This window comes from Oncorhynchus tshawytscha, linkage group LG01 (genome assembly GCF_018296145.1).
Source record: "Oncorhynchus tshawytscha isolate Ot180627B linkage group LG01, Otsh_v2.0, whole genome shotgun sequence".
Classification (NCBI taxonomy): domain Eukaryota; kingdom Metazoa; phylum Chordata; class Actinopteri; order Salmoniformes; family Salmonidae; genus Oncorhynchus; species Oncorhynchus tshawytscha.
Window position 1 is genome coordinate 55,831,822 of NC_056429.1, and position 144,179 is coordinate 55,976,000.

Here is a 144,179-nt window from a genome sequence, read left to right on the forward strand (position 1 = left end):
CACAAGACAACACCCTGTTGCCAGCGGAAAACTGCACATTAATGGAGTGTAGAATCAGTTTTTACATCATTTTCATATATATATTATTTAGTACAGTATAATCTTCTGTATAATGAAAACATTACGCAACTACAATGATCGCTAAACATGTGCAGATTTACAAAGGGTATACAATGTGTCCACCTCCGTTCTGATTGTATGATTTAAAAATGTACTTACAGTGTTAAGGTTTAGTGCTCATCCAAAATCTACTAAAGTGTGTGTGTGTGTGTGTGTGTGTGTGTGTGTGTGTGTGTGTGTGTGTGTGTGTGTGTGTGTGTGTGTGTGTGTGTGTGTGTGTGTGTGTGTGTGTGTGTGTGTGTGTGCGTGCGTGCATGGCATGGGGTAAGGTCGCATAAACCGCTGCTCACTTCAGAAACCTATGTCATATTTAATTTTCAACATGGATTATAATTATATCAAGAAGAGGATTCATTGATTTTGGGGGATGAATAATGTTCAGATTAAGGTTTTTAGATTCTTTGCTCTCATAGCTTTTATCCTGATCCAGATTTCTGTCGGTTTAGTACTTTATCTTTCTTTCATATCTTAACATTTTTAGAGTTTTCTCGGCTTTTGGTTTTGTAATTAATTGCTTGTGTTCTGTAAGTACAGCAACATTTAATTCCATTGGATGACTTGATGATAGATTGAAAAGGGGCCCGTGGTTGCATCTGTTAAAATCAGCCCCTGTCCGTAATCATCACCAATAAGGGGAGTCCATACTCAAAAGGTCACAGCATGTGTGATGGACGCATTAGGCCACATTTCATTATTTATCTTGTCTTCTTGCGCTCACGTTAACATATACATTTATGTATTTTTCTCTATTGTAGAAAATATTTGATACAAACTTCAATGGTTGCTTTTTATTCTCCATTGTTTCGTTTTTTACAAAAATATAACAGACATCCTGTCAATCACTTTATTACAGAATCAGAGAATATTTAGGCTCTATAGTTCATTTCAAAATGAACTGAATCTCTGAATAACAAAATCTGATCTACAATAAACGCTATATCTACTTATTGATTCTGAGAAAGAAGAAAACAATGATGACAACAACAACAACAGTACAATAAAAGCATATAAAGTGCCTTCAGAATGTATTCACACCCTTTTATTTTTTCCACATTTTGTTGTGTTCCAGACTAAATTGAGATTTTGTGTACTTGATCTACACACAATACCCTATAATGTCAAAGTGGAATTATGTTTGTAGAAAATGTCCGAAATTAATAAAAATGTAAAATCTGAAATGTTTTGAGTCGATAAGTATTCAACCTCTTTCTTATGGCAAGCCTGAATAAGTTCAGAAGTAAAAATGTGCTTAACAAATCACATAATAAGTTGCATGATCTCCTTCTGTGTTCAATAATTGTGTTTAACATGATTTTTTTTATGACTAGCACGTCTTTACCCCACACATACAATTATCTGTAAGGTCCCTCAATCGAGTAGTGAATTTCAAGCACAGATTCAACCCCAATGACCAGGGAAGTTTTTACAATGCCTCACAAAGAATGGCACTTATGGGTCGATGAGTACATTTCAAAAAAATAAAAAGCAGACGCAAAAGTTATTGATTAGGCTTTGGATGGTGCAATACACCCAGTACACCCAGTAACTAAGATATAGGCATCTGTCACGTCGTAATAATGATGATTGGACCAAGGTGCATCGTATGTTGAGTTCCACATATTGTAATGAAAGTGAAACTAAGCAACGAAAAAAACAAATAAACAATAAACTAACAACGAACCTGACTACAGATATGCTATGTGCACTAACTCAAAACACATACATACAAACAATATCCCATAACCCACAGGTGGAAAAGATGCTACTTAAGTATGATCCCCAATTAAAGACAACGATAACCAGCTGCCTCTAATTGGGAATCATACAAATCCCCAACATAGAAAATCAAACCTGGAACCCCACATAGAAAATATAAACTAGAACATAAACCCCTAGTCACGCCCTGACCTACTCTACCATAGAAAATACAGGTTTTCTATGGTCAGGACGTGACAGAATCCTTCCTAACTCAGTTGCCCAAGAGGAAGGAAACTGATCAGGGATTTCACCATGAGGCCAATGGTGATTTTAAAACAGTTACAGGATTTCATGGATGTGATATGAGAAAACTGAGGATGGATCAACAACACTGTAGTTTTTCCCCAATACTAACCTAATTGAAAAGAAGGAAGCCTGTACAGAATACAAATATTCCAAAGTATGCATCCTGTTTGCAACAAGGCACATAAGTAATACTGCAAAAAATGTGGCAAAGAAATGAACTTTTTGTCCTGAATACGAAGGGTTATGTTTGGGGCAAATCCAACACAACACATCACTGAGTACCACTCTTCATATTTTCAAGCATGGTGGTGGCTGCATCATGTTATGGATATGAGTGTCATCGGCAAGGACTAGGGAGGTTTTTGGATCAAAAGAAACAGAATACAGCCAAGCACAGGCAAAATCCTAGAGAAAAACCAAGGTTCAGTCTGCTTTCCAACAGACACTGGGAGATTAATTCAACTTTCAGCAGGATAATAACCTAAAACACAAGGTCAAATCTACACTGGAGTAGTTTACCAAAACGACACTGATTGTGCCTGAGTGGCGTAGGTACAGATTTTTACTTAAATTGTCTTGAAAATCTATGGCAAGACTTGAAAATGGCTTTCTAGAAATGATCAACAACCAACTTTACAGAGCCTGAAGAATTTAAAAAAGAATAATTATCAAATATTGTACAATCCAGGTGTGCAAAGCTCTTAGAGACTCACCCCAAAAGACTCAGCTGTAATCACTGCCCAAGGTGATTCTAACATGTATTGTCTCAGGGGTGAGAATACTTATCTAATCAAGATATATTAGTGTTGTCTTTGTAATACATTTGTAATAAATATTATAATTTCTCATCCACTTTGACATTACAGTGTATTTTGTGGAGATCGTTGACCAAAAATGACAATTAAATCCAGTTTAATCCCACTTTGTTACACAACAAAATGCGTAAAAAGTCCAAGGGTGTGAATACTTTCTGAAGGCACAGTAGTAATAGATAAATGACAACAACAACAACAGCAGTACAGAGATGTTAGATCGGCATTCAGGCCAGAGAGTTCAATCTTGGTTTCATCAGACTAGAGAATCTTGTTTCTCATGGTCTGATAGTCTTTAGGAACCTTTTGGCAAACTCCAAGCGGGCTGTCATGTGCCTTTTACTGAGGAGTGGCTTCCGTCTGGTCACTCTACCATAAAGGCCTGATTGGTGGAGTGCTGCAGAGATGGCTGTCCTTCTTGAAGGTTCTCCCATCTTCACAGAGGAACTGTGGAGCTCTTTCAGAGTGACGATCGGATTCTTGGTCACCTCCCTGAACAAGGCCCTACTGCCCCGTTTACTCAGTTTGGCTGGGCGGCCAGCTCTAGGAATAGTCTTAGTGGTTCCTAACGTCTTCCATTTAAGAATGATGGAGGCCACTATTTTTTATTTATTTTTTATTTCACCTTTATTTAACCAGGTAGGCTAGTTGAGAACAAGTTCTAATTTACAACTGCGACCTGGCCAAGATAAAGCATAACAGTGTGAACAGACAACACATGGAGTAAACAATAAACAAGTCAATAACACAGTAGGAAAAAAAGAGTCTATATACATAGTGTGCAAAAGGCATGAGGAGGTAGGCAATAAATAGGCCATAGGAGCAAATAATTACAATTTAGCAGATTAACACTGGAGTGATAAATGATCAGATGATCATGTGCAAGTAGAGATACTGGTGTGCAAAAGAGCAGAAAAGTAAATAAATTAAAACAGTATGGGGATGAGGTACAGTGGGGCAAAAAAGTATTTAGTCAGAGAGAGGCCAGTAATTTTCATCATAGGTACACTTCAACTACAGTATGACAGACAAAGTGAGAAAAAATAAATAAATCCAGAAAATCACATTGTAGGATTTTTAATAAATTTATTTGCAAATTATGGTGGAAAATAAATATTTGTTCACCTACAAACAAGCAAGATTTCTGGCTCTCACCTGTAACGTCTCCTTTAAGATGCTCCTCTGTCCTCCACTCGTTACCTGTATTAATGGCATGAGGAGGTAGGAGGAGGTAAAATTACAGGCCTCTCTCATCTTTTTAAGTGGGAGAACTTGCACAATTGGTGGCTGACTAAATACTTTTTTGCCGCACTGTATTTCAAGGCCTACCTTCAAAGTCAGTGCCTCGTTGCTTGACATCATGAGAAAATCAAAAGAAATCAGCCAAGACCTCAGAAACATTTTAAATTTACACAAGTCTAGTTCATCCTTGGGAGCAATTTCCAAATGCCTGAAGGTACCACTTTCATCTGTACAAACAATAGTACGCAAGTATAAACACCATGGGATCACGTAGCCGTCATACCACTCAGGAAGGAGACGCATTCTGTCTCCTAGAGATGAACGTACTTTGGTGCGACAAGTGCAAATCAATTCCAGAACAACAGCAAAGGATGTTGTGAAGATGCTGTGGGAAACAGGTACAAAAGTATCTATATCCACAGTAAAACGAGTCCTATATCGACATCACCTGAAAGGCCGCTCCGCACGGAAGAAGGCACTGCTCCAAAACCTCCCCATATGTCTGGGGACAAAGATTGTACTTTTTGTAGAAATTTCCTCTGGTCTGATGAAACAAAAATATAACTGTTTGGCCATAATGACCATCGTTATGTTTGTAGGGAAAAGGGGGATGCTTGCAAGCCGAAGAACACCATCCTGACCGTGAAGCATGGGGGTGGCAGCATCATGTTGTGGGGGTGTTTTGCTGCAGGAAGGACTGGTGCATGTCACAAAATAGATGGCATCATGAGGACGGAAAATTATGTGGATATTTTGAAGAAACATCTCAAGACATCAGTCAGGAAGTTAAAGCTTGGTCGCAAATGGGTCTTCCAAATGGACAATGACACCAAGCAAACTTCCAAAGTTGTGGCAAAATGGCTTAAGGACAACAAAGTCAAGGTATTGGAGTGGCCATCACAAAGCCCAGACTTCAATCCTATAGAACATTTGTGGGCAGAACTGAAAAAGCGCGTGCGAGCAAGGAGGCCTACAAACCTGACTCAGTTGCACCAGCTCTGTCAGGAGGAATGGGCCAAAATTCACCTAACTTATTGTGGAAAGCTTGTGGAAGGCTACCCGAAACATTTGACCCAAGTTCAACAATTTAAAGGCAATGCTACCAAATACTAATTGAGTGTATGTAAACATCTGACCCACTGGGAATGTGATGAAAGAAATAAAAGCTGAAATAAATAATTCTCTCTACTATTATTCTGACATTTCATATTCTTAAAATAAAGTGGTGATCCCCAACTGACCTAAGACAGGGAAATTTTACTAGGATTAAATTTCAGGAATTGTGAAAAACGGAGTTTAAATGTATTTGGCTAAGGTGTATGTAAACTTCCGACTTCACCTGTTCTGAAAGGCCCCAGAGACTGCAACACCACTAAGCAAGGGGCACCGCCAAGCAAGAAGCACATGAAGACCAAGGAGCTCTCCAAACAGGTCAGGGACAAAGTTGTGGAGAAGTACAGATCAGGGTTGGGTTATAAAAAAATATCCGAAACTTTGAACATCCCACGTAGCGCAATTAAATTCATTATAAAAAAAATTGAAAGAATATGGCACCAAAACTCACTGACCAGGCAAGGAGAGGCAACAAAGAGACCAAAGATAACCCTGAAGGAGCTGAGATTGGAGTATCTGTCCATAGGACCACTTTAAGCAGTACACTCCACAGAGCTGGGCTTTATGGAAGAGTGGCCAGAAAAAAAGCCATTGCTTAAAGAAAAAAATAAGCAAACACGTTTGGTGTTCACCAAAAGGCATGTGGGAGACTCCCAAAACATATGGGAGAAGGTACTCTGGTCAGATGAGACAAAACTTTTGCTTTTAGGCCATCAAGACTAACGCTATGTTTGGTGCAAACCCAACACCTCTCATCACCCCGAATACACCATCCCCACAGTTGAGCATGGTGGTGGCTGCATCGTGCTGTGGAAATGCCTGGGAAACTGGTCAAAATTGAAGGAGTGATGGATGGCGCTATATACAGGGAAATTCTTGAGGGAAACCTGGTTCAGTCTTCCAGAGATTTGAGACTGGGACAGAGGTTCACCTTACAGCAGGACAATGAGCCTAATTATATCGCTAAAGCAACACTCGAGTGGTTTAAGGGAAGCATTTAAATGTCTTGGAATGGCGTAGTCAAAGCCCAGACCTCAATCCAATTGAGAATCTGGGGTATGACTTAAAGATGGCTGTACACCAGCGGAACCCATCCAACTTGAAGGAGCTGGAGCAGTTTTGCCTTGAAGAATGGGCAAAAATCCCAATGGGTAGATGTACCAAGCTTATAGAGACATACCCCAAGAGACTTGCAGCTGTAATTACTGCAAAAGGTGGCTCTACAAAGTTTTTTGTCTTATTTCTTGTTTGTTTCACCCCCCAAAATATTTGGATCTTCAAAGTGGTAGGCATGTTGTGTAAATCAAATGATACAAACCCCCCCAAAAAATTGTAAGGCTTGTAAGGCAACAAAATAGAAAAATGCTGAGGGGGTGAATACTTTCACAAGCCATTGTATATAGACAGGTGTTTGCCTTTCCAAATCATGTTGCATCAATATAATCTTTCACACGTGGACTCCAATCAAGTTGTAGAAACATCTCAAGGATGATCAATGGAAACAGGATACATCTGAGCTCAATTTCGAGTCACATAGCAAAGGGTCTCAATACTTGTGTAAATAAGGTATTTATTTATTTTATTTTTAATACATTTGCAAAAATGGCCAAAAACCCATTTTCACTTTGTCATTATTGGGTATTGTGTGTAGATTGCTGAGGATTTTTTTTAGTTAATCAATTTTACAATAAGGCTGTAATGTTACAAAATGTGGAAAAAGTCAAGGGGTCTGAATACTTTCCGAAGGCACTGTAAATCCAAAATGTTAATTAAAAACATGAAAGCACCAATGGATTTGAAGAAAGGACAACAAAGCAGTACAACTACGTTTACAGAATTATATTTCCACACATTAACATAAAACCAAAACAATTTAATTAAATAAATTAAACAATTAACATAGTTTTTCATCACATTAATTCTACTTTGCTATCCTATGGGACCTTAAATTACTGAAATAATTGAATCCAAAGGGCATCGTAAGCAATAGCAGTAATTGCAGCCCTATAATTCTCCTCCCAGACAGTGATAATGCCTGAGGTCACCAGCACAAATGATGCTGAAGACCAGGCCTTCTTGGTTGTGTTGTTAATTGTTTTGCTGGTCCATTGTTTAAATGAGCCTATGGCACAGGATACGATAGTCTGGCCACGCTTCATCCACCTGCAAATCAAACCTACGCAGTCTGACGGTGGCCCAGTAATTATTTAAAAAATGCACATTTATGCAAATAGCCCAGGATAGATTAACCTAATTTGTTCATGTAAACAACTCCTCGACTGGGATTAAAGTTTTGTCAATTAGACAATGGTTTACAATGACCCCTAGTAGTCTGGAAGTCTGGGTGCAGTCTTCTAATGGGGCCCCTCCTTATATAGTCCATAATCACACCCTTAAAGTGAGGCCAAGCCAGACAATACAATCATGTCGGCTGGCATTAGCAGTAATGGCTAATGATTAAGGGTTACCACCGTACTGACACCATGTCTCAGCCATTTCTTTCAATCCAAGCAGCAACCGTCCAGCCATGCATTTGTGGAGCCATGTTGGTGCACAAACCAGAATTGGTACACGTGCTAATCTGACAACAAAAAAAGCTACAAAGCACATACATATGCTAATTTGCTATCTCTTCAATTAACCAACATCTTTCTCCAAAAGTGTCTGAATAACATTTCGGTATGCAAAATGCTAATTGAGACATAATTGGCATTTTAGGAAACAATACAGAAATGTATGGCCACTTGTAGAATAAAAAAATATCAAAACTGACTGCAACTGTCTTCTATAAAGTTAGAATGAGGTCAAGTTTGAAAACCGTAAACGTCAGACAAGGATCACATTTTTGCACAACTAAAATGATATTGGCATGAAGGCTACCTTTGAAACTGAACCACATTCTATAATACTTTTCATATGCACTTCAAGAAAAGTGCAGAAAAGTGGCTTAACATTGAAAACACAATTCAAAACCAGTACGTTTCTGGGTTAAATCCAAAGTTCAAATTATTCTACCATGTTTGAAGTTATATGAATTTGTTACTTCCTTGAGTGTATGGATCCGAAGGTGTGGTCCTTTGTTGCAAAAAACTGAAATCATAAAAGCTTGATTGAATAGAGCCATACAATTGTATTTGCAGTCCAGCTGGATCCATTATTTCCCTGGACTTCAATCAATGGTCCATGGTTTCCTAAAATACTTCAGTTTGATAATTACATCATTGTAAAATAAAATAAAAACTGTATTGACATTAAATGTTTTACAAAAGTATATCCATAACATCAATTTATCTGAAACCCACAGCAAGAAAGAGGTCTTGCTTTTCATTCCTAACAGTGTTGATCCTGCCTTTTTGTTCCCATCTTGACAGATGATCTCTGGGTCTTAATTGTCTTTCTTCTTTCCATTTTCGTTCTGTTTTCTTTCTTTGTGGACAAACAGTATATGACTGTTCAGGATAAATTTGTGTCTTAAGCTATTCCTTCCGTCAGCACAGTTATAGGAAAAACAATGTCTCTTGTGTGAGTCATTATGTTCAGTTAGGTGTCTTTGCCTTTTGAAGCTTTTCCCACAGTTAGCACAAATGAATAGTTTTATCTTCTGTATGAGTCAGTATACAGTTGAAGTCGGAAGTTTACATACACTTAGGTTGGAGTCATTAAACCTCCACAAATTTCATGTTAACAAACTATAGTTTGTTAAGTCGGTTAGGACATTACTTTGTGCATGACACAACTCATTTTTCCAACAATTGTTTACAGACAGATTATTTCACTTATAATTCACTGTATCACAATTCCAGTGGGTCAGAAGTTTACATACACTAAGTTGACTGTGCCTTTAAACAGCTTGGAAAAATCCAGAAAATTATGTCATGGCTTTAGAAGCTTCTGATAGGCTAATTGACATAATTTGAGTCAATTGGAGGTGTACCTGTGGATGTATTTCAAGGCCGACCTTCAAGCTCAGTGCCTCTTTGCTTGATATCATGGGAAAATCAAAATAAATCAGCCAAGACCTCAGAAAAATAATTGTAGACCTCAACAAGTGTGGTTCATCCTTGGGAGTAATTTCCAAACGCCTGAAGGTACCACGTTCATCTGTACAAACAAAGTTACACAAGTATAAACACCATGGGGGCCACGCAGCCCACATATTGGTCAGGAAGGAGACGCGTTCTGTCTCCTAGAGATGAACATACTTTGGTGTGAAAAGTGCAAATCAATCCCAGAACAACAGCAAAGGGCCTTGTGAAGATGCTGGAGGAAACAGGTACAAAAGTATCTATATCCACAGTAAAAGGAGTCCTATATCGACATCACCTGAAAGGCCGCTCAGCAAGGAAGAAGCCACTGATCCAAAACCGCCATAAAAAAGCCAGACTACGGTTTGCAACTGCACATGGGGACAAAATTCATACTTTTTGTTTGGCCATAATGACTAGCGTTATGTTTGGAGGAGAAAGGGGGATGCTTGCAAGCCGAAGAACACCATCCCAACCGTTGTGGGAGTGCTTTGCTGCAGGAGGGACTGGTGCACTTGACAAAATAGATGGCATCATGAGGAAAGAAAATTAGCTGGATATATTGAAGCAACATCTCAAGACATCAGTCAGGAAGTTAAAGCTTGGTGGCAAATGGGTCTTCCAAATGGACAATAACCCCAAGCATACTTCCAAAGTTGTGGCAAAATGACAGAACTGAAAAAGCGTGTGCGAGCAAGGAGGCCTACAAACCAGCTCTGTCAGGAGGAATGGGACAAAATTCATCCAACTTACTGTGGGAAGCTTGTGGAAGGCTACCCAAAACATTTGACCCAAGTTAAACAATTGACAGGCAATGCTACCAAAAACTAATTGAGTGTATGTAAACTTCTGACCCACTGGGAATGTGATGAAAGAAATAAAAGCTGAAATAAATAATTCTCTCAACTATTATTCTGACATTTCTCATTCTTAAAATAAAGTGGTGATCCTATCTGGCCTAAAACAGGGAATTTTTACTAGGATTAAATGTCAGGAATTGTGAAAAACTGAGTTAAATGTATTTGGCTAAGGTGTATGTGAACTTCCGACTGTATTCCTGTTCAGATACTCCTTGCGATTGAAGCCTTTCCCACAGTCCCCACAGATAAACGGTTTCAACATATGCCTGTTAAGGTTAACCTTGCGAGTAAAGCATTTTCTACAGTCACCGCAGCTAAATTGTTTCTCTCCTGTGAGAGTCAGTATATGCACAATTAGGTTCCCCTTGCAATTAAAACTTTTCCCACATTTTTAAATTTTATTTTACTAGGCAAGTCAGTTCAGAACAAATTCTTATTTTCAATGATGGCCTAGGAACAGTGGGTTAACTGCCTTGTTCAGGGGCAGAATGACAGATTTTGTCCTTATCAGCTCAGGGATTCGATCTGGCAACCTTTCGGTTACTTGGCCAACGATCTAACCTCTAGTCTACACTGCCGCATTCACAACAGCTAAATTGTTTCTCTCCTGTGTTAGTCAGTATGTGCCTGCCATAGTCAGCACAATTAAATAGTTTTATCCTCTGAGTGAATCCTCGAGTGAGTCGTCAGTCAGACAGTCTGAGTGAAGCATTTGCCACAGTCAAGGTCACTGTAAGGTTTTTTTAAACGTGGTGCTGGGTTTAGTGCTGTGTTTCCTCAATGGTGTGTTGTGATCCAATAGTGGCTTGGGATCCAATGGTAAGTTGGAATTCAATGGTCGGTTGAGATCCAACGGTGGGTTGATGTCAAGTCCCACTGGATCACTGCTTACGACTGAGTTGCGACAGGATTCTGATTATCTGGAGGGTCAAAGTATATGTTGAGACCCTTCAGTTGGGTCACAGTCCCAAAAGGTTTGAGAATGAAATGGTTTCGAGTCACTCTAAAACACTCTCTGTTCTCCCCAGTCTGGGTTTGGGATGAGGTTAGAGGAAGACTGAAGCGGGTCTGCCTGAACACGTTAACTTTTCATACAGGGAGGAGTGACATGAGTTTCTCCTGTTCCTCCTTAATCTGTGTGTGCTCTTGGGCCTCCTGCACCAGACTCAGGCTCCAGTCCTTATCACAGTGCTGCTGCTCAGAGGTAACCTCCTCAGAGACAGCGAGAGAGAACTGGAGGGAGCCTATTCTACACAGTTGTATCTCTGCTGGGATCCGCAGCGTCTCCGTAGCCGGTTATTCTCCTCATTGGATCTCCTCATGGTACTCCATGGCAGCTACCGTTAAATGCTCAAAGAATGGAGTTCAGCCATTTTGAGTGGATCTTTGAGTTGGGTTTTCAGTTGAATGGTGATGAGATCCAGTGGTGGACTACGGAGTTGCTGCTTATGGCTGAGCTGTGACTGGAGTCATTATTTTGATCCTCTGAAGAGTCACAGGAAATGTTGAGACTTTTTAGGAATCAAGATATCAGCCACCATTAAAAGCTCATTAAAAAACACACTCAACCATTGGGTCTTAGCCATTTTGAGTGGACCCTTGAGTTGGGTACTCAGTTCAATGGATCTTTAGTCCACACAATGAATGTTCAAAATCAAAACGGCATGTCTCCAATTCTAATTCTGTGTTGTCCTCTTCTTTTGGATGTTTTTCAGCGGTTGGCAAGCTTAGAAATGGACAATAGCGACGCCCGCTAGATGGGGTTCGTAGCTGGAATAGATGTAAAACAAATTGCACCCCTTGGAAAGTGGGTACACAGACCCGTGAGCAACTGCGGCCACTCATGATGAATTCAGATTTTTTGTTTCTCACCCCCATCAAAGTTGCCCATCCCTGCTCTAAAAGGGCACTGAAAGAACTGTCGCTTTCAACTTTTGCTTGTTCAGGACATTTCTCATATAGTTTTATTTTGTTATTAATTTCTATGAACTTTATGAAATGAATCCCCCCCTACCTTTTTCCTCTACAGTAGCCTTACATGTTCCTTAGAACAGTATTTATATAGCGAGGTGGCCTCTCCAACGTTCTATCACAGAGAAGGGGCTAGGTATGGGGACATGGCAGAGAACCCCTATTTTTCAGATAGTCGCCTTATTAGGTCTGTCTGTATGGATCCCAATAGGCTGCCTGATCATTTCTCCGAATGGCCCCTCTCCCTTGACCTGTAAGCATCTTTGTTGCTTGATGAGGCAAAGGGTCACTAATTCACCAATCTCCTATCAGGGATACATTTTAGTTCAAGACTGATATGGAGAGAGAGAGAGGGAAATGGAGTCCTGCAAACTTAAAAACTTAAGGTATATACTATTCTGGTCTTCTTGAGTCACTGCTGTTGGGAAGCCAACAGACTGTTGGGAAGCCCCCCCCCATTCTTCACCCCCACTTCTATTAAAATAATCTGTCTGTTTCAGTTAGCCAGTCTCAAAATGCTGCCATTCTCCTCTCAGCCATAAACCTGTCTTTTGGACTCAGTTCATCTTAGGGTGAAAGCTCTCTATCTCTCCTTTTTTCACTCTTCCCTCTCTCTCCACCTTCTCAAAGTGTGGTAATTAGATCATGTGTGGTAATTAGATCATCAAGTCAATTATGGAGAGACTCATTCTTAAGAGTCTGTTTACGCGCATCAATCTAAGTAACATCAAAATCCGTCAGTTTAAGCTAGAGATATCAGGGCTGTCTCAATCCAACACATCCGCCTATGTTGACCTTCCGCATCTACGGTGGAAGGTCGCTGAGCTGCAACAGTGTTTGTCAGACCACGAGACATTGCGAAAATCGGTCTTCTCACGAAACGTCTGTAGCGTCCGCACAATTTATTTTCTGACGGTCTTTTTTTGCCATTTATGAATGTGTTCTTCGATGCATTTATATGGGCTATAGTAGTAAAGGCCAAATTCAATGTTTTATCAAATATAAAAAATGGATACCTTAAAGGGGTCCTAAAATAGCTAAATGATCCATGGTATGATCATCTTAAAACAAATCCATGTGTTAGCTTAGTGTCCCCCCCCTTTCTCTTTCTACATACTATTGAAAACATCAGGTGGTCATAAGATTAAAGGAATGTCCACCTGCTTTGAAAATCCTCTCTCAGCTCAAGGGGCGAGAGTTCAGCTTTAACTGGGTGAAGACTGGGTGAAAGAGATAGGGAGGAACCTTAAGAGTATTACAAAGAAAATGAAAACAAAATCTGCCCTTGATTCAAACAATAACTGTGCTATAAAAAGTCGATGGATTAATACTTTTTTTGTTTGTTGCTTTTGCCCCTTTTCTGTCTGGTAGAACAGATCACATATGGCCCAGTACCAGACATATGGTCCATGTTGCGAGGGAAGAAGAATAGAAAAGTACAATTTTTCTGATGGATTACCGAGTTATTAGTATCTAATTCTCCATTCTCTGGCCATGACACAAATCTGGGTTTTGTTCCACATTTATCAGGTTGCATGCAAAGACTAAGCCATGTGTCTTTATGCTTAGCGTCATGATAAAAATATTTTATACCTCTCTTTTATCCAAAACTGACCAAACTCAAGCTGTGAGGTTGGGGGATTTATTTTCACAACAGATTGCACCAGTCATTACATTTTTTGATAATACCTGTATCTACAGCAGTATTTACACAAGATTATTAAATAGTATGTGGAGCGGGGGCGTGGGCGGGGCGGAGGGGGGTGTATTGGGATTAAACTGTGGACACACAGGAATATCGAGGAATAAAGCAATTCCTTGGTACGATTAGAGGAGCCTGGCACACTCCTCGACGTGTCGCCAGACCCTTGGCACTGAGGCCCTGGCAGCAGATGTCTTGTGTTATCATTTGATGATTAAAAAGATTGACCCAACTCAGGCACTCTTCATCCTCCTCCTCCTCCTCAGTAAATGAAGACCCGTGCTCCTCATACCCCCCATCTGTCTTCAATCTGCCACTTTGGGTATGTTCATGTGGGGCAGTGGGCAGGCAGTAGTCCCCTATCTCCCTAAGGCCAGAGGGCCAGACTTCCAGGGACCTGGGTTAGTCTCCAGGAAACAAACTCATTGAGGTTGAGGTTTAGGTGAGGGTTATGATGATGCCCATTTAATGTGAGACTCCGGTTAGAGAGCAGGACGGAGGCAGAGATGCAATTATGAATGTCTTTATATATTCAGATTAGGAAGATGCTACATGGCATGGAATGAACATTGACAGTTGTAGCCAGTCTTGAATAGTGACTTGGTTGGCTTTAATTAGGATGGACTAGCCAGTGGGTCTGTAGAGTATGTTTGTATGGTTTCTATTTCAATAATGCGTGTAGGTTTCTTGTTATGAGAATTGTTTGGCGTGCTCGATTGCTCAACTCTATCTGGGTGAAGGATCCGGATTGAAAGGAAGCGCCCTCAAATCTGCCATATAAATACCTATATATACCTTCATGGTCATATATAGAGTTAAATAGAGGGCACACCTGCCACGAGTGCCCTCCGTCCTCACGTGACCATAAAGTTTGATAGAGGGCACAACTGCCACGAATGCTCTACCCCACATCCACGTCACCAATCAGGGAATTCTGTACAAGTGAGCCTGAATTTGTTTCACTCTTTTGCAATAATGAATATGTAAATCTCTCAAAAACAACAACATTAGTGTCTCCCGAGTGGTGCAGCGGTCTAAGGCAATGCAGTGCTTAAGGCATCACTACAGATCCGGATTCGATCCTGGGCTGTGTCACAGCCGGCCGCAACCGGGAGACCCATGAGGAGATGCACAATTGGCCCAGCATCTTCCCGGTTAGAGGAGGGTTTGGCCGACTGGGATGTCCTTGTCCAATCGTTCTCTAGTGACTCCTGTGGAAGGCCGGGCACATGCACGCCGACACGGTCACCAGTTGTACGGTGTTTCCTCCGACACATTGGTGCGGCTGGCTTCCGGGTTAAGCGAGCAGTGTGTCAAGAAGCAGTGCGGCTTGGCAGTGTTGTGTTTCGGAGGACACACGGCTCTCAACCTTCACCTCTCGCGAGTCCGTACAGGAGTTGCAGCGATGGGACAAGACTGTAACTACCAATTGGATATCATGAAATTGGGGAAAAAAGGGGTCAAAAAAAAATAATAACATTAAGCTGTTGTATGTCTGACAGAGTAAAAGTATACAAAATATACATTAGGCTTGAATATAGCTCATTTTCACCTTTAAAGGCACTGTAGATGCTCCTTGGTGGGTGCTATCGGGAGTTCATTAGCCATTCATCGTTCCCTGGCTGTTACTACCTCAATACAGACCAGAGGAAGGGAGGGGGGATAAGGGAAGCAGGGGAAGAGGGGGGTTACTGGGTGATGTGTATAAAGTGTCCAGGGCAGTAATGCCTCCCATTAACGTTTGTCTCTGTCTTACAGGCGTGTGCCCGCTTCGTCCTGCCCCACCAACTGTGTGGCAGGATTAGAGTAAATGAGGCTAAGAACAGATTGGAAAAGAGGGGAAAAGGAAAATAAGAAGAAAATCGGTTTAAAATGCAAACATTAATTCACAATTAATGACAATGAATTTAACCTTCAAGTCTGTGAAATCTAAAATAAAACTATGAGCTGATTCGTAGATGCTTTGTGGCCAATGAGAGTACATGGCATTTTTTTTCTATTTGTCTTTTTTTGTATTACTAATTTCAAATAAACTGTTCCAAAATGAATGCTGCAAAGAAAAGAGTCCGCAAAGGTCATAGTTAATTACACGTATTGTTTATATCGTTTGCACTGTTACATGAAGGCCAAAAGCTTCACTGTCAATGCAGTTGCCATTCTCATTTAATGTTCCCCAGGATACAATTGAGTTTACACTATCATCATGTTTGTTTTACACATCTCTCTTTTGTATTACCCATAGAAATAGAAATAATGTATTACCCTTCTTCTTGCAACGTTAGACACATGACACTGTCTGTGGCTAAACTGGACTTTCTAACACAGATGGCAGAGTGCATGGCCATCTTCTACCATCCATGCACAGAGTAGCGTTGGCCTGTGTTCTAGAGCCTGTGTGGCTGTGCAGTGGGGCGTGCAGTCCTCGGACAGGGAGAACAGAAGTAGCACAGTTGGTTCTACGACCCTCTCCCTCCCCGAGGTGTAACAGTTGTTCCCCAGCTAATGTTATGCATATGCTCCTTGACATCCCCCCAGGATGCCCCACCAGATGCCTGGTCAGAATTGGTTGTATCAATGATATGATCATTTATTTCATTCCGTAGAGACTCAAAATGTGTTTTAATCATGAATATGTTATCAAGGTTATCAAGAAGATACAGCAGTGAAAAGAAAAGACCACACTCAAACACCATTTTTACACCATTTTACACTGGGAATGGTAAATGGGTTCCCATTCTTTAATACTCAAAATGTTGATGCATTTTTCCCGAGGTTTATGGTAAAGTCAGCATGTCGCATACAAAAAAAGTCACAGCCTATACATTAGTGTGTCGCAGAAATGGCTACCTCAAAAATCATTATGTTTTCCCTAAATACAGTGTATCACCTCCGAGCTCTTAGCTACAATGACTGACAATAACACACATTACAAATTAAGCAAATTGAATGCCTCCAGTGGAATGACTGTAAATGACAAAAACAATCATCCTCTGTGAGATCAGACAACAAAAGCCAGGACCCACACCACAGGTTGCATCAGGAGGCATCTTATTTATTTGGTCATCACTTAATATTTGCTGCTTATCTCATTGTAGGCCCTAAATCCAAGTTAACTCGGATTATCCTTCATGAAAAAGGCATTAAGGGGAGGATAACCTCTGCTTCGAATGAGTTAATCTACAGGCATGTTAATGAGTCTTGTACTGGATTGGAATTGCTTAAATTAAAAGCAAATATCAACAGTCATTGTGCTAAAGGAGCTTGAGTGCCTGGCCTGGCCTCAATACATCATCCTGTAGACAGTAATGCATTAAGTGATTTGATTCCCAGGGTTGTTGCGGTAATCATGTAATGTAAGTGAAAAACAATTAAATTAACAGTTTATCATGTAATGAAACAACTCACATTTAAAGGGGCTAGGCTTCAAGTTGAGTCAAGGTACTTGCTTATTGGGTATGTGTCCCATACTGATCGACACTTGGGGTGACAATTGACCCGTAATTTGACCCATGACCTTAAGGCAACACAAATCATTTAGCACGTTTCCCGGGGAAAGTTATGTTTTACAGTTCAATCAGATTTTCTGATTGAAACTGATTGAAACAGATTTACCAGTTAAATGTATTTTCTGTTATTGTCCTGATATTAAAGGTCACAATGCTTTTACTGGCTTTATGAAAATGTTTTTTTAATCTACTGTATGATTAAACTGGGTGAGTTCTGATTGCTGCTTTATCGCTGCCGCTTATTTTACCAATTGAATTTGCTGAATTTCATATAAGCCCAACAGTGTATGAGAAAAGGATTTGGGTCTACAGAGTCTCAGTGCCCCATAAATTTGTTTGAATTCAATGACTAAATGCTCACGGCGTCACTGCTTTATATACCATGTATGGGATATTATAATAATGGTTTAATCGTGCTCAATGCACCAACGAAACATTCTGGTAAAGCAACCAGAATATACATTTATCTGAGAGTTCACCAAAAGTTTGATGATATTATACCAACTTAATCTGCCCTAGGTCACAGTATGAGTGGTATTTTATAGTACTCTATATTATAACTTCTTGAAGAGCTTATTCATTAGCAAATCCCAGTTTTGAAACATCATGGTAAACATTAAAGGAGGGCTGAACTTCCTGATTTGGCCTCATTTTCGGCTTGGTCATTAAGAAATGCAGTGGCCATGACTGAAGCCAAACAAGAGTTCAAATCAAATCAAACTTAATGTAACAGTCTATTAGCCATTTGATTAATTGTTCAGCAGTCTAATGGCTTGGGGGTAGAAGCTGTTAAGGAGTATTTTGGTCCTAGACTTGGCGCTCCGGTACTGCTTGCCATTCGGTAGCAGAGAAAACAGTCTATGACTTGGGTGACTGGAGTCTGACAATTTTATGGGCTTTCCTCTGACACCGCCTATTATATAGGTCCTGGATGGTCCTGGATGTACTGGGCCGTACACATTACCCTCTGTAGCACCTTATGGTCAGATGCCGAGCAGTTGCCATACCAGGCGGTGAAGCAACCTGTCAGGATGCTCTCAATGGTGCAGCTGTAGAACTTTTTGAGGATCTAGGGACCCATGCCAAATCTTTTCAGTCTCCTGTGGGCGAAAATATTTTGTCGTGCCCTTTTCACGACTGTCTTGGTGTGTTTGGACCATGATAGTTTGTTGGTGATGTGGACACCAAGGAACTTGAAACTCTCAACCCACTCCACTACAGCCATGTTGATGTTAATGGGGACCTGTTCGGCCCGCCTTTTCCTGTATTCTATCTTGCTCACATTGAGGGAGAGGTTGTTGTCCTGGCACCACACTGCCAGTTCTCTGACCTCCTCCCTATAGGCTGTTTCATCGTTGTTTGTGATCAGGCCTACCACTGTTGGTAGTGTTGGAGTCGTGTTTGGCCACACAGTCGTGGGTGAACAGGGAGTACAGGAGGGTACTAAGTACACACCCGTGAGGGGCCCCAGTGTTGAGGATCAGCGTGGCACACCTGTTGTTGCCTACCCTTACCACCTGGGGGCGGCCTGTCAGGAAGTCCAGGATCCAGTTGCAGAGGGAGGTGTTTAGTCCCAGGGTCCTTAGCTTAGTGATGAGCTTCGTAGGCACTATGGTGTTGAACGCTGAGCTCTAGTCAATGAACAGCATTCACACATAGGTGTTCCTTTTGTCCACGTGGGAAAGGGCAGTGTGGAGTGCGATTGAGATTGCGAAATCTGTGGGTCTGTTGGGGCTATATGCAAATTGGAGTTGGTCTAGGGTATCCGGGAGGATGCTGTTGATGTGAGCTATGACCAGCCTTTCAAAGCACTTCATGGCTACCGATGTGAGTGCTACGTGGTGGTAATCATCTAGGCAGGTTACCTTCACTTCCTTGGGCACAGGGACTATGGTGGTCTGCTAGAAACATGGCGGTATTACAGACTCAGTCAGGGAGAGGTTGAAAACGTCAGTGAAGACACTTGCCAGTTGGTCCGCGCACGCTTTGAGTACACGTCCTGGTAATCCATCTGGCCCTGCCTTTGTGAATGTTGACCTGTTTAAAGGTCTTGCTCACATCGGCTATCGCGTTATCACACAGTCATCCAGAACAGCTGGTGCTCTCATGCATGCTTCAGTGTTGCTTGCCTCAAAGCAAGCAAAAAGGGCATTTAGCTCGTCTGGTAGGCTTGTGTCACTGGGCAGCTTGCGGCGGGGTTCCCTTTGTAGTCCGTAATAGTTTTCAAGCCCTGCCACATCCAACGAGCGTCAGAGCCGGTGTAGTAGGATTCAATCTGAATCCTGTATTGACGCTTTGCTTGTTTGATGGTTCGTCTGAGGGCATAGCAGGATTTCTTATAAGCGTCCTGATTAGTGTCCCACTCCTTGAAAGCGGCAGCTCTAGACTTTTAGCCAGATGCGGATGTTGCCTGTAATCCATGGCTTCTGGTTGGGATATGTACGTACGGTCACTGTGGGGAGGACGTCGTCGATGCACTTATTGATGAAGCTGATGACTGAGGTGATATACTCCTCAATGCCATTGGGTGAATCCTGGAACATATTCCAGTCTGTGCTAGAAAAACAGTCTTTCCTGAACCATAGCATCCGCGTCATCTGACCACTTCCGTATTGAACTAGTCACTAGTTTTTGCTTGTAAGCAGGAATCAGGGGGATAGAATAATGGTCAGATTTGCCAAATCGAGGGCGGGGGAAAGCTTTATACACATCTCTGTGTGTAGAGTAAAGGTGGTTTAGAGTTTTTTTCCCTCCGGTTGCACATGCTGGTAAAAATTTGGTAAAACTGATTTAAGTCCCCGACCACGAGGAGTGCCGCTTCTGGATGAGCATTTTCTTGTTTGCTTATGGCCTTATAGAGTTGGTTGAGTGTGGTCTTAGTGCCAGCATCGGTCTGTGGTGGTAAATAGACGGCTACGAATAATATAGATGAGAACTCTCTTGGTAGATAGTGTGGTCTACAGCTTGGTCACTAAGAAATGCAGTGGCAAAGACTGAATCCAAACAAGAGTTGTCTTGGGCAGGTTGTTTAATGTACAGTGGGGAGAACAAGTATTTGATACACTGCCGATTTTGCAGGTTTTCCTACTTACAAAGCATGTAGAGGTCTGTCATTTTTATCATAGGTACACTTCAACTGTGAGAGACGGAATCTACAACAAAAATCCAGAAAGGCTTTCATTGAGCTTGCTAACTCAGCTAACGTAAACTCACCCCGTTCCGTGCAAATGTGCGCAACCGCAACATTCAAACGAGGCTCCAAAGAAAACGAATGGGACTGTAGCGGCTGTGTACGTCAAAATTGGGGGTGTGAACTAGGTTCCTATTCAAGCGTTGTTCGACATGGTAATGGCTCTATAATATTGGAGAAAAGTTGAAAAAACTGACCCTCCGTTACATCTTGACGTGTCATGTCGTAACGTACATGCATAAAGCAACTATTTCTGTCTTACAATCTCTCTCCACCAGCTGTAGCACTTCTATCATTCTTTAAAAACAAGAAATGGACAGTGACGGGGGTAAGGGGGGATACCTAGTCATGTTTTTCGTCATCATTGCATGCGATCATCATTCTCAAAGCCGCTGTTTACTTCTAAGATCACTTTAGCACCGCCCTAAAAACCAGATTCAAATTCGACACAAACTTTCAAATAGGTATGTAATGACACATTATATAAACTCTTTATAGTGTTTTATTTACATTTTAGAGGTGATAAGGTGGTAAGTTGGACAGATCGAGTGAAAAAAAGCTATTTTCCCACACAACATCTCTCCTTCTCACTATCACGCATTAGTTTCGCTTCCCCACCCGCCATTTTTAAAAAGACCTGACGGGGCTCATTGCCTGCTTGAATTATGCAGAAACCGGCAGCGTTTAGGTCATGTAATTGATTCTGTTGGAAAGGGGAGAAATTGTGCTTTACAATGGTATTGACATTACAGTTGATCTGGAAGTATTACGTTTTTGGGGCGCTAAAATAATGGCAATTGTAAGGACCAAGGCGATGTACGAGTTTACGTGAGTTTACGTTAGCTAGCTACCTAACTAGCTCCTTCTTTAGCTTGCCACCAATGTGCAGTGTGACTGACCAAGGTAAGAAAAAATTGTTTAGAAAATTTAAATGGATTGTTCAGTAGAATTAATGTCATGTCTGTATTAGATATAATTTAATTGACAATGCTAATGTTAAATGTTCTTGGCTAGACAAGCAATGTGTTGCTTGCAAGCTAGCTAACTTAGCTAGCTTTAGTGAGGGTTGGGTGTCTGAAAGAACTTATAGCTAGCTAGATTATTTATAACATATATTATCTCTATTTTTGCCCACCTACAGTGGTCTGGAGCCTCAGCTGCCTATTGACAGACCCCAGGAAATGTAAGAAGTATTTTGTATAATTTAGCTAGCTTGTTCCCAATGAAATGTGTTCATGAACATTAACCCTTTATTTATTCTTCATCTTGTGTGAAATTGATTCACTGACTCTCTGTCCCGGCATTATCCACAGGGTAACTGTCAATGTGTGAGTTTGCAATGGACACTGGTGGTGAAGGAATCTGCACTGTAAGCATCAATTTTATGTTCATGAACATTATCCCCTAATTCTTCATCTTGTGTGGAATGTTTTCACTGACTCTGCATTATCCACAGTGTAGCTGTCAACTTGTGAGTCTGAAAATGGACACAGGAGGTGAAGGAATCTGCATTGTAACTATGCATTTGACATTGAAATACATACTTTTGAAATACAGATGTTAAGTGCAAAAAGGTCATTTGAACATTATATTTTGTGTTTCAGATGCGACCTTACAGTGATTCCCATGTCGCAATTCAGTTATTATACACAAAAGTTATTTGAGCAAAAAATAAAAATTATTGAAAGCACTTTAATCATGTGCTATTCATTCAAATTTGTCAAAGTGATTTATTGCTGAACTTTTAGTAGTTTTATGCATATAATTTTAATGTAGCCTAGCTCCAAAATGTAAGGTAAAAAGACAACATTTCCATTCATTAAAATACATGGAAATATATATTTATGAAATATTTTTTGGAACATATTTTACTAGCTACCACAGCATGCGCTCAAAATGTATTTCCATACTATATATTTAAACATACAGTTGCTGTCGGAAGTTTACATACACCTTTGCCAAATACATTTAAACTCAGTTTTTCACAATTCCTGACATTTAATCTTAGTAAAAAATTCCATGTCTTAGGTCAGTTAGGATCACCACTTTATATTAAGAATGTGAAATGTCAGAATAATAGTAGAGAGAATGATTTATCTCAGCTTTTATTTCTTTCATCACATTCCCAGTGGGTCAGAAGTTTACATACATTCAATTAGTATTTGGTAGCATTGCCTTTAAATAGTTTAACTTGGGTCAAACGTTTTAGGTAGCCTTTCACAAGCTTCCCATAATAAGTTAGGTGAATTTTGTCCCATTCCTCCTGACCGAGCTGGTGTAACTGTGTCAGGTTTGTAGGCCTCCTTGCTCGCACACGCTTTTTCAGTTCTGCCCACACATTTTCTATGGGATTGAGGTCAGTGCTTTGTGATGGCCACTCCAATACCTTGACTTTGTTGTCCTTAAGCCATTTTGCCACAACTTTGGAAGTATGCTTTGGGTCATTGTCCATTTGTAAGACCCATTTGTGACCAAGCCTTAACTTCCTGACTGATGTCTTTAGATGTTGCTTCAATATATCCACACCATTTTATTTCCTCATGATGGCATCTATTTTGTGACGTGCACCAGTCCATCCTGCAGCAAAACACCCTCACAACATGATGCTGCCACCCCCATGCTTCACGGTTGGGATGGTGTTCCTCGGCTTGCAAGACTCCCCCTTTTTCCTCCAAACATAACAATGGTCATTATGGCCAAACAGTTCTATTTTTGTTCCATCAGACCAGAGGACATTTCTACAAAAAGTACGATCTTTGTCCCCATGTCCAGTTGCAAACCGTAGTCTGGCTTTTTTATGGTTGTTTTGGAGCAGTGGCTTCTTCCTTGCTTAGTGGCCTTTCAGGTTATGTCGATATAGGACTCGTTTTACTGTGGCTATAGATACTTTTGTACCTGTTTCCTCCAGCATATTCACAAGGTCCTTTGCTGTTGTTCTGGGATTGATTTACACTTTTCACACCAAAGTACGTTCATCTCTAGGAGATAGAATGCGTCTCCTTCCTGAGCGGTATGACGGTTGCGTGGTCCAACGTTGTTTATAGATGAACAGATGAACGTGGTACCTTCAGGCATTTGGAAATTGCTCCCAATGATGAACCAGATTTGTAGAGGTCTACAATTTTTTTTCTGAGGTTTTGGCTGATTTCTTTAGATTTTCCCATGATGTCAAGCGAAGAGGCACTGAGTTTGAAGGTAGGCCTTGAAATACATCCTCAGGTACACCTCCAATTGACTCAAATGAGGTCAACTATCAGAAGCTTCTAAAGCCATGACCTAATTTTCTGGAATTTTCCAAGCTGTTTAAAGGCACAGTCAACTTAGTGTATGTAAACTTCTGACCCACTGGAATTGTGATACAGTGAATTATAAGTGAAATAATCTGTCTGTAAACAATTGTTGGAAAAATGACTTGTGTCATGCACAAAGTAGATGTTCTAACCGACTTGCCAAACTATAGTTTGTTAACAAGAAATTTGTGGAGTGGTTGAAAAATTAGTTTTCATGACTCCAATCTAAGTGTATGTAAACTTCCGACTTCAACTGTATATATAAACTGAACAGTACCGGAACCAAAATCAAACCTTGTGGAACGTCACATGTGATATGTATTTCTCTGAGTTATGTTCACCAAGGGTGACAAAACACTCTTGACCAGTTAAATAGGTATAAAATAATGTGTCTGCTTGAAAACCCATTTCTTAAGAATTTTGCTTAAGAATGAAAGGTTGGAAATTGGTGGAAAATTGCTAAGAGCTGAAGAATCTAGATTTATTTTCGACAGAAGGGGTTTCCTCATAGCAGTTTTTAGTGCAGTGGGGAAAATGTCTGTGAACAGGGAGTGATTAACAATAGCTTGCACTTCTTCAGATATGCAATTAACACTGTTTTGAAGAAGGCAGTGGGGATAGAATCGAGAAAGCAGTTTGAAGGCTTAAGTTGTGATATCACTTTCCTGAGCATGCCTGTGTCAACCAGGTAAAATAAACCTGTAGTGCCGTTGCGTGGTAGGCTAGGGCACATATCATCAAACTTCTCATCAGATCTTAATTGACTGATAACCAGCCTAATCGTATCTCTGAAATATGCCTCAAACTCATCATATTTACATGTGGAGGAAAGTTCACATAGGTTTGAGGGGGTAGGATTTATCAGGCCTACAATGGTCGAGAAGAGCACTCTCAAATTATTTATAGTGATCAAGTTAGAAAAATGTGCTTGTCTGGCCTTTCTAATTACCTTGTTATATATGACAAGTTCTTCTCTCAGAATATCATAATGGACCTGCAACTTTGACTTTCTCCACTTTACCTTTGTGCAATTTTGTGGATGTGGCCTTTTTCAACTTTACTGGAGCTATGGTTGCCCTTAATGTGCTTTTAAAGTGATCAACTAAATCATCACAAGAGGAAGTCAGAATAGGTGGTGGAGTATTGTTCGTACACTCAATAAACTCAATAAAATATGTAGCAACTTCAGAGGTAACATAGCGTTTCTTAATGATGTGTGTAGATGGGTGAGAAAAAAAATATGTTTAATCCATTTTGAATTCAGGCTGTAACACAACAAAATGTGGAATAAGTCAAGGGAGTATGAATGCTTTCTTCGGAAAGTATTCAGACCCTTTAACTTTTTCCACATTTTGTTACGTTACATCCTTATTCTAAATCCATTCAATGGATAATTTCAATATACACACAATACGCCATAATGACAAAGCAAAAACAGGTTTTTAGACATTTTTGCAAATGTATTCAAATTAAAAACTGAAATATCACTTTTGCATAAGTATTCAGACCCTTTACTCAGTACTTTGTTGAAGCACTTTTGGCAGCGATTACAGCCTCAAGTCTTAATGGGTATGATTCTACGAGCTTGGCACACCTGTATTTGAGAAGTTTCTCCCATTATTCTCTGTAGATCCTCTGAAGCTCTGTCAATTTGGATGGGGTGTGTCGCTGCACAGCTATTTTCAGGTCTCTCCAGAGATGTTTGATCAAGTTCAAGTCCAGGCTCTGGCTGGGCCACTCAATGACATTCAGAGACTTGTCCCGAAGCCACTCTTGCATTGTCTTGGCTGTGTGCTTAGGGTCATTGTCCTGTTGGAAGATGAACCTTCACCCTAGTCTGAGGTCCTGAGCGCTCTGGAGCAGGTTTTCATCAAGGATATCTTGATCCTGACTTGTCTCCCAGTCCCTGAAAAACATCTCCACAGCATGATGCTGCCATCACCATGCTTCACTGTTCAGGCCAAATAGTAACATTTTGGTTTTATCAGACAAGATAATCTTATTTCTCATGTTCTGAGAGTCCTTTAGGTGCCTTTTTGGCAAACTCCAAGCGGGCTGTCATTTGACTTTTACTGAGGAGTGGCTTCCGTCTGGCCATTCCACCATAAATGCCTGATTGACTGCAGATATGGTTGTCCTTCTGGAAGGTTATCCCAATTCCACACACAGAGAAATTCTGGAGCTCTGTCAGAGTGGCCATCAAGTTCTTGTTCATCTCCCTGACCAAGGCCCTTCTCCCCGATTGCTCCCCGGGCAGCCAGCTCTAGGAAGAGTCTTGGTGGTCCCAAACTTCTTCCATTTAAGAATGATGGAGGCCACTGTGTTCTTCGGGAACTTCAATGCTGCATACATTCTTTGGTACCCTTCCCCAGATCTGTGCCTCAACACAATCCTGTCTCGGAGCTCTACTGACAATTCCTTCGTCCTCATGGCTTGGTTTTTGCTCTGACATGCACTGTCAACTGTGGGACCTTATATAGACAGGTTTGAGCCTTTCCAAATCATGTCCAATGAACTGAATTTACCACAGGTGGACTACAATCAAGTTGTAGAAACATCTCAAGGATGATCAATGGAAACAGGATGCACCTAAGCACAATTTTGAGTCTCATAGCAAGGGTCTAAGTATTTATGTAATTAATTAATTAATTAAAACATCTCTAAAAACCTGTTTTCACTTTGTCATTATGGGATATTGTGTGTTGATTAATGAGGGAAAAAATACAATTTAATCAATTTTAGAATACGTCTGTAACGTAACAAAATGTTTAAAAAACGTGAAGGGGTCTGACTACTTTCAGAATACACTATGTATAAGTATATGAAAATGGCAAATATGTTGTAATATGTCCATGTATTTTGGTACATATAAGACTTAAACATATATTTATGTATCAGTAATCTACTTATACATAAATACATTTACATTTACATACATGTTGTTAAAATACATGTAAATATAGAATTTTTCTGTTTGGGGATATCTCTACATATTCAGTTCATAAATAACATTAACATTTGTGATCAATGGTACAGTAAAATACCCTGATACAATCTGCCAAATCAGAAATGAATTGATCAAATCATGGAAATAACCTTTATTTTGAGAGTGCAAGCTATGGTAATTGCATTTACATTCACAGACAATTCTCAGTGGAGTTTCCTGAAAGACAGATGGTTGGTCATATAAAATGTCTCCAAGCTAAATAAACAGATTGGGACAAAAGTCCTGATCTCCACATTCATTTTAATCGGAATAACACAGATCATGTGTGCCATTAAAATTCAATATTTTCAAAGCTTAGATGTCAACCTTATATTGAATCAGTGATATATATCTCTGGTCCATAAAATGAGTGAGAAAGCTATTCCCGGAAGGGATTACGCTGGAACCTCAAACTTCAAGTGACAGAAAGCCTACAAGAATCAGTATAATTAATTTTAACATTAATTCTGTGCAGTGGTTGAAGGTGGCAATATGGGCACGATCTACAGTATAAAACTCAGTTTTACAATTGAGTGTGTGATGTATCTTTTGATGTGCCAAAACACATAACCCTCAGATTGCATGACACATTCCACTGCTGCTCCACATACCATTCATGATGCCCCCCCTCTCTTTATACAATACATGGCATGTAAAAATAAGCCAGGTTAGGCTAACTTAATTTTCCTTAAGTGAAAGTCTCTCAGTGAATTCTAAATCTCTCCTCCCCACCTGCTCCCCCAACAGGACATTGGCTAAGGGATTAGCCATAGTTGTGATTCTTCCCTTTTTTCATTTAATAAACAATGTCTGCAGATTAGCCTGACGATTCAGAACACATCAAATAAAGAAAATTGCATTAAATTATCACATTAATATTATTATAATTCCCCTGCCTGCACTCCTTTAAATCATTATATAATGAATCAAAGTGGTATTACCCACTTATCCCTTTTATTTCCCATTTATAAAGGACCTTAGCTAGTAAATATTGGATTGGAACTGCATAATGCAATCAGCTATAAGTGAAATACTGGAGTGGAGACAGGACTATATTAGCAATAGCCTCAACAAAGGGCAACCAAGGTCCTGTGCCTACATGGGTTGAAAAATAGTGGAGGTGTTTGGGTACTTTTGTATAATGTTTTAAGATTTGCTGACATAGGTGATGCTTAAGAGTGCTGAAAGTAACCTGAAGTTTTCACCTGGACCTTTGACTCAGTTGGCAAAGGATGGACATATGAAATTGGGGGACACTAGTGTCAGCCCGTCGTTAATGATTATGCAGTCAGTTTCCATGTATGATGGCTAATTTGGTAAATGACTAGAATGTAAATGTAAGCTCTTTTGGATGTGTTCTGTATTTTCTCTGGTTTTACAGTTTGGATTGTAGTATCAACACCTCACAAAATCCCACATTATTTATATTGGAGAATACAATCCAAAATCAAAAGGGGGGTGAATATGTGAGAAAGAGGAGAGGATTCAGTCAATAATCATGTGACTTGTAGTTACTTGCTATATATCTAGGCCACATGATACTATAAGGAGGATTATTAGGAAATAATTCAGGGATTTATAGGGATATAATTCAGTGTAAATACAGTATATTAGAATAGTAAGTAATAGAAGATTCCACTTTCATCTTTTAAATCAGGGTTCTCAAAGGATTAGGAGATGGGCAGCATGGACATCTGGCCTGAGCTACCTTTAATTTTTCTAAGTAAATATGTGTATTTTATGTATTTCTTCGAGCAAAGCATTGGCTGTTTATAAATTCCTAAGGTCATATACCATCATTATGACTATCGAAGAATGATGTATTGTTATCTTTCATCCTCTTCAGTAATTGGGATCATAATATTCAAAAGCGCTGTTTAATTCAAAAATCTAAAACCCAAGACTGAAAGTCTGTAATCCAGCCTTTCTTGAAGCATACTGTACCAAACTCTGCAAAAAGAAATAGACTACTGATTAATCTCATTGGATTATTTACGTTGCCTTCAACATGATTGACCAGTAGAAAAGAAATTAAAATGTGTGTTCAATGGGATTTTCTAGGAAAATCCTGTTATGTTAGTTGAAAAACCACTTTGATAATAAGGAATGACTAATTCTCCAAAAGTCGATTAAATGTCATCTCATCCGATGTCGCCCTGTCCCCATGAAATACAGCAGGTCATGGCTTTTGCTGAGGTTATGTATATTTAGATTTACCAATAAGAGCTGGATTAGACACATTTTTTATGTAAGGGGTTTTCTTATTATTCAGGGTATAGGCTACTGCTCACCCGTGTTTCAATCTAAATAACAAAAAATATCCCTGTCAAAATCTGTCAGTTTAAACTAGAGAAATCTGATTAGTATGGGGTGCGTCTCAATCCACCAATTCCGCCCATGTCGGCTTTCCGCGTCAGTGGTGGAAGGTGGCCGAGCTACAGCGGTGTTTGTCAGACCATGAAACATCTCCAAAATCGGTCTTCTCAAGAAAACATCTGACTGTCCGAACGGTTTGGTCTAAAAACTAACAACAGTGTTCTCCCTTATGCTCTACAACCTACACGGAACTCGTCTGAAGGTAACCCATACAAATTAATGGAAGCATGGAGGTAATTTTGTGCCAACAAAACTATGGGGTTAAATATGTTTGTTTTAAAAAAAAAAAATCCTAAAAGTTCTTATAGGTCCTAAATATAGGACAAACACATCAAATCCTTGCTCCTTATGATGAATAATTGAATACTAATATCTGACTGTCTTGAAGGGCATTCAGGTGCGTACATGTGCAACTGGGTACTGGACTTCCTGACGGGCCGCCCCCAGGTGGTGAGGGTAGGCAACAACATCTCCTCCCCGCTGATCCTCAACACTGGGGCCCCACAAGGGTGCGTTCTGAGCCCTCTCCTGTACTCCCTGTTCACCCACGACTGCGTGGCCATGCACGCTCCAACTCAATCATCAAGTTTGCGGACGACACAACAGTGGTAGGCTTGATTACCAACAACGACGAGACGGCCTACAGGGAGGAGGTGAGGGCCCTCGGAGTGTGGTGTCAGGAAAATAACCTCACACTCAACGTCAACAAAACTAAGGAGATGATTGTGGACTTCAGGAAACAGCAGAGGGAACACCCCCATCCACATCGATGGAACAGTAGTGGAGAGGGTAGCAAGTTTTAAGTTCCTCGGCATACACATCACAGACAAACTGAATTGGTCCACTCACACAGACAGCATCGTGAGGAAGGCGCAGCAGCGCCTCTTCAACCTCAGGAGGCTGAAGAAATTCGGCTTGTCACCAAAAGCACTCACAAACTTCTACAGATGCACAATCGAGAGCATCCTGGCGGGCTGTATCACCGCCTGGTATGGCAACTGCACCGCCCTCAACCGTAAGGCTCTCCAGAGGGTAGTGAGGTCTGCACAACGCATCACCGGGGCAAACTACCTGCCCTCCAGGACACCTACACCACCCGATGCTACAGGAAGGCCATAAAGATCATCAAGGACATCAACCACCCGAGCCACTGCCTGTTCACCCCGCTGCCATCCAGAAGGCGAGGTCAGTACAGGTGCATCAAAGCTGGGACCGAGAGACTGAAAAACAGCTTCTATCTCAAGGCCATCAAAAACAGCCACCACTAACATTGAGTGGCTACTGCCAACACACTGTCAATGACACTGACTCTACTCCAGCCACTTTAATCATGGGAATCGATGGGAAATGATGTAAATATATCACTAGCCACTTTAAACAATGCTACCTTATATAATGTTACTTACCCTACATTGTTCATCTCATATGCATACGTTGATACTGTACTCTATATCATCGACTGCATCCTTATGTAATACATGTATCACTAGCCACTTTAACTATGCCACTTGGTTTACATACTTATCTCATATGTATATACTGTACTCGATATCATCTACTGTATCTTGCCTATGCTGCTCTGTACCATCACTCATTCATATATCCTTATGTACATATTCTTTATCCCCTTACACTGTGTATGACAGTAGTTTTTTTTGAATTGTTAGTTAGATTACTTGCTCGTTATTACTGCATTGTCGGAACTAGAAGCACAAGCATTTCGCTACACTCGCATTAACATCTGCTAACCATGTGTATGTGACAAATAAAATTTGATTTGATTTGATTTGATTATTTCCCTTCATAAACTGGGTAGTTTGAGCCCTGAATACTGATTGCCTGACAGTCATGGTATATCAGACCATATACCACGGATATGACAAAACATTTATTTTTACCTCTCTATTTATGTGGTAACCTGTTTATAATAGCAATAAGGCCAAAGCCTAAGGGCTGTTTTTAGGCGTAACGCAACAAAAAATTCAAAGGCTTTAGTTCATTCTCACATGTTCTATTTTTGAGCTGCTTTTGAAAGCAAAAGTCGACTTGAAAACATTATTAACATTACTGAATTCGATGTTCATAATAGCAAGCTAGGACTAATGGTTTGGTTAGCTAAACTAGCAAGTCTGTTTGTTTGGTTACCAAGGCAACTAATGTAGCTATCTAGTAAAATTGCCAGATACTTTTCAGTGGATGTTGAACACATTTCTACATGCAAATGAACACATTTCTAGCGGCAAATTATAGCCATGGTATATAAGGGTTATAATCAACAAGGGGGTCTATGTGTTCTCTGGAAAATAATGCAACTCCGTGGAAAGTAAGTTCCACTCCTTTAGCGTAACTGTGTGCATAGAAAACAAGCCATTAGGGAAACAGAAATGGTAAAATATATGTTATTGAGTCATCCTAGTTTTAACAGTAATCCCACAAAGCTGTGTCAACCTGCTGTCTTTATTTACTGTGGCTCAAGAGTCTGATAGAAGAGACTATGATGCTAGTTATGAAAAGAGGGACATTTTGAAAAGTCCTAACCCATTTCTATCCACAATGAAGGGAAGCATAGTCCGTGCATTAAGATATTTGGACAATATTTATCTCAATCATCCTCTGTGTTGAGTTGATTTGTCGATTTCTATATTTGGAATTTGAAAGGAAAAAGTGCTTTATGACATTATTAGAATTCAACCATCTACAGACTCACCTAAGTGAACCCTCATTAAAATATAGGAATATACACATGGTTTGCACTCTACTACTACCACTACTTTTACTACTATCTATCTATTCTACTACTACTACTACTACTACTATTAGTAGTTTACTGTTTAGAACATTGAGAAAACACTACCAATATTATGTAGTTATATTCTTACTGCTACTCGTGTTCACAATAGCTTATAAGCAATTTAGTAGTAGTAATAGTAGAAGTAGTAGTACTAGTAGTGGTTACCACTTACCGTGTGGTTAAAAGTGACTAGATAGAACTAAGGCGGCAAAGACATTCCTTGAGAATCCATGATCATAGGCATGATGGGAGCCGAAGCAGGTCAGAGGGGCTCTTTCCTCCCCACGCAGACATTTCTGCCTCGCTTAACAACTTAGTTGGATTAGTCATCATTCCATTGAAAGTGCCCCTTAATGATCTGAAGTAATTGTTCTAAATATCATTTGTATGTAAATCTCTGTGCCGATTAGGATCCACTCAACGTGCTTTTGTTATTATTATCATTATTATTAAAATGTTTGCTCATGGAGGAGAAAGATTACAGAACCATCAAGCATGTTGTCTGACCCATTAACTGATAAAAAGCTGTTAGGGGCTTAAATATTAAATTACATATATGGACCACAGAGTGATGAAACTGTACTATTTCTCTATCTCATGAAGAGTGTAAAGGCTTTAGACTGCAGAGAGAGAGAGAGAGAGAGAGAGAGAGAGAGAGAGAGAGAGAGAGAGAGAGAGAGAGAGAGAGAGAGAGAGAGAGAGAGAGAGAGAGACAACACTGGTCCTTTTTTAAAATATATTTTTTTACAGTTCTTTTCTCATAAAAAAATTGAGTGTCGATTGGCATAAATCCTGACTCCATGCAGCACACTGAATTGTAGATTTGTTATTTTATGCTCCAATTATATATCCTTTGAATAGTTATGACAAATTGAGTTAAACAAACCCCCCCCACACACACTACTGAGCATATGGTATTTTCACGGAGTCCTCTACATCTGCAGAGATTCTTCTTTGAATTCTGTGACTCTAATTGAATATCTACAAAACCATCACCAACCTCCCTTCAAATTCCCAAAGCCCCTCAATGCCAGTCATTTATTTACAGTGAACAAAAATATAAATGCTACATGTAAAGTGTTGGTCCTATGTTTCATGAGCTGAAATAAAAGATCCCAGAAATGTTCCATACTCAACAAAAACCTTTTCTATCAAATGTTGTGCATAAATTTGTTTACATCCCTGTTAGTGAGCATTTGAGCCTTAGTCAAGATAATCCATCCACCTTTTTATTTTACCTTTATTTAACTAGGCAAGTCAGTTAAGAACAAATTCTTATTTTCAATGACAGCCTAGGAACAGTGAGTTAACTGCCTGTTCAGGGGCAGAATGATAGATTTGTACCTTGTCAGCTCAGGGATTTGAACTTGCAACCTTGCGTTTACTATTCCAACGCTCTAACCACTAGGCTACACCTGACAGGTGTGGCATATCAAGAAGCTGATTTAAAAGCATGATCATTTCACAGGTGCACCTTGTGCTGGGTACAATAAAAGGCCACTCCAAAATATGCAGTTTTGTCACACAACACAACCGCAGATCACGTCTTCACCTGTGGGATCTTCTGAGACCAGCCACCCGGACAGCTGATGAAACCGAGGAATATTTGTGTCTGTAAAAAAGCCCTTTTGTGGTCAAAAAACTAATTCTGATTGGGAGGGCCTGGCTCCCAAGTAGGTGGGCCTATGCCCTCCCAGGCCCACCCATGGCAGTGCCTCTGCCCAGTCATGTGAAATCCATAGATTAGGGCCTAATGAATTTATCTCAATTGACTGATTTACTTTTATAAACTGTAACTCAGTGTAGCCGATGTGAAATGGCTAGCTAGTTAGCGGTGGTGCGCGCTAGTGGCGTCACTTGCTCTGAGACCTTGAAGTAGTGGTTCCCTCTGCAAGGGCCGCGGCTTTTGTGGAGCGATGGGTAACGATGCTTCGAGGGTGACTGTTGACGTGTGCAGAGCGTCCCTGGTTCGCACCCAGGTCAGGGCGAGGAGACGGACGCAAAGTCTATACTGTTACATTGATGCTGTTGACCCGGATCACTGGTTGCTGTGGAAAGAGGAGGAGGTAAAAAGGGGGTTGAGTGTAGCAGATGTGAAATGGCTAGCTAGTTAGCGGTGGTGCGTGCTAGTGACATCACTTGCTCTGAGACCTTGAAGTAGTGGTTCCCGGCAGCTTTTGTGGAGCGATGGGTGACTGTTGACATATGCAGAGCGTCGCTGGTTCGCACCCAGGTCAGGGCGAGGAGACGGACGCAAAGTCTATACTGTTACATTGATGCTGTTGACCCGGATCACTGGTTGCTGTGGAAAGAGGAGGAGGTAAAAAGGGGGGTGAGTGTAGCAGATGTGAAATGGCTAGCTAGTTAGCGGTGGTGCGCGCTAGTGACGTCACTTGCTCTGAGACCTTAAAGTAGTGGTGCCCGGCAGCTTTTGTGGAGCGATGGGTAACGATTCTTCGAGGGTGACTGTTGACGTGTGCAGAGCGTCCCTGGTTCGCGGCGAGGGGACAGGCGTAAAGTCTATACTGTTACATCAGCAATATCTTCAAAATTGTTGCATTTATATTTTTGTTCAGCATACTTATATGCATGAGTGTGTGTGGTTGTGTTGGGGGGTACGTTCTGCAATGTTGTGCAGTCATAGGATATATTTGTCTGATTATTGTTTGTCATACTGTTTAATCGATTCTAACAATGGATAAGAGTTGTTTTTGTTTTCTCACAGACAAATGATTTACTTTCGATAATAAATTTGCCTACTTCTGAAGTTGTGTGGCTTCACTAGGTAGGTAGGTAGGTAGTTTAACAAAATCTGGACTAAATAATTGTCAGAATTATGGTCACATTACTGGAAATAATCTTGCCACTTTTAATTTGCCAGATAATGTACAAACCACTTTTGAGCCTATATAGAAGCTATTTGGTATTTTGCCGGGTTAATCTGCTAGTCGGAACAAGGAAACTCGAAAATGTCGGACTTGTTAAAATGGATGCAGTTATACACGTACCGCGTTCAACCAGTCAGCAAGTCGGACATTTTTTAGTTTTCTAATTCCGACTAGTTTGTGAACGCGGCATTTTCTTCACACGTCATCACTAAAACACACACTGATGTAATCAAACAGAGACTTGGATTGGATAGAGGTCCGCACACCAAGCTAATTAATTATTTGACATGAGTTTTCAAACTATCGTCCCAGATAGGAACACCGAAAATGCGAATGGAATCAGAATAAGTAGCTAGCTAGCTAGCTATTTATGCTACACGCATAGGATTTGCTCTCGTAAGTTGTCTTCAATATAAGCAAGCCAGGAACAAAGCCAGTTAGCTATTTGCGACACTAGCTAACGTTAGTAGATGTTGTTTGTCTCTTACTGTACTACAATACAGTGACATCTAGCCTGCCAGTATTTACACTATCCTACATAAGATTTCATGCTAGCAATTCAAAAGGGAGAACATTACAGTACCTAGTAGTGTACGTTAGTTAGTGACTAAAGCAATTAGCTAGCTTATTTAGCTAGTTCTAAAACGGTGTTTTATAGCTAGTGGCGCTGGTGTTGAAAAGCTTGAAATGATCTATACAAGTAGCTTGGTAAACTTTGGTGACCCCCGTGATGTCACCTTTCTAACAGCCCTCTATCAGATCGCTAACTGCTGTATGTGTTTCATTTTTAGGACGAACGGCCTTCAGTTCTGTATGGAACTGCAGAATGTGCCTTACACACACCAGTCACCATGAGATTACCAAAATTGGCCAGTGTTTTTGTCTTCTTGGGCTGCCTGGCAGCTTACCTGATGTTTGTTAAGCGCCACTATGATGGTGTAAGGCCAGCCATCTCCAAAATACCACCTCACTTCCCACACAGATTGGGCTTGTCGGGCAGTCCCAACAGACCAACATCCTCAGAAGTGGTCAGCGGACGTTTCCAGTATGGCGTAATGTTTGATGCTGGGAGCACAGGGACTAGGATCCATGTCTTCAAGTTTCAACTGGAGGACAACGGTACAGTACATGTGTGCATTGTTGAAAACAAATATATTACACTGGGAGAGGTAGAAATGTTACCTCCATACCTCTGAACCCAAAATTAAAACGTTGTCTCTCTTCCATCCATTAATGGACTTGTTTTGGTGAATAGTATTAGGAATAGCATCTGCATATGTAGTTGACCAAAATGGATCAATTAAATGTAGCTCTCTGCATTGCTTTTAGAATTTGTAATCTATGTGCGGCAGCAAAAGTATTAATTACAGATTTGAATCCATGTGAGACATGTAAGGCTTTCAGGCTTAATTTGTATTATGTGCCTCATATTAGGCTTACGCTACCCCATACCAGGAATCCCCCCAAAAAGTTACTGTAAAGCATCGCCAAATGGCTTAGTTACCGCATTATTTCAACATTAAGCTAAATAATTTAAGTGCTGTTTTGGCTTTATTATTAAACCAATGATTGTTATATTCTGATGGCTACCAAGCACCTGCTATTTATGTTGATATAGCCCTCGTTGTTTTTCACAAACACGCAACATGTCAAGTAGAGGTTCACAGAAGCAATGTAGAAATTCTGAGAAGATAGAACATGTATATTTTTATGGCAGTGTTATATAGGCTACTTTATAATATCACACCGCTTGCCATGGGTTTTCTGCTTTGGTGGTAACTATTAGCATTACTCAAATCTACATTAGCACCCTACAATTCTTTCAATTATGAATTAAATGTCAACTGTATTTCACTGCAATGGGCTTCATGTTATTTGTTCTGTCTTTTTCTACAGAGGCTCCTAAATTGGCACATGAAACATTCAGAGCAATAAAACCAGGTCTATCTGCATATGCCGATGACCCAGAAAAGGTTACCAACTTCATATATCTATTTGAAAAGAACAGTCAAGATACTCCTAAATGTAGACCATCTCTTGTTATTGCACTGACGTTATCTTTAGAAATCTAATATCTTGGTTCCACTGTGGTTTGTTTCTTAGTGTAAAGAAGGGATCCTGGAGCTGTTGGCTGTGGCCCAAGGCAGCATTCCCTCCTCCGTATGGAGCAGCACTCCTCTGGTCCTCAAGGCCACTGCAGGCCTCCGTCTTTTGCCTGGGGAGAAGGCCACACACCTACTGGACAGGGTGAGCCTTTCACCACTGGCCAATGTCTGTGGACTCACTGCGTAGATAGATTGCCATACCACAAACACTGCACAGTTCCCACTCTCTCATCTTGTGGAGTTAGCATTTCCGTTAGCTGTTTTGTTACATTTCACCCCGATTTCAGATTTTACATTGGAAAAATACAAGAGTTGTGCTGGGAAAAGCATGTAGGTTGGCAGCGGTCAAATAATGAGTTGCCCACTTACAAATGAGCTAGGGTTAGGGTTAGGGTTAGCTATGTAATTGCATAACTTGTCTAAATTTACCCCATGCTGTTGGTGGTCCTCCTGGTACAGTAATACCATCAGCTGAAAGCAATTAATGACATGAATGAATTGCATAAGTGACCTCTTTGTTTGATCACCTGTCAGTGTTCCAGGTCCTCCACGCCTTTCACCAATCCTCCTCTGCACCTTTTTTTTTCTCTCTCTCCATTTAAAAGCCTATGACAGCTTCACCTAAGGAATACACACCCTAAACCTGTTTAGTTTGTAGTTGAACTATTACGTGGCCAAGTGTTAACACACCCAACTCCTTTTTACAACAATGAGGGGTGTGAATTGAATGCACGTCATCCTTGTCCTAAAGATGCATAAATGTGCTATCTATACAGCTCGTGAATAGTAGTATTTATATATTGCAAAGTTGATTTCATGTAGATAATACCTTATAGAAAGAATTGTCATGTACAGTTGGAAGTTTACATACACCTTAGCGAAATACATTTAAACTCAGTTTTTTACAATTTCTGACATTTTAATCCTAGTAAAAATGACCAGTCTTAGGTCAGTTAGGATCACCACTTAATTTTAGGAATGTGAAATGTCAGAATAATAGTTGAGAGAATGATTTATTTTAGCTTTTATTTATTTCATCACTCAATTTGTATTTGGTAACATTGCCTTTAAATGGTTTAACTTGGGTCAAACGTTTTGGGTAGCCTTCCACAAGCTTCCCACAATAAGTTGGGTGAATTTTGGCCCATTCCTTCTGACAGAGCTGGTGTAACCGAGTCAGGTTTGTAGGCCTCCATGCTCGCACAAGCTTTTTCAGTTCTGCCCACAAATTTTCTACAGGATTGAGGTCAGGGCTTTGTAATGGCCACTCCAATACCTTGACTTTGTTGTCCTTAAGCCAATTTGCCACAACTTTGGAAGAATGCTTGGGGTCATTGTCCATTTGGAAGACCCAATTGCCACCAAGCTTTAAATTCATGTCTTGAGATGCTGCTTCAATATATCCAGATAAATATTCCTTCCTCATGAAGCCATCTATTTTGTGAAGTGCACCAGTCCATCCTGCAGCAAAGCACCCCCACAACATGATGCTGCCACCCCGTGCTTCACGGTTGGGATGGTGTTCTTCGGCTGCAAACCTCCCCTTTTTCCTCCAAACATAATGATAGTCATTATGGCCAAACAGTTCTATTTTTGTTTCATCAGACCAGAGGACATTTCTCCAAAAAGTACGATCTTTGTCCCCATGTGCAGTTGCAAACCGTAGTCTGGCTTTTTTATGCCGGTTTTGGAGCAGTGGCTTCTTCCTGGCTGAGGGGCCTTTCAGGTGATGTCGATATCGGACTCGTTTTACTGTGGCTATAGATACTTTTGCACCTGTTTCCTCCAGCATCTTCACAAGGTCCGTTGTTGTTCTGGGATTGATTTGCACTTTTCGCACCAAAATACGTTCATCTCTAGGAGACAGAACGCGTCTCCTTCCTGGGTGATATGACAGCTGCGTGGTCCCATGGTGTTTATACTTGTGTACTATTGTTCGTACAGATGAACGTGGTACTTTCAGGCATTTCGAAATTGCTCCCAAGGATGAACCAGACTTGTGGAGGTCTACACTTTTTTTCTGAGGTCTTGGCTGATTTCTCATGATGTCAAGCAAAGAGGCACTGAGTTTGAAGGTAGGCCTTGAACTACATCCACAAATACACCTCCAATTGACTCAAATTATGTCAATTAGCCTATCAGAAGCTTCTAAAGCCATGACATCAATTTCTGGACTTTTCCAAGCTGTTTAAAGGCACAGTCAACTTAGTGTATGTAAACTTCCTACCCACTGGAATTATAAGTGAAATAATCTGTCTAAACAATTGTTGGAAAAATGACTTGTGTCATGCACAAAGTAGATTTCCTAACCGACTTACCAAAACCATAGTTTGTTAACAAGAGATTTGTGGAGTGGTTGAAAAATGAGTTTGAATGTCTCCAACCAAAGTGGATGTAAACTTCCAACTTCAACTGTATGTGGAAAACAGCTTCCAAACATGGTTGAGGAAGAACTGACCTTAAGCTTTCTATCTAGGTGAGGGAGGTGTTTGGGGAGTCTCCATTCTTGTCCAGAGTGGACAGTGTGTCCATAATGGATGGCACTGACGAAGGTATGTCTGGCCCTCACCCACTTGTAGTTTCACAAAACACGTCATTCCCTTGCAGGTGTTTCTAGTGTCATGTACTGTGGGACTCACATTTTTGTATACAATAAAACCTTTATTTTTTGTTATAGATGCAAGATTCCCCCTTAATCCAATTAGAATTCAATGTTTTTACACTGTACCCGTTTGGGTCTTAGTGAAGCAATATTTCCATGGCCTTGCCAATTTATGGACATTTCCTTTTTTTAAATTCTGTGTACATCCTGTAACAACAGTATGACTTTTTGATGTAGAACATTATTTTCTTATTTGATAGTTCTTCTAATTCATAACCATTTCTAGATGTTCTTTCGTCTTGCATGATGAATTGGAGTTATCACAGGACTGGATCCTTGGGATCACTGATTAGGATGTTTCTGCACAGTGTTGCATTGACTCTGAGAGAGGTCACTCAGTTTGACCCTGCCCTGAATTACCCAATGCATACAGAGGCATTTAGCGGATTATGGGAAAAAAAGCTAGTTAAATGTGTCAATATCCGCTTTAACCTCCATGACTAATAACAGCAAAACTTTTGATAGGAGTGCAGAATTAATACAATTTGTAAATAATGGAGTTGGTACTGGACTGGAGCCCTCTGTGTCCAGTGGAGCGGCCTAGATGGTAGAGGCCCACTCTGGTCCATTACTGGCTTGTTTGAGCAACATCAAGCTGTTTGGTGACTGGCTATGTTTCTGTGGTTACTAGGTTCTGGTCCTTTGGCCTGGTATTGACCATTCAATTATCTGCAATTATTGTGGGCATTAACGCTTTAATAGGATTGTTATATTGAAATAAGATATACATTGGTGTTTTGTGTTGAAAGCCATGTTTGATATAGGCACAAAAGCAGTACATAAAATATTTTAAATCCAATCCTTTTTAAAGTAGTTTATACAAGCAATTATGGGCATGTAGGATAATGTTTAGTGTAATCTCTGCAAACCGAATATCCTCCATTTGATTTCTGAGGCTGAAAATGTTGTCGTCTTCCCCAAGTCTATCAGCTTGTTACAGTGGAGGTGACCTGACCCTTGGAAAATACCTTTTATGATTACTGAATTAATTTTGAAGTTCACGTTTTTGTGCCTAATGGACAAATTCCTCTGGCGTCATTGCTGAGCTGTAATGCTAAACTCCCGCTCGATCCATAACCGGATTTCACTGCCTTATTATCAGTTCGATTTTTGCCGGTCTTGCCCCAGATGCTAATCCTAGTGGAGATTACACATGCTTCTCTGAATCGAACAGACTTATAAAAAAATATAAGTGGTATTTGAGGGAGGACGGAGGGATAAAGTGGGCAAAGTGTATGGTATCTAAGCGACAGTGTTTTGGTCATAATGACTACTAGCGCAGCACTCTTTTTAAAGTTGTTTGTTTGCAAATGTCAGTTGCTTCTTGACATCTTACTGTAAGAGTTTTATCCTAAAGCTCCTATGATATAGTTCTGAGTCCATAAACTAGGAAAGGGTTGTTAAAGGCACTAATACACACAATGGAGTGCTACTCACTGAGTGCAAACATAATGTATATAGCATAATCTCCTCATTTGACCTAAATAGTTGACCCCTAAGCACTGTTGCATGACTAACTGTTAAAGGTTAGACATTTCTATATATTTTTTTTGTTTAAAGGATTTCAGTACAAACTATGTAAGAGGGATGAGGTAATCACCATCTCTTTTTTTCTTCTTCTCCCCCTCACAGGGATCTCTGCTTGGATCACTGTCAACTTCCTCATAGGTGAGATGCTTTCAAACTTTGTTTACTGTCAGTTGCTAATGGCATAGATAGCATTGGTAAGGATCGATATGGAGTAAACTCCAATATTAAAGGTGTACTAGATGTAAGAGAAAATATATTCCAGTGGGAATGTGACCATCTACTAGGGATATGAATCTTTCCCTTTCAAGACGATTTGATACGTATCTAGATACATGGGATACGATACTGGAGCGATATGTTTTAGTTTGGAACGATTCGGTGAACTAAAGGCAAAGGCGTCCTGTACTGACCCCACCACCCTCAGGGGCCCTGGCCCCAAGCTCAATGTGCAGAACAGGCTTTATTCTGGTACATAAACAGAACACCAGCTAAATAGATTAATCTGGACAAGAAATGTTGATTACCTGTTATTGGATTAGCCTAGCGCTGCATCCCCAGTTCCTCCTTGGTGACCACACTGGCACACCCTCCCCCTGCTCTTTCTCCCCTTCTCTCTCTCCTCCTCTCGCTCTCTCTGCAGGAGGTCTCCACGGCTCTGACACACCCACTGTGGGGATGCTGGATCTGGGAGGGGGGTCCACCCAGATCACCTTCTCCCCCCAGGATGAGGTACAATAAGGCGACTACTGTGTTTGATAGGGGATGTGCATGCCCGTACACACACACACACACACACACACACACACACACAGTAGATAATGAAGCCAGATCTCTTCTCTAAAGCAACACAAACTACCGGGATGTCCTCTCATCTTAGTGCTTAATCAGCAAATGCCACGCTAATCCGAAAGGGCTGGTAAATAAATGTTGTTGGACATTAGGTTGGAGGGGGATTTCTTGTTCCTTAACTAGGTCAGGCCTTGTACGCGAGGGATTGAGGACCAATTTACCATGTCATTACACTGCTTTTCAAAGAGTTTAAACTCTCCCGGCAAGCCGTTCACGCCGTAGGGGTGAAATTGGTTTTGCAGATTGCAGCAGGGTTTTTTTTTCTCTCTCTTCTTATTGAGTAGATCCTCCTTGTCTGTTTGATGTCAAACAGCACAGTGTGATGTTTGTTGTATAAGCTCTAGCTGGTCACCCAGGAATTGGGGTTCATATAAGAAAGCATGTACCATTCTGATGTTTTTAAATCTAGAAATGTTTTGTTTTTGCAAATGTATAAAGCCACACAGTTTTATGTGTTGGATCTTCTCTTTCTCTCCAGAAAACCATCCAGACCTCACCCATCAACTACATTACATCATTTCAGATGTTCAACAGCACCCACACACTCTACTCACACAGGTACTATCGTGCACTATGTTTCGACAGATAATTGGGCTTTTTGGAAAGCCCTCCTCCTTCTTTATGTTAAACCTACGGTGTGGTGCAAACGGCTATATTATTGCAGCTGTCAATATATATTTTTATTGAAATGATTCCTACCATTTTATTTTTTGTTTGCATAGAGTTTTAAGAGGAAATCTGTGTGTATGTATGTGTGTATATATATATATGTGTGTGTGTGTGTGTGTGTGTGTATATATATATATATATATGTGTGTATATATATATATATATATATGTGTATGTGTGTATGTGTGTGTGTAAATGTATATGGCTGTATGTATGTATGTATGTATGTGTGTGTGTATATATATATATATATATATATGCTCTGAAGTACACTCTTTGGCTTAATAATATCTTATACGAAGGCTAAGTGCTAAAGCAGCTTTGGTAGGACATTTACAGTGGGACATTTACAGTGGGTATCATAAGTATTAACCCTCCTTGGATTTCTTTCATATTTTTTTGTGTGTTTGGGATCATGGCTTGACAGCAATTTGTCATAGATTTTCAAATGGATTTAAGTCAAAACTGTGACTTGCCGTTATTGTCCTGCTGAAAGGTGAATTCCTCTCCCTGTGTCTGGTGTAAAGCAGGTTTTCTAGGACTTTGCCTGTGCTTAGCTCTGTCCCGTTTATTTTTATCCTGAAGAACTCTTTGCCGTTATCAAGCACACCCATATAATGTAGCCACCACCATGCTTGAAAAGGAGACAGTGACGTGTTGTTGGATGTTCTTTTATCTTCAGTATTACTTGAAGTGCCTTGTTGCATACATATGCATGTTTTGGAATATTTGTGTTCTTTTTACCCTCATTTAAGTCATTATTGTGGAGTCTCTCTACAATGTTGATCCATCCTCAGTTTTCTCCCATCACAGCCATTGAACTCCGTAGCTGTTTTAAAATCACCAATGACCTCATGGTGACATCCCTGAGCAGTGTCCTTTCTGTCCTGCAGTTCAGAAGGACGACTGTCTTTGATGTCGGGTTGGTTTATTACAACATCCACAGCGTAATTAACTTGACCGTGCTTCAAGAGATATTCGATGTCTGATGTGTTATTTTTACCCATCTACCAATCACTGCCCTTCTTTAAGGCTTTTGAAAAGCTCCATGGTCTTTGTAGTTGAATCTGTAGTTGAATTTCAATACTTGACCGTGGGATGTTACAGGTGTTTATATGTATGAGAGACGAAGGAAGGTGTAGTCATAAAGTTATGTCAACTCATATTATTTCAGAGTGAGTCCATGTAACTTGTTTTTTTTTATACCATATTTTACTCCTTAACTCATTTAGACTTGTCTAAACAAAGGGGTGAATACTTACACGACGACTATTTTTATTCATTTGTAGAATTTTTTTTTTTCTTACTTTGACAGTCATAGAGTTGTGTAGATCAATCACAAAACAATCACAATGAAATCTGTTTCAATCCCAACAACAAAATGTGAAAAACTCCAATGGGGTAAATACTTATGGTACATACTGTAGTTTAGTATTTGGCACTGTGGAGGGCTCTACCTGCTTTCCTGAAATGCAGCCCCCTCTGTGCTGTTGTTCAGAGAGTGAAACACGGGTATTCTTTCTGTCCTCGGGTTAGTGTATGACCCTGCTACGTTTTTTGGCATGTTGCACAAACTGTATGACTACACACACTCTGACACCTCTCTCACTCTCTTATTTCTGTGTATCACAGACTGATTCTGCTTTCTTTTTTTTCACAGCTACCTTGGTCTAGGCTTGATGTCGGCAAGACTAGCTATCTTGGGAGGAATCGAGGGACAGCCTTGTATGTGGTTTTTCAGTTTGCTTTCATCGTTGACTTTTAAAGACCCTCCCCGTCCCGATAAATAAGCCATTATCTAATCTTTTAATAACATGGACCAAGATGAATTCCTTGCATGCCAGCTGTTGCTGTGATGTAGTTGATGCCTGGCTTTAAGAACTGCCAGCAGTCGAATGCCCCGGATGCAGTTCTCCATGGGGATTTTCATTTTATACACTTGAATTTTAATCAGATTTCTTTGATACATTTGTTTGTTGTATAATCTATTTAGTCTCAATGTTCCCTCAATTTATTTTTGGTTATAGGGTTGCTTTAGTGTGCCACCAGATGTCGGCCAATAGTCATAAAACCTGTTGGAGCACAGCGATTTCAGATGCTGTGTCCCCTTACGGCTTTATACTTATTGTGGAAATTGTTGGCCGAACGACAACACCACGTTAGTTCGATGTTTATTTTTGTAAAATGTAGCCTTCTCATGACTTATGCTGGTCAGGTCAAAATTCAATGTGCATTCTCTCTGTTCAACAGTAGAGGGCAGCAGCACAGAGCTAGTAAGCCCCTGCTTGGCCCCTGAATACTCTGGCCAATGGGAACATGCAGAAGTTCTGTATACTGTGAAGGGCCAGAAGGCAGGTACGGTAAAAAGAGATTAATAACTAACTTAAAATGAATATTACTAACTCTAAGTACCAATTGTTACGCCAGTTAATGAACAATTAATTGCCTGTCAGATCGTGACTGATCTGACCCATTTTGGTGTGTATAAACAGTTTTGATTCTGTTTCAGGAGAGCCCATTTATGAGTCATGCCTTAGGAAAGTGGAGAAGATGCTGTATAGAAAGGTGAAGAAGGCAGGGGAAGCCAAAGATATGGAATTCTATGCCTTTTCCTACTACTATGACAGAGCTGTGGATCTGGGTGCTATTGGTAGGAACCCTACCTGCCTTTTTCCACAAATGAATATGCTGCCCAGTTTTCTATAATTGAGATCTTAATTTAGTAACTGAATGTAGTTCTATTCTAATCACCCCACTAACTCAGATGAGAAAACAGGAGGGACTATAAAAGTCAGCGACTACATTGATGCTGCCAAGAGAGGTAAGACAGCGCCCTCATGCGGCAGTTTTGTGTACTGTTATGTGGTTCACTGCTACCAAACTGAATTTTGAGTAGAAACATGACTTATCCCTTATTCATCAACGTTTGAGCATTCACACATTTTTAATAAATAAGTAATCCAAGTTCTATTGGAATTTAGTGAATACTTGCAAGAAATCAGCATATAGTATGCTAATTTACAAGCATGTCTTGCTTTCTCGCAGTGTGCAACGGAATGGCGGTTACTTCAGGAGAGAATCCTTTCCTTTGTCTGGATCTAACCTACATCTCTGGGATGCTGCAAGAGCTTGGTTTCCCCAAAGATAAAGTATTTAAGGTAAGAACCAAATGCAAATAAAAGCCATTTATCATTCATTCGAAATCAACTGTGATGGTGTCGCACTGAGGCTGTGCATTTCCATGGGTCTGCATCGGACGGCCAAAGAGAACTGTGATTGGTGTGTGTTTTCAGCTGGCGAGGAAGATTGACGAAGTGGAGACTAGTTGGGCTCTGGGGGCTACTTTCCACTACATCGAGTCCCTCCGCATTCAGTGAGCTGCCAGTCTCTCCTCTCACTTGTCACTGCCATGATGTGCCAGTGATTCTGTGCTGCAAAGTATGGTCTGGGAAAATGCCCCCCGGTGATTGTACCTGTTAAGTTTTATCAAAATGTGAGTTTATATTACCAGTCGCCTTTGGATGTTTGACTTATCTTTTGGCAGGTGTGATTGTTTTGTACTTATAAAGGAATGTTAGTTGTTTAGTAATCAAGCACATGGTGTATTGAAGGAGCATGACCTATTACATATTTGGTATTTTTAAATATAAAGTTGCTAAAATGTTAATGTCTGTACAATTGTATACAGTTCAGAATCATGAACAAAAATATTGAAGGCATATGTATTTTGAATGATAAAACAAATTGAAACAATTTACAGATTCAACACCTTTATTAGCATATTCTGCTCAGACAAGCCATAGCCTATACCACTGACATATTTTCACTATAAAACAGAATTGATCTTCAACATGACATTGGGGAGCAGCATATCCCCAGTCTCATAGGAATACATCACACCACTCGTTCAGGCACTGGGAGCAGGATGCAGCATTCCTGGTGTTGGCTCCGCTAGTGACCTTCAACCACTCCGCGAACAGCTCCCCGTCCTTCCGCAGCAGCAGGAACTGACCCAGGACCACAAAGGCCTAAAAATAAGAGATGCAGCAGTTATCCTAAATGAGGAAATATTACTTTGTTGCAGTGGGCCTGTTCTGACTGCAGGTCAGCGATGTGGGGCTACTGTCCATGGTGGAAGATCAAAACAATCCTGGTCCTGGGAACTCAGTGGTGCTCTTCTTTTTGTTCTTGCCCAGCACTAACACCTGATTAGCGAATTGGGGCTTGATTAGTTGAATCAGGTGTGTTGATGCTACAGGGATAGAACAAACATGTGCATGTAGGATCAGGATTGAGACACCCAAAAATCCATAAACTGAAAACACTTACCCTTTTACAATGGGGCCTAAAAGTCCCCATTTGCCAAGGCAAACTCAATGCGAACTTCAGAGAGCTGCCCATTTCTGAAAAAACAAAATGAAAATTTAATTGAATTAATTTGGCAAATGTAGCCATATAGTCTTGAATGTATGGAATGTGAAGTGCTGGGTCATCCACAGTATGCTAGTAAAAAGGAACAAATTTACTCACTTTGTCAAAACCTTGCTCCTCCAGTATCTTTCAGAAGACTTCTCCAATTCCCGACAGTGAGTCAGTGCAGTTTATCACTCATCGGTTCGGCAACAAAGTCCCCTGAGAAGCGGTCAACATTTCTACAAGAGACAGCTGTGCAATGATAGACTAGTAGTCAAACAACTACCCTCACTCACCCTAATAACAGATCTAGTTGTGTCTATGAGCCATAGGCCTAAATCTTGCACTTAATATTCCAGTAGGTCTAAACATGTTGAAATAACTAGCAGAGATGTTCACAAGTCTTTGAGGTAGAGTCCAAGTCAAGTCTTTTAGGGCCAAGTCTAAGTCAAGTTTCAAGTCCCTTTTGGCAATGGCTTTCTGCCTGCTGTTGGTTAGGTCTATAAACCGTGTAAATTATTTGAAGACTTCCTTTTTGGCAGGTGGTGGTGGCTGTTCTTTGGCTACTGCTCTCTGTAACGGTGATGCATTGTCCCTACCAATCACACTCCTTCAATTCAGCTTGATCTTCATATGGTATGAGGAAGGCATCATGATCAAGCCAGTACAGGCGGAATTGAAAGGTCCAGCAGTGCAGCCATTATGTATACATGGTCACCAAATGGAAGTTTTGTTGCCTGTTCATCCAAGTGCTCCATTCTGACATTCACAAACAACCCCTGGAATCGGCGTTTGAGTGACTGCTGCAGTGCTTTTACTAGACTGACTAGGTGACGACTTGTGCTCAGTATACTTTGCAGATGGTAGAGTGACAGTACACAAGGAAGGGCAGCACTGAGCCACCACTTTCTCCCCCTGAATAAGGGCGGTGGCCTGGACAAAAGGGTCCAAAATGTCCGCTGGCTCCATTCCCCTGGTGATAAACAGAGCTCAGCTTCAAAATGCTTCTTTCAGACCACAGGTAGTATGTGGTAAGCTGCAAAGTTTAGTTACTGTTGGAGGATGATAGCCTAGGTGTTGGAGCATTGGGCCAGTAACCAAAAGCTTGCCAGCTGACAAGGTAAAAATGTGTCGTTCTGAACAAGGCACTTAACCCACTGTTTCTAGGACGTCATTGTAAATAAGAATTTGTTCTTAATTGACTTGTCCTTTTAGTGGTCTGTGAGGTGCCGTCGATCCTCAACTTCAACCTGGGCAAACGTCCCACCATAAAGAATGAAGTTACAAGGAAAGAGCTGGAAAGCAGAATTGAGGGCCCTGAAAAGTTATTGAAATGTTTTCCAGCATACACAGAACAGAAATATAAATGCAACATGTAAAGTTGTTGGTCCCATGTTTCATGAGCTAAAATAAAAGATCCCTGAAATATTCCATACACAAAGAAGCTTATTTCTCTAAAATGTTGTGCACAAATGTGTTTATATCCCTGTTAGTGAGCGTTTCTCCTTTACCAAGATAATACATCCATCGTCCAGGTGTGGCATATCAAGAAGCTGATTAAACAGCATGATCATTATACAGGTGCACTTTGTGCTGGGGACATTAAAAGGCCACTCTAAAATGTGCAGTTTTGTCACAAAACACAATGCCACAAATGTCTCAAGTTTTCTTTTTACCCCTTTTCGTGATATCCAATTGGTAGTTAGTCTTGTTCCATCCCTATGGACTCGGGAGAGGTGAAGGTTGAGAGCCATGCACCCTCCAAAACAACCCTGCCAAGCAGCACTTCTTCTTGACACACAGGTCGCTTAACTCGGAAGCCAGCCGCACCAACGTGTCGGAGGAAACACCGTCCAGCTGGCGACCGGGGGCAGCTTTCAGGCGCCCGGCCCGCCATAAGGAGTCACTAGAGCGCGATCGGACAAGGAAGTCCCGGCTGGCCAAACCCTCCCCTAACTGCGATGCAGTGCCTTAGACCGCTGCTCCACTTGGGAGGCCCGATGTCTCAAATTGAGGGAGTATGCAATTGGCATGCCGACTGCAGTAATGTCCACCAGAGCGGTTACCAGAGATGTGAATGTTCATAAGCCGCCTCCAACGTCATTTTAAAGAATTTGGCAGTACGTCCAACCAGCCTCACAACCGCAGACCACGTGTAACCACGCCAGCCCAGGACCTCCACATCCGACTTCTTCACCTGCGGGTTCCTGAGACCAGCCTCCCGGACAGCTGATGAAACGGAGGAATATTTCTGTCTGTAATAAAGCTCTTTTGTGGGATGAGCGGGTGTTAAGTATGGCTTGTCCTATGAGGAACAAACAAAAAATATTCCTCACAGTATGGAAGTCACTCACCCCCCTTGCTTCTGTAGAAATGATTAACACCATTAATTTGGAAAATATTATTTTTTTCAGGACTAACTCCTCCAGCAGATTTCTCAAGATTTTGGGTCCGTTTCTGGCAGTGTTGTAAAAATACTTTAAAGTACTACTTAAGTCATTTTTTTGGGTATCTGTCCTCTACTATTTATGTTTTTGACTACTTTTACTTTACTACATTCCTTAAGAAAATATTGTACTTTTTGTTCCATACATTGTCCTTGACACCCAAAAAAATACTCATTACAATTTGAATGCTTAGCAGGACAGGAAAATAGTCCAATTCAAGCACTTATCAACTGAACATCCCTGGTCATCCCTACTGCCTCTGATCTGGCAGACTCACTAAACACACATGCTTTGTTTGTAAATTATGTCTGTTGAAGTGTGCCCGTGGCTTTCCGTAATTTAAAAAAACAACAACTAGAAAATGGTGCCATCTGGTTTGCTTAATATAAGGAATTTTAAATGATTTATACTTTTACTACTTAAGTATATTTTAAACCAAATCGTTTTAGACATTTACTCATGTAGAATTTTACTGGGTGACTTACTTGAGTCACCCAGTAAAGGTATTTTTACTTTTACTCAAGTATGGCAGTTGGGTACTTTTTCCACCACTGGTTTCTGGACAATCTGGACAGAGACTGACTGTGAACACTGACTAGGAACGCTTATTGTTGTAACTGTCATTGTTGCTCTATTCTTGTCCCATGTCTTGCTTAAGCAATACTTAATTTCATATGTCTGGCAGCTGTGATTTTTTTGTGTGCTTTTGTTCTGTACTAAATTGCAAAAGAAAATCCTTTAAAATAAAAATATTTTTGTTTTTTTAAAGAAGCGTGGCTTGGCGGGTCATGTTTCAGGGGATGCATGACTCAACCTTCACCAACTCGCCGGTTAGGGAGTTGCAGCGATGAGACAAGATCGTATCACGAAATTGGGGAGAAAAAGGGGGTAAAAATTACACACAAAAAAAGCCATTTTGTGGGGGGAAAAGCATTCTGATTGGCTAGTTATAGGCATTCTGCCTGCCCAGTTATGTGAAATCCATAGATTTGGGCCTAATGAATGTATTTCAATTTACTGATTTCCTTCTGAACTGTAACTCAGTAAAATCGTTGAAATTATTGCAGAAATTGTTCATATTTTTGATCAGTATACATGTACTACTACTACTACTGACGATGCACTCCCCAAATTTCACCACGCTCACTGTTCATTAACTCTTGGAAGTGCTTGCACAAAGGATAGTAACATCTCATCCTGTGTTCTTGGAATCTGAATATCTGGACTTGTCCAGTGACTGCTGAGAAAGATCAGCTGACAACAGGGGAAAGTCCTTGTGGCGGCACGGAGAGACGGCTGACCGGAGGGAATAGACCCCACTGGGACAGTCATGGGGTAGCTTCCCATTTCTGTAGTTTCCCATGCTTCGCAGTATGTTGGAAATACCCGCTTTAGCTACAGAAAGTCAACATACGAGAATACCCCTAGAGTCTGCGAGAGCGGGGGCGGAAGATGACTCATCGGCTGACAACATGGTAACCACTGGACTGGAAACGACTACGAGTAATGAGAGCACAGCACAAGAGAACACCACAGCAACTGTCACAAGTTCTGCTGCAACAGTGGGCCACAAACAGATGCAGGTATGTGTCTGTGGTTGGAGGAAAGTTACATCACACCATGGGTTGAGGATCCACCAGGGGAAGAAGGGGTGTTTGGGTAAAGAGAGACAGAGAACTCGCATTGATTACTTTCTGCGAAAGCGATCAAATCAGTCGAATGAAGCACAGCAACTGGACGTAAACCATAGTTTGCAGTGCATCAGTACCACTGTCATGGAGGACGTAAACTCAAGCACCGAAGTAACAACTGAGGTGGAACCAACAACAGGAGTGGAACTCACCCAGCCTCCCAGACCTGCAGTCGAGAGGAGACTGCCAGGGCACAGACCGTATGTGAAGTGGCCTGGCGCCAGTGACAAGAAGTTGTGGGAAACGGTGAATACTGACCTTACCTTGACCCTCGAGAAACTTTGAGGCACAGTGGAGAAGAAGTTGGAGAGGATGGGGGACATCATCTATGAGTACGGGACAGAAAGATTTGGAGTGGAAGAGGCAAAAGGCGGGAGAAAGGTTCCAACCCCACCAGTTTCCAGGAGGCAACAAGAAATCAAGTGCCTCGTTCAAGAAAGGTGGCAGCTTAAGAAACAGTGGAAGAAGGCCTCGGAAGTGGAAAAGGAGGGCATAGAGGCACTTCAGGCTGACATCAAAACCGGGTTGGCATCCCTCCGTAGAGCAGAGAACCTACGGAAACGCAGAAGGAAGAAAGAGCAAACTAGAACTTGATTCTATAAAGATCCCTTCAAGTTCCTTAAAAGTCTCTTCACAAAGGAAAAAAGTGGAGCTCTAAAAACAAAGAAAGACCTAGAGGAGCACCTGAGAACAACAAACTTTGACTCAAAGCGACATGAACATCTGGCCATCCCATCAGATATCCCACCCATTGAACCCCCGGAACATCATATTGAGACCAGCCCTCCGACATGGAAAGAGGTGGAAAACACAGTTCGACGGGCAAGAACAGCATCAGCCCCGGGGCCAAATGGAGTCCCGTACAAAGTGTATAAGAACGCACAAGACGTCCTGAGGTTCCTCTGGAGGCTTATGAGAACAGCTTGGCAGAAGAAGATAATACCCAAAGTGTGGCGTAGGGCAGGCGGGGTCCTGATCCCTAAGGAGAAGGATGCAGTGAACATCAGCCAATTCCGCCCAATCTCCTTACTGAATGTCGAGGGTAAAATCTTCTTTAGGGTCATTGCCCAGAGGATGGCCGAGTACCTGCAAAGGAATGCGTACGTCGATACATCTGTACAGAAGGCAGGAATATCAGTGTTCTCTGGCTGCTTGGAACATTCCAGCATGATCTGGCACCAGATCCAAATGGCCAAGGTGGAGAAAAGGGACCTCCATGTAGTCTTCCTCGACCTCGCCAATGCATTTGGTTCTGTGCCCCATGAACTCCTGTGGTCTGCCTTCAGATTTTTCCACATACAGGACACCATCACAAACCTGGTGAAGTCGTACTTCCAGGATCTGCAATTCTGCTTCACCACCTCAGAGTTCACCACCTCATGGCAGTGCCTGAATGAAGGTATAATGGCGGGATGTACCATTTCTCCGTTGGCATTCACAATGGCAATGGAGGTTATCATCAGATCCTCAAAATGGGTTGCTGGTGGACAGCGAGTCGACTCTGGTTTCCGCCTCCCTCCACTCAGAGTCTACATGGACGACATTACAACATTGACCAACACTGTCCCATGCACCAGGAGACTGCTCAGAAAACTCGAGGAGAACATCAGCTGGGCCCGTATGAAGATTAAACCATCCAAGTCACGCAGCATCTCGATTGTGAAGGGAGTAGTCTCTGACCTGAAATTCTTTATCGGAGATGACCAAATCCCAACAGTGTCTGAACAGCCGGTAAAAAGCCTTGGAAGGTGGTATGATGCAAGCCTGAAGGACAAAGACCAGGTGCAACAGCTGTGCAAAGACATCAGTAGTAGCCTACAGTCCATCGACAACACCCAGCTACCTGGAAAGTTAAAGGCCTGGTGTCTGCAGTTTGGTCTCCTACCCCGGGTGTTGTGGCCCTTAGCACAGTATGAGGTTCCAATCTCAACAGTGGAGAAGATGGAAAGAGGAGTCACAGGCTACTTAAAGAAGTGGCTCGGAGTTCCACGATGCCTTACCACCATAGGCCTCTATGGAGATGGTGTCCTCAAGCTGCCCCTCACCAGTCTAACAGAGGAATTCAAGTGTGCAAAAACCAGGCCCCAGATGACACTGAATGAATCTCGAGACCCAGTGGTGAGCAACAACGCGCCGACCTTGGCAACTGGGCGAAAATGGAGGCCAGGAAAAGCAGTCCAGGAGGCAACAGCAGCCCTCAGACATGCTGACATTGTGGGTCATGTTCAGCAAGGGAGAGGAGGCCTTGGGCTAACTAGCCGTGCTGCTTGGAGTAAGGCCACTGCACCCGAGCGGCGGAAGATGGTAGTGCAGGAAGTACGCCATCAGGAGGAGGCTGCAAGGTGGGCCAAGGCAGTCTCTCTTGCCAAACAGGGACAGTGGACTCGATGGGACAATGTGGAGAAGAGGAAGATCAGCTGGAAGGATCTGTGGGCCATGGAAGCGAGGCGGTTGAGCTTTTCCATCAGAGCAACATATGACGTCCTTCCAACACTTCACCAATGGTTAAAGATCTTCCCTTGTTCCATGCCAGCCAACCTCAGGCACATTCTCACAGGGTGTAAAACAAGCCTCAGACCAGCTGTCCTCAAAAACCTTGCTCCGCCCTGGAGGACAAGCGAGCTGCCACTAACTCCCTACCACCCACAGCAGCATCACACTCCTTACGGACAAACTTTGTCCGCGAAGGGGCTAAACCACCGAAGAGCGGCTTTACACCATTAGCCCAGCTGTGCTTGGCCCGCGACTGGAAAATGCTAGCTGACATTGGCTGGCAACTTGTGTTTCCTCCGGAGATCGCAACCAGCACCCTAAGACCTGACATGGTGCTCTGGTCCCGTTCGGTCAATAAGGTCTTCATCATTGAGCTCACAGTACCCTGGGAGGACTCAGTAGATGAGGCTTATGAGCGAAAACATCTGCGCTATGCTGATCTAGCTGCCGAAGCACGGCATCATGGCTGGAACACAGAAGTCCGAACAGTGGAGGTGGGCTGCAGAGGTTTTGTGGCAACATCTACAACCAGACTGCTTAGAGACCTGGGAATTAAGGGCTGAGCCAGCGTTCGGCAATCAAAGCTGAAGGCAGCAGTCAGTGGCTCTGGATGAAGAGGAAAGACCCCAGCTGGGCCCCGAAGTGAGAGGGCCAGGAGGTATGCGGTCAACAATGCTTGACTCAGGGAGGAGGACGCGCCTGCCATGCATAGTCCCATGGGATGTTGGCTATCAACAACAAGGCAACTCCTATGACTAATTGGGAATGGGACGCAAGCGTAGGATTGATCACCCTGTCGCTGGCAGCCTTTGGGGAGGGTGTATAGTGTGAAAGGCCGAAACACCCTAGGAACCAAAGTTACACTACGGACGATGCGCTCCCCAAATTTCACCACGCTCACTGTTCATTAACTCTTGGAAGTGCTTGCACAAAGGATAGTAACATCTCATCCTGTGTTCTTGGAATCTAGGGTTGCATTCCATTCCAATGAGCACTCAAAACCTGCCCCAAAGGCCTGAACTAGCCCAAATGTATTTTTCACAGCAAGAGTGGAGTTACCATATTTATACACTAAACGTTTTATTTCCAATCTAATGCATTCATACAACTGATCGGCAATTGTGATAGAGCTGAGCGAATTTATGTAATGCGTTAATGCGCCCAAAGTCATTTTCCAGGGCTTTGACTGCATTATTTCTTGATGTGCATCAGTTCTAGCGTATTAATATGTTTTACAAAAAAGGGGTTGGAAATAGGCGTCTCCATAATGACAATCTACAGTTGAATTTGGAAGTTTACATACACTTAGGTTGGAGTCATTAAAACTCGTTTTTCAACCACTCCACAAATTTCTAGTTAACTATAGTTTTGGCAAGTCGGTTAGGACATCTACTTTGTGCATGATAAAAGTAATTGTTCCAACAATTGTTTACAGACAGATTATTTCACTGTATCACAATTCCAGTGGGTCAGAGGTTTTGATTTGATTTGGATCTCTTTTAGTCCCATTTGGACTAATCTTCCAAGAGTCCTTAAACATTAAAATACAATTTATAATAAACACACTTTCACATATAACACACTATTACAAACATACATAATATACTAGCATAATGACCCAATAAATACTCAATCTAAAAAATATTGATTCTTCATCTACTATAGTCCCACAACATTTCTATATACTATATTTAAATTGTTTTAAAATAATGTTTAAATGTATATATTGAAAGGTTTTTAGTTTGCGCAGTTAATTTATTCCATTTCTTTATTGCTCTAAATCGAAATGTTCTTTTGCCTATTTCTCTTTTCTGTCTGGATAACGCATAGATGGTGGACAATCTATTCCTAGTATTTACGGAATGTCTGTCTCTTACCAACTGAGAACCGTTGTGAATAGAACTTGGCCGTTTTAAATTATGTATATTATAAAATAAGCATGTTTTTTTCAACTATCTTGTCAATTGATGACCAACCAAGAACATTGAGCATGACTGCAACAGAAGAACCATATCGCCACCTTAAAACAATCCTTGTGGCTTTATTCTGTAGCCTCCGAACTTTACTTGATGATGCATTTCCCCAGACGACCGAACAGTAGTTCACCTGACTCTCAATTAATGGTTGTGTTATTTGCTGAAGAATTTTTCCTGGTAAATATTTAGCTATCCTTCTGATTATGCATGCTGTTTTAATATTTTTTTTTTTACATAGATTAGTTATTTGAGACGACCATGATAAGCAGTTGTCTAGCTGCACTCCCAATAGTTTGGTTTCTGCCACTTCTTCAATTTGTACTCCTCCCATACTTGATTGTATCCCATGCTGTTTTGGCCTTTTCCTAGTTGATCAGACCAACATAACTTTGGTTTTCTTGGTGTTTAAAACAAGTTTGTTTTGGCAAACCCACTTCCTGATATTCTCCAAATCTCCTTGTAAAGCCTGCTGTACCTGTTGAACTGATTGTCTTGCTGCATAAATTGTAGTATCATCTGCAAATATAGTAGCTTGAGTTTCAACCAAGGCATAGGGAAGGTCGTTGGTATATATTAAGTAAAGAAGTGGCCCAAGGCAGCTGTCCTGCGGTATTCCACAGTTTTACACATTAAGGGAAGAAAATGAACCATTGATATAGGTGGAATGTTTCCTGTCAGTTAGATATGACTGTACCCAATTCAATGCTACCTCCTTAAAACCATAATGCATTAATTTTGTCAAAATTATTTCATTATCCACTAAATCAAATGCTGCACTGAAATCTAAAAATAGTACACCTACAAATGTGCCATTATCCATAGCATTGAGCCACTGGTCAGTCATGTCAACCAATGCAGTGGTAGTGGAATGGTTTACATACACTAAGTTGACTGTGCCTTTAAACAATTCCAGAAATTGATGTTATGGCTTTAGAATCTTCTGAGGCTAATTGACATAATTTGATTCAATTGGAGGAGTACCTGTGGATGTATTTCAAGGCCTACCTTCAAACTCCGTGCCTATTTGCTTGACATCGTGGGAAAATCTTTAAAAAATCAGCCAAGACCTCAGAGAAAAAATTGTAGACCTCCACAAGTTGTTCATCCTTGGGTGCAATTTCCGAACGCCTGAAGGTACCACGTCCATCTGTACAAACAATAGTACACAAGTATAAACACCATGGGATCACGCAGCCGTCATACCGCTCAGGAAGTAGATGCGTTCTTTTCCTAGAGATGAACGTACTTTGGGTCTTCTAAATGGACAATGAGCCCAAGCATACAATAAAAGTTGTGGCAAAATGGTTTAAGGACAACAAAGCCAAGGTATTGGAGTGGCCATCACAAAGCCCTGACCTCAACCCTATAGAAATTTGTAGGCAGAACTGAAAAAGCATGTGCGAACAATGAGGCCTTGCCTGGTACACAGAATCATCATGGACTCAGCCCCCAGGTACCTATCCACCTATTTTTCATTTGTTAGATTAGTCTGAGACTCTAATATACTGTTTTAAATATGAGTCTAAGAAATTGTTTTTATATACCGGCGCTGTTGAGTGGGACCATCTACCAGAGCAACTCATAACAACCACAACCACTTTTTAGAAGATTGTATCTGAATCTCTGTAATGTGCATTCGGAAAGTATTAAGACCGCTTGATTTTTCTCAACTTGTTACGTTACAGCCTTATTCTGAAATTACATTATTTTACACAATACCCCATGATGACAAAGCGAAAACAGGTTTTTAGAAATGTTTGCAAATGTATAAAAAAACAAACAAACAGAAATACCTTATTTACGTATTCAGGCCCTTTGCTATGAGACTCGACATTGAGCTCAGCTGCATCCTGTTGCCATTGATCATCCTTGAAGTGTTTCTACAACTTGGAGTCCACCTGTGGTAAATTCATGTGATTGGACATGATTTGGAAAGGCACACTCATGTCTATATATGGTCCTACAGTTGACAGTGCATGTCAGAGCAAAAACCAAGCCAAGAGGTCAAAGGAATTGTCCGTAGAGCTCCGAGACAGGATTGTGTCGAGGCACAGATCTGGGGAAGGGTACCACAAATGTCTGCAGCATTGAAGGTCCCAAAGAACACAGTGGCCTCCATCATTCTTAAATGGAAGAAGTTTGGACCCACCAAGACTCTTCCTAGAGCCTGCAGCCAAACTGAACAATCGGAGGAGAAGGGCCTTCGTTAGGAACGTGATGAAGAACCCGATGATCACTCTGACAGAGCTCGGAACTTCCTCTGTGGAGATGGGAGAACCTTCCAGAAGGACAACCATCTCTGCAGCACTCCACCAAATCAGGCCTTTATGGTAGAGTGGCCAGACGGAAGCCACTCCTTAGTAAAAGGCACATGACAGCCCGTTTGGAGTTGCCAAAAGGCACCTAAAGACTCAGACCATGAGAAACAAGATTCTCTGGTCTGATGAAACCAAGATTGAACTCTTTGACCTGAATGCCAATCGTCACGTCTGGAGGAAACCTTGCACCATCCGTATGCTGAATCATGGTGGTGGCAGCATCATGCTGTGAGGATGTTTTTCAGTGGCAGGGACTGGGAGACAAATCAGGATCGAGGGAAAGATGAACAGAGCAAAGAACAGAGAGATCCTTGATGAAAACCTGCTACAGAGCGCTCAGCTCTCCAGAAATGTTCAATCCGTTTCAAGTCCAGGCTCTGGCTTGGCCTCTCAAGGACATTCAGAGACTTGTCCCGAAGCCACTCCTGCGTTTTCTTGGCTGCGTGCTTAGGGTCATTCTCCTGTTGGAAGGTAAAGCTTCGCACCAGTCTGAGGTCAGACCTGAAAATAGATGTGCAGCAATGTTCCCGATCCAACCTGACAAAGCTTGAGAGGATCTGCAGAGAAGAATGGGAAAAACTCCCCAAATACAGGTGTGCCAAGCTTATAGGAAAGCAAACGTAATTCCGCTACCCAAAAATAGTAAAGCCCCCTTTACTGGCTCAAATAGCCGACCATCAGCCTGTTAACAACACTTAGTAAACTTTTGGAACAAATTGCATTTGACCAGATACAATGCTATTTTACAGTAAATAAATTGACAGACTTTCAGCACTATTTTAGGGAAGGACATTCAACAAGCACAGCACTTACCCAAATGACTGATGATTGGGCTGAGAGAAATTGATGATAAAAAGATTGGGAGCTGTTTTGTTAGTCTTCAGTACGGCTTTTGACATTATCGATCATCGTCTGCTGATGGAAAAACTTATGCGTCATGCATCCCCTGCTATATTGTGGATAAAGAGTTACCTGTCTAACAGAACACAGAGGGTGATCTTTAAAGGAACTCTCTCCAACATAATCTAGGTAGAATCAGGAATTCCCCAGGGCAGCTGTCTAGGCTCCTTTTTTCAATCTTTACTTCTGACATTCCACTGGCCTTGAGTAAAGCCAGTGTGGCTATGTATGCGGATGAATCAACACTACACACGTCAGCTCTAGAGCTCCGTCAGAGTGAACATCAGGTTCTTAGTCACCTCCCTGACCAAGGCCCTTCTCACCAGATTGCTCAGTTTGGCCAGTTGGCCAGCTCTAGGAAGAGTCTTGGTGGTTCCAAACTTCTTCCATTTAACAACGATGGAGGCCACCGTGTTCTTGGACTTTCAATGCTGTAGAATTTTGATACCCTTCCCCACAATCCTGTCTTGGAGCTCTACGGACAACTCCTTCAACCTCATAGCTCAGTTTTTGCTCTGACATGCACTGTCAACTGTGGGACCTTATATAGACAGGTGTGTGCCTTTCCAAATCATGTCCAATCAACTCAATTTACCACAGGTGGACTCCAATCAAGTTGTAGAAACAAGGATGATCAATGGAAACAGGATGCACCTGAGCTCAATTTTGAGTCTCATACTGTAGCAAGGGGTCTGAATATTTATGTAAATAAGGTATGTTTTATATTTTTAATACATTTGCTAAAATGTCTTAACTGTTTCTGCTTTGTCATTGTGGGGTATTGTGTGTAGATTGCAGAGGACATTTTTTAAGTTAATACATTTTTTGCATAAGGCTGTAACAGGTAAATGTGGAAAATGTCAAGGGGTTTGAATACTTTCCGAAGGCACTGTATGTAGGTCCGAATCTACTGACTTAATGTATGCACTTCAGAATGGTTAAATCTCAGTTAAATTTTACAATTTGTGTAGCATGTTAATTAGCCACTATCGGGAACCACCGTCAGTAAACCTCATACCTTTATAACTGTCACTTTAGTATTCGTTTCCTTTCATTTGTAGCCTACATTTTGCATCAGTCCATTCAATTACGTTTACCTTTCTTTCCTCGGTCACATCCATGTAGTAGTTCCTGAGGGTCGCTAGCATTAGTGGATCATATTAGGCTAACATCATTTTGGGACATGTAGCCTATTTTGAATCATTATGGAACTCATAGTCTCATAGAGCTCATAGTCCACACATAGCAGTTTAAACCTGGAGCCTGGCGCACGGTTCACAATGACTGTACCGCTGTCATACAGTTCCATGATTAGTGAGGATTAGGATAGATTAGTAGGACTATTGTTCAACCCCTATTGTACACTTTTCCCCCACGGATTGAACTTGAATGTCAACTTTCAGGATGAACCAAACCACTATTTTGATTTCTCAATATATTGTGTGCGTAAAAGGCTCTCCAAACCTGTTTTTATGATTCATACATACTTTCCTAACCCTAATATTTGCCTAAATAATCTACAAGATTTTTAAAAATGTATCTACCAATTAGTGCTGAAATGGTGACAAATGCATACATTTAAATGGATTTCTTTCATTGATCACTATATTCTGAACCCATTTTCTATACGTATTCTAGCGAATCTGTCTACAAAATTCGAATTAAAGGTACACCGTATTTAAAGGGATGGCTTAAAATAAATGTACTGAAAACCCTATTGAATGAAAACACCACAAATCTGTTGGACAGCTAGTGGGAGGGTTTTCCGAGGTTGAAATACATTTATTCAGTGCTTGCAAGGTAGACACACCTGTAGAGCGCATTACGCGCCTGCATTTGGTAAGTCTGAATAGCAACTACTGAGAAGTGCCTAGAAAATGCATACATTTCCTAAATCTGAATCGGGCCCTTCGTCATTAACTGTATCAATCTATTCAAACTATAGCACACACACACACTTGATCAACATAGATGATTTTCCTTGCTAGTTGTAGGTATTGGAATCTTCTATCGTTTTTACCCTCTTGCCATTTAGGTTGTTGATCACCAAATGTATTTCTCTCCATAGGTGCGCTGTTTAAAAGATCATGGTCGAGTTTGAAATAGATGACGGGGACTGTCATTCTTTTGAAGAAAAACAGTCAGGTATGTTCAAAACCCATAACCTTACTATACATGTGAAAACCATCAGTATATACACTGAACAAAAATATAAATGCAGCAATTTCAGAGTTACAGTTCATTATCGGAAATCAGTCAATTGAAATAAATTCATTAGGTCCTAGTCTATGGATTTCACAACTGGAAATCTGTTGGTCACAGATGCCTTAAAAAAGGTAGGGCCGTGGATCAGAAAACCAGTCAGTATCTGGTGTGACCACCACTTGCCTAATGTAGCTCGACACATCTCCTTCACATATAGTTGATCAGGCTGTTGATTGTGGTCTAAGGAATGTTGTCCCATTCTTCTTCAATGGATGTGCTAAGTATCTGGATTTTGCAGAGAATTGGAACATGCTGTCGTACACGTTGAAACAGGGCATCCCAAACATGCTCAATGGGTGACATGTCTGGTGAGTATGCAGGCCATGGAGGAACTGGGACATTGTCATCTTCCAGGAATTGTGTACAGTTCCTTGTCATTATCATTCTGAAATATGAGGTGATGGCGGCGGATGAATGGCACTACAATGGGCCTCAGGATCCCGTCACGGTATTTCTGTGCAATGAAATTGCCATCGATAATAAATGCAATTGTGTTTGTTGTCCATAGTTTATGCCTGCTCATACCATAACCCCACTGCCACCATTGGGCTCTCTGTTCACAACATTGACATTAGCCAGTGGTGGGAAATGTACCCAATTGTCATAGCAGAGTAAAAGTAAAGTTAGGAGGAGTTCACCCATTGAGCATGTTTGGGATGCTCTGTATCGACGTGTACGACAGCATTTTCCAATTCCCTGCAAAATCCTATTTAGCAATCTCACTAGGATAAAGACCTCCTCCATTCCTGCCATTATTGAAAGAGATCATGATACCTCACATCTCAAAATAGGGCTATTTAATGTTAGATCCCTCACTTCAAAGGCAGTTATAGTCAATGAACTAATCACTGATCATAATCTTGATGTGATTGGCCTGACTGAAACATGGCTTAAGCCTGATGAATTCGCTGTGTTAGATGAGGCCTTACCTCCTGGTTACACTAGTGACCATATCCCCCGTGCATCCCGCAAAGGCGGAGGTGTTGCTAACATTTACAAACTTCAATTTACAAACAGAATAATGACGTTTTCGTCTTTTGAGCTTCTAGTCATGAAATCTATGCAGCCTACTCAATCACTTTTTATAGCTACTGTTTACAGGCCTCCTGGGCCATATACAGCATTCCTTACTGAGTTCCCTGAATTCCTATCGGACCTTGTAGTCATAGCAGATAATATTCTAATTTTTGGTGATTTTAATATTCACATGGAAATGTCCACAGACCCACTCCAAAAGGCTTTCGGAGCCATCATTGACTCCAACATGTCTCTGGACCTACTCACTATCACAGTCATACTCTGGACCTAGTTTTGTCCCATGGAATAAATGTTGTGGATCTTAATGTTTTTCCTCATAATCCTGGACTATCGGACCACCATTTCATTATGTTTGCAATCACAACAAATAATCAGTTCAGACCCCAACCAAGGAGCATCAAAAGTCATGCTATAAATTCTCAGACAACCCAAAGATTCCAGACTCCTTCTGCCTACCCAAGGACGTCAGAGGACAACAATCAGTTATGGAGCGTGTGAATTTTTTCAGCTTTTTGTTAAAAATCGCGCAAAATTTCAACATCCTGCTACTCATGCCAGGAATATAGTATGTGCATATGATTAGTATGTGTGGATAGAAACCACTCTGAAATTTCTAAAACTGGTTCTAAAATCATGTCTGTGACTATAACAGAACGTGTGTAGCAGGCAAAACCCCAAGGAAAACTGTTCACAAAAAACAAAAACAAATATCCCTCCGCCAGTTTTCTGTATTGTCTATGGCAAGGGAAAATAGATAGCGCCCAGTTTACAGTTCCTACAGCTTCCACACGATGTCACCAGTCTTGGCAATTGGGTTGAAGTTAATCCTTGGTGAAATGAGAAATAGGCACTTCCTGTCATTGAGTACACCGGGGGAAGTTATGAAAGAGAGAATATGGACCATGATTTCAAGACTTGCTGCTATTGAATACAGATCGCCCCATGATCAATTTGATTGATTATTAACGTTTACTAATACCTAAAGTTGGATTACAAAAGTAGTTTGAAGTGTTTTGTCAAAGTTTATAGGCAACTTTTTTAATTTAAAAAAATGACGTTGCGTTTTGGAAAGCTGTTTTTTCCTGGATCAGACGGGCTTCATAAATGGACATTTTGGGTATACATGGACGGATTTAATCGAAAAAAAGACCCAATTGTGATGTTTATGGGACATATTGGAGTGCCAACAAAGAAGCTCGTCAAAGGTAATGAATGTTTTATATTTTATTTTTGCGTTTTGTGTAGCGCCGGCTACGCTAATTCTTTTGTTTACGTACCCTTCAGGTATTTGCATGCTATCAGATAATAGCTTCTCATGCTTTCGCCGAAAAGCATTTTAAAAATCTGACATGTTGGCTAGATTCACAACGAGTGTAGCTTTAATTGAGTACCTTGCATGTGTGTTTTAATGAAAGTTTGAGTTTTATCGAGTACTATTAGTTGTCACTCTGAAATTTCCCCTGATGTTGATCCCTGTACAGGGACAGCAGCCATAACAAGATATTGTTAACCACCTGACTGAGGAACTCAATTTAACCTTGAGCAATACCCTATATGCAGTTGCACCCCTAAAAACTAAAAACAGTTGTCATGAGAAACTAGCTCCCTGGTATACAGAAAATACCCGAGCTCTGACGCAAGCTTCCAGAAAATTGGAATGGAAATGGCGCCACACCAAACTGGAAGTCTTCCGACTAGCTTGGAAAGACAGTACCGTATAGTATCGAAGAGCCCTTACTGCTGCTCAATCATCCTATTTGTCCAACTTAACTGAGGAAAATAAGAACAATCCGAAATGTATTTTTGATACTGTCCCAAAGCTAACTAAAAAGCATCATTCCCCAAGAGAGGATGGCTTTCACTTCAGCAGTAATAAATTCATGAACTTCTTTGAGGAAAAGATCATGATCATTAGAAAGCAAATTACGGACTCCTCTTTAAATCTGCGTATTCCTCCAAAGCTCAGTTGTCCTGAGTCTGCACAACTCTGCCAGGACCTAGGATCAAGAGAGACGCTCAAGTGTTTTAGTAATATATCTCTTGACACAATGATGAAAATAATCATGGCCTCTAAACCTTCAAGCTGCATACTGGACCCTATTCCAACTAAACTACCGAAAGAGCTGTTTCCTGTGCTTGGCCCTCCTATGTTGAACATAATAAACGGCACTCTATCCACCAGATGTGTACCAAATTCACTAAAAGTGGCAGTAATAAAGCCTCCCTTGAAAAAGCCAAACCTTGACCCAGAAAATATAAAAAACTATCAGCCTATATCGAATCTTCCATTCTTCTCAAAATTTCAGAAAAAGATGTTGTGCAGCAACTCACTGCCTTCCTGAAGACAAACAATGTATACGAAATGCTTCAGTCTGGTTTTAGACCCCATCATAGCACTGAGACTGCACTTGTGAAGGTGGTAAATTACCTTTTTAATGGCGTCAGACCGAGGCTCTGCATCTGTCCTCGTGCTCCTAGACCTTAGTGTTGCTTTTGATACCATCGTTCACCACATTCTTTTGGAGATATTGGAAACCCAAATTGGTCTACATGGACAAGTTTAGGGCCTGGTTTAGATCTTATCTGTCGGAAAGATATCAGTTGGTCTCTGTGAATGGTTTGTCCTCTGACAAATCAACTGTAAATTTCGGTGTTCCTCAAGGTTCCATTTTAGGACCACTATTGCTTTCACTATATATTTTACCTCTTGGGGATGTCATTCGAAAACATAATGTTAACTTTCACTGCTATGCGGATGACACACAGCTGTACATTGCAATGAAACATGGTAAAGCCCCAAAATTGCCCTCGCTAGAAGCCTGTGTTTCAGACATATGGAAGTGGATGGCTGCAAACTTTCTACTTTTAAACTCGGACAAAACAGAGATGCTTATTCTAGGTCCCAAGACACAAAGAGATATTCTGTTGAATCAATTAATCTTGATGGTTGTACAGTTGTCTCAAATAAAACTGTGAAGGACCTTGGCGTTACTCTGGACCCTGATCTCTCTTTTGACGAACATATCAAGACTGTTTCAGCTTTTTTCCATCTACGTAACATTGCAAAAATCAGAAACATTGTCCAAAAATGATGCAGAAAAATTAATCCATGCTTTTGTTACTTCTAGGTTAGACTACTGCAATGCTCTATTTTCCAGCTTCCCGGATAAAGTACTAAATAATCTTCAGTGCGTCACTTGAGTAGGTTGAGTCACTGATGTGATCTTCCTGTCTGGGTTGTGCCCTGGAGATCTTTGTGGGCTATACTCGGCCTTGTCTCAGGATGGTAAGTTGGTGGTTGAAGACATCCCTCCGGTGGTGTGGGCGCTGTGCTTTGGCAAAGTGGGTGGGGTTATATCCTGCTTGTTTGGCCCTGTCTGGTGGTATCATCGGATGGGGCCGCAGTGTCTCCTGACCCCTCCTGTCTCAGCCTCCAGTATTTATGCTGCAGTAGTTTGTGTCGGGGGGCTAGGGTCAGTCTGTTATATCTGGAGTACTTCTGTCTTATCAGGTGTCCTGTGTGAATTTAAGTATCCTCTCTCTAATTCTCTTTCTTTCTCTCTCTCGGAGCAGAGGACTATGCCTCAGGACTACCTGGCATGATGACTCCTTGCTGTCCCCAGTCCACCTGGCCGTGCTGCTGCTCCAGTTTCAACTGTTCTGCCTGCGGCTATGGAACCCTGACCTGTTCACCGAACGTGCTACCTGTCCCAGACCTGCTGTTTTCAACTCTCTAGAGAATGCAGGAGCGGTAGAAATACTCTTAATGATCGGCTATAAAAAGCCAACTGACATTTACTCCTGAGGTGCTGACTTGCTGCACCCTCGACAACTACTGTGATTATTATTTCACCATGCTGGTCATTTATGAACATTTGACCATCTTGTCCATGTTCTGTTATAATCTCCACCCGGCCCAGCCAGAAGAGGACTGGCCACCCCTCATAGCCTGGTTCCTCTCTAGGTTTCGGCCTTTCTAGGGAGTTTTTCCTAGCCACCGTGCCTCTACACCTGCATTGTTTGCGGTTTGGGGTTTTAGGCTGGGTTTCAGTACAGCACTTTGAGATATCAGCTGATGTAAGAAGGGCTATATAAATACATTTTAGACTTTAGACAAAAGTATTTGGTTTTAAATATACTTAAGTATCAAAAGTAAATGTAATTGCTAAAATATTCTTAAGTATCAAAATCAAAAGTATAAAAATGTCAAATTCCTTAAATTAAGCAAACCAGACGGCACCATTTGTTTTTTATTGCCCAGGAGCATGCTCCAACACTCAAGACATTTACAAACCAAGTGTGTTTAGTGAGTCTGCCAGATCAGAGGCAGTAGGGCTGACAAGGGATATTCTCTTGATAAGTGTGTGAATTAGACCATTTTCCTGTCCTGCTAAGCATTCAAAATGTAACAAGTACTTTTGGGTGCAAGGGAAAATGTATGGAGTAAAATGTACATCATTTTCTTGATAAATGAAGTGAAGTAAAAGTTGTCAAAAATATAAAATAGTAAAGTACAGACACCCCCCAAAACTACTTAAGTAAAAATACTTAAAAGTACTTTATACCAATGACATTAGCAAACCCACACGACATACACACTGTCTGCCTTCTGCCCAGTACAGTTGAAATCGGGATTCATCCGTGAAGAGCACACTTCTCCACCATATCAGTGGCCACCGAAGGTGTGCATTTGCACACTGAAGTCAGTTACAATGCTGAACTGCAGTCGGGTCAAGACCCTGACGAGGACAACATGCACGAAGATGACCTTCCCTGAGATGGTTTCTGACAGTGTAGAAATTCTTCAGTTGTGCAATCCCAGAGTTTCATCAGCTGTCCGGGTGGCTGGTCTCAGACGTAATGATCATGCTGTTTAATCAGCTTCTTGATATGCCACACCTGTCAAGTGGATGGATTATCTTGGCAAAGGAGAAATGCTCACTAACAGGAATGTAAACAAACTTGTGCACAAAATTGGAAATACGCTTTTTGTGCATGAAGCTTTTTCAGCTCATGAAAAACGTGTTCATGTTGCATTTATATTTTTGTTCTGTGTATGTGTTTTGTAAGGCAATGAACATGATTAACACGCAAACTCAACTTCTCAGTCTCCACAGCACTTTGCCAAAATGGAAGTGTGAGCAGTTGATTCGCCAGGGAGTCTTGGAGCATATCACGTCTTGGATTAAATACCATACCTTTGTTTCGGCAAAGAGGATTACCCATTGAGTGATACAATTGCTTCAGGTCATGCCATTTTGAAAAAGTGCTTTAAAAACAAGAATTAATACATACTTAGCTCAAGGACATGTATTACTTGGTCAGTTTTGTTTTACATTGATTGTGTAGTGCATGACAAATCCACAGCTGGCATGTTAGTGTTTTTACAATAATTACCTAAATATAATATCCCAACAACCTTTTTTAGTACTCAAAAGGTTGACTGTACAGCAGTGCATCAGGGTTGAAAATGTTTGGATACACATGCCCTTTTTATAAAATTTTACAAACTTTACATTTGTAAATACTGTACTGCGCTTTTTGTTGATACTTTAAAAATACCATAAATAACTCTATTAAACAAGTAGCTAAACCATTTCTGTGATTCATTTTGTGTGACTAAGAGAGGTTTTAGCTTTACGCTTGCAGTACCATTCATCGCAGACAGACCAAAACGTAAAGTTACGTACTTTAATGGAGTGTGTTTGGTGATCAAACTGGAATGTTATTTATACATTAAAACATCTAATTGACGCTCAGACCTACCAACACAGCATGATGCTGGAGGATAGGTTATTAGAAGGTAACGAACAGACTAGCTGCCTCTACAGAGCGAATACTTCATAGAAACTTCCGATCGACCACAAAAAAAAGGGTCTCGCGTTAATCTCAATATAATTAAAATAAAAAAATATATTTTATATACACACAAAAACAAGTCATGCATATTACCCTAGTAGCTGAAAACAGTTAACATTCTGTTCCACTTATCCACAACCTGTGCAGTCAAACCCACCATCCCAAGAGGAAGGTGTAGCACAGTGATTTTGTTATAGATTGTACAAAATCATATTGTGGACCACTTGCCACATTAAGCATAGACATGTCATTGGGAAAGTCATCCCTATACTAAGGTTAAGGGAAGGAAACTGTTTCACAAATGTCAATGTATTTTGGGGAGTAGCATTGTTCGGAGTAGTAGGGAACTCCTACGCCGAGAGGGAGGCAGGGGCGATCTTACGAAGGAGCTTGTTGAGGGCTGTAATCTTCTCCTCTAAGATGAAGGTCTTTTTCTCAGCACTCTTCTGTCGCTGCTCAGTGACCTGCAGTGCCTTCATCAGCTGGGAGTTCTCCACATACAGGTCCTTCAGCATGATGTCCGACTTGGCATTCTTCGCCAGCTGTGGGAGGGAAAGGGACAATTAAATAGTCAGATTTTCAGGACATGTTTCTCTGACTCTGCTGTTTGTCTCATATGAACGGTAAACTGACCTGCTCCTTCAGCTGGTTGACCTTCTCCTGCAGAATCATGCGCACACTCCTCAGCTTGGTCTCCACCTCCTCCATCCTCTCCTGCATGTCCCCCATCACCTTTTCATATTGCTCCTGAGCACCAACAGAGAGAGAGAGCATTTAGACCATGTCAACATCATACACATTTCCTGTGATGCAGTAAAGTACCTGCTGCAGGCCCATCTGGGCACTGGCTTGCTGGGCCTGTGTGCGGAGGGTCTCCTCCAGCTGCTGCCCCCTGCGCCGCTCCTCTGCTAGCTGGGCCTGGAGGTGTGCCAGCTGCTCCCTAGACCCCAGTCCTGCCTGCTCCCTGAACTGCTGCAGCTGCTGGGCATGCTGGACCTGGGCCAGGGTCAAGGCTGTCTCTGCCCGCAGTGCCTGCACAAAAAAAAAAAACTGTGCGTGAGCATAGACTACATTGTAGTCAGATTTGCATCCCAAACTATTCTTGCTCAAACAGATCCCCTCAAACATGCTGATAGACTCAATAGGACATAATGGAGTTGACATTTTCATGAAAGGAATTAGCCTAAACTTTCACAAGCCTGAGGGGGAGGATTAGTACAAACTTGGACCATGGTGTTAGTTGCCTAATTTGAGTTTAAATTGGCAAACCTGCTTTCAGTTTAGAGATTTGGTGCCTCAGCAAAAGTAAATTGATAAATGATTTGACCAAAATGTGTGGCGTAATCACCTGGTCCTGTGCCTCCGCCCAAGCAGCCTCCAGTTGTGCCTGTTTGCTCTTCATAGTTAGGCACTCCTGGGTCAGACTCTGTACCTCGAAGTCTTGGCCCTGCAGCTGACACACCTGAAGGAAACAAAGCATAACCGCGAACTTAAACCTACATTTCAGAAAGACTACCAAAGACACTGGTCACCAATGTTCCCTCACATTTTTTGGGGCACTGAGCAACTTTAGGTCTTGTTAGCGGAAACTTGAACGTGGTGAGAATTTGGTGCAACTTCCGGCGTGCATTTATAGTAAACACTGAGGCTGTACCCAATAGGCATAATGTAGGCCTACCAACAAAACAAAGAGCAAATCCCATAACATTTTCACATAGAAATAGGCTTCTATGATATAGGTCAGTAGCCTAAATGTGGTGTTCAATGCAAGCCTATATTGCATGAGACTTAAGAGTGGACTTCCTCTCAATCTCCATATTTGCTTCAGATTTATACAGCCGGTGAGACATTTCTCCTATCTGTGCTACTATGTTAACTTACTGCCCATCACATCAACTGCCTCAGTGTTATATGTTGTTGAACAAGGAAGAACAATAGCTTCAGGAGCAAGTGACGTAGTCCTACCTCGTGGAGCAGCTCCTGGTTTCGAAGGCGCAGGCTCTGGCACTCCTCCTGTAGGGCCATGGTGGCCTCCTCCTCATGATGTTTCTGGGCCAGACGCAGCTGTTCCTTCTCCCTACTCAGCCTGCCCATGCTGGCCTCCAGCTCCGTTACCTGATGATCAGCACACAACAATGAAGTCCGTCAAAGAGGTGTTGTATCAATACTCTATATTAAAGAGCAAATTCAGGAGCAGCAAAAAGTGAGGCGATATTTCTAAACGTTTTCATCGTCGGGATGTCACCCACCTTGTCCTGGGCCTCCTGCAGCATCCTCTGGTGGTTGGCAACTTCCTGGTCCTGATCAGTCTTCACCTGACCCACAGCCTGGAGTTTGGAACGAAGCAGCTCTGTCTGGGAGTCCACGGAGCGAAGAGAATCCTGGAGCATCTCAACCTGTAAACAAAACATTCATACATAGTCAGAGGAAACCTAGCATTTAGTACTTGGAAGATGACAAGCCTCCCCCCAACAGAGATGCTATAGCCAAGTAGATCCTTCTCTCACTTTATGGGTCCTCTCCTCTGCCTCCCTCAGCAGCCTCTCCTTATCCTGCTCCAGCCACTGGTGCTTCAGGGTCAGGCTGGTCAGCGAGGACTCCACCTCTGACAAACGTTGGAGCTAAGAACAACAAAACATTCAAGAACCAAGGTTCATTAATGAGACCCGTTAGCTAGATGATCAAAATGTTTTTGTTTTTTTAAATGCTGAACAATAAATTGGCTTACATTCTTCACAATTTACACCAAACGTTGTATCAAGACCAGGGATGGTCAACTTTGATAGGAGAAACTCAAACGGAACACATCACGAGGGGCCGCAGTGGCTCGTGGGTTTGCTTACTCACATCTATAACCCCCCCATTTCAGCTAGCCCCCTTTGTGACAACAAAGAGAACATTTAAGTACATTTCATGCAATTCTACACATTTTGTCATTGAGTGGAAGCAAATGTTTGCAGTTTTAAATATGATAATTGATTATTTAAAAATCGGCCCCACCCTGGACAGTAATTCGACCATGCTTACTACAAGTTTAGATAGCTGGCCGCTAGACCAATCAAATTTTTTTCTGCTGATATGGTCTAATTGATTGACTACTGATGCATAACCAAAGGGGAAGGGTACCAAAAAAAGTCTACAGCATTGAAGGGCCAAGAACACAGTGGCCTCCATCGTTCGTAAATGGAAGAAGTTTGGAACCACCAAGACTCTTCCTAGAACTGGCCGCCCGGCCAAACTGAGCAATCTGGGGAGAGGGTCTTGGTCAGGGAGGTGACCAATAATCCGATGGTCACTCTGAGAAGAGCGCTAGAGTTCCTCTGTGGAGATGGAAGAAACTCCCAGAAGGATAAGGCCTTTATGGTCAAGTGGCCAGCCGGAAGCCACTGTTCAGTAAAAGGCACATGAAATCCCGCTTGGAGTTGCCAAAACGCACCAAAGACCATGAGAAACAAGATTCTCTGGTCTGATGAAACCAAGATTGAACTCTTTGGCCTGAATGCCAAGCGTCACATATGTAGGAAAACTGGCACCATATCTAAGGTGAAGCATGCTGGTGGCAGCATCATTCATGCTGTGGGGATGTTTTTCAGCGGCAGGGACTGGGAAACTAGTCAGGATCGAGGGAAAGATGAACGGAGCAAAGTGCAGAGAGATCCTTGATGAAAACCTGCTCCAGAGCTCTCAGGACCTCAGACTGGGGTGAAGTTTCACCTTCCAACAGGACCACATCCCTAAGCACAAAGCCAAGACAACACAGGAGTGGCTTCGGGACAAGTCTCAATGCTCGAGTGGCCCAGACTAGAGGTCGACAGATTATGATTTTTCAATGCCGATACCCATTATTGGAGGATCAAAAAAAGCCGAGACCGATTAATCTGCCAATTTTTTATTTATTTATTTAAACTTAATTTAATACATCAATAAAATAAATGTAGCCTCAAATGAATAATGAAACATGTTCAATTTGGTTTAAATAATGCAAAACCAAAGTGTTGGAGAAGAAAGTAAAAGTGCAATATGTGCCATGTAAGAAAGCTAAGTTCCTTGCTCAGAACATGAGAACATATTAAAGCTGGTGGTTCCTTTTAAAATGAGTCTTCAATATTCTCAGGTAAGAAGTTTTAGGTTGTAGTTATTATAGGAATTATAGGACTATTTCTCTATACCATTTGTATTTCATTAACCTTTGACTATTGGATGTTCTTATAGGCACTTTAGTATTGCCAGTGTAACAGTATAGCTTCCGTCCCTCTCCTACCTGGGCTCGAACCAGGAACACATCGACAACAGCCAACCTCGAAGCAGCGTTACCCATGCAGAGCAAGGGGAACAACCACTCCAAATCTCAGAGCGAGTGATGTTTGAAATACTATTAGCGCGCACCCCGCTAACTAGCTAGCCATTTCACATCGGTTACACTAGCCTAATCTTGGGAGTTGATAGGCTTGAAGTCATATACAGCGCAATGCTTGAAGCACAACGAAGAGCTGCTGGCAAAACGCACCAAAGTGCTGTTTGAATGAATGCTTACGAGCCTGCTGGTGCCTACCATCGCTCAGTCAGACTGCTCTATCAAATCATAGACTTAGTTATAACATAACACACAGAAATACAAACCTTAGGTCATTAGTATGGTCGAATCCGGAAACTATCAACTCGAAAACAAGACGTTTATTATTTCATGATGTCTTCACTATTATTCTACAACGTAGAAAATAGTACAAATAAAGAAGAAACCCTTGACTGAGTAGATGTGTCCAAACTTTTGACTGGTACTGTGTGTGATAAATATATATAATTATTGTTCTGTCCCAAAGGTCACCCATATATACCTTTTCCTTGGTGGTGTTGAGCTCTCTCTCCAGCAGCTCCTTGTCATGCTGCCAGGCTGCCTGCAGGTGGAACCTCTCCCTCTCCTGCTGGGTGGAGGTCTCCTGGAGCTGCCTGGCTGTGGCCGCCCCCTCCTCCTGCTCCTGGGACACCTGCGCCAGCCGCTCTGTCAGCATCTGGACTGCCCCCTGGTCGCCACGGAGACGGGAGCTCAACTCAGCGTTTTCGTTGCTCAGCTGCAAGTTCCGGGCGCTCATGTCCAGGAGCTCCTCACGGTATTCGGCGTTCTGAGCGGGAGGGGAGCGAGGAAGGGCTCATCAGACTGGGTCTTAGGTCATTGAGAATGTTCATGTGTCCATTGATCAAATGTAGGCTATGAAAATCTATAAGGCTGAAAGGGTCAGTTGAACTATGCAGGGTGATTATGGTAAAAATGAAAAAAAAAAAAAAACTTTTGAAAACAAACCTCTTTGCAATGCCTCTCCTGCTCCTCCCTGTTCTTCTCATGTTCCTGCTCCACTTTGTCCAGTTTCTTTCTGATGGAATCAAAGATGGAAAGGAATGATTCATTGCCGTGTAGAGAGGATAAAGCTTAAATATGACATTTGTAAGCCCCATCTGAATTGAGCATTTTCTCACAGCAACAGTACTGACGGATCAACTTACTTCTTCTGGATAATCTCCACCTCAAGTCTCTGGACATCCTGCTGTAACATGGCCAATCTGTCCTTCAGTGCGCTGTTCTCACAGTTGACCTTGTCTAGCTGAGATCTAGCGTTGAAATAGTGGAGATATGAGTTTCTCCTCAAATGCATTTTTCTGGGTAATAACTTCGGGAAGAATTTACAATTTGACGCTAACATTTCAGTTCCAAATAAAACTGGGTGAAATCAATGCAGTTCTGTGGTGAAGTAAAATGGACACGGGATTAGACAGGTAAACATTCAAATGATACAAATGTTATTCACACAAATGAAATCTACTAGCATGCACACCAAGGTGAAAACCATTCCGTTAGAGAGAGATAGTAAATTGTTAATGCATTCAAGACAGTTTGATGTTGGAGGTGTAGAAATGGTTGTAGTCAGTTTTTAAATTAAAAAAAAATAATAATTGTACATTTTAACCCTGTTTTCTCCCCAATTATATGGTATCCAATTGGTACGGTCTTGTCCCATTGCTGCAACTCCTGTATGGACTCGGGAGAGGCGAAGATCGAGAGCCATGCGTCCTCCGAAACACGACCCGCCAAGCCGCACTGCATCTTGACACACTGCTCCCGGAAGCCAGCCGCACCAATGTGTCGGAGGAAACACTGTTCAGCTGGCAACCTGAAGTCAGCGTGCATGCACCCAGCCGCCACAAGGAGTCGCTAGAGCGTGATGGGACAAGGACATCTCAGCCGGCCAAACCCTCCCCTAACGATGCTGGGCCAATTGTGCGCCGCCTCAGGGGTCTCCCAGCCGCGGCCGACTGCGACACAGCCCAGGATCAAACCCGGATCTGTAGTGACGCCTCTAGCACTGCGATGCAATGCCTTGGGCCTCCCGAGTGGCTCAGTGGTCTAAGACAGAAGGTTTCTGAAGAGAAAAAGGTGAGGATCTCTTTCAGATGAGAGCTGGTCGGTTGCAATTAGTCATTCAAATCTCAGACTCCATATTTGGGGAAGAAAACATTGCAATCAGGCAGGTGAAGGTTAGTCGTTCGAAGGTTGGTTTGATTTCTGGTGACCGGCCTGCACGTCACAAACCTGTGTGGACTGGCAGGGTCCATCACCATCTCCAGAGCCATGACCAGCTTCTCCATCTCCACCAGCTGCTCCTTCATCCTGCCTTTCTCCTTCTCAAAGGCCTCCTCCAACTCGTGGACCTCTGCCCGAGAGGAGAGCAGCACCTGCTGGAGCTGGACAATTCTGCCAGCTTTTCCTCTGAGGGAGTGCAGCTCACTCTCCTTGGTCTCCAGCTGGGTGTTCCGCAGCTCCTTTTCCCTATAGTGCTTATTAGACAGGGCTTCTGCCATCTCTAACAGACCTGCCATCTGCTTCATATCTGACACAAGGTGGTGTACCTCTGTGGATTTGGCCTCTAGCTGGGCCCTTAAATTAGAAACCAGGTTGAACGTTTCACTCAGTTGGGCTTTCAGCTCTTGGATGTGGTCTCGGAGTTTGGATGATTCCGTTTCCATTTCTACGATCTGGTTGGAGAGTTGGTCAGCCAGGCGGATGTAGTGGGCGTTCTCCTGGCTCAGACTGTCCGTCTCTCCCCTCTCCAGGTCCAGGGTGGATTGGATCTGTGTGACCTTGGTTCGTTCCTGCCTCAAGGCTTCCTGTAGATTCTCCTCTGCCCTTTTCCATTGGTCTAACTCCTCAGTGACACAGTCAAGATCTGACTGCAGACGGTCAATGGTTGTCGTGCGTTTCTGCAGCTCCTCCTTCAGCTTTGCTCGGTCCGTCTTCAGGGAGACCATCTCAGCAGACTGCCTTGAGCGTTGCTCAACTTCGTTTCTCAGAGCCACCCGTGCCGTCTCCAACTCCCCCCTCAGGGTCGCCGTGTCTTCCTCTTTGGCCCTCAGTTGAACTTGCTGTTGTATGAAAGCACTGGACAGATGGCTGCAATTCTCTGCCAACATTTCTTTGTCCTGAAGAAGTGTCTCAGATTCAGACCGTAGAATACGCAGCTCCTCGCTTAGCTGAGACACCTCACTGAAGAGCGCCCTCTCTCTATCCCTCACCAACCCCAGCTCCTCTACAGCTTGCTGTTTAGAGGTCAGGCGCTCGGTCAAAGTCTCATGAAATTCCAGAGACACAGTGCTTTCCTCTAGCTGGGCACAAACCACCTCCAGTCTGGCCTGCATTTGACTACACTGACTGCAAGTCTCTTCCAGTTTAGCCTCTGACTGACTGTGCTGTATATGTGACTCAGAGGCCAGATCAGCCTGCTTTTGCAGAGTGGCTGTCTGCTCCTTCAGCTGCAGAACCTCCTCTTGATGCTCCTCCTCCAGCCTCTTCCTTTCCACAGCGGCCCTGCTGCAGATCCTGGCCTGCTCCTCACTCACCCTCTCTGTGCTGTGGAGCCTCTCCCTGTGCCTCTCCTGCTCCGGTTCCTGCAGGCACTCACAGCGTAGCTGGTGCATGAGGCTGTGCTGGGCCTGCTGTGTCTTCATCTGAGACACCTGCTGCTCTGCCTCTTTCCTGATTACATAGCACAGACTGTTCACTTAGGCACACAACACACAAACTGCACACCATTGTTTTGTAAGTCCAGTGTATGCGTTATGACTTAAAAGGATGACGTTGTAGGGACTACGGTTGGCACAAAATAAAAATATTTTGAATGAGAAACAGGTAGCCAACCTATAAAACAATGTGAACTTGAAATTAATTGAGTTGAATGACAAAATACAGGCCAAGGAAGATAGATAAGTTGGCTACACCCACCTTACGAGCAGCACTTCCTGGTCCATTCTGAGCTTCAGCTCAGCCTCCAGCTGGTCCTTCTCTGAGGTCAGCCTCTGGACCAGGTTACTGATCTCCCGGGCATAGTTCTGCTCCAGCTCTGCCTGTTCGCGCTGGGCCCTTCTCTCCTGGTCAGTGCCCCAGCCTGGCCCTCCCAGGCCCCTGGAGCTGTGCTGTAGCTGGGCCTGCAGCTTCTCCACTTCCTCCCTGAGCCTCTTAACCTGCTCCTCCACCTGGGCCTTCTGCTCCTCCAGATCACTGATCTCCACCTTGAAGCCCTGAGAGATGTCTTTCCTCTCCACCTCCATGTTCTGCCGCATCAGCTCCAGGCTGCGCTCGTAGAAGTTCACCTTTGAGGCGAGAATGATGAGGGGTCAGAGATATCCCAGAATTTGAAAAATGCACCTCCCATGTACTGACCTTCCTTTTTTAAATTTTTACATCTAGTTTCACTCAAATTACCTACAATTTTGGACCTCTTAATTTCACAACAAAAAAATAGGAGACGATAATCAAAACAATACAAAAATGCGTGAGCCTGTCTGTCACAACGTCTCCTCTCTACCTTGGTCTCTAACTCAATCTTCAGGTCCTGCACCTCTTGGCTGTGCCTCTCCTTAAGCTGTCCCATGGCCATCTCAGTCTCAATGCTCACAACAAGACCTGGCAGACTCTCCAGAGAACCCAGGCCTGAGGGAACAGAAACAAAATAACCAAGGTTGTGCGAGTCACACCCAACAGACTTTTACGGAGAGAAAAAAAAAGAAAAAAGATTGACATTTCCAATTCTTACCATTCTTATTGGCCACTTGAAGCTTTTTCCTCACCATGGGAGATATGCCTCTCTTCATCTCCGGGTCATCTGAAGCACAATGGACAGGATTACAGTAAAGAGTTGTTTAGTGACTTAAGCTAAACTGTGTAACTGGAGAGCTACGCAGTGGAGGAATGAGAAGGTGTGTGTATGTGCATTAGAGAACCACATTTTATAAAATGTTCAGTTAACACTTTAGTATACAGTAGGTCTAAATAAATACACGGAACAAAAATATAAAACGCAACATGTAAAGTATTGGTCCCATGTTTCATGAGCTGAAAGAAAAAAATCCAGACATTTTCCATACGCACAAAGCGTATTTCTCTCAAATTTTGTGCACAAATGTGTTTACATCCCAGATAGTGAGCGTTTCTCTTTTGCCAAGATAATCCATCTACTTGACAGGTGTGGCATATCAAGAAGCTGACAATGATCATTACACATGTGCACCTTGTGCTGGGGACAAAAGGCCACTTTAAAAATGTGCAGTTGTGTCACCCACAATGCCACAGATGTCAAGTTGAGGGAGTAACCACGCCAGCTCAGGACCTCCAAATCCAGCTCCTTCACCTCGTGTGGGGGGCGCTCCAAGGACCACCCATGGCTGCACCCCTGCCCAGTTGTATCCATAGATTAGGGCCTAATGAATTTATTTCAATGGACTGATTTCCTTATATGAACTAACTGAAATTGTTGCATGTTGCGTTTATATTTTTGTTCAGTATACATTTCAAAGTAAAGACTGAAAACGAGAAAAACAATATTTAAATATGTTCTTAACACAAATAGATTCTAGAGACAAAAATCAGGTGAAAACAGGGATATACCTGAGTCTGACTCAGTCAGTGATCGTCGGCTGGACCAGGCGTGTGTGGATGTGTCCCTTTCCTGTCTGGATCTCCTCCCCATCCCATGACTCTTTAAAAAATCCACCTCCGAGTTCAACTCGTCATTCCGGTCCCGCAGCGCCTGTGACACACAAACTTGTCATTTAGCAGAGTGGTGACACTTCAGACAAACATAAATAACACATCCAGCAAAACACAGCAGACTTACTATAGAGATAGAGCAGCACCAGTCAACAGTGTCCTCACTAACTGCCACGTGCACATGCTAGTAAAGCCACACAGCAACACTCATTCTGTGAACCCAGAATAACACGCGCTCACCTTCACTTTCTAGGTTCCCAAAAATGGGAGGCATTTGGATAAATCAAGAGGCTTGTCATGATACACTCAAACTGATCTCAACTCTGTACAGGCAAGTGAGCAAAAAAAATTAGTGGAATGTTAGCTAAAAAGAATGGTAGCCAGGCTAAGTCAAGCCCCCTCGGGGCTTCCACGCAAGGCATGATTCTTTAAACACAGACGCAAGCACACATACACACTTTCTCTGGCTCCTCTCGCTTACCCGGCATTGCAGCTCGAACTCCTTGATGATCTCAGAGAAGCGCTCCTCCTGGTTAAGCAGTCCTGTGTTGTTCGGATCCAGGCTCCCAAACTGCGTCAGCCAACCAAAACGGAAACTGTCATCAATCATTCATAGGGAGTGAGCTATGCAGTATTACCAGAGGGATGAGTTACCACAGAATGGCATCACGCCCATCCTCACATAGCTCCCACTCACCTTGTCTAGTAGAAGCTGGTCCAGGTCTCTCTGCAGTTTAGAGATGGTTCTCTCTGTCTCTGACAGCTTCCCCTTCAGAACACTGCCCTCCTCCTCCAAACGGTCTTTCTCCTGTTAGCCCAGAGGGAGGGTTACTTAGTGATACGATAACGCTTTAAGATATCCAACACAGTATAATCACGCCACAATAGAAAACAATAGGGGGTACTAACAACGGGCGGATTGTTAAGAAGCTAAGCAGCAGTCTGCCATTGGTTGGTTGTCCGTGAACAGTTGGGTCTAGTTGGAGTGTGAATAGAGCATGTCTGAAGGTGGATGTTGAAAGCAGGAAGGCCAAGCCCAAAATGTTTTTGTTTTTTAAATCACATGGGCTAATCTAATCCTCTCCTTTGAGTTCTCTAGTCTAGAGAAGAGACTGGGAAAGAGATGAAAAATTCCTTGCAGAACATTAACCAGTTTATACTCACACAAAAGTCTATTCAAAAGCTTAAGGAGCCTAAAGCAATGAGATCAAAAATAGGAGGTTAAGCTCGAGGAATCTTGTAGGAGGGGTGGTCAAACAATTGCCTGTCTTATTAGCACGCTTTTCTCATTGTAAAAACCTCATGGGGCATCTCTATAGGGCCAGGCACCTGGGTGGCATTGCAGACTTCCTCGTGCAGACTGGCATCGTGTGCCCGTAGGACCTCCACTTCCTCTTTGAGCTTGGCCCGCTCATGCTCCACCTGCTGCAGCAGGACCTCGTTCTCCTGCGCAGATTCACTACGCAGGGCCGTAAGCCTATCCCGGAACTCCTGCTCCAGACCCCTGCCAGTCAGAGAGAAGTTTGACTAAATTTGCCTCTCCTCCATTCAACAGGAGTTACTTTACAGTACATTCAACAAGGTCAACAGCTCACACTCAGATCATGAAAATTCACAACCAGTCAAGCAAGATTTTCCAACCACAAGATCAGTCTGTAATCTATAACGAGAAGGAAGAACAGGTCTTACTTGATTTTGGTTTCATTCAGTGACTCAATGGCGGCGTGTCTGTCATCCACCTCGCTGACCAGCTGGAGGTTCCTCCTGTCGGCCCACTCCAGGTCGGCCTTGACCTTGTCCCTCTCCCGACATGCCTGGTCTGCTAGGACCCTGAGGGACAGCCAGTGGACAAACATTTCAGCATGGACCTTACCACATCACTCACCAGAATGACCCGATAGCTCAGGACATCATGGAGGACTAACTTTAACAGCAGAGAGAAAGAGATATATATATATATATATAAACTCAGCAAAAAAAGAAACGTCCTCTCACTGTTGATTTTCAGCAAACTTAACATGTGTAAATATTTGTATGAACATAAGATACAACAACTGAGACAAACTGAACAAGTTCCACAGGCATGTGACTAACAGAAATTGAATAATGTGTCCCTGAACGGGGGAGGGGGGGGGTTAAAATCAAAAGTGACAGTCAGTATCTGGTGCATTAAGTACTGCAGTGCATCTCCTCATGGACTACACCAGATTTGCCAGTTCTTGCTGTGAGATGTTACCCCACTCTTCCACCAAGGCACCTGCAAGTTCCTGGACATTTCTGGGGCGGGGGGGGGGGGCCTAGCCCTCCTACCCAACAGGTCCCAGACGTGCTCAATGCGATTGAGATCCGGGCTCTTCGCTGGCCATGGCAGAACACTGACATCCCTGAAGTTATTTGGATTTTTACTAATCATCTTTGAAAGACAGGGTCCTGAAAAAGGGTTGTTTCTTTTTTTGCTGAGTGGATATTATATCTACATTACGCATATAGAATCCAGATAGGCTTACCACGGCAGCTGAATACTGGCAAATTAATACTTAATGAAAGAGTGCTGTATTTTGGTTCCAAAGTTGGTCATTAAATTGACAAAGCAATGACTTTTACGATCAACAATATAAAAGCAACATGTCGTCGGAGCCGTGGTAAAATCAGTCAGAACCAAAATCCATTATGTAGGCTACAGTTTCTCTGCCCATTAGTGAAGTTGAACCAATGATTCCCCTTAAAGCAATGCCTGACCATGAAATCAATAAACAGTCGACGTAAATTCATTTAAGGGTCACTGGCTCATACAGGAAATTAACCCAGGGGATGCAACAGAGCTCGCCAGCTTGTAGTCCTAAAAAAAGAAAAGGAAATGAGTTACCAATGGTTCGTTCAGCCATTCCTATGGGGGGGAGATGAATGGGGTTTTGGGATGAGCGCAGAAAATATGCCTGTGTTAACTTCAGACCGTAGGAAATATTACACGGTTTGTTCTAGGAGATAATATCAGTCAGTTAAACATGACCTTTATGAATTATAAAAGCCTTTATGTGCTCGTTTTGCTTCCATAAATGCTTCAAAATGCCTTGAACAAAACGTATAAGAAAGTCCTAAGCCATTGTTTACCACTGACCTTATTTATTTTTTATCCAAAAACCCATTAAATTTCCCCATTATGCTTAATAAACCAATGAGCCAGGGCGGCGTTAGTGCCTACAAAAAGGACACCATTACTATCTATGCACTCTCTTTGGCCCATGACCTTCATTCTAGAATCCAATGGAAGCGTGCAGTACCAAAGTTATTATTATTTTTTTGAAACCTTTATTTAACCAGGCAAGTCAGTTAAGAACAAATTCTTATTTACAATAACGGCCTAGTGGGTTAACTGCCTGTTCAGGGGCAGAACGACAGATTTGTACCTTGTCAGCTCGGGGGTTTGAACTTGCAACCTTCCGGTTACTAGTCCAACGCTGTAACCACTAGGCTACTCTGCCGCCCCACAAGTATACAGTATCAAACCAAAGACCCACTGGAGGAACTGGATCTCGTTCTTGTAGGAGATGAGGGCTGCCTGGTGGATGCCGTTGCCGCTGACCAGCAGCTCATTGTCCAGGGCGAGGGTGAGCTCCGACAGACTGACCCGCTCTTCCAGGGGGAAGTCCAGAGTCTGGCGGGGACCAAACAGCACGGGTCAATTTACGAACGCATGGCAGTGGTAACTTAATCACCACCAACCCCGGTCCTGGAGTGCAATTTGGTGTTTTAGAGCCAACCTCCATCCCTGAAGCTCTCATGGACTAGGTGTTTTGACAACTGGTGTATGGTATATATAAATTCAGGTCAAAGTTCAGCTCATCCTCATGTTTACGTTCTACGGTACTAAAAATGTGGCAGATTACGCCATTATCATCTCGGTAACACTTAATATAAAAATTAGAGCGTGTCTAGCTAGGGGCTTTTGTAGGCTGCATTACATAGATTATAGTTCCACACTAAAGCATCTAATCAAAAGCAAAAGAGCATCAGCTACATGGAACTGGCAATCTCAATTCTACTCCTATTACACTTTTCACACACAGGAAGGAGACGCCCCTAGAAACCCTGCAGCTTTCTTTATCCCATACAAACCAACTAACACCAAGGCTCTTCAGCAACATATCAATTCAAGCAGCCGTAAAAGGCACAGCACTCAACATTTCAAGGCTACTTCTGAAAATAACTGGCACAAGCAATGAGCATCTGTGACAGCAGGGAAAAAAACAAACAAAAAAAACAGTAGTTGCATGAACACGTGCATTGGTTCAAAACTAGTCCGGGACTAACCTGTAGGATGTCCCTGCTGTTCCGTATGCCCTCGCCGGTCCAGAGGGCGATGACCCTCTCTGGACTGGTGCAACCCGACCCTTCGTCCAGCCTGGTCAGCAGCCTCTGACCCACGGTGGCAGACAGGAGAGAGGGAGAGGTGGAGCGCACCGTCCGCTCCTCGAAGGCCTGGGAGAAAACAGAGGAAGACATGAGAGCTACAGGAACAGGCTAGCGGATGGCCCAATTCATTTCCTCCGCCGCAGAACACCGCTGCAGACCACTGTGCAGTGCGGACGTGCTTGTGTAGCCTCACTGCTGTTCCCACAATGCCATAGAAACACAAAGAAGTCCTCGAGAGGCATGGCATTGTCGCAGGAACACCTCCATCGGTCATGCTGTGCCTCGCCAAGAATAACCTGAACTCCCCCACTGTGCATAGTTTAATCCAGGCTCCCACAGACAAAAGAGCCTCAGTGCCACACACACACACATATGTGTTTCACACGCCGCTAATAAAACGCCTTTGGTGTCGTAACACTTAATCTGGCTTAGCCCATTTTCCATTCCCTACATGCACATGACATACTGTACATCTACCACTACACCCACCAGTTTAGGATATGGAGGAGTGGCAGTAGTTTTCAGACTGAGAAACACACTGGGGGTCTCGGTGCTGGTTCATGTAGCCATCAAAACAACTTGCAAGTTGTTCCTAATACCTGAGAGGCATCAACATGCTCAGCTTTGAAAGAACAGATGAGGTCTTTCATAGCCCATGTTAACAAACCACAGGCAGATTCCAGGCCTGAAATGCAATACATGATTTCTGGCGGACTTTCTCCTTGTGTGGATATGGTCATTCGGCAAAGGAATGCAGGAAGGGCAGACTGAGCTCTGCCCTCAACAGTCAATGACTAGATCGGCAGCTGCCTAAAGTTCCTTAATTGACCAGCAGGAAATTGGTCTGAGTGACAGACGGCAAACTTACACACAGAAACTGTACCAGTATAATTAGTAGGATTTGTATGTCGGATACTGAAGGGATAATGTATAAATCAATAGATCATATAATTTTGAATACTTTATCACGCCTATCTCTTAATAATAAACTATGAGCCACAGAGAATATCTCAATAGGCTCTTTAAAAAAAAAACTATCAGCCAGCCATTTAAAGTAAAGTGAGTGTATTTCTTATAAATAGAATGAATCTCAAAAACTCCTTTCAGTTCGAGCCAGATGGAGGTCCCACGTGCCAATATATTGTCATTTGTGTTATCCACGGATCATTGTTCTGGCCTAATTACATACATTTACTCTACTGACCCAGACCCACTCACGTTTCCATAGAAATCAATTACTGTTAAAACATGTACGCATGTCCTAAAAAGGGTGTCTGTCTGCTCACCTGCTGGAGTGAGTGCTGGGGGTTGGCACGTATGGGGGTGGAGGAAGAGGTGGGAGCTGGGACACTCCCCTCTCTGAAGAGACCCTTCTGGAACTCCCTGAGGCTGACCCTCCCATCCAGGTCAGTGTCCAACTTTCTGAAGAGGGCGTCCAACTCCTGTGTGATAACACGTAGAGTCAGGGGTTAAAAACACAAAGTCAAATTCACACAGAAATCATTGGCTTGTAACCACTGACTGCAGTCTAACTACCTTGGTGTGCACCCATGGATTAAAAAGGAATGGACGGACGTACCTACTGATAGACGAAACGGTGAAAACTCCCTTTAGCCCAAGTTTACACTAATCCAATACTTATGATCCCTTGAGGGGGAGTGAGCAAGTGCACACTTCCGGGAATTAAAACAACCACTGGCTGGAATGTTGGGCTGGCCATACCTCTGGATTCAGGTCCTGCAGGCCAAGGTGGTCACAGACCAGGGACAGCTCCTGCCTGTTCAGAAAGCCACCTACTCCTACCCCCAGCTCCTCCCACACCGCCCTCATCCGGCTGTCTGTCACCTCGGCCCGCGGCCCAGGGGAGTGGAGCGTGCTCTCCGAACTGTCCCGCTTCCATCGCTTCTGCTGCCCTGAGAGACACACACACACACACGTCAGGATGGAAGTCTCTCAGAGGGTATAGCAGTAGACTTGTATGAAAAGGGCCAGGAGTTTCTTGATCACATGACTGAACCAGGAAAAACTCCAGTCTTGAAAAATGAATGTACAATGAAGTACACTTAAAATGTTTAAATCACCTTTAAATAAAAATATTGAAGTACCTTGTGCCTCAAAAGTCTGATGGATGGTGTCCTTATGGCTTCCGGTGTCCTCATCCGACTTGAGACTCTGGAAGTAAGACATTGACGAGTGTCACCAAGTGTTCACAACTGAAAAATGACACGGCCTAAAATGCTGACCCATATGCCTATCCACATACAGTATCATAATCTGGCCTTGTTGTTTAGTCAGTGTGTAGGTCTGTGTGTGAACTGTGTGTTGTGAGAGAGTGTACAGAAGATGAGGTGTGTGTGTGTGTAAGTGTGCCTTCTGAGTGTGAAAGAGACATCTGTAAGCGAGTGCTAGCCTGTTAGCGATGAGCAATGACAACAGAGAGAGACCAATTAATTGACCATAAGGAATTCCAACCCCTTCTCAACATTATTTCTGCTACACTGCGCAAGAAGAACCAGAAAATTGTGATTCCAGCAGTCTCAAGAGTAGACTGGACTCCCCAGCAGCATATGGGGCCGTTGGCTCTCACGCAGACAAACTAATTATGGTCTTACATAATAAAGTTTAACTGAAGCTAGTAATGGAAGTCAGTTATTGAGTACTGTATACTGAGGCAAGTTCCAAAGCACTTTGTAGAATTAAATGCATAACTTCAGTTTATTATGTAATACAAACTTCCCTAATCTAACCAAATTAATCCTGGCAACATCTTAAACAGAGAATATATTTGTGGAAGGATTGGCTGCTACAGTCTTGGTGCCAAGGTCACATTTCCCCCCTCAAAAATCTTTGAAATGTCTCATTTTAAATCAATCCCATGTGGAAGACTGGTCTATTGATTTCATGGCTTCTTTATAAGGAATCAATCTGGGCACGGCACCAAGCTGCAGAGCCACATCAGAAACAGGCCACTTATCATGGGACAACAAGACACTATAAATTTTTATCAGCTGAAATTCTTGAACAACATTTAACTCATCCATGAAAGGCTTTTCAAAAATGGGAACACTGTGCTGGTTTCGGGATTGTCTAATCCCCCTCCTTTTCTCTCTAACAAATCCATTTGGTTCTCTCCAACACATGGCAGGCTACCCCTGGTCAGTGAGTTTATTATTGTTGTCATAGGCACCACTTCAGGGTCACAGAACACCATTGTGCTCCTTACTACAGTGGCCCGAGGCTTAAGAAATGTAAACAAACACTAACAACACAAAATGGTGGGCAGTGATATAGTCAGCTGAGAAGGTAAAGACATGACTAATCCTCAACATATCAAAGGATAAAAACATTCAAAACCGATCATTTCAGCTGGATGATGAAATCCTAACATTCATGTCCGTAAGTCAACAACAGATTGACTACCCGCTGTAACCAGACAAAGAGGAATACTCCGTCTGAACAGGGAGAATGTTACAGAACTCTCAACAAATAGAATGCGAATGAAAGGTGAATGGAAACGGATGCTAACTTAAGCATGCCAGCTAAATGGGACACCAACATTAACATGTCCTTGAGAATGCTTCTTCGGGCACTTAACCCGGACGACACGCTGCATTGTAGAAGGATGTGTAGACAAATGTAGGTTGCGTATGATAACTTAATAAGACATATGAAGTGATGTGAAGAGGGATAACCTCGTGTGAAATATTTAACAGAACCAGTTCAATTATTTACATAATAAGGGGTAGCCGACGGCAACATTCCACCACCAAAATTCCACAAAGAAACCGTGTTTCAGCCCAAAAGCGGTAAACGACCTATCAACTCCCCAGCCCCATGAATCCCAACCTCCCCCATTCCAATCACATAGTTCACCCAGATAACTATGTCCCTGTTACCAAGGAGTGGACTGTTACTACGCTCTACCTGGGTAAACTGCTGTGACCCATCCACTGTAACCAACAATACGACAAGGATGCTATGCAGTAGTTCAACTCTCTATCCTCCAGTAGCAAGGAATCCACCAAGGCTTAAAGCTGCTTACATAAATGCCTTAACTGCTGGAAATGTTAACTATTTAAAAAGAGATTATTGGTGGAGAGCTTAATGAGAAACATGACACAGGGATCTATCTGGCACTATGGCCTGACGAGGGAGAGAGGGGCTTTGGAAAGACGTAATCTCACGAGTTAGAGATAGTCAGTGCAGCGTTACATAAAAGCTCTAAATATTTCAAAGTGAAAAAAAGAGAGAGAGAATCTGGGATAACAGGATGGGTTTCTAAAAGGAGCACTTTGTTCACAGGCAGCGGCCGACAGAGGTCAACCATTGCTTTTCGATGATTATGTCGGCTAGGTTTATGTATGCATACTCATAGATAAAATGTGAGAAATGTATAGCCTCATTATCAAAATCTCTATCCAGGCCATTTATGCAACTCTTACTTCAACTATCCTACTCATTCCAGACTCAGAACGAACACACACACACACACACACACACACACAGGTCAACTGCAAAGGGCGCCAAACTTTTCACTCACAGCGGTGTTTCACGCCGAGTCTTTAACACAGACAGATACCAGTCAGCCACCACAATGACCTTTCCTTCACTAGTTGTCTTCTACGGTTATACAATTTAGATCCCAAAACAATGGGCCTTCAATAAACATGATGTTGGGAGATAAGCAGACAGCACCCCCCCAACCATGACTTTTCCTGGGCCTCGTTACCGTCATTTCACACCTAATAATACTGTAATAAAATGCAATGAGACCAATGAAAGACAAAGCCATGGAAGATCAGATCCCTTAAGTACCTGGAATATGCACCAAGCCAGCAGCATAACAGAGGATTCCACTCATTCCAATATTAATCAGACTGAGTCAGCAGATTCAAAATACAGTATAATCAGATGGTCCAAAGCTCTCCTCCGTAAGGTAGAGGTCCTGACTAGTAGAGAGCTTATTATTTTATTACAATGTATTTCACATACATTGACACTTTGGCAATATTTACACAATGTTTTTCATGCCAATAAATCAATGAGAGAGAGAGCGAGAGAGCCAAAGCTAAAACTGGGGGAATGGATGTTGTGGGGCAGGAGCGGGGAGCAGCCATGAGCGCTGCCAGTAGCACATTCCATATAACCCCACTTCCTGGGTGTGGAGTGGAGCGGTCTGCTCAAAACCCCAAGTACCTCAGACTCAACTCTCTCACTCAGTTATACAGTGGTCTGAAGAGAGGTATGGTGTGGAATCCTACAAAATGTGTGGTTGCCAACAAATTGAAGGTTATAGAGATTTTTGATTCAGACCTCACCCAGCACCACACCATTCAAGGGATGTGTAGGAAATTGAAGTGAAGCACTGACTTGCCTAGTTAAAAAAATAAAATACAAAATGGGAATCTCTCTCTCCAAACAGTCAGATCTATATTAGGCCCTGCGCCAAGCTTGAAAAGTCAAAAGTCAGCCATCTTTGTCAGTGACTCTCAAATTAGGGCACAGCAACAGAAAAAAACACAGCAGACAAAAAGGTGAGAGGGGTGGAGGAGGAGCACGTCTCTTACCTCCACACTCTCTAGAGAAGTAGAGCGTCTGAGTTTTATCCTCCTCACGCCAGCGGGAGAGGACTCCTTCTGCTCCGTCCTGAAAGGACGAGAGCCCTCCGAGTCAGCTGTGAGCTCAGAGTCGGGCCTGTCCGGCTGGGACCGCCGGCCGTAGCGCTTCGTTCCCTTCACAAACTTGGGCTTCACTTCCTCAGGAACAACTGGGAGAGCCGGGAGAGGAAAGAGATGGTGATTGGGAAGGACAGAGAGAGATTACAGTGAAATGCCTTTCTTGAAAGCTCTTTCCCAACGATGCAGTAATCAATATCAGTAGTACTATAAAATAAAGTAGAACAAAAACACGAGAAGAATAAATAAGTATAAGATAAGTAAGCTACACGTACAGTACCAGTCAAAAGGGGTTTTCCTTTATTTTTTTACTATTTTCTACATTGTAGAATAATAGTGAAGACATCAAAACTATGAAATAACACATAGGGAATCATGTAATAACCAAGTGTTAAACTAATCAAAATATATTTCAGATTCTTCAAAGTAGTCACCCTTTCCCTTGATGAAAGCTTTGCACACTCTTGGCATTCTCTCAACCAGCTTCATGAGGTAGTCACCTGGAGTCCATTTCAATTAACAGGTATGCCTTGTTAAATTGTGGAATTTCTTTCGTTCTTAATCCGTTTGAGCCAATCAGTTGTGCTGTGACAAGGTAGGGGTGGTATACAGAAGATAGCCCTATTTGGTAAAAGACCAAGTCCATATTATGGCAAGAACAGCTCAAATAAGCAAAGATAAATGACAGTCCATCATTACTTTAAGACATGAAGTTCAGTCAAATCAGCAACATTTCAAGAACTTTGAACGTTTCTTCAAGTGCAGTCGCAAAAACCATCAAGCGTTATGATGAAACTGGCTCTCATGAGGACTGCCACAGGAAAGGAAGACAGAGGATCATTTCATTAGTTAACTGCAACTCAGATTGCAGTCCAAATAAATGCTTTACAGATTTCAAGTAACAGACACATCAACAGTTCAGAGGAGACTGCGTGAAATCAGGCCTTCATGGTCAAATTGCTGCAAAGAAACCACTACTAAAAAGGACAACAATATGAAGAAAGACTTGCTTGTGCCAAGAAACAAGATCAATTGAAATTAGACCGGTGGAAATCTTTCCATTGGTCTGATGAGTCCAAATTTTGGTTCCAACCGCCATGTCTTTGTGAGACACAGAGTAGCTGAACGGATGATCTCTGCAAGTGTGGTTCCCACTGTGAATCATGGAGGTGTGATGGGTCTTTGTTGGTGACACGGTCTGATTTATTTAGAATTCAAGGCACATTTAACCAGCATGGCTACCACAGCATTCTACAGCAATACGCCATCCCATCTGGTTTGAGCTGAGTGGGACTATTATTTGTTTTTCAACAGACAATGACCCAACACACCTCCAGGCTGTGTACAAGCTATTTGACCAAGAAAGAGAGTGATGAGTGCTGCATCAGATGACCTGGCCTCCACAATCCCCCACCCTCAACCTAATTGAGATGGTTTGGGATGAGTTGGACCACAGTGTGAAGGAAAAGCAGCCAACAAATGCTCAGCACATGTGGGAACTCCTTCAAGACTGTTGGAAAAGCATTCCAGGTGAGGCTGGTTGAGAGAATTCCAAGAGTGTGCAAAAGCTGTCAAGGCAAAGGACGGCTACTTTGAAGAAGCTCAAACATATATACACACACACACTTTTTTTGGTTACTACATATTTCCATGTGTTATTTCATAGTTTTGATGTCTTCAGTATTATTCTACAATGAGTGTGCATAGTCAGTGCAAAGACTTAAAAAATGTAATACAGAAAAAAAGTGTCAATGCAGATAGTCCAGGAAGCCATTGTGTTCGAACTTTTAGCAGTCTTATGGCTTGGGGATAGAAGCTGTTCATGAGCCTGTTGGTGTCAGACTTGTTGCTCCGGTACCGCGGTAAAGCAGAGAGAACAGCCTATGGCTTGGGTGGCTGGTCTTAAACAATTTTCCCAGCCTTCCTTTATCAAACATGTTGGCTCACTATTTAAAAAGAAGACAGAGAACAAGATATAGGATGAAAAATATGTCCTTGTCTATAACTGTTCTGTACTATTTGTATATTTTATGTGGACACCAGGAAGAGTAGCTGCTGCACGTGCAGTAGCTAAGGGAGATCCTAATAAACTAAAAACAGCAGACTAGCTAGCACTACCTAGAAAAAAGGTATATACATTTATTTTACAAATTGATATACTTGGAGTCAAAGTATCGATATAATATTTTCCACATAAAACATCATCCAAAGATAAAAATAACAATATGTAACTGTATCAATTAAAGTAGTATCACTTCTTGTATCAACTGTATCAGTACTAAAGAAAAAAAACATTTTTAGACCAGCTGGGCATTTTGTCTGCCCACAATTACTACTATAAACATATTCTCACAAAAGCTTGTTAAATGTTTAGTTACAAAGAAACAAGGGAGAAATTGTAGTGTAGACTTAGTAGTAGCCGAATCTCTGGTCATAAAAAAAATTGTCAAACACACCCTTTAAAAAAAGGGCACTTCAAAAGTACAGTGGTCATCAGTTCCCAGAAACTAACTTGGCAATAAACTTAAATCATACTGTAACATTCTGGGAAGGAGGAGGGAAACTCTGGTGCCCTCCTAGATCCTCTTACGCAATACCCTAAAACTCAAGAAACACATTTCAAAATAAAAAGAACACACACCAATGTTTGGCCAACTAAAGTTCAAATCATATAAAGTGAATGGCTGTACAATACATGATATCTTAACTGAGTTTGGGTTTGTTAAAAAAAAAGGTACAGGAAGTTTAAAACAGTTGAATCAGTATTTGTTTCAGAATAAAATCCATCCTGGAGCTAAATCAGGACAGAGATTATTAACTGGATCAACTGCATTTCCGTAGGGAGGGAAGATACTAAATATAGCCTATCCCTTTGATGTCTCCAATAGTATGGTCGTCATTTACTGTAGGAGTCCTCATTCAGGTGATCTCACGGTCAATCCACCCTGTGCAACAAACCAGAATATCCAAAATGAAGTACGAGTCTAAAAAATGATTTTGATTGCTTTCGATGAGGTCATACTAAGGCAGACACTCTCATATAAAAGCAGACGTTTATCCACAAATCAGATTCCAAGAACACAGGATGAGATGTTACTATCCTTTGTGCAAGCACTTCCAAGAGTTAATGAACAGTGAGCGTGGTGAAATTTGGGGAGCGCATTGTCAGTAGTGTACCTTTGGTTCCTAGGGTGTTTCGGCCTTTCACACTATACACCCTCCCCAAAGGCGGCCAGCGACAGGGTGATCAATCCTACGCTTGCGTCCCATTCCCAATTAGTCATAGGAGTTGCCTTGTTGTTGATAGCCAACATCCCATGGGACTATGCATGGCAGGCGCGTCCTCCTCCCTGAGTCAAGCATTGTTGACCGCATACCTCCTGGCCCTCTCACTTCGGGGCCCAGCTGGGGTCTTTCCTCTTCATCCAGAGCCACTGACTGCTGCCTTCTGCCGCCTCCGATACAGCTTTGATTGCCGAACGCTGGCTCTGGCCCTTAATTCCCAGGTCTCTAAGCAGTCTGGTTGTAGATGTTGCCACAAAACCTCTGCAGCCCACCTCCATTGGTCGGACTTCTGTGTTCCAGCCATGATGCCGTGCTTCGGCAGCTAGATCAGCATAGCGCAGATGTTTTCGCTCATAAGCCTCATCGACTGAGTCCTTCCAGGGTACTGTGAGCTCAATGATGAAGACCTTATTGAGCGAACGGGACCAGAGCACCATGTCAGGTCTTAGGGTGGTGGTTGCGATCTCCGGAGAAAACACAAGTTGCCGGCCAATGTCAGCTAGCATTTTCCAGTCGCGGGCCAAGCATAGCTGGTCTCGCTCTAATGGTGTAGAGCCGCTCTTCGGTGGTTTAGCCCCTTCGCGGACAAAGTTTGTCCGTAAGGAGTGTGATGCTGCTGTGGGTGGTAGGGAGTTGGTGGCAGCTCGCTTGACCTCCAGGGCGGACGCAGGGTTTTTAAGGACTTGGTTGTGACGCCAAGTGTAGCGTCCTTGGGTGAGGCTTGTTTTACACCCTGTGAGAATGTGCCTGAGGTTGGCTGGCATGGAACAGAGGGCACAGTCCAAGGATACAATGTTTACTTAAAACAATCCATCTTAGAGTACAAATTATACCATGACATTCAGGTGGGTCTCTATTGTGCTACGCAATTTAATTTTCATGGGCCTAAAATGGTAAAAATGAATAGCCTTTTAGTGTGGTATGAACACAACCACTCATATTTTCATCTGATTGTCAAACAGATCATATGAAAAACATATGAAATACTTATTTTCCACCATAATTTGCAAATAAATTCATTAAAATCCTAATGTGACTTTCTGGATTTTTCTCATTTTATCTGTCATAGTTGAAGTGTACCTATGATGAAAATTACAGGCCTCATCTTTTTAAGTGGGAGAACTTGCACAATTGGTGGCTGACTAAATACTTTTTTGCCCCACTGTATACTTACGCCATTTTACAAAAGGAAATAGACATCGGTTACAAAACACCAAACAGTGTAACCAATGACATTCGGTGATTGCCATTGATTCGACCTACACGTCTTGCTGACAAATTGTATTTTTTTGTAATGGGGCTGAAACTGAATGGTCACCCTAACACACACACACACACACACACACGGTCAACATACTAGACTAGGCTACAATGTGTATTACCATGAACTTGAAATAGGTATGACGGTAGCCAGTGATGTAGTGGAATAAAATATAGATATATTTTTAGGTAAACTCTGCCTGTCGCGGTAAAATGTTTAAAAAAGTATCGTTCCATAGACTTTCAATGCATTTTTCTGAAAGGGTGGGTAAACTGTGTTCACCCTGCACTAGGCCTACACCACTGCCGGTAGCCTATCCTCTCGGCTGAAGCAATTTTACACACGCAGAATAGGTAGCCTACATTCAATATAACACATGGAGTTGAATCAAAACATGTTTTCTACCCAAGTTCACGAGTTGTCCATAATTCATGAGTTAATGGGTGGAGTCTTCACAGCTCGTGTGACAAACGTTTCTTTCTTTACATGAAATGACATTTATGACAGTGTTATTTGTCACTATTAAGCATTTAACAATTTAATTAGAACATTTAACTTAAATCCTGTGCAAATCGTGGATCTTGGAGATCACAGAAAGTGCACTGTAAGTGTAACTATGTCTACTTATCACTTCGTTATATATCGCTGAGAAAACAGTTAAAGTACAGTTAATGTAGGCCTATGCCATTGCAAAATCGAATTCTTCTAACCGAAAGAGTCACCTTGCTGGATGGATTGGATGCGCATGAGTGTCTAGCGAGGTTGTTGGCCATCAGCTGATCCAGGAAAGAAAACAAATATTGCTAGAAAATACTCAAGCCAAATACACTTAGTACACAAAACATAAAAAGGAACTCCTTCCCTATAATTTAGTTGTTTAACAGTGGTAAATATATGGCAAATTGTCAATTTGCATTATTTAGAGACGCTCCAAAGTTTGACTTTTGTTGCATTTAGGGAAGCTAACGGCTCATTAAAAAGGGGACCTGAGCCCGCCACCCCCCGGCATTCGCATCTCGGATCTGATCAATAAACCCATCTTATTCGCCACATGGGGCCAGTTGACATGGAAAAACAGCAAACTGAACTGATTAGGTACATAAACAAAATCATTGGGTTTGCACAGGCATCTAAATGCAAAGCCCCACCTCCCCAGCATGTGTGTTTTACCTGGCTCCAGGTAGCTGCTCTCCTCTTCAGAGGTGCTGAAGTCCAGAGAGCGTGATAGCACAGCTACAAAGCCTTCTTTGAACTCCTCAAAATTCACCTGCATAACAAAAGGGAAAGTTAATTAATTGTGCACACTATTAGCAACGCACATGCCCCGCCCACATGAGGATCTGTTCTTTTTAGCCATCCATTTCCGGTGTTTGAGGGGTGCAAAATCCACTTGTCACTTAAATCTCGCAACACTGATTGTTTTCATACTCTGGCGGCTCTTCCCAATCTTGCTTGTGCCATTCGTTTTCTCCGTTTACAAACATTTCCACTGTTTTTGTTATGACCTGTCAAACACTCTGGTTATGGCTGAAGCAGCCTCAATGGAATACATTGGCTTAACGTTGGATCTATAAGAAAGCTAAAACGCTTCATCAGTGATTTTTTGTGCAATTGAAAAATACAGTTGAAATGTTTACAAATGAGATGCGCTGAAATTAAAGCAACTTACAAAAATGAACACTGATTGTATGGACCGGTCTGATCTCGCAAACAATACAATGCATTTGAAAAGTATTCAAACCCCTTGACTTGTTCCACTTTGTTATGTTACAGCCATATTCTAAAATATTCTCAATAAAAATCGATCGACACACAACGAAAAATCTAAATGTTTTCACATTTACCTCATAAAAAACAGGAATACTTTATTCACCTAAGTATTCAGAACCTTCGCTATGAGACTCAAAATTGAGCTCAGGTGAGATGTTTCTACAACTTGACTGGAGTCCACCTGTGGCAAATTCAATTGATTGGACATGATTTGGAAAAGCACACATCTGACTATAGAAGGTTCCTCAGTTGATAGTGCATTTCAGAGCAAAAACCTAAGCCATGAGGTCGAAGGAATTGTCCGTAGCGCTACGAGACAGGATTGCGTCAAGGCACAGATCTGGGGAAGGGTACCAAAACATTTCTGCAACATTGAAGGTCCCCAAGAATACAGTTGCCTCCATTCTTAAATGGAAGAAGTTTGTAACCACCAAGACTCTTCCTAGAGCCGGCCACACTGAGCAATCAGGGAGGTGACCAAGAACCCGATCCGTCACTGACAGAGCTCATCTGTGGAGATCGGTTGTCCTTCTGAAAGGTTCTCCTATCACTCCACCAATCAGGACTTTATAATAGAGTGGCCACACGGAAGCCACTCATCAGTAAAAGGCACATGACAGTCCGCTTGGAGTTTGCCAAAAGGACTCGCAGACCACGAGAAACAAGATTCTCTGTTCTGATTAAACTTTTGACCTGAATGCCAAGCATCACGTCTGGAGGAAACCTGGCACCATCCCTATAGTGAAGCATTGTGGTGGCAGCATCATGTTGTGAGGATGTTTTTCAGCGGCAGGGACTGGGAGACTAGTCAGGATCGAGGGAATGATGAACGGAGCAGAGAGATCCTTGATGAAAACCTGCTCCTGAGCGTGCCGGACCTCAGACTGGGGGACAAGTTTCAACTTCCAACAGGACAACGACCCTAAGCACACAGCCAAGACCATGCTGGAGTGGCTTCGGAACAAGTCTCAATGTCCTTGCGCCCGGACTTGAACATGGTCAAACATTTCTGGAGAAACCTGACTGTGCAGCAACGCTCCCCATCCAACCTGACAGAGCTTGGGCTCATGTTTGATTCGATATTCAAATACCTTTGCATTCATGTCAGAGTGATTCGGGACAAAAGAGTGCTGAGTAGCAGGCAGTTAGCAAGTTTGGTAGGCTACTAATGACCATCAGCAGTAGCAGAGCATGGAGAAGCCTATTTATAGTGACTAAACGGTCACACCTCGTGACCGACAGTGTGGCACTAATACAGTCACCGAAACAGTCCAATATTTATTTACATTTTTAATAGGAGTGCATTATAAGAAGTGCAATTTTACAATAGATTGAATACCTGAATTCCCACCAAAATGCCTTTACTCCATTCATTATTTGTTTTATGTGGTATAATTCAGTCAATATCTGATCGATTTGAAAAAAATCCATGGTCCAACTAGTGCATTTATAAGAATAAATTCAATGACTGTTGCGTACCATTGTGAGACATGACTACAAAGGGAAACCCAGCCACAAGCTGCCCAGTGATGCAAGCCTACCAGATGGGCAAAATGGCTTTTATGCTCAATTTGAGGCAAGCAACACTGAAGCATGCATGAGAGCACCAGCTGATCCGGATGACTGTGTGATCCCGCTCTCCGTAGCCGATGTGAGCAAGACCTTAAAACAGGTCACATTCACAGATTGCCAGGACGTGTACACAGAGCACGCGCAGACCAACTGGCAAGTGTCTTCACTGACATTTTCAACCTCTCCCTGACTGAGTTTCTAATACCTACAGTTGAAATAGGAAGGTTACATATACCTTAGCCAAATACATTTAAACTCCGTTTTTCACAATTCCTGACATTTAATCCTAGTAAAAATTCCCAGTCTTAGATCAGTTAGGATGACCACTTTATTTTAAGAATGTAAAATGTCAGAATAATAGTAGACAATTATTTCAGCTTTTTTCTTGCTTCTTTCATCACATTCCCAGTGGGTCAGAAGTTTACAAACACTCAATTAGTATTTGGTAGCATTGCCTTTAAATTGTTTAACTTGGGTCAAACATTTTGGGTAGCTTTCCACAAGCTTCCCACAATAAGTTGGGTGAATTTTGGCCCATTCCTCCTGACAGAACTGGTGTAACGGAGTCAGGTTTGTAGGATCCTTGCACGCACACGCTTATTCAGTTCTGCCCACACATTTTCAATATGATTAAGGTCAGGGCTTTGTGATGGCCACTCCAATACCTTGGCTTTGTTGTCCTTAAGCCATTTTGCCACAACTTTGAAAGAATGCTTGGGGTCATTGTCCATTTGGAAGACCCATTTGCGACCAAGCTTTAACTTCCTGGCTGATGTCTTGAGATGTTGCTTCAATATATCCATGTAATTTTCCTACCTCATGATGCCATTTATTTTGTGAAGTGCACTAGTCCCTCCAGCAGCAAAGCACCCCCACAACATGATGTTTCCAACCCGTGCTTCACAGATGGGATGGTGTTCCTCGGCTTGCAAACCTCCCCCTTTTTCCTCCAAACATAACGATGGTCATTATGGCCAAACAGTTCTATTTTTGTTTCATCAGACTAGAGGACATTTCTCCAAAAAGTACAATCTTTGTCCCAATGTGCAGTTGCAAACCGTAGTCTGTCTTTTTAGTGGAGGTTTTAGAGCAGTGGCTTCTTCCATGCGGAGTGGCCTTTCAGGTAATGTTGATATAGGACTCGTTTTACTGTGGCTATAGCTACTTTTTTATATGTTTCCTCCAGCATCTTCACAAGATCCTTTGCTGTTGTTCTGGGACTGATTTGCACTTTTCGCAGAACATGTCTCCTTCCTGAGAGGTATGACACCTGCGTCGTCCCATGGTGTTTATACTTGCATACTGTTGTCTGTACAGATGAACGTGGTACCTCGAGGTATTTGGAAATTGCTCCCAAGGATGAACCAGTGGAGGTCTACAATTTTTTTTGAGATCTTGGCTGATTTCTTTTTATTTTCCCATGATGTCAAGCAAAGAGTTTGAAGGTAGGTCTTGAAATACGTCCACATATAATTATGTCAATTAGCCTATCAGAAGCTTTTAAAGCCATGACATTTTCTGGAATTTTCCAAGCGGTTTAAAGGCAGTCAACTTAGTGTATGTAAACCTCTGACCCACTGGAATTGTGATACAGTGAAATAATCGGTCTGTAAACAATTGTTGGAAAAATTACTTGTGTCATGCACAAACTAGATGTCCTAACTGACTTGCCAAAACTATAGTTTGTTAACAAGAAATGTATGGAGTGGTTGAAAAATGAGTTTTAATGCCCCAAACTAAGTGTATGTAAACTTCCGACTTCAACTGTACGTTTCAAGCAGACCACCTTAGTCCCTGTGACCAAGAAAGGGAAGGTAACCTGCCTAAATGACTACAGTCCCGTAGCACTCAAGTCGGTAGACATGAAGTGCTTTGAAAGGCTGGTCATAGCTCACATTATCCTAGAAACCCTAGTCCCACTCCAATTCGCATACTGCCCCAGCAGTTCCACAGATGACGCAAACTCAAATCGCACTCCACACTGCCCTTTCCCACCTGGACAAAAGAAACAACAATGTGAGAATGCTGTTCAGTGACTACTGCTTAGCGTACAAGACCATAGTGCCCACAATGCTCATTACTAAGCTAAACACCTACCTCTGCAACTGGATCCTAAAGGGCCGCCCCCAGGTGGTAAGGGTAGGCAACAACACATATGCTACGCTGATCCTCAACACAGGGGCCCCCTCAGGGATGCATGCCTAGTCCCCTCCTACACTCCCTGTTCACCCAGAACTGCTCCAACACCATCATTAAGTTTTCAGACGACACAACAGTGGTAAGCCTGATTAGCGACAACGATGAGACAGCCTATAGGGAGGTCAGAAACCTGGCAGTGTGGTGCCAGGACAACAACCTCTCCCTCAAAGTGAGCAAGACAAAGGAGCTGATCATGGACTACAGGAAAAGGAGGGCCGAATACATCCCCATTCACACCGATGGGGCTGCAGTTGAGCAGGTCAAGAGTTTCAAATTCCTTGGTGTCCACATCACCAAAGAACTATCATGGTCCAAACACAGCAAGACAGTCATGAAGAGGGCACAACACCACCTCTTCCCCTCAGGAGACTGAAAAAAATGTGGCATTGGTCTCTAGATCCTCAGAAAGTTCTACAGCTGCACCATCGAGAGCATCCTGACCGTTGCATCACCGCCTGGAATGGCAACTGCTCCACATCCGACCGTAAGGCGCCACAGAGAGTAGCCGGTGTCATAGACTCCAGTCACTCCAAAATTGTCAGAGACTCCAGTCACTAAAGTTATAGATTGTTCTCTGTTACCGCATGGCAAGCGGGCCTGGAGCACCAAGTCTAGGTCTAAAAAGCTCCTCAACAGCTTCTTCCCCCAAGCCATAAGACTGCTGACTATTTACACTTTATATTATCTATGTGTAGTTACTTTACCCCTACTTGCATGTACAAATGACCTCGATTAACCAATACCCCCGCACATTGACTCAGTACCGTTACCCCCTGTATATACTGTAGCCTTGTTATTGTTATTTTCTTGTGTTACTTTTAATTTAAAAAAATACTTTAGTTTAATTAGTAAATATTTTCTTAGCTCTATTTCTTGAACTGTATTGTTGGTTAAAAGCTTGTAAGTAAGCATTTCACGGTAAGGTCTAAACCTGTTGTATTTGGCGCATGTGACAAATACATTTTGATTTGACTACTGAATAAAAGGTAGGAAAGTGTCATAACACAGCTATTACACAACTATGCATGTCAGAACTTAACATGTTTTAAAGTAAGAGGAATTTAAGGTAAATCCACAACAGAGAGAGAAGTTACTAAAGTGGTCTGGTCTCATACCCGAGCATAGTGGTGTGGTCCTAGCAAGGTGTCCAACAGTAGGGGAAGGTGAGCATCCAGGGATAGCTTGTGGCAAAGGGCTGACAACTCTTCCTTGTCCAGGTAACCAGTGCCTGTGGTGTCACAGCTGTGAAACTCCTCCTTCAGCTGGGCCACATAGCGGTTCTGCTCTTCCTCATCCATCCCAGTACATATTGCAAGGCTTGCACCTACAGTGAAGTGGGATGGCAGACAGGAAGAGACTGTGGTAAGCACAATAAACGTTCAATCACATATGTCTACATCTGCACTCTTGCACAATACACACACAATGCAACTTCAATTAGTCTTACATCCAGGCAACTCTATACATTGCAATAGACTACTAGGCCTGAACTACGTACGGTGGTAAAATGTTTTAGTGAGACGGACCATCTAAATATATTTGCTGCCCTGACAGGCTGACTACACCACTCGCGTCACTAAATACATTTTGAAATTGTTCAATTATTGCGCCAACAAGATTTGTTGCCAAGGACTAAAAGAGAAGCCAGTTCTATTTGTGACGCAGATCGCGCTGCAAGTCCTGCCTCTCCCATCTCCTCACTGGTTTATAGAAGCAGGTACCCACGTGCCATCTCCTCATTGGTTATACCCACGTGGGTGACTGAAAGACGAACGAGGTCAGTGGCGGTAATACACCTAATTTATGAAAGTTGCCAATTGCAATATAAAGTCAAGAGAAGAAAAAGCCTGGAAGAGAGATGGCTAGAAACAATTTGGTTAACCGTTTTATGTGTGGATTAATTTGCGGAGTAGAGGAACTTGTGCATTTGAGGTAAAATAACAACTCAATGTTTATATCTCAGGACAAATTAGCTAGCAACAGCAAGCTAGCTAAATAGGACAAATTAGCTAGCAAGTGCAAATTAACTAGCTAAATTGCCATAAATGTTTAATGCTTTTCAACCTGTCCCCAAAATAATATAATTGGCTCAGAGTTTGTTTTGATATTTTAACCTACGTATTGTGATTGCGTTTGGTGTGGTGGGACAAAATACATTTATACACGATTTTTCCCCCCATGGCCTTGGATTACAGCACAGGCCCAAAACATCTGCCTCAGTGGTTGCAATGACCTGCACTGAATTCTGGAGTTGGTCTTGATTGGCATCAATTATGTAAGGTGGGTGAGTTCTGTCATTATTGTTATTACCTTAAAGGCTAATTATTTTGTTTGGCCCCTATACATACCATTGCAAAAAAACAACAAAAAAACAAAATGTAACTTGCTATATATGACCGCCTACGACCTTCGGGTTTAGTAGTAACAGCAGTTCATAAATACCAGCATATTCAGCAATTAATGTCCAATTATGTCACTTTGAATAAACTCTGGCACAAGTTGTAAAGGATTGAGGATGGGTCAACATTTGGCAATGAAGAGAATAGGCTAGAAGAGAATGCTGTTCAAAGACTACAGCTCATCGTTCAACAGTCCCCTCCAAGCTCGGTCCCCTGGGACTGAACACCTCCCTCTGCAACTGGATCCTGGACTTCCTGACGGGCCACCCCCAGGTGGTGAGGTTAGGCAACAACACTTTCGCCACACTGACCCTCAACACAGGGGGCCCCTCAGGGGTGTGTGCCTAGTCCCCTCCTGTACACCCACAACCGCGACCACGCACGACTCAATCATTAAGTTCACTGACAACATAAGAGCATTGGGCCAGTAACCGAAAGTCCACTAGTTCGAATCACTGAGCCGGCAAGTTGGAACATTTTTTACCATTCTGCCCTTGAGCAAGGCAGTTAACCCCCAACAACAATGCTCCCCAGTCACCGGTGACGTTGATAGAGGCAGCCCCCCGCACCTCTGATTGAGGGTTGGGTTAAATGAGGAAGACACATTTAGGTTGAATGCATTCAGTTAGTGACTAGGTATCCACTTTCCTTTTGGCAGGCTTGATCACCGACGGTGATGAGACGGCATACAGGGAGGAGGTCTGGCAGTGTGGTGCCAGGACAACAACCTCTCACTCAATGTCAGTAAGACCAAGGAGCTCATTGTGGACTACAGGAAATATGGGGGAGAGCTCAACCCCTTCCACAGACGGGGCTGTACTGGAACGGGTCGAGAGTAGAGGCCGACCGATAATGATTTTTCAGCGCCAATACCGATTATTGGAGGACCAAAAAAAACTGTGATACCGAATATAATATATTTTTAAATAACATACATAAACACACACAGTTGAAGTCTGAAGTTTTACATACACCTTAGCCAAATACATTTAAACTCCGTTTTTCACAATTCCTGACATTTAATCCACGTAAAAATTCCCAGTCTTAGGTCAGTTAGGATCACCACTTTTTATTTTAAGAATGTGAAATGTCAGAATAATAGTAGACAATTATTTCAGCTTTTATTTCTTTCATCACATTCCCAGTGGGTCTTTATTTTGCATACACTCAATTAGTATTTGGTAGCATTGCCTTTAAATTGTTTAACTTGGGTCAAATGTTTCAGGTAGCGTTCCACAAGCTTCCCACAATAAGTTGGGTGAATTTTGGCCCATTCCTCCTGACAGAACTGGTGTAACAGAGTCAGGTTTGTAGGCCTCCTTGCTTGCACATGCTTTTTTAGTTCTGCCCACCAAATTTTCTTTGGGATTGAGGTCAGGGCTTTGTGATGGCCACTCCAATACCTTGACTTTGTTGTCCCCCGTGATTCACGGTTGAGATGGTGTTCTTCGGCTTGGAAGCCTCCCCCTTTTTCCTCCAAACTTAACATTACGGCCAAACAGTTCTATTTTGTTTCATCAGACCAGAGGACATTTCTCCAAAAAGTACGATCTTTGTCCCAATGTGCAGTTGCAAACCGTAGTCTGGCTTTTTTATGGCGGGTTTGGAGCAGTGGCTTCTTCCTTGCTGAGCGGCCTTTCAGATTACGTCTATATAAAAGACTTGTTATACTTGTTTTGCTACGTTTGTACTCTTCACAAGGTAATTTGCTGTTGTTCTGGGATTGATTTGCACTTTTTGCACCAAAGTACGTTCATCTCTAGGAGACAGAACGTGTCTCCTTCCTGAGTGGTATGACGGCTGCATGGTCCCATGGTGTTTATACTTGCATACTATTGTTTGTACAGATGAACGTGGTACCTTCAGGTTTTTGGAAATTGTTCCCAAGGATGGACCAGACTTGTGGAGGTCTACAATTATTTTTCTGAGGTCTTGGCTGATTTCTTTGGATTTTCTATGATGTCAAGCAAAGAGGGACTGAGTTTGAAGGTAGGCCTTGAAATACATCCCCAGGTACACCTCCAATTGAACCAAATGAGGTCAACTAGCCTATCAGAAGCTTCTAAAGCCATGACATCATTTTCTGGAATTTTTCAAGCTGTTTAGAGGCACAGTCAAGTTAGTGGATGTCAAGGTATTGGAGTGGCCCTCACAAAGCCCTGACCTCCATCCTATCGAAAATGTGTGGGCAGAACTGAATAAGCACGTGCGAACTAGGAGGCCTACAAACCTGACTCTGTTACACCAGCTCTGTCAGGAGGAATGGGCCAAAATTCACCCAACTTATTGTGGGGAAGCTTGTGGAAGGCTACCCAAAATGTTTGACCCAAGTTAAACAATTTAAAAAGGCAATGCTACCAAATACTAATTGAGTGTATGTAAACTTCTGACCCACTGGGAATGTGAAGAAATAAATCACTATTATTATTCTGACATTTCACATTTTTAAAATAAAGTGGTGATTCTAACTGACCTAAGACTGGGAATTTTTACTAAGATTAAATGTCAGGAATTGTGAAAAACTGAGTTTAAATGTATTTGGCTAAAGTGTATGTAAACTTCCGACTTCAACTGTACATTTGTGCTTTTGTTAAATCATCAACTGTTTGGCGTAGTAGGCTGTGAGTCGATGATAAACTAACAGGCACCGCATTGATTATATGCAATGCAGGACAAGCTAGTTAACATAGTAATATCATCAATCATGTGTCGCTAACTAGTGATTGTGTGAAGATTGATTGCTTTTTATAAGATAAGTTCAATGCTAGCTAGCAACTTACCTCCATGCAGACACAAGGTCCTTTTGACACTGCACTCGCTAACAGGTGGTCAGCCTGCCAATCAGTTTCTTCGTGGAATGCAATGTAATCGGCATCCAAAAATGGCGTTTACCGATTGTTATGAAAACTTGAAAACGGCCCTAATTAAAAATCGGTCGACCTCTAGTCGAGAGCTTCAAGTTCCTTAGCATCCACATCACTAAGGACTTAACATGGTCCACACACTCTTTACGAGGGAACAACAGCACCTCTTTCCCCTCAAGAGGTTGAAAAGATTTGTCAAAGGCCTTCAGATCCTCAAAAAGTTCTACAGCTGCACCATTGAGAGAAAGTATTCAGACCCCTTGACTTTATCCACATTGTTACATTACAGCCTTATTCTAAAATTGCAACAAAAAAAAAACACCCATAATGACAAAGCAAAAACTATTTAAACATTTTTACAAAACTATATATATATATATATATATAAAAAAATGTTCTTATGTAAATGTGATTTTGTTGAAGCACCTTTGGTAGAGATTACAGCCTCGAGTATGACGCTACAAACCTGGCACAGGTGTATTTGGGGAATTTCTCCCATTCTTTGCATACCCCCTCAAGTTCTGTCAGGTTGGACAGGAGCGTCGCTGCACAGCTATTTTCTGAGATGGTGCCAGGTTTCCTCCAGATGTGACCCATGGCATTCATGCCAAAGAGTTCAGTCTTGGTTTCATCAGACCAGAGAATCTTGTTTCTCATGGTCTGAGAGTCCTTTAGGTGCCATTTAGCAAATACCAAGCGGCCGGTCATGCGCACACAGACTAACACTTACACTGTATACTGCTGCTACTCATTTTTCAAATGTAATTGGTACATTTTCAAAAAGTACAAAACTTTAAACTGATAACACTTGTAATGCACCCCATCTTATTTTCAGAACATTTGATTGTGCATTCATTGGAGTTTCACATATCTTTCACCTCCAAGTCATTCAAGCAACAACAAAGAATTATGAAATACTATGAGAACATTTTGTTTATTCACTATTAAGTCATTAAAAATAGCATTTAAAGCTGCAATGTGTTACTTTTTGGGCAACCTGACCAAATTGACTGGAAATGTGAGTTACAGATCTGTCGTTCTCATTGAAAGCAAGTTTAAGAAGCTGTAGATATGTTCTGTGCGCGCCATTTCTATGCTTTCCATTCTTAAAATGTTTTACTTTCAATTTTGTACACCAACTTCAAACAGCTTATAATACAATATTATTGGTTATGGAAGATATATTTCACAGCGGTTTTGATGGTACAATGATTCTCCACATGCTTGTTGTCACAAACTGAAATTAGGCAAACTATTAGAATTTTAGCAACCTGGAAATGGCGGAGTGATTTCTGCATATTGCATCTTTAATCCAATAGCAAAAAATACAAGACACAAATTTCAAAACTGTTCTTTGAAGTGCTGAAGAGAAAGCATAGTAGATGGTAAATATTATTTTCTGTACAGTATTTGACTATAACTTGACATACAAATTATAAAAATAAATGTATGTAATGACAGGTTGTGAGCATGTTGATAAATACAGCTTCAGCTTCATTATCCTTATACAGTACATACAAAGGAAATAGGGGTATTGTTAGCTAATGTTAACATGTATCACAGTGTTGTATGCCATTTCTGCCCCATGCAACATTGTACCAGATCACATTTTCTACGTGACTTGTCAACTGATACATTATCGCCTGTCTCGCTGTTTGAAAGTGTTTCAATGGAACTCACATAATGAGTGGAATATATTGTTATATAAAACCCAGCTATTTCAGCAGTGCATTGTACACTACACTATACTTCCTAATGGTAGTACATAAGAGTGACTCTTTCCAGTATGTGCAATTGAAGCACACTGGCTGATGGAGAATGCAGTATATGAGTAGGCAGCCCTTGTCCTGGAATGATTTAGATTTACATTTGGTTCAGTTGTCAACTAACGTGAATTCAATGTGAACATTGGCATTGACAAATCCAATGACATTTCACTATGTCAGTGGATTTAGGTTTAAAGTTGGGTGAAACAAAATGCCCTTGTGTTGATGACTCTTTGCAAATCCAATTAGTTTTACAGTACATTAACTAGGCACTACATAATTTTGGTTCAGTAGTTATCCGTTTCGAGCAGTTTGATTGATAGTCGTTATCATAATTGTACATTTAGAGTATATACACACACCATACTTTATATGTTTCTACTTTACAGACATACATTTTCATGATATAGTTCTCAAAGTCTGTAGTAGACAAACCAGTTACAAATCTATAGGTTTATCAAACGGTTAAGTGATTTTCAATTAAGAAAGTCAGATTAAAGATTTTAAAAAATCACTTCGCCATTTCCTGGTTGCTAAAAATCTAACATGCTGACCACACCGCTTGCGTTACGTGTGAGCATTGCAAAATAAATGTACACATACATGTTATTCAATCATTTAATCCAAACTGCTCGTGCACATCTGCGTAGCCAGGCACTAAAATAGAACTTAGTTCAATTTGACACCTGATGTGCTGAAAGTCCCACCTCTCCCCATTGGGTTTTAGGAGCATATACCCACGTGGCTGATTGAAAGATGAACTGATATCCACACTCCAGTCGGTAGTGGTAACACACCTTAAAGTTGGTTGCTAACTGCCATATAAAGTCCAAAGAAGACCGAAGGAGGAGAGATTACTAGAAACAAACTAGTTTTACCCTTATATCTGTGGATTCAATTGTCAGAGTGGAGGACCTTGTGCATTTCAGGTAAAATAACCTAGTGTTTATATTCCAGGACAAATTAGCTAGCAACAGCAAGATAACTAGCCAAATGTCCATGAATGTTTCAAGTGTTTCGACCTGTCCCCAAATTAATATAGTTTGTTCATTGTTCGTTTTGATAGTTCAACATGTGTGTCATGATTGCGTCTGGTGTGGATGGACAAAATCAACATGCGCGCGATGGCGCATGCCCAGTCTAGTCAGCATGTAATAGTTTGTCTAATTTCAGTTTGTGGCGCAAAACAAGCAATTATAGTGTAGAGAATCATTGTACCATCTAAACCGCTTCTAAATACATTTTCCATAACCAAAAATATTTATTTTTCAGCTGGTGTACATAACCGAAAGAAAGAGACACAAAAACAAAATTTAATAACGGGAAGCATAGAACAGATGTACTGCTTCTTAGACTTGCTTTCAATGAGTGACAGATCTATAACACTCATTTATATGCGCATTTGGTCAGGTCACCCAAAAAGTTACATATTGCAGCTTTAAGTAATAGTAAACTGTATTTTAACAAAAGAGAAGAGAATTATCTAAGGGATAATCAACCTTCCACTGAGTTGCATTATTTTCCAGAGAACGCATAGAGCCCCTCATTGATTATTCCTTTTAAACTAAGGCTATAATTTAACACATTTTCCACTAGAAATGTGTTGATTTGCAGGTAGAAATGTGTTCAACATCCACTGAAGTAGCTAGCAAGTTTACTACATAGCTACAGTAGTTGCTGTTGTAACCAAACAAACAGACTTGTTATTTAGCTATCCAAACCATCAGTCCTACTTTGCGATTATGAAAATCGAATTCAACAAAACCAAATAGGCCTACTGTTTTATAATCGAATTCTGCCTTCGAAAGCGGTTCAAACAGAACATGTAAAAATGAACTACAGCCATTGCATTCTATCACGCAAATAACTGTGCGTTATTGGGAAACAACGCATGCTCTAGAATGCTCTTCAAGACAATCAGAAAGGACTATTCAACAATGCCATTGTAGAAATACAAAATAATGTGAGCATTATATTGTAAAAGGCAATTACTTTATATGAACATGTATTGCCATCTGAAAGATGAAACACTGATTAAGTTTAGTGAAAAAGTGGCTGATTTAATTGAAAATGTGCTTAGAGTTATGAAACTTCTGCCCTTTTGATGATCTGTTAAGTTTTGTACTAAGAGTTGTGGAAATGTACTACATGGGCCTACTTGTGAAAACTGCACCAAGGCTATTAAAAAAAAAGTATTTTATCTCTGCATTGTAAGGAAGGGATCGTAACTAAGCGTTTCATGATCAAATCTACACCTGTTGTATTAAGGGCATGTGACAATTTGTTTTTATTTGATTTTCTTTATAAGTAGGAATAAACAAATTCATATAAATCATTATTGATGCATGTGTCTTTTTCCAATCACCTCATTGAATAAATAAAGTTGCCAATAATTGCACACTGTGCAAAGAAAAATATAGCCTGTCTAATGTCATGCATTAACAGACTAGTCATAGTTTGTTCTAGCCCAGCATTGGACTAAAGGATCCTAACGTTACTCCTTAGTCCAAGGACCTTACATGGGCTCCCGAGTTGCAGAGGCATCACTACAGACCCTGGTTCGATTCCAGGCTGTATCACAATCGGCCATGATTGGAAGTCCCATAGGGCGGTGCAAAATTGGCCCAGCGTCTTTCGGGTTGTAAATAACAATTTGTTCTTTGCTGACTTGCCTAGTTAAATAAGATACAATTTAAAAAATACACTTTCTGTTTAAAAAAGGGCTAATTGGCTCTGGAAGACAAAATAGCCAAATACTCCATCTAACACAAATCATGCTGTATGGTCCTAGAAACATAAATCCCTCTACTTTCATATCACATCAAAATCATTTCACAAACGCAAAACACACTTACCCTACACACCACAAGGTGCCGATGGCACCTTAATTGGGTAGGAAGGGCTCATAGTGGGCCTTAAGGCTGGAACAGTATAAATGGAATGGTAAGGAACACATTAAAACACATGGTTTCCATGCATTTGATACCATTCCAGACATTATTATGAGCCGTCCTCCCATATGTAGCCTCGTACGCTGTTTAAATCGGTTAACACAGTTGCGGCCTACAGTCTTTTTTAGTGACAACACATTTGTGGCATCAGTATTCCCTTTACACACGTGTTGAGAGATGCATAAAGCCTATTACCACTGGTAGTCCACTCGGTCTTCCATCCGTTTTCCGTAAACAAGCACTGTAACATGGAAATTAGACCGTGTGGGAACCCTAACCCTTAGGTGTGTATCGATTTAACACACGTTTGCATTATTATTTCTTGCCAATATAAATTAACCTCCTTATGCTTCCAAAACCGTACCGCAAGTAAAGCATAATTTTCAGGCAGAACCACGGCTCATAACAAAAAACTCCCCCCCTACAGAAGACGCCATCCAATGACTTGTGTAATGTAATAGAACAGAGGCGTGATCAAGAGCTACATTCATTCTATCACAGATTGATCAATACTAGGCAGCAGGCTTCTTGGCTTGAAGTCGCAAGCATGAGTCGGCTATGCTTCACCATGGGAACGGGAAACCAGCCATGACGAAACAAAGATAAGGTAAAATAGAAGACAAAAAGGATCCAAACTATCCACTTTTCGCGCACTCTATGAACTAAAACCGTTACCCAGTAGCATCATCCTTTCCATTTGTAAACAATAATTATTGCTATTTTCTGACAGAGTAGGCTAGCCTAGTAATAATTAAATTGTTCTTACCGTTTTAACAGTAGCCTATACCGAAGCCTCTAAGAATAGTCACAGCTGGTCCAACATGAGCATCGGATTATGCGTTTTCTTTTTGAAAATATGAAGATGGGTTCCGTCTGTCTCGGTGTTCTTTTATGGAAAACGGGTCATGTTTGCATAGCTCTTGTCTATGAAGTGACCACAAGTAGATATGTGCGTGGCGGGTGGAAATCGCACTCCTTACGTGGGCTACAGAGGGAAGATCTCTCTCAATATCCTCCTAGCGTCCACTGGAGGCTGGCACTCAGAAGTACCGAAAGCTAGGCTACGCTGTGCTTTGCTTTGAGGCGTTTGAAGAAAACGTGCGCGTTATTTTTGCACAGGCGTTGCTGACGCATGCCAGATCTTACAACGCATGGATAAGTATTTTAAGTATCAGCTAACCATATCGTAATTTATAGCAACCTGTCAGTCGATGACGTAGCACGCAACCATTGGTTGATGCATGCAACGTCTGAGCAGGGGAATGGAACCATTTTCATGCTGGAGGCTCAAGCTCGCAGCCCCTACTGGTCAGACAGTTGTCTATGTATTTATTTAGAATCAGAGAGCTGGGGCTTGAACGAGTGCAGGCAACTGCCGACTGACTGATCAACAAATCACCTTGGCTTGCATCATAAAAAACGACACATTATTATTTGCAGATCAGTCAATCATTCATAATTTACCCATCATACATCATGGTTTTGATCCTCTCGAACACTGCCCTAGTTTACATGACTGACTGCTCCAGACTGTAGTGCCAAATTAGCTTTATGCTTGCACAGTAGGCTATAAAAGACACCTATCCCACTTACGTATACTACAGCATTCGGTGCAAAATATATTTTTTATTTATTTCACCTTTATTTAATCAGGTAGGCCAGTTGAGAACAAGTTCTCATTTACAACTGCGACCTGGCCAAGACAAAGCAAAGTAAGTGCGACAAAAACAACAACACAGAGTTACACATGGGATAAACAAATGTACAGTCAATAACACAATAGAAAATCTGTATACAGTGTGTGTAAATGAAGTAAGGAGGTAAGGCCAAAATAGGCCAAAATGGTGAAGTAATTACAATTTAGCAATTAACACTGGAGTGATAGATGTGCAAGTATAAATACTGGTGTGCAAAAGAGCAAAAAATAAAAATATGGGGATGAGGTAAGTAGTTGGTTGGATGGGCTATTTACAGATGGGCTGTGAACAGCTGCAGCGATCGGTAAGCTGCTCTGACAGCCGATGCTTGAGGGAGATATGAGTCTCCAACTTCAGTGATTTTTGCAATTCGTTCCAGTCATTGGCAGCAGAGAACTGGAAGGAAAGGCAGCCAAAGGAGGTGTTGGCTTTGGGGATGACCAGTGAAATATACCTGCTGGAGTGCGTGCTACGGGTGGGTGTTGCTATGGTGACCAGTGAGCTGAGATAAGGTGGAGCTTTACCTATAGCAAAGCCTTATTGATGACCTGGAGCCAGTGGGTTTGGCGATGAATATGTAGCGAGGACCAGCCAACGAGAGCATACAGGTCGCAATGGTGGGTAGTATATGGGGCTTTGGTGACCAAACGGATGGCACTGTGATAGACTGCATCCAATTTGCTGAGTAGAGTGTTGGAGGCTATTTTGTAAATGACATCGCCGAAGTTGAGGATCGGTAGGATAGTCGGTTTTACGAGGGTATGTTTGGCAGCATGAGTGATGGAGGCTTTGTTGCAAAATAGGAAGCCGATTGTAGATTTAATTTTGGATTGGAGATGCTTAATGCGAGTCTGGAAGGAGAAATTACAGTCTAGCCAGACACCTAGGTATTTATAATTGTCCACATGCTCTAATTCAGAACCGTCCAGAGTAGTGATGCTGGGTGGGCGGGCGGGTGCGGGCAGCGACCGGTTATAGAGCATGCATATAGTTTTACTAGCGTTTAAGAGCAGTTGGAGGCCACGAAGGAGTGTTATATGGCATTGAAGCTCGTTTGGAGGTTTGTTAACACAGTGTCCCAAGAAGGGCCAGATGTATACAGAATGGTGTCATCTGCGTAGAGGTGGATCAAAGAATCACCTGCAGAAAGAGCGACATCATTGATATATAGAGAGAAAAGTGTCGGCCCGAGAATTGAACCCTTTGTCAGCCCCATAGAGACTGCCAGAGGTCCGGACAACAGGCCGTCCGATTTGACACACTGAACTCTATCCTAGAAGTAGTTAGTGAACCAGGCGAGGCAGTCATTAGAGAAACCAAGGCTGTTGAGTCTGCCGATAAGAATACGGTGATTGACAAAGTTGAAAGCCTTGGCCAGGTCGATGAAGACGGCTGCACAGTACTGTTTATTGCCAAAACTATAGTTTGGGGTAGCCAGGTGGAAAGCGTGGCCAGCCGTAGAAAAATGCTTATTGAAATTCCCGATTATTGTGGATTTATCGGTGGTGACAGTGTTTCCTAGCCTCAGTGCACTGGGCAGCTGAGAGGAGGTGTTCTTATTCTCCATGGACTTTAGTGTCCCAAAACCTTTTGTAGTTAGTGCTGCAGGATGCAAATTTCTGTTTGAAAAAGTTAGCCTTTGCTTTCCTAACTGACTGTGTATATTGGTGTATGACTTCCCTGAAAAGTTGCATATCGCGGGGACTATTCAAAGCTAGTGCAGTGAGCCACAGGATGTTTTTGTGCTAGTCTAGGGCAGTCAAGTCTGGAGTGAACCAAGGGCTATAGCTGTTCTTAGTTCTACATTTTTGGAAAGGGGCATGCTTATTTAAGATGGTGGGGAAGGTACTTTTGAAGAACGTTGAACGTCAGGCCAGGTCGATTAGAAAGGCCTGCTCGCAGAAGTGTTTTAGCATTTGACAGTGATAAGGTGTGGTCATTTGGCCGCAAACCCATAAGATGCAGGCCAAGAGGCAGTGATCGCTGAGATCCTGGTTGAAAACAGCAGAGGTGTATTTAAAGGGCAAGTTGGTCAGGATGATATCTATGAGGGTGCCCATGTTGTACCTGGTAGGTTCCTTGATCATTTGTGTGATATTGAGGGCATCCAGCTTAGATTGTAAGACGGCCGGGGTGTTAAGCATATCCCAGTTTAGGTCACCTAACTGTACGAACTCTGAAGATAAATGGGGGGCAATCAATTCACATATGGTGTCCAGGGCACAGCTGGGAGCTGAGGGGGGTCAATAACAAGCAGCAACATTGAGAGACTTATTTCTGGAGAGATGGATTTTTAAAAGTAGTAGCTCAAACTGTTTGGGCATAGACCTGGATAGTAGGACAGAACTCTGCAGGCTCTCTCTACAGTAGATTGCAACTCCGTCCTCTTTAGCAGTTCTATCTTGACGGAAAATGTTGTAATTGGGGATGGAAATCTCTGAATTTTTGGTGGCCTTCCTAAGCCAGGATTCAGACACCGCTAGGACATCAGGGTTGGCGGAGTGTGCTAAAGCAGTGAATAAAGCAAACTTAGGGAGGAGGCTTCTGATGTTAACATGCATGAACCCAAGGCTTTTCCGTTACAGAAGTCAACAAATGAGAGCGCCTGGGAACACACAGGGCCTGGGTTAACCTCTACATCACCAGAGGAACAGAGGAGGAGTAGGATAAGGGTACGGCTAAAGGCTATAAGAACTGGTCGTCTAGTGCGTTCGGAAGAGCGAGTAAAAGGAGCAGACTTCTGGGCATGGTAGGATAGATTCAGGGCATAATGCACAGACAGGGGCATGGTAGGGTGCGATAAGAACTGGTCGTCAAGTGCGTTCGGAACAGAGAGTAAAAGGAGCAGACTTCTGGGCATGGTAGGATAGATTCAGGGCATAATGCACAGACAGGCGGTGATGCAACCAGTCAGGATGCTCTCGATGGTGCAGCTGTAGAACGTTTTTGAGGATCTGAGGACCCATGCCAAATCTTTTCAGTCTCCAGAGGGGGAATAGGCTTTGTCGTGCCCTCTTCACAACTGTATCGGTGTCTCCAACCGTGTGACCACACCAGCCCAGGGCCTCCACATCCATCTTCTTCACCTGTGGGATCATCTGAGACCAGCCATCCAGACAGTTGATGAAACTGAGGAGTATTTTTGTCTTTTGTCTGTAATAAAGCCCTTTTGTGGGGCTGGGCCTGGCAGCCGAGTGGGTGGGCCTGACTCCCAAGTGGGTGAGCCTATGCCCTCCCAGGCCCACCCATGGCTGCATCCTTGCCCAGTCATGTGAAATCCATAGATTAGGGCCTAATGAATTTATTTAATTTGAATGATTTCCTTATGTGAACTGTAACTGAGTAAAATCTTTGAAATTGTTGCATGTTGCGTTTATATTTTGTTCGGTATATATATATGTTATTATTTTGGGCAGTGTATGTGGATTAATGTACATTTTGCCTTCCCCTAATGGAATTTAATATTCTTTTGTACATGTTTTACCCCAGTCCAGTTGGTGGCAACAATTCTCCTTTTGAGTGTAGTTTTCCATAAAACCCAAAGAAGAAAAAGATGCAGTGCTCTTGACCATCCCAGTGCTACTGTTCTAGATGACTGTTGGGAATATACTAGTAGACAAGTCAGTGGTTTTGGTTGGACAGTTTGCTGATGAGAGTGGTATGAGGGAGTTGGAGGTTGGTCCTTCTGTGGTGATAAGGGATGTTCCTCAATGGTTACTCCCAGATCCTGTTGTTGATTTAACCTTGGTAGAGAAAAGGAAAGATTGATCAGAAGTCAGTGATATATGGAAACTGGTTGACAATTACATTGGTAGAAGTTTTATGCTTAAAAAAAAAAAACTTTTCACACATGGATCCAAGGACCCAGATAGTGGGCGCACAGGAGCAGGCATTTGAATTTCTGAATTTGATATGGAGATATGTAGAAGACTAACATATGAACTGTCAGTATACTCAGTTGAACTGTTGGCAATAGTAGTTGCTTCCAGTGGGTGGAGGAATTACAACCTGTTAGAATTATAGTAGGCTCAGATTCTCTGTCTGTATTGAATAATTTATCATCTGGTAAATCTAAAAGGAGTGACCTACTATTGGAGGTATTAATATTATTATGGAGAATTGAGAGACTGGGTGTAGTAGTGAGATTCTGCTGGGTCCCAGTACTTTTGTGTGTGGAAGGGAATTAAATTGAAATGAGATTATTGATATTAATGTTTCACTGAGTAGAGGTCAGATCAAATGGAAGATCAGAGCCATTTTGATAGATGTCTGGCAGAAGAGATGGGACTCTGAACCCAAGGGCCGGCATTTATAATCTCTCCAAAGAAAGGTTGGTGGACCAAGATTCAAAGGTCAGATTAGGAAGGAAGATGTGGTGTTTGCTTGATTGCACTTAGGACATTGTACATTTTACTCATTACATCTGGTTGGCAAGCATGTGAATGGTTTGTGTCTGGAGTGTATGGTAGAGGAAACAGTGTAAGAAAAGACCAAGAGGCTCCTTAACAGCTTCTACCCCCAAGCCATAAGACTGCTGAACAATTAATCAAATGGCCACCCAGACTATATACATTGAAACTATGATGCAGTGCCTTACACCACTGCACCACTCTGGAGGCCTTCCCGGTGATTTTACCCACACACCACTATTAATGCAGTCTATTTTGCTAATCCACTTCCTGTACTCCATGTCATGTGCCAAAGAGACAGTTTTTTCTTCATCATCAAATTAACATTCTATCAGAGAACAGAGGATTTGATCACCCTCACAGCTATCCTCCAATCACAACAATTATGCAAATATTGGAACTCTTAATTTTCTCCACAGAACACGTTGGTATCCAAACCAGTCTTAAATTGCTTGCCCACACCCACACTATACTGGGGAGGCTCCAAGATGGCAGCTTGAACGCACGCTTCCTACCGAGTTCTGCACACCAACTTTTGAAAGATAGTGAAAAGTGTTTTATTTTGAACTACTAACTAATAATTTGCTTGCTAAAAAAACTAGGTTATTGACGATTTAAGATTATATTTTCCAAAATGTCACAGCGCGCTGACAGAAAGAGCAATCTTATGGCTAACTCCTCAGCTAGCATTGCTCAGGCATCATCCAATGTCGTTACACAGGAGGCAAATGCTTTGATTGACAACTGCCACAACTATACTGGTCTGATAGACTCTATGACACTTAGCGTGTCAGACGAGGATTTTCCTTCTTTGCCTACAACCGCAAGCAAACCTCCAGCTTCCAAGAAAGGCATGTTTGAACTGGGTCCAGATGCCACTGACAATAAGGATGTTATCACCACTCTTTCCAGGCTCACCAATGCAAGGTGCAATGCCTTAGAGAAAATAGTTGGCAACAACTCAATGAAAATCGAGGGCATAAAAAAAACTGTTGACTTTGCATGCATGGAAATCAAGGATGTTAAGAAGAAGGTAGCCCACATCGAAAAGTGTGTCGAAAAGGAGGAGGGAAAGATGGGCTTGTGCCAAAGAAGAATCACGGAACTCGACAGATACTCCAGACGGTGGAATCTGATACTGTACGGAGTTTCCGAAGCAGATGGGGGGAACGTGCGGCAAGAGACCATCAACGTCTGCCAAGCTATCCAACCTGTGGAGAGGGCAAAACTAGCAGATGTTGTCGACACTGTACATCGCCTTGGCACGAGAAGGCAGGGTGACTCCAAGCCTAGAGGTGTCATTCTCCAGTTCACATCACGGATCTACAGGGATGCCATCTGGAAAGCAGCCAATAAATCTACTTTCCTACGCGATAACAATCTACGTTTTGCTGAAGACCTCTCGAAAGCAGACAGAGAAAGGAGAGAAACTGTGGCCAGCTGTGGAAAAAGCTCTTCATCGAAGGGCGCACTTTCACCAACGGATCCGAAATCAACCATAGACTGTGCCTGGTGGTCAACATAGGTTACCTAGATAGCTACCTCTGATGTGAGCAGATCCCACTCCCGGCTCTAAGGTGATTTAACCTTCATTCTAACTGCACAGGACTACTGGAGTAATGGATATTTGCTATCCATAAGTATTACCCTGCGAATCATTACCCGAAGAAACTCAAAGACATTAACATTGATTGTACTTTTTGTGTTGAGCATCCAGAAACAGTTTCACATTCATTTTGGCATTGTCTACATGTAAAACAATTATGGAAAGATATTCACAGTTTTGTAATTGTTAATATTCTTTATGACTTTTGTTTTTTTTTATGTGAGAATGTGCTGCTCGGTTTCCTTAACCATAATAAAGAAACATTTTTACCTTGTGCTAACGGAAAAATGTCATTGATAAATGTAAATTCACTAATAAAAAAACAGGCTTCTGTGTTTTCTATAAGGAATTCGAGCAGTACATTAAGACCATTATACATTCTTCTAATACGAAAGCTGTTAAAACAATCAATGTGTGCATCTTAAGGTCTTTGTATAGTCTGTCATTTGTTGTACCCCCTAGCATATGTTATCATTGTCTGTATACTTCTTATATGTATACTGATTTTTATCCAATTAAAAAACAAACAAAAAATACTATACTGCAATTCCAACAACAAAACGCCATAGTTTTACAACAACTTGCCTAGATAATAGCTAAATGTTTGTTTTTGTCTTTGTTATATATAATCATTCTTTTTTTCCGAGGCTCCACATGGAAAATATGAATGTTATTGCCAACAACCAATGAGCAGTCTCTTTGGCAATGACCGGGAGTGGCAAGGAGTGGAATGTTCGCTAAAGAGACTGGTACTCAGACTAGATGTTACACATTGTCCTGTAAAGACATACACAAGTATTCTATTGCTATGACCAATCAGATAAACATGAATAGGTAAATGGGGCATGTAAATGTGTCAAAAGTAATTGGTTACAATTAATCATTATTGGTTACAGTTATGCTATTTTCTACCTCAACTGCTCATTTTTGTTCAGAATTTAATGTAATTTTATCTTTCGATAAAGATGTGAGCTCATTTTCCACAGTTCATGTTTTTGTTGATTATTATGAACCTTTTTCCACTGTAGCTGGCTGTGTGGACTTTCCTGTACAGCTGCCATTGTTATGAAAACCTTTCCACAACAAGTAAAAAGCAAGCTCTGAATGGGAAAATCTTTTTGAAAGGTCATGCAACTCTGAATTCCAACTCGGGAACTCATGCCTCTTTCTAGAGCTCAGACTTTCTGACCTGAAGATCACTGATATTTCTCAAAATTGAGTTTCCATTGATCATCCTTGAGATGTTTCTACAACTTGGGAGTCCACCTGTGTTCAATTCAATTGATTGTACATGATTTAGAAAGGCACACACCTGTCTATAGGAGCAAAAACCAAGCCTGGAGGTTGAAGGAATTGTCCGTAGAGCTCCGAGATATTGAAGATCCCCAGAGCACAGTGGACTCCATCATTCTTAAATGGAAGAAGTTTGGAACCACCAAGACTCTTCCTCGAGCTGGCCGTTCACTGAAACTGAGCAATCGGAGGAGGAGGCTTTGGTCAGGGAGGTGACCAAGAACCCAATCATCACTCTAACAGAGCTCCAGAGTTCTTCTGTGGAGATGGGAGAACCTTCCAGAAGGACAACCATCTCTGCAGAACTCCACCAATCAGGCCTTTATGGTAGAGTGGAAGCCACTCCTCCTCGGAAGCCATTCGTCAGTAAAAGGCACATGACAGCCCGCTTGGAGTTTGCCAAAAGGCACCTAAAGGGCTCTCAGACTATGAGAAACAAAATTCTCTGGTCTGATGAAACCAAGATGTAACTTTTTGGCATGAATGCCAAGCGTCACGTCCGGAGGAAACCTGGCACCATCCTTACGGTGAAGCATGGTGGTGGCAGCATCATGCTGGGGGATGTTTTTCAGCGGCAGGGACTGGGAGACTAGTCAGGATCGAAGGAAAGATGAACGGAGCAAAGTACAGAGAGATCCTTGATAAAAACCTGCTCCAGAGCGCTCAGGAGCTCAGACTGGGTCAAAGGTTCACCTTCCAACAAGACAACAACCCTACTGTAAGTACACAACCAAGACATATCTCTGAATGTCTTTGAGTGGCCCAGACAGAGCCTGGACTTGAACCCGATAGAACATCTCTGGAGCAACCTGAAAATACCTGTGCAGAGACGCTCTCCATCCAACCTGACAGAGTTTGAGACGATCTGCAGAGAAGAATGGGAGAAACTCCCTAAATACAGGTGTGCCAAGCTTGTAGCGTAATACCCAAGAAGACTCGAGGCTGTAATCGCTGCCAATGGTGCTTCAATAAAGTACTCAGTAAAGGGTCTCAATACTTATATAATTTTTTTAATTTAAAAAAAACAAACATTTGCAAACATTTCTAGAAACCTATTTTTGCTTCGTCACTATGGGGTATTGTGTATAGATTGATGATGGAAGAAAACAATTGAATCAATTTTAGAATAAGGCTGTAACGTAACAAAATGTGGAACACGTCAAGGAGTCTGAATACTTTCCTAATGCACTGTAGGCTATATGTCCACTCTAGCCAACAGTGCGCGATAGTGCTGATTGGAAAATGTGCATATTGTTTATGGGATTTTAGAATATTCACATGAAAATCTGTAGCCAATTGGATAGAAAACAGCACTAGTCAGAGTAAATGTTTTATGATTATATCTTGCTCAGCAGACAGAGAATGTCCATGAGAGCCCATGTGTGTACAGAGGGTGATTGCCAAAATACTAGATTATACACTGGATTGTTACCAATTTTTGTTACACTGTTTATATACCTCTCCAGTATTTATATACTGGATTATTGACATAGCTCACTGTAATATATCTACTGCTGTATATATCATTCTTAGTATATATTTTTGGTGTATATACACATAGATTGCATTTGGATTACTGATAAGTGTTATTTGGGTTGTTAACTGGCATTCGTGAGTTCTTGTTTTTTAGTTTTCATTATTATTTGTGTACACTATCGGTCAAAAGTTTTAGAACACCTACTCATTCAAGGGTTTTTCTTTATTTTCTACATTTGTAGAATAATAGTGAAGACATCAAAACTATGAAATAACATATGAAATCATGTAGTCGCCAAAAAAGTGTTAAACATAGGGTGGCTATTTCACATTCTCCAAATAGTCACCCTTTGCCTTGATGACAGATTTACACACTCTTGGCATTCTCTCAACCAGCTTCACCTGGAATGCTTTTCCAACAGTCTTGAAGGAGTTCCCACACATGCTGAGCACTTGTTGGCTGCTTTTTTTTCACTCTGCGGTCCGACTCATCCCAAACCATCTTAATTTGGTTGAGGTCGGGTGATTGTGGAGGCCAGGTCATCTGATGCAGCACTCCATCACTCTCCTTCTTGGTAACACAGCCTAGAGGTGTGTTGGGTCATTGTTCTGTTGAAAAACAAATGATAGTCCCACTAAGCCCAAACCAGATGGGATGGCGTATCGCTGCAGAGTGCTGTGGTAACCATGCTGGTTAAGTGTGCCTTGAATTCTAAATAAATCACAGACGGTGTCACCAGCAAAGAACCCCCACACCATAACACCTCCTCCTCCATGCTTTACGGTGGGAAATACACATGCAGAGATCATCAGTCTACCCACACCACATCTCACAAAGACACGGTGGTTGGAACCAAAAATCTCAAATTTAGACTCCAGACCAAAGAACACATTTCCACTGGTCTAATATCCATTGTTCGTGTTTCTTGGCACAAGCAAGTCTCTTCTTTTCATTGGTGTCCTTTAACAGTGGTTTCTTTGTAGCAATTAAACCATGAACGCCTGATTCACAGTCTCCTCTGAACAGTTGATGCTGAGATACGTCTGTTACTTGAACTCTGTGAAACATTTATTTGGGCTGTAATTTCTGAGGCTGGTAACTCTAATGAACCTATCCTCTGCGGCAGAGGTAACTCTGGGTCTTCCATTTCTGTTGCGGTCCTCATGAGAGCCAGTTTCATCATAGTGCTTGATGGTTTTTGCGACTGCACTTGAAGAAACTTTCAAAGTTCTTGAAATGTTCCAGATTGACTGACCATGTCCTACAGCAATGATGGACTGTCATTTCTCTTTGCTTATTTGAGCTGTTCTTGCCATAATGTGGACTTATGGTATTTTAACAAATAGGGCTATCTTCTGTATACACCCCCCCCTACCCTACCTTGCCACAACACAACTGATTGGCTCAAACTTAAGGTTAAGGAAAGAAATTCAACAAATGAACTTAAGGCACAACTGTTAATTGAAATGCATTCCAGGTGACTACCTCATGAAGTTGGTTAAGAGAATGCCAAGAGTGTGCAAAGCTGTCATCAAGTTAAAGGGTGGCTATTTGAAGAATCTCAAATATAAAATATATTTTGATTTGTTTAACACTTTTTTTGGTTACTACATGATTCCATGTGTGTTATTTCATAGTTTTGATGTGTTCACTATTATTCTACAATGTAGAACATAGTATAAATAAAGAAACACCCTTGAATGAGTAGGTGTTCTAAAACTTTTGACCGGTAGTGTACTTGGACATTTTTACAGCATTGTTAGGAGCTAGTAATGCAAATATTTTGTTGCACCCGCTATAACATCACCTAAACTGTTTACACAACCAATAAACTTTTTGATATCCTTCCTCATTATTGGATATCCTATAGAATTAGGATGTATGTTGTGACTTGCACTAACAGTCAATAAATAGTGTAAACCTTTGAGTCTTTGATCATCTGTTACATGCTAAACATACTTATTATAATCGCGGTGTTATTCATCTGCTGTAATGTAATTTCACTTGTGTATTTCACAATGTCCCCCTATGGCTTCACCCTTCCAGCTGACACTAGGGGAGAAAGTTTCTGACCTGGAGCTCAATATAACTCACAAGGACTTGGTGATCGTGACCAACAAGGATACAGAGATAACTGCAGACCTCATAATCTGCTGCACAGGAATTGAAAATCAACACTGCAGGATATAGTTCCAACCTGAGTAAGTTGCTGAGTAATTGTCTGTCTTGTCCACTAGGGGGAGGCTTTGTGCCATGTGTGACTCCGAGGCAGCCGAAACCCCAAGATATACTGCTCAAAGCGCTGTTGATAAAACTATGATGAGAGTCCAAGATCTATGTAAAATAGTTTTGCTGGATATATAACAAAAACTTGTAATGCCTGTGAAAGCAGGTTTTCCTACTTACAAAGTATGTAGAGGTCTGTAATTTTTTATCATAGGTACACTTCAACTGTGAGAGACGGAATCTAAAACAAATATCCAGAAAATCACATTGTATGATTTTTTTGTAATTAATTTGCATTTTATTGCATGACATAAGTATTTGATCACCTACCAACCAGTAAGAATTCCGTCTCTCACAGACCTGTTAGTTTTTCTTTAAGAAGCCCCCTGTTCTCCACTCATTACCTGTATTAACTGCACCTGATTGAACTTGTTACCTGTATAAAAGACACCTGTCCACACACTCAATCAAACAGACTCAAACCTCCCCACAATGGCCAAGACCAGAGAGCTGTGTAAGGGCTGGGATGGGCTACAGGACAATAGGCAAGCAGCTTGGTGAGAAGGCAACAACTGTTGGCACAATTATTAGAAAATGGAAGTTCAAGATGACAGTCAATCACCCTTGGTCTGGGGCTCCATGCAAGATCTCACCTCGTGGGGTGATGAGGAAGGTGAGGGATCAGCCCAGAACTACACGGCAGGACCTGGTCAATGACCTGAAGAGAGCTGGGACCACAGTCTCAAAGAAAACCATTAGTAACACACTACCCCGTGATGGATTAAAATCCTGCAGCGCACGCAAGGTCCCCCTGCTCAAGCCAGCGCATGTCCAGGCCCGTCTGAAGTTTTCCAATGACCATCTGGATGATCCAGAGGAGGAATGGGAGAAGGTCACGTGGTCTGATGGTACAAAAATAGAGCTTGTTGGTCTAAAGGATGAGTACAACCCCAAGAAAATAATCCCAACCATGAAGCATGGAGGTGGAAACATAATTTGTTGGGGATTTTTTTCTGCAAGGGGACGGGACGACTGCACTGTATTGAGGGGAGGATAGATGGGGCCATGTATCGCGAGATCTTGGCCAACAACCTCCTTCCCTCAGTAAGAGCATTGAAGATGGGTCATGGCTGGGTCTTCCAGCATGACAACGACCCAAAACACACAGCTAGGGCAACTAAGGAGTGGCTCCGTAAGAAGCATCTCAAGGTCCTGGAGTGGCCTAGCCAGTCTCCAGACCTAAACCCAATAGAAAATCTTTGGAGGCAGCTGAAAGTCCGTATTGCCCAGCGATAGCCCCGAAACCTGAATGATCTGGAGAAGGTCTGTATGGAGGAGTGGGCCAAAATCCCTGCTGCAGTGTGTGCAAACCTGGTCAAGAACTACAGGAAACGTATGATCTCTGTAATTGCAAACAAAAGTTTCTGTACCAAATATTAAGTTCTGCTTTTCTGATGTATCAAATACTTATGTCTTGCAATAAAATGCAAATGAATTACTTAATCATACAATGTGATTTTTTTTGGATTTTTGTTTTAGATTCCGTCTCTCACAGTTGAAGTGTACCTATGATAAAAATTACAGACCTCTACATGCTTTGTAAGTGGGAAACACTGTCGATTTTGCAGGTTATCAAATACTTTTTCTCCCCACTGTATATATTTATATTAACTGGCCTATTTAATGTTTGTTTTACTTGGTTACACACCGTATGTTACATCATGATAAGGCACCTCACTTGACATTTAGCTCATTGGTCATGTACAGTAAGTAGTATGTTGCTAGGCTACCTATGCACATTTGTTTGGGAAGACTGTCCAATCCTAGCCTTAGAATGTATTGTGTACCGTGGGAAAGTATTTAAGTAAAAAATACTTTAAAGCACTACTTACGCAGTTTTTGGGGTATATGTACTTCACTATTTATATTTTTGGACTAATTTTATTTCACTACATTCCTAAAGAAAATATTTTCCCTGACAACTCAAAGTACTCGTTAAATTTTAAATGCTTAGCACACAATTGATTGTGAAATTCACACACTTACGGTCTGGCGGACTCACAAAACACAAATGCATATTTTGTAAATAATGTCTGTGTTGGTGTGCCCCTGGCTACATTTTTTTACAAGGAAATGGTGCCGTCAGCTTGGCTGTGATACAATTACATTTACTTTTGATACTTAAGTACATTAAAACCAAATACTTTTAGACTTTTACTCAAATAGTATTTTACTGGGTGACTTTCCCTTTTATTTAATTTTTTTAACTTTTGCCTCTTTTTCGCCCCAATGTTTTTGATAACCACTTGGTAGTTAGTCTTTTCCCCATCACTGCCACTCCCATACAGGCTCGGGAGAGGCGAAGGTCGACAGCCATGCGTCCCCCGAAACACGACCCGTACAACTGGCGACTGAGGTCAGCTAGCAAGTCCCCGGCCCATCAGAAGGAGTCACTAGAGTACGATGGGACAAGGACATCCCGGCTGGTCAAACCCTCCCCTAACCCGGACGACGTTGGGCTAATTGTATGCCGCCTCATGGGTCTCCCAGTCACAGCCGGCTGTGTCACAGCCTGGTGACACCAATATTTAGACTGCGATGCAATGCCTTAGAGGAATGCAGCGCCCTAGACCGCTGCGCCACTGATGGTTAACGGACATGATTTGATATTTGATAGAGCAGTCTGACTGAGCGGTGGTAGGCAGCAGCAGGCTCGTAAGCATTCATTCAAACAGCACTTTCCTGCGTTTGCCAGCAGCTCTTCGCAATGCTTGAGCACAGTGCTGTTTATGATTTCAAGCCTATCAACTCCCGAGATTAGGCTGGCAATACTATAGTGCCTATAAGAACATCCAATAGTCAAAGGTATATGAAATACAAATGGTATAGAGAGAAATAGTCCTATAATTTAATAACTACAACCTAAAACTTCTCAACTGGGAATATTGAAGACTTATGTTAAAAGGAACCACCAGCTGTCATACGTTCTAGTGTTCTGTGCAAGGAACTTAAACATTTTTTTTACATGGCACATATTGCACTTTTACTTTCTTCTCCAACACTGTGTTTTTGCATTATTTAAACGAAATTGAGCATGTTTCATTATTTATGAGACTAAATGGATTTTATTTATGTATTAAGTTAAAATAAGTGTTCATTCAGTATTGTTGTAATTGTCATTATTACAAATATACACTATTTAAAAAAATTTTTAAATGGCCGATTAATCGTTATCGTCTTTTTTGGTCCTCCAATAAATCGGTATCGGCGTTGAAAAATCATAAATCAGTCAACCTCTAGTCAACATACTTTTGTTTATATTGTGTATTGCCCAGGTAGGTGAGCCTCACTCTCCTCTTCCCTCTCCTGTAAACCCTACTCCCATCAGAAAGTTATTGTTTTGACCTTGATATCTGACTATACTCTTCAGTATCGCACCAATCTTCAGTTAAAACCATTTTTCCCTAGTATTGTTTTTGACAATGCTGTCAGTGCCTGTTCTCAGATTCACTTCTTGTCCCTTTTGATCCAACCAGAAGAACATTTTATCTTGGTTATCTGTCCACCTGTTGTCCTGACAGGGAGTGTGACCATGCTGTTGGACATGGGCCATAATGATGTAGTGGGTCAATTCAAAGGGCTATGGTTTCCCCACTGCCTCATCACCCAGGGAAAGAGCAATAACTTCCTGCTGCAGAAGAGCTGGAAGGAGATGGGCCAGAAAGCTCCTGAACATGCCATACAGAACATTCTGGAACAAAGAGTGCCGGCACAGCCATGAATGAGTGACTTATTCTGGTAACAGCTTGCAGATGGTTTGTTGTTCTGACATGACTTGATATTAAACCAGTGGCATATCTGAAAATGTCTTTACATTTTGCAAAATACTTTGTATATTTTTGTCATTTAATGCTAGTGTGTATCTTCGTGAAAAAATTCAGCATTTTGATACAATTTAAATAAATGTTGAAACGTAAAGATAATTCTTCACCAGCAATACATACTGTAAGTGCTGTACGAACATTAATCACACTTACCTGCTTGCTGATCATCTTTTTTTCTCCATCTTTGTCAAAAATGCTACACTTAACAGAAATATACTAAACATGCAACAATTTCAAAGATTTGACTGAGTTACAGTTCATATAAGGAAGTCGGTCAATTGAAATAAATTCATTAGGCCCTAATCTATGGATTTCACAACTGGGAATACAGATATGCATCTGCTGGTCACAGATACCTTAAAAAAAAAAAAAAAAAAAAACTTAGTGTGGCTCAGAAAACCAGTCAGTATCTGGTGTGACCGCCATTTGCCTCATGCAGCTCGACACCTCTCCTTCGCATAGAGTTGATCAGGCTGTTGATTGTGGCCTCTGGAATGTTGTCCCACTCTTCAATGGCTGTGGAAAGTCTCTGGATATTGGTCGAATCTGGAACATGCGGTCGTACACGTCGATCCAGAGCATCCCAAACATGCTCAATGGGTGACATGTCTGAGTATGTAGGCCATTAAAGAACTGGGACATTTTCAGCTTCCAGGAATTGTGTACAGATCCTTGCGACATGGGGCCGTGCATTGTTGAAACATGGTGATGGCGGTGGATGAATAGCACGACAATGGGCCTCAGGATCGCGTCACGGTCTCTCTGCGCATTCAAATTGCCATCGATAAAATGCAATTGTCCATAGCTTATGCCTGCCCATATCCCCACCATCGGGAATCTGTTCATAATGTTGACATCAGCAAACCACTAGCCCACACAACACAAGCTGTCTACCACCTGCCTGGTACAACTGAAACCGGGATTCAGCCGTGAAGTGCCCACTTCTCCAGTGCGGCAGTGGCCATCGAAGGTGAGCATTTGCCGGTTACGACATCCAACTGCAGTCAGGTCAAGACAAGCATGCAGATGAGCTTCCCTGAGATGGTTTCTGATAGTTTGTTCAGAAATCCTTTGGTTGTGCAAACAAACAGTTTCAGCTGTCCGGGTGGCTGGTCTTAGATGCCTTGGAGGTCCTGGGCTGGCGTGGTTACATTTGAGGCTGGTACTGCAAAATTCTAAAACATTGAAGGCAGCTTATGGTAGAGAAATGAACAGTCAGCTCCGGTCATTCCTGCAGTCAGCATGCCAATTGCACGCTCCTCAAAACCTGACATCTGCGGCAATGCGTTGACAAAATGGCACATTTATGGCCTTTTGTCCACAGCACAAGGTGCACTTGAGTGATAAGCTTCTTGATATGCCATACCTGTCAGGTGGATGGATTATCTTAGCAAAGGACAAATGCTCACTAACAGGGATGTAAACATGCACACATTGAGAAATAAGCATGTATATAACATTCCTGGCATATTTTATTTCAGCTCATGAAAACTGTTTTTTGTTCAGTGCATTTCAAATTCCCTTCCATAGCAATGAAAGCCAATAATGAATTACTGTACATCAGTCCTCATCCCCCCCATGACATTTTTCCTATGTCACTAACCAATTGTAGCTACTTAGCTGTATAACAAACAATTATTTAAATGTGTCAAGTTATTTCAGTCTAGCTAGCAATGAAAGAAGCTACAAACGTCTCATTTGGGACACAAGTACAACATCTGCCACCTACTTGCTTGTTAACCGGGTTATAGCAAATCACAGGATTTAAAAACAGATTTCAAAAGAGTGCTTTATTATAGTACATTTCAAATATTAGAAGGCTTTAGTTGGTCCGTTTTCATTTATAACACATAGTACATGTCAATGTCAAACGTCGGATCAGGATCACAGAATTCATCGGCTGATGGCCATCTGCTCAATACATACAGATAATCTTGACATAGGGTTGTTCAGCATCATTTGGCACATCTTAAAATACATTCAGCTTTTTCTGCTGCAAATTTTTACAAAATGTAAACATGGCATTCAAATTCCACTGGCAACTTTAGTTAGAGTGAAAATGGTGTTTAACGCTGAGCATAATAAAAGTATCTTGCTCAGCCCCCCCCCCAGGAACAAAATACATTCATACTCCCTTTAACCTGTAAAGACCAATAAATATTATTAAATAAAACAGAACTGAATTATCAGCAAGACAAATATATGCATATCAAGATACCAAGTCTCCAGCTACTTAAAAACAAAGCTCAACATTCCCTTTCTAAAAAATAACTTTAGAATGAGGTGGGACAAAAATACCTGACATTTTCACAGCAGAACAGGCTTTTCTTTTAGTTAGGAATTCCTTTCAGGATACACAGCATTCTCACCAGAAAGTGACAGTGAAACCAAAAACCACTCCTGTGACGCATCAGAAAAAAGCAACATGGCATTGCTTGCATCCTAAGAGCACAAAAATAAACTAGTCATCTCTGGTGCAAAAAAAATTGAATAATTGTGCAGTGAGAGACCATGGGAAAGTTTGACTTTTCCGGCACCATTCCAGCTGCCATCATACGATCAAATAAATAAATACATTTATATGAACACCCGACAAGTAGCTGCTTTCAGGAAGATTCCTTTGAGTTAGAACACAACTACACCATTTAAAGTGACCAAATATCTCACAGGGTGAGTTTTGGAAACCAGTTCAGAGAAACCAAAGGCCCACACCTACGAGACAGTCAGTGAAATATGCTGGTGTAGGCTGATCCAAGGTAATGAGAAATGCCAAATATTGGGGTTGGGTATGGGCGTACCAGCTGCCAGCCCTCTTATTGGTCCATTGACAAGTTCAGAAGAGAACCATGAAAATGTGTATGAAAACCAGTCGCACCAGCCTGAACAGAAACTCGCAGGGGGTGCCATTACATGTGCCTTTTGAAAAGCACAGATCGGAACTATGATACAAAGAGCAACATCTTCATGAAAACATTTCTGTAAACACTTCAGACAGTAGAGGTCACTTGACAGGTTCAGGAAAATAGTTCACTGCTGGTAAACTAATGGCATAAGGTGTATAGGGAATGGATACTTATCGCTGCCATTGTCGCGAAAAGCTTAAAACTGGGCCCCGTCAGGCAACGTAGCAATCCCTCCCCCCACAATTTAGTCCATCTTGGAGCTCTTGCCACCTTTGCCTTTCATGTAGGTCTGGTAGAAGAAGGAGGAGAAGAGGAGCAGGTAGCTGAGGTACATGAGGGAGCTCCACATAATGTTGTTCAGGTAGGAGTGGCAGTCCCCCTCCTGCATCCAGTGGTAGACCAGCCAACTGACCGTCAGCCCCATGGCCATCTGAGCGATCTGGAAGGTGGTGATGACCACGGCAAAGGGGCGTGGCACCCGGTACCCGGCTGCCCGCACCGCGTAGTAGCTATACATGAGTGCGTGAACAGAGTAGTTCATGGTCATGAACCAGCCGCCTCCAGCCACTTGATCCTTGTAGGAGTACCAGGAGTAGAGCAGCACGGTAATGTGGTGGTACCAGTGCAGGAAGATCAGCCGCTGCTTACGGAGCACAATGAATGCCGTGTCGCCTGTGGAGGTCATTGAGAGGACACATCAGGACCGACAAAGTTATGGTCCCAGACATGCAGACGCACTTAAACATTTACTGCACATCTTCGACTAAGTTATATGGTTTGCCATAAATTAGACACTCATGGTAGGAGTGGACAAATTGCCAAGTTCAGACAAACTGGCAGTTCCATCCCCAGTTCTTACCCAGTTCAGGGGCTTTGCTCAGGACAAAGGCATAGGCCCAGAACTTGCTCACTGGTCCATTGTAGAAGCTCTGGTCGCATATAGACTGTCTGAAACCGCTGGTTGAGAGGATATACAGCATGTACCATCCTGTTCGAATTGCTCCAATGATACTGCAATTAAAATAAAGTTAAGCATTGCACTAGAGGGGAAGAGCAAAACTAAAAGTTACACTAGCAGGCTTGTAACATCGTGTGCATGTCTAGTCAATCTATTCGTTGAGAATGCTGAAACATCAATCCATGGCTGAGTCGGTGCCACATGTTCATTTGTGCCAAAATCACAATGAAACAAGTTAGCTTGCAAAATCAGCAGGCTATGGTTTGAAATAGGCTTGTTGTAATTCCATCTTTATTTGTATTATTTAGTTTTAATGCAGTCATTGGTGTGCTTATCAATGCACAAACACCTTTACACCCCCCCCCCAACACACCTATCAATTAAGTTATTATATTAAGTCATCCACAACCTTCACTGTGTGAAGTTAATGCATTGTCATTAGTAATGTTCAAATAAAAATAAATAGCAACCATTCCTCAAATGAAGGGGATGATGCAACATTTACAATGAGGGAACCTGATGTCTTTGGTCCGCAACTCATAGCGCAGACACTTCATTCAGGATAAATGCAGTAAGCGCCCCCTTACCTGCTCACTGGCAGGTTAAGTTCTGAAGGATTTGTTGCCAAATATACCTGGCTAAAGAGTTGAGCCATTTGTGAATCCGGTGTTCCCCGAGTTGAACTCTGAGTTCACTGAAGTTACATCACTAACTCCTTAAACCACATATGTAGTATAGGGCTTCCTGACAGCATGTCACTAAGGCAGGGTTCCACAACCCCGTTCCTGAAGCGCTACCCTCCTGTAGATTTGAACTAATCTGATTCCTTTTATCAACCAGCTAATTATTAGAATCAGGTGCACTAAATTAGGGTTGGAGTGAAAAACCTACAGGATAGAAGCACTCCAGGAAAAGGGTTGAGAGCCCTGCACTAGGAAGACATATGTAGTAAGGTCACATTGGCATCTAGGAAACTGCCCTTACAAAGCAGTGCACATGAACAGTATGCTTAGTTCCACCACGTGAAAAAGATGCTGCATGAGGGTGCTTTCTGCACAAAACAATTCTTCATTTCAGCACAAAGAGTGATCATAAAACAGTAGGAGTAAGAATTTTAAACACTTAAATGATTATGACAAGCCATCTTTCTACCATCAGGATTGTTAACAGATGGATGCATAATGAAAGTGACTTGCTGGCAGATGTAAAGAACAAAAAAAAAAACTTAAGTTCACAATATAGATTTAAAGTGTAGGGTATTTCAGTTTCCAGAGACATGACAAGATTACTGTTGGCAAACAGACCGTGTACATCTTCCATTCACTCAAATGTCAGAGGTAAATGCGGGTGTTCTGTGTTAACTCACCTGAAGATGGCCAGGCTGAGTGACCACAGCACCAGTGGTCTGCGCAGACTAAGTTTAGGCCTCTCTTTCATGAAATGTTGGCCTCCAAAGACCAGCGCTGCATACAGGCCACAAAACAAAAAAGCCTTGCTCCTGGTGAGAGAGAAACATGTCAGTAAGTTTCCTTCGATTGTGCCCATGGCAAGGTTACTCAGCTGCAATGCATTTCAGTGATTGAACACACCCTAGGACTTTAATGAAGTGATGTTTTTACATTCACTATTACTCATGCTGAAGGTATTGAACATGGCACACCCAGTTTACTATGGTGATATGTGAAATTTATTGACTAAAGCAATCAGCCCTGGCCACTTCCGTTGATAATAGCTGGCTTGAAATGAAATGTAAAATGAAATGTTACATTTGTACAACATCTTTTCCCATGCTGCTTAGCGGACTTTTTTACTAGACATCCAGAGTAAACCACTACTAGAGGTGGATATTCTAATTTCAAAAGCAACAGAACAGAACAACATGGCTGTTATGAGTAATAAGGTGGTAAAGTAATTTGTATAATATAGTTGGCTTCAACCTTAGGCTGTCAGAATTGACGTCACACCTGACGCTCTTCAATTTGAAGTGATCAAGGGCAACACCTGACCCTGACTCAGCTGTCCTGTTCGACCACACGAACAAAGTGATTTCATAATTATTTTGAAACCAAACAAATGTTATAAACATACCAGTTTTCTTGCATCCATTCGATAGCGCCTCGCTCGTCAAATTGCTGCTCGAAACCATATTGAGAAAGTGGCACTTGATGATATTCAGTCTCATTCATTTTCGGTCTTGCTCTCTCTAAACTAGGCTATGTATAATTTATTCTCTGTGATTTAAAATCCCAGTAGATAGGAGGCTACCTAGACTGATGTTAGATTAATCATAAACGCGCACATGCGTCCTCTCCACCACTACTCTACTCACACCTGATTTCATTTACCCACAAATAACACCTTTACTATATACGGGCGTGGACTATGATGGGCTTCGGCCCAGCCCTCTCTCCTCCCACTGTGGGAGGATACTTGGGAAATTTTGGTTTCGAACAGGGTCGTTATAAAATGCTTAACCAAAGGAAAACTCATTATTTAGGTATGCTAACTTTGCAGGTTACACATTATTACTTTGTAGCTGCGAAAATGCCGACGCACGTGGCAGACAGACAGACAATTGTGCTGCAGATAACAGGTTGCCAGATTTGATCAGATTGATCTGAATGTGTCTTAAGGCTTTGACCCCCACATTGCAAAATCATAACCTGGCAACTCCGCAGAATTTGAAAAGAATCCTTGAGCACACAATTTGATTGATGTCATAAATAGTGAGGACAGTTGGTTACCATGCCAATGGGCAAGCTGGGTACATAAAATAGCTCCAGAATGTTCAGTTTCCCACACACTTAATTGTGTAACACACAGCGAGTCAGCTAGTAGTTTGAGTTGTTAATGTTTACTCATTGTCTTTGAGAATTAGGCTATATTTGTCATCAAAATGTCACAGCGTGCCCACAAGGAAGGGCTGTGCAATATCAAGATTTTATGTTTGGCCTTTATTTTCTGTCTCATAAAGCCAGTTTTTGCAAAGCCAACTCCTGCAAATGTTTTTGCTTCCTCATCATCGCTGGAGCACATGACTTTGATCAACCCTGTTCAGAACAACCCCGATGTCACAACCCCAAAACTGACCCATTTTGTAAACACATTGCTTGGACAATTTGAGAGTTTGCTGGTGAAAGGTGAGACAGGAATCCAGAAGTTAGTCTAGGCCTAGCGTTAACAGAATGAAGTCAGAGAGGCAAATGTCTAAGCTTGGGTTGTGGCAACATTTGACATTTTCCTCTGATTTCCCACAGATGGTACTTCTCCAGGTAATTTGGACCAGGTGACTCAAGGATATCCCGAACCCTACACAAATGCTAAAGACCCCCAGGGGCTTGTGAAGTCTCTAATGTCTGTTCTACAGACTTACAAGAAGCAAACAGCATCACGAGGTGATTTGCCCTTTATTCTGTTCCTACTCTTTGTGTGAATGCACAAACCTGTGTGAATTTCACAATTGCTGAATTGTAAAATCCCATTGTGAAATGGATTTTGAAATGGATTGTACATTTTGTTCCGATGCAGGCAATGATCACGTCTTCAAACTGTGGGGAAAAGCTCCAAAAACAAAGAAGAGCACCAATGAAATCAAACCCAGAGTCAACATATTGACAGACCCCACTTACTTCGAGCCACTTGTGAAAGTTAACATGATTTTGGGCCTCTTTTTCTATGGCTTCATCGTGATAGGTACAGTAGCTACATAACATTCTGCTGTCTTTTTACTGCATGGAAATGTACTGTTCATCAGTTGATATTGATATAGCTTTAATGTAGATCTGCTTTGTATATTAAAATGAGCAGCAGCCGGGGTATGTTGCAGCAACAATGTTATCACGTTTGGTCTGTGCATGGGCTTTTTTTCACCAGTGTTTATCTACGACTCTGTCCGAGTTTCCATGGAGGCCAGAAGAAGATCTGACGCTCTAGCTGATGCTAGGCTGAAGAGAACAGAACCACCCCCTGTTGAACCACAGTCAACTTTATCCAAATGTACACTCTCTATGATGCCTTACTCTGTGTGCCGTTAATTTGCTTGAACGTGTGATCCCTGGCTAAGTTAAGTCTACACTGACTGCAGGGTCTCACATACTGTTGTAACAATGCCCTCTTTCCTTTTAGATCGGCAGAGCATCGCTTCATTGTTTCACTTGGAAAATACATCATCCATAGCTGACCAGTATATATATATTTGTGAGATGCAATAGCAGTAGTCAAAACAAGCTGTACATTTTTCAAACTGTCTATGTATGTGTTTAAACTGTTAATGACTGAGTCTGTGTGTTGTATAAGTGTATTTCAAACATTATTGTTTCGTTGCTTCTGTAGGAAGAGTCTGAGTCAAACATACAATTTGCAGACTGTGCAAATGGAAAAAGTGCTGTCAGCCTTAGAGAGTGGGAGCCTCTGCCTAGTGAGTTACTGTAGATAGATCACACACTATTTTGTTACCGAGAGATTAGATGTAATTATATTTAGGTGTATGTTTTTCAGTGCATAAAACAGTGAGGTACTGACCATAATCACACCAAACATTGTAATTAATGTAAAGCTTGTACAAATGTAAACTTGTACAGATATGCAGCACTCATATGTACAACATGAGTTATTAGATGGGTTTCATTTCTCCCTCAGATATTCAAGAGAACTCTATGCCTGCCAATCTGGCGCTGAACCCATTTGACTCCGATATAGAGGAAGTTGTATCTGCATAGGTTGTTCATGGTGAAGATTCTGCTCTATGCCTAGATTATTTATCATATCGGGTCACGTGGAGATATTACATTTATTTTGTCCGCATTTTTTTCCAGAGTCTCAGCTGACTGATGTTTGCGTCAACTGAGGACCACGTCTTAATACCGAGTGACATAATGGAAGCAACAGAAATGAACTCTCCAAATAAGATCATGTTGAGACTGCCACCTTTGAAGACCGCCACTTTCTGTCTCATCACTTAGCCCAATACTTACGTTAGTAATAAACATATCTTGCATTCAAAATATAGGCCTATGTGAAAAGTAGTTTTTGGTATATATGATTAACTGCTATATTAATTTATTTCTTGATTACTTATGAAAATGTAAAAAGAGAATGGTAACATTAAATTAACAATGTTGTTAGTTACAAATACTATTGTGTTGTAAATGCTGTACATTATTTCCATTATTATGTTTGTTTTTAATACTGTTAATCTGCAAACATCAATATAGCAATATTATACTGTTGCTCATTTTTGGTTTCCTAGGTGTTAGACCTCACCTTTTTCCCAAAGAGAGCTATGACTTGTGTCCTCTGATGCTCTAATTAAACAATATTTATCCAACAGCTCCCTATTTTACCATATTATACATCACAGGAGGCTGCCCGAGGGGAGGATGGCTCATTATAATGGCTGGAATGGCATCAAACACATGGTGCAACACAAGGTGCAACCAACCTGTGCTATACACCCACTACTCTGCTATATAATTAATGATAAGTTGATAATAGAAGTCAACTTGGCTGATAAGAACTATACAAGTAAGCAAGATAGGCAAGCTTGGGTATGTTTTATTAAAAACAAATATTTATTGAACTTTTGAGCCCATCAAGCTGATCATCCACTTTTGGCATAGCTTTTGAATGAGCTGTAGTTTATTATGGTGTCTGTGACTTTCCTATGATGACACAGACTGCAGAGCAACAGAACCTACCCAGTTAAACAATGTAGTTAACCTGGTTCTGGTTGATCCTAATTAACATTCTTCCAGAAGAGCCTAGTTCCTGGAAAGAATTGAACTCATCAACCTCAGGTTGTTTTCTCAGAGATAGAGAATGTCTTGTATACTGTAGGAATGCACTGACAACATGATTACAGACACAAGTGGGGATGGAAGTGAGAAATGCTGCCATCTTCTGGTGTAATCATTAGTCCAAACCTTAGCAAATAATTGCATTTTGCAACAAAAACGAGAGTTTCTATTGGTCAGATTCAGGTAGGTCCCGTTGGCTTTGTTTGGTTCCTATTGAATAGAAAATAATTAGTGATGAGATGAAAAGGTATTGTGGGTTGGATATATATATAGGCCTAGCATTTAGAAAAAAAATATGGCTTAGGAGAGGAAGAATGAAAAATAGGCCACATTTACAGGCTGGAATGGGCTCCCTACGGTGTGATTTCTAATCTGCAGGGCTTGTGGGCTGGATGAGAGTCGACCTCTGTGTGCAGCAGAACCCACCATATACATTCCCACTTTTCAAACAGGGCTGAGGTGTGGGTGGTTTGTTCAGTGAGACCTATACGTGGGTGCTTTCCCTCTCCGAGCACTAAACATACTTCTGACAGGCCACAGTAAACTACACACCAGTTATTGCACATAAAGAGGATATAGAGAAATGAGGGAAGCTTTGGACAGGGCTTAGTGGGGGTTTTGTATGTGAAGTTGTGTTTGAAAAACCATGAGTTATGGGTGGCCTTGCACCTTTGCATAGTGCATATCATGGTTCCCTGCTTCGCGGTTTTACTTCAGGTGAGCTCAGAGGAATAACAACAAGTATGTGGTAAGTGTGTAGTGATGAGACAGTAGAACAGGGGTCGCAGAGGGAGATTTAAGAAGGATTCCTCAGTGAGTGAGGTTGTTTCCACCCAGCCACCTCAGCTCATGGTCCTCTCTCATAGCATGTCCAAAACGTAAGAATAATGCAATGTTGTTGTGGCTGTGAACAAATAACATGGAATTGCTTGAGGAATACTTACACTACACTTGGGCTCTGCAATGTCTGGATAACTATAGAGGGGGTGAGGTATAAAAATATGGTTTATTCAATGAGCAAAAACTGAATTATTACTAGTAGGCTATGTGGACAGAGTGGATGACTCATCTCAGGTTGCAGTCAAGGCAAGGCAAATCAAATGTTATTGGTCACGTACACTTGGTTAGCAGATCTTATTGCGAGCATAGCGAAATGCTTGTGCTTCTAGTTCCGACGGTGCAGTAATATCTAACAAGTAATCTAACAATTCCACAACAACTACTTAATACGAACAAATCTAAGTAAAGGGAAGGAAAAATAATATATACATATAAATATATGGATGAGCGATGACCGAGTGGCATAGGCAAGATGAAATAGATGGTACAAAAGTACAGTATATACAGTGGCAAGAAAAAGTATGTGAACCCTTTGGAATTATATGGATTTCTGAATAAATTGGTCATATAATTAGATTTGATCTTCATCTAAGTTACAACAACAGACAAACAGTCTCATTAAACTAATAACACACAATTTATTGTATTTTTCTTGTCCATATTGAATACATCATTTAAACATTTGCAGTGTAGGTTGGAAAGAGTATGTGAACCCCTAGGTTAATGACTTGGAGTCAGGAGTCAGCTAACCTGGAGTACAATCATTGAGACGAGATTGGAGATGTTGGTTAGAGCTGCCTTGCCCTATAAAAAAACACTCAAAAAAATGAGTTTTCTATTCACAAGAAGCATTGCCTGATGTGAACCATGCCTCGAACAAAATAGATCTCAGAAGACCCAAGATTAAGAATTGTTGACTTGCATTAAGCTGGAAAGGGTTACAAAAGAATCCCTAAAAGCCTTGATGTTCATCAGTCCACGGTAAGACAAATTGTCTACAAATGGAGAAAGTTCAGCACTGTTGCTACTCTTCCTAGGAGTGGCTGTCCTGCAAAGATGACTGCAAGAGCACATCTCAGAATGCTCAATGATGTTAAGAAGAATCGTAGAGTGTCAGCTAAAGACTTAAAGAAATCTCTGGAACATGCTAAGTTCTCTGTTGATGAGTCTAAGACAAGTGAAACACTAAACAAGAATGATGTTCATGGGAGGACACCACAGAAGAAGCCACTGCTGTCCAAAAAAACAATGTTGCACGTCTGAAGTGGACAGATTAAACTAAAGTTGAGTTGTTTGGAAGGAACACACAACACTATATGTGGAGAAAAAAGGCACAGCACACCAACATCAAAATCTCATCCCAACTGTAAAGTATGGTGAAGGGAGCATCATGGTTTGGAGCTGCTTTGCTGCCTCAGGGCCTGGACATCTTGCTAAAAGTTTGTGAGGGTTTTAAGTGACAAGGCAAATTTCTTCAGCCTTCTTCACCACACTGTCTGTGTGGGTGGACCATTTCAGTTTGTCTGTGATGTGTACGCAGAGGAACTTAAAACTTTCCACCTTCTCCACTGCTGTCCCGTCAATGTGGTTAGCGGGGTGCTCCCTCTGCTGTTTCCTGAAGTCCACTGTCATTTCCTTTGTTTTGTTGACATTGAGCGAGAAGTTGTTTTCCTGACACCACACTCTGAGTGCCCTCACCTCCTCCCTATAGGCTGTCTCATCGTTGATGGTGATCAAGACTATGTCTGCAAACTTGATGATTGATTTGGAGGCGTGCATGACCATGCAGTCATGAGTGAACAGGGAGTACAGGAGGGGGCTGAGAACACACCCTTGTGGAGCCCCAGTTTTGAGGATAAGTGAATTGGAGATGTTATTTCCTACCTTCACCACCTGGGGGCAGACCATCAGGAAGTCCAGGACCCAGTTGCACAGGGCGGGGTTGAGACCCAAGGCCTCAAGCTTGATGATGAGCTTGGAGGGTACTATGGTGTTGAATGATGAGCTGTAGTCAATGAACAGCAGTCCTTGATAGCGGGCCGCATCGGTGGCACTGGATTATCATCAAAGCGGGCAAAGAAGGTGTTTAGTTTGTCTGGAAACAAGACGTGTCTGAGCCATTGAATTGCGACTCCACTTTGTCCCTGTACTCGCATTTTGCTTGTTTGATTGCCATGCGTAGGGAATAACTACACTGTTTGTATTTGGCCATATTCCCAGTCATCTTTCCATGGTTAAATACGATGGTTCGCGCTTTCAGATTTGTGGAAATGCCGCCATCTATCCACGGTTTCTGGAAAGGGTAGGTTTTAATAGTCACCGTTGGTACAACATCTCCAATGCACTTCCATATAAACTCACTCACCGAATCAGCGTATATAACAATCAATATTATTCTCTGAGGCTACCCGGAACACGTCCCAGTCCGCATGATCAAAACAATCTGGAAGCGTTGATTCCGATTGGTCAGACCAGCGTGGAATAGTTCTTGTCACTGGTACATTCTGTTTGAGTTTCTGTCTATAGGACGGGAGGAGCAAAATGGAGTCATGGTCAGATTTGCTGCAAAGAGGGCAGGGGGGGGGGCCTTGTATGCATCGTGGAAGTTAGAGTAGCAGTGATCCAGTGTATTGCCGCACGAGTGCCACAATCAATATGCTGATAGAATTTAGGTAGCCTTGTTCTCAAATTTGCTTTGTTAAAATCCCCAGCTATAATAAATGCAGCTTCAGGATATATGGTTTCCAGTTTGCACCGAGTCCAGTGAAGTTCCTTGAGGGCTGTCGTGGTATCGGCTTGAGGGTGGATATACAAGGCTGTGACAATAACCGAAGAGAATTCTCTTCTGAGAATATATGGTCGGCATTTGATTGTGAGGAATTCTAGGTCAGGTGAACAAAAGGACTTGAGTTCCTGTATGTTGTTATGATTACACCATGAGTCGTTAATCATGAGGCATACACCCCACCCTTCTTCTTCCCAGAGAGATGTTTATTTCGACGCATAAAGAATCCCGGTGGCTTTACCTACTCCGACGACATATCCGAGAGAGCCATGTTTCCGTGAAACAGAGTGTTACAATCCCTGATGTCTCTCTGGAAAGCAACCATTGCCCTAATTTCGTCTACCTTGTTATCTAGAGACTGGATATTGGCGAGTAATATACTCGGAAGCGGTGGGTGGTGTGCACGCCTCCGACGTCTGACCAGAAGGCCGCTCCTTCTACCTCGTCCGTGGCGACGTTGTTTTGGGTCGACATCTGGAATCAGATCAAATGCCCTGGGTGGTGGTGCGAACAAAGGATCCACTTCGGGAAAGTCGTATTCCTGGTCGTAATGTTGGTAAGTTGACATTGCTCTGATATCCAATAGTTCTTCCCGGCTGTATGTAATAACACTTAAGATTTTCTGGGCTAACAATATAAGAAATAATACATTTAAAAAAAAATACTGCATAGTTTCCTAAGGACTAGAAGCGAGGCGACCCTCTCTGTCGGAGCCATTTTGCCAACATACTGCAGGTGAGAGAGGATCTGTGTGTGTTGTATTTGTCTCTGTTCTATCTTTGTAAGTCACTGTTTTGATTTATCTACTTTTGTGTGGTATGTGTGAACATGTGACAATAATTGTGTGTTTCAGTGAGGTGTGGTGAGGTCGGTGAGCACTGGCTATTAGCAAAGTCAGATTTACTCACAAATAAACCTTGATTAACCCATGTTCACCATGCAAAAGTTAGCTTCAACAAGGCTATTAACTGAATTTGACAAACAATTTTCACCCAATGTTCACCTCTGATGGCAGTAAATTCCATATCATCCAACAAAATGACACACTGTTCAACTCAGCTCAGCCACAGACCGATGTAGCATCCACAATTACAACTGATAGGTGACACTAAAAGAGCAATATATGGACACATTTCATCTGAATAATTCGCAACGCAAATTCGATGGCCTTTCACAATGGATTTACAATTCGGCACGCGTATAAAAAAAACACACACACACAAACACAATAACATTATGTGAAATATTATTACACGCAGACATAAATAACAAATAAGGTTCTAACGACATTTCAATATCGAAATGACAGAAAATGCAGTTCAAAACGTCAAAACAGTGTCTCATCAAAATGAAATTGTAGCTCGATAAATCAAATGCATTCAAAGGGATGTTGTCTATTCTCATGATTTGATAGTAGTCTAACCCGCAAATTGCAAAGGAAAATGCATTTAGCCCTACCTTTACTTGTAAATTAAGTCCATTCGTCTGGTGAACCTCTCAGTCACAGTGTTTAAAAAGTCACAGCAGAACCCCATGTCCATTATTTTATTCTGCATGCACACAACAAGCCAACGCATCCCCAAGGTCTTCTTCGGTTCCATTATCACACTGATACAAAAAGTAATTCCCATTCCTTACATCCACAAAGCAAAAGTAAATGTCCAAGATGTGCAAAAGTCCGGAAAAAAGTATTAATTGGTAATGACGTTTCAGACAAGCGAACAGTCCAGTATTCACTGTTTGCCTGCCCAATAGCTAGCAGTGAGGGAGATGGTGGTTGCCTGTCATGTCACGTCTTGTAGCTCGAGCCCTGTATGCTGCCTCTATCTGGTCTTAACTTTCATTATAGTTGACGTTCCACTCTTCGAACCCACCAAACGGTGCTTTTAAATTGTGTCATTAGGTTCCTGTGTCTGTCTGTCGGGCATGCATACTGCTCAAATCAGCCAGGCGGCATCTGCATAAATCCTTATGGCCACACAGTGGGTGGTGAAAGGAGATGTTGATGAAGGAAAGAGGGTAGAATTGATGAGGTGAGATGTACAGTACAAGGAAGGACAGAGTGTGTGAGAATGAGAGAGAAAAAAGTGTGTGTGTGTGTGTGTGTGTGTGTGTGTGTGTGTGTGTGTGTGTGTGTGTGTGTGTGTGTGTGTGTGTGTGTGTGTGTGTTGTGTGTGTATGTGTAAGAGAGAGAGGGCGGGAGACCCAACTTGGAAAATTGTTTGAGGTGCAGTATACTGCTAGCTAGCTTCGAGTTTGTTCAGTTCAAGGGATGATAGCGCAAGATTATGTATAGGCAATACTCGTAGGCAATACTCATGAGCAACATATGAAATCTGCTCAATGCAACGAATGTCATCGATGCAAAGCAGCGAGGCCTATGCTGACCATGTCTATTAACAGTCACAGGAGTCAGGAATGGCAGCTCGCGTCAACAATTTGAATGGACTGGGGGCATTGGGGAGAAAGACGGTTTTAATTGTCACACCCTGATCTGTTTCACCTGTCTTGTGCTTGTCTCCACCCCCCACCAGGAGTCTCCTATTTTTCCCTATTATCCTCACAAAGAGACACCATTGGAAGACATGAGGAATTACTACATAACCTTATGGAATGATTCCACGCCTTGGTGGAACACCATGACTATGCAGTCAGTGCATTGTTGGAACAATTCCGCTGACTATCTATTAGGCAGCAAGCCACAACGGAAACCTCCCAGACTCTCAGTAACCCCGCTACCAGTGGTGCTTCTCCCCAGCCTACCCTGGCTTTCCAAGAACCCAGCTTAACTCCTCCCGAGCGCTACACTGGGGATCCCGGAACCTGCCGGTCGTTTCTCTACCAGTGCTCCCTCGTTTTCGGGCTGCAGCCCTCTTTGTTTCTGTCGGACCGTTCAAAGATATCATATCTTATAACTCTGATGTCCGGGAGGGCACTCGCCTGGGCTACGACGGTGTAGGAGCAACAATCCATCGTTTGCCTTAGGCTGGAGGATTTCATGGCGGGAGTAAGGAAGGTGTTCGACTCTCTGTTGTCTGGGAGAGAGGCGGCTCAGACGCTACTTCAACTGCAGAAAGACTCCCATAGATCGGCAGACTTTAGCCGCGGAGAATGCCTGGAACCTGGAATCCCTGTTTGAAACATTCCTTCATGGATTATTGGAGGGAACTAAGGGCGAGCTCGCAGCCTGGGAGCTGCCCTTGGACCTCGACCCTCTCATAGCTTTGACCATAAGGATCGATGAGCAACTACGGAAACGCAGTAGGGAGAGGATATCTGATCCCGGGAACACGCGCCCGTCCACGGTTTTCCCCTTGCCTCCGAAGAGCCATGGAAATCCCTGACACCTGCAATCCCCCGAGAATCCGTTGTCTCCTCCGGTGCCCCTGCAACTGGGCAGGGCTCGATTCTCCTGAGGAACGTTTACGCAGACTGAGCTTCAGGACATTACATATCCACTTGTCCAGTAAAAAGCCCCGGATCATCAGTAGGTATAAGTACGCTGGTGGGCCATCCATGCTATCATGTTGTGGGGTGACCGGTAAAACGAGAGTTTTATGAGAGTTTTATGGACACTCTGGTGTCGGAGCTGGGTATCTCCACACAACTCCTCTCTGTTCCCATGAATGCCAGAGCATTGGACGGATGCTCTATTGGCAGGGTCACTCGCAGTACTATTCCTATCAACCTGTGAGTGTCAGGGAATGACAGTGAGTCCATGTGGTTCCTGCTCATTGAATCTCCTCAGCCACCCGTCATTTTGTGATTGTTGTGGCTCCAGATGCACAACCCCCTGATCAACTAGGCTGCAGGTTGGAACCCATTCTACCACGTGCATTGCCTCAAGGTGGCACAGCGCTCCCCTGGACGTCCTCCTGTGGGCTTGGGTAAAGCCTCTGATCTTTCCGCCGTTCCCATGGAGTATCAGGACCTCCGGGAGGTTTTCAACAAGGCCCACTCCACATCTCTTCCTCCGCATCGACCCTATGACTGCCACATTGACCTCCTCGCTGACATTACACCGCCTCGGGGGCGGCTTTATTCCCTGTCTAGTCCGGACACCAAGACCATGGAAGGGTACATTGAGGACTCTCTGGGACAGGGTTCATTCATCCTTCTTCCTCCCCTGCCGGCGCATGGTTCTCCTTTGTGGAGAAGGACAAACCCCTGCCCCCCGTGTATCAACTCCCGGGGCCTTAATGACATCACGGTAAAGAACCGTTACCTGCTATCACTCCTCTCCTTGGCTTTCGAGCCTCTCCAGGGGGCGACTGTATTCTCGATGTTGGACCTTCGGAACGCCTACCATCTGTTTTGGATAAGGGAAGGAGACGAATGGAAGACAGCCTTTAAGACAGCTAGCGGGCACTACGAGAGTCTAGTTATGCCATTCGGACTGACCAACACTCTCACCGTGTTCCAGGCTCTGGTCAATGATGTGCTCCATGACATGTTGAACCGGTTTACCTATGACGACATCCTTATTTTTTTCCATTCGGGTCAGGAGCATGTTCTCCACGTCCGACAAAGTCCTCCAGCGCCTCCTGGAGAACCGGTTGTTTGTCAAGGTGGAGAAGTGTGAATTTTATTGCTCCACTACCTCTTTTCTGGAATACATTATCGCTGCCGGGAACATTCAGATGGATCTGGACAAGGTGAAAGCGGTGATGGAGTGGCCCCAACCCACATCCAGAGTGCAGCTGCAATGTTTCCTGGGATTTGCTCATTTCTACCGCTGCTCCATCTGTAGCTACAGCACCCTGGATTTCCCCCTCTCTGCACTCACCTCACTCAAGGTTCCATTTATGCCTTTCACAGCTGCTGACCTGGCGTTTTCAGATCTCAAGCGTCATTTCACTTCAGACCCCATCTTAATCCATCCGGACCCGTCCCGTCAGTTCGTGGTGTAAGTCGACGCCTCGGACGTTGGAGTGGGGGCTGCCACGTTCCAGCATTCTTCCAGGACCAGAAGCTGCATCCCTGCGCTTTGCTTTCCCATCGTCTTAATCCCACTGAGAGGAACTATAACATTGTCAAATGGGAACTTCTTGTGATCAAGATGGCGCTGGAGGAATGGAGACGCTGGCTAGAAGGGGCGGAACATCCATTCCTAGTGTGGACCGAACATAACAATCTGGAATATCTCCGCACCGCCAAGCACCTCAACTCAGGACAGGCTCGTTGGGTTCTGGCCTTCCTCCGACAATGTTTTTGATGGCCTACTATGGTTTCTGACGTCTTCACATTTGTAGCCGCATGCACGGTGTATGCTCAGAATAAGACACCGCGGCAAGCTCCGGCTTGCCTCCTTCGACCACTCCCTGTTCCTCATCGCCCCTGTCCCATATACCCCTGGACTTTGTCACTGGTCTCCCTCCATCTGATGGCAACACCATAGGATTCCAAAAGCTGCCCATTTCATACCCCTTCCCAAGTTACCCTGAGCCAAGGAGAAGGCCCAACTCATGGTACAGCACGTCTTCCGAATCCATGGACTTACGGTCAACACAGTCTCCTATCGTGGTCCTCAGTTCTCGTGCCGATTCTGGAAGGTGTTCTGCACCCTCATTGGGTTGTCGGCCAGCATGTCCTCCGGGTTTCATCCTAAATCCAACGGCCAGTTGGAGCGTGCCAATCAAGACCGGGAGACGACTCTTCGGTCTTGGCCAACCCCACCAACCCCGCCTCGTCACAGCCAACTCCACCACCTGGAGCCAGCAACTTGTGTGGGTGGAGTACGCCCGGAACACCCTTCCCTGCTCGGACACTGGTCTCTCGCCCTTCGAGTGCTCCGTGGGTTATCAGTCCCCGCTCTTCCCTGAGAAAGATGAAGAGGTCAACATACCCTCGGCCAAGATGCTCGTCCGCCGCTGTCGAGGTACCTGAAAGAGAGACGCTCTTGTTACGGCCACCTCCAGGTATCATCGACAAGCGGACTGCCACCGGACCCGGCTCCCCGCTATTCTCTTGGGCAGAGGGTATGGCTCTCCACTTGGGATCTACTCCTCCGGGTGGAATCCCGCTAAC

General features: G+C 42.2%; 3 protein-coding genes and 2 long non-coding RNA genes across 6 annotated transcripts; 2 read left to right on the forward strand and 3 right to left on the reverse strand.

Moving 5' to 3' along the window:
* Nucleotides 1-35,078: 35,078 nt before the first annotated feature.
* Nucleotides 35,079-46,444, forward strand: entpd6 (ectonucleoside triphosphate diphosphohydrolase 6). Its single transcript, XM_024425522.2, has 14 exons — nt 35,079-35,272; nt 35,668-35,995; nt 36,773-36,849; nt 36,980-37,123; nt 39,458-39,533; nt 41,276-41,311; nt 41,814-41,902; nt 42,501-42,580; nt 44,352-44,416; nt 44,942-45,046; nt 45,201-45,341; nt 45,456-45,512; nt 45,737-45,849; nt 45,985-46,444. Exons 2-14 carry the CDS (start codon nt 35,728-35,730, stop codon nt 46,066-46,068), a joined length of 1,335 nt encoding a protein of 444 aa, XP_024281290.1. The 5' UTR covers nt 35,079-35,272; nt 35,668-35,727; the 3' UTR covers nt 46,069-46,444.
* A 28-nt stretch (nt 46,445-46,472) lies between these two features.
* Nucleotides 46,473-48,521, reverse strand: LOC121846681. The gene is made up of 3 exons (XR_006083619.1): nt 47,222-48,521; nt 47,021-47,094; nt 46,473-46,719 (listed from the first exon to the last, which is right to left on the reverse strand). It is a non-coding gene; the product is annotated as an uncharacterized LOC121846681 (long non-coding RNA).
* A 19,388-nt stretch (nt 48,522-67,909) lies between these two features.
* Nucleotides 67,910-109,421, reverse strand: LOC112253622 (ninein-like protein). Of its 2 annotated transcripts, XM_024425526.2 has the most exons (28): nt 109,046-109,421; nt 99,415-99,623; nt 93,929-94,025; nt 88,105-88,304; nt 84,643-84,709; nt 84,260-84,450; nt 83,824-83,979; nt 82,436-82,603; nt 81,643-81,779; nt 79,814-79,954; nt 79,454-79,628; nt 78,822-78,932; nt 78,606-78,695; nt 78,023-78,164; nt 77,172-77,240; nt 76,944-77,068; nt 76,361-76,728; nt 74,675-76,114; nt 73,591-73,695; nt 73,391-73,460; nt 72,927-73,211; nt 70,599-70,712; nt 70,341-70,487; nt 70,057-70,206; nt 69,440-69,553; nt 68,914-69,123; nt 68,725-68,838; nt 67,910-68,633 (listed from the first exon to the last, which is right to left on the reverse strand). In XM_024425526.2, the coding sequence occupies exons 2-28, from the start codon at nt 99,595-99,597 to the stop codon at nt 68,442-68,444; spliced, it is 5,361 nt and encodes a 1,786-aa protein (XP_024281294.1). In that variant the 5' UTR covers nt 99,598-99,623; nt 109,046-109,421; the 3' UTR covers nt 67,910-68,441. The 2 variants fall into 2 exon arrangements, with proteins under 2 accessions (XP_024281294.1, XP_024281300.1); XM_024425532.2 differs by lacking the exon at nt 74,675-76,114 and having other exon boundaries at nt 109,046-109,416.
* Nucleotides 109,422-126,642: 17,221 nt separating this feature from the next.
* On the reverse strand, nt 126,643-131,069 carry elovl6l (ELOVL family member 6, elongation of long chain fatty acids like). Its single transcript, XM_024425547.2, has 4 exons — nt 130,821-131,069; nt 130,099-130,230; nt 128,634-128,785; nt 126,643-128,446 (listed from the first exon to the last, which is right to left on the reverse strand). The coding sequence occupies exons 1-4, from the start codon at nt 130,916-130,918 to the stop codon at nt 128,019-128,021; spliced, it is 810 nt and encodes a 269-aa protein (XP_024281315.1). The 5' UTR covers nt 130,919-131,069; the 3' UTR covers nt 126,643-128,018.
* An 8-nt stretch (nt 131,070-131,077) lies between these two features.
* On the forward strand, nt 131,078-133,823 carry LOC112253636. The gene is made up of 5 exons (XR_002954048.2): nt 131,078-131,872; nt 131,990-132,127; nt 132,261-132,425; nt 132,606-133,149; nt 133,547-133,823. It is a non-coding gene; the product is annotated as an uncharacterized LOC112253636 (long non-coding RNA).
* The last annotated feature ends 10,356 nt before the right edge of the window (nt 133,824-144,179 follow it).

Coding starts and splice junctions, on each gene's coding strand:
- entpd6 (XM_024425522.2), top strand. CDS start 35,728: ATGAGATTACCAAAATTGGCCAGTGTTTTTGTCTTCTTGGGCTGCCTG. Junction 42,581..44,351: donor CACACACTCTACTCACACAG/GTACTATCGTGC, acceptor TTTTTTTCACAG/CTACCTTGGTCTAGGCTTGA. Junction 45,342..45,455: donor TGTGGATCTGGGTGCTATTG/GTAGGAACCCTA, acceptor CCACTAACTCAG/ATGAGAAAACAGGAGGGACT.
- elovl6l (XM_024425547.2), bottom strand. CDS start 130,918: ATGAATGAGACTGAATATCATCAAGTGCCACTTTCTCAATATGGTTTC. Junction 130,231..130,820: donor GAATGGATGCAAGAAAACTG/GTATGTTTATAA, acceptor CTCTCTCACCAG/GAGCAAGGCTTTTTTGTTTT. Junction 128,786..130,098: donor CTCAGCCTGGCCATCTTCAG/GTGAGTTAACAC, acceptor TTTTAATTGCAG/TATCATTGGAGCAATTCGAA.
- LOC112253622 (XM_024425526.2), bottom strand. CDS start 99,597: ATGGATGAGGAAGAGCAGAACCGCTATGTGGCCCAGCTGAAGGAGGAG. Junction 84,451..84,642: donor TCAGACTTTTGAGGCACAAG/GTACTTCAATAT, acceptor TGTGTCTCTCAG/GGCAGCAGAAGCGATGGAAG. Junction 78,933..79,453: donor AAGTCTGCAATGCCACCCAG/GTGCCTGGCCCT, acceptor CTGGGCTAACAG/GAGAAAGACCGTTTGGAGGA.